The sequence below is a fragment of the Peromyscus californicus genome, unplaced genomic scaffold, assembly GCF_007827085.1.
Source record: "Peromyscus californicus insignis strain IS unplaced genomic scaffold, ASM782708v3 Scaffold_5__1_contigs__length_169319896, whole genome shotgun sequence".
In the NCBI taxonomy this organism is placed as follows: Eukaryota; Metazoa; Chordata; class Mammalia; order Rodentia; family Cricetidae; genus Peromyscus; species Peromyscus californicus.
Genome location: NW_026294573.1, coordinates 55,388,331 through 55,503,532, shown reverse-complemented (window position 1 = coordinate 55,503,532; position 115,202 = coordinate 55,388,331). Strand labels below are relative to the sequence as shown.

Sequence of the window (115,202 nt, the reverse complement as noted above, 5' to 3'; positions counted from 1 at the left end):
AAAACCAAAAAAGTAAAAATAAATAATAGACTAGCAAGCAGCTGAGATAAAGATAAAAAACACAGCTACAAAAAGCCTACACAAGTCTACGGACTGTACTAAGTTTAAAAAACACAGACTGATCTTTGGGTCGTAAAGTTCTTGTGAGTGAGGGGATATGTCTAGTACTGATTAATAATTGTATGCTTGCTGTTTTTTTTAAAGATGATATAATTGAATTATTGCCAAGCTCTTGTTGTTCATTGTATGACTTGATAGTTTTCTTTTCTGTATATAAACTACTGATTTGCAAAAGTAAAATTACAGCAGATTCAAACCACTTCTGAGTGTGTTGTCTGTCTGTCATTCGCCGAATCCTTGCCTTCCTGACTACCCAAGCTCTGGTCCCCCTATGGTTGTGGTACCCCTGATGGGCCAGTCCGTGGCACACATCTGTGCCTGGTGACTTCAAGGTAAGAAGAGATTACTGGATACTCTGGAACTAGAGTTATGAACAGTTGTAAGTTGTCATGTGAGTACTGGATTTGAACCTGGGTCATCACCAAGAACAAGTGCTCTTGCCTACTGAGTGAAGGCTCCAGATTGAGACAAATCTCCAGGCTCTCTCCTATCTTTTTGAATAACAGAAATATGAATATCCTTCATCAGATAAAATGGTTCCATATACTGTGTAGACTCTTTAGAATACCAAGCTTCATTGGAAAATAAATTTAAATTTACAAGTGTGGTAGTGGTGGCTTGTTGCAAGATATTTGATTACACTGCAAAACATTGAGACTTAATAAAGTTAACCTTGAATTGTGGTGGAGTCAAAGACTACTTAACTAGAATTAGCCATAGAGATTTTGGATGACCCAGGATACAATAGAATTGCACAAGAAAGTGTAGGGAAGAGTTTCAAGAGATTCATGGGTCCTTTTGATCAGAGAGGTGCAGAGAGAGAGGGTCAGCTGGTCATTCTTTCGCTGCTTTCTTGATCTATCAGGTTTTTACCTCAGTATTTGACTCTTGAGATTTTACTGATAATAGAACAATTTAGATAAACACTTTGGCTGGTGCCCAATGTGGGACATAAGGTCATGAGGAGGCTTCTGAAGCACCTGGCTCTGCAGCCACTTGAGTTGCAGCTGATGACCTTGGGCTGATTCTGTCATTCAGGTGGCCCTTGAGCCCTTGCCTACCACTATGCGGATTTCTCCTGCTTGACTCCCTGTATCTGTCTCTCAGGCAGCTCCCCCTAATTCCCCACGGGTTGTGGGATTTCCCTAGGTCCATACCCTGGGATGCTGTCATGCCAGCTTAGTTGCCTTAACTTGTGCTTGTGCCCACTCAGGCTTTTGCTGCTGCTGCCACCACTGCAAACCCATAGCCTGTGCTCAGCCAATGGCTGCCTGTGAACAGGTACAGGTTTCCCCAGCCTGTCCTATGCAGCACAGTAGCAGCCTAAGTCACCATGATAGCCCAGTTGACTGGGTACCTTACTGCCCCTACTCCCACAGCTGAGAGCTGCTTCTGCAGCTTGCTACCCCAACACAGCTCAGCTGTTGCCATTGTTACTGTTGTGGACAAACTGAAAAGTCAGCAGATAGGGTGAGACACCTGGAAATTCTTAAGGAAAGAGTCAGGTTTTACTTAAAACCTATCTTTTTCATGTTAAGAATTGGGGAATATTATTACAAGGCAGAGAGTTGGGACTCTATATAGTTCTACAATGGATGGCTTGAAAATAGAAAAAAATAAATGAAGGGATAACTGACTTAGCTGGAATTGACAAAAATCTTTGTTACTATTATTATTATTTTGGCAATTCATATTTTATGCTTAAAAAGTGGTTTGATAATGGCCAAACATGAAAAATTAACTGATAAGATACAAGTCTTAGAATGACTTACTGTTGTTAAGATACAAGGCTTAGAAAGACCTATTAAAGTAATAAGGAAAAATATTCACACACAGACAGAAGAATTTAGAGCAGAACCTACCACACTATTGCATGATGAAACTGAAGAAGAATGGCAAAGGTTATTAGAAACCAACCTCAGTTTATCCAATTACCATACACGAATGACCACCAGATGACAGGCACACACAAGGCTATGCAGAAGTTAACTAGAATACTGTAGGAATGTTAGATTTGAGGAGATTCAAGCAACCAGTCATTTCATATGGTAAGCATTCACTCCAAGTGAAGAAGATATTACATTCATGGGCAACTCATATAGAATTATTCCCCAAGACTGGAAAGATTAAGCTACAGCAATAATGGAAGCTTTTCCTCAGTTACAATGGTGAATGTGAGGAAAGAGGAAGCTAAGGATATAGAACAACAAAATAGGGCTAGAGGAACTGATGTTTTCTTAGGTTAGTTTCATGGTGAAGGCCAGGATGCTGATTTGCAAAGACAGTTTGGATTTGATGATCATATCTTGGACCTATGTTGTCAAGCAGCTTTGAATGTTTGGGACAAGAATGAAGAATCAGGAAAAAGGAGTGAATCATTTCATAAAATTGTACAAAGCCCAAAAGAAATCTTCACTGATTTTTTGCAAAGATTGACTTCAGTTGTAAATAGAATATCAGATCCAGAAATTATACAAATATTAATTGAATTTTGGCTTCTGAAAATGTTAATTCAGGATGCAAAATGTGATAGGCCTTTGAAGGCAATATCAGCACCAGTAGATGAATAGATCCAAAATGCAGCTGATATTACACCTCACAGTTATGATGCTACTTGGATAGAAGTGATTTCTAAAAATTCTTAAGAAAAAGCAAAATGTCAGATGTTTTAATTGTGGGACACAAGGTCGTGTACAAAAGGATTGTAGGCAAGGTGCTCCTAAGAAGAATACTTTTTCTAGAGATAATCCAAACAGAAGGCCCCAGCTTTCAAAGGTATGCAGAAGGTGTGGCACAGGCCAGCATTGAACTAATGAATGCAGATCAACAAGGAAAAGGCAAGGTAACCTTTCTGCCATCAGAAAATGCTTAGGGGGCCACCCAGAAGCTGCAATATCAGATTTAGTTCAACCACTCTTTGTCAGCATTGGGTAAACTTATCCACAGAGCAATTAAAAGACTTAATACTTGTTTTTAAAAACCAGACTGCTCTGGATGAGAGAAGAACTTTAGGAGATAAAACAAAAATTTCAGAAGAGATCATAAAACAAGTGCTTTGGCAAACTTTTATAAATGATCATAGACCAAAGCTAAAATATGAATAAATGGAATTGCAATTGAAGGTTTAGTTGACATAGGCATTGAGGTAACATTAATTTCACCAAAATCTTGGCATTCAGATTGGATTCTTCAGGAGGAAATATTCACTTTCTAGGTACTTTATGTCAGGTAAAACAAAATGCAAGGTTGGTTGAGTGTATACGGCCAGGAGGACAGATGGGAAAATTAAAGCCATATGTGGCTAACATAGCAATGATTTATGGGGACATGATTTGTAACAGCAATGGAAAACACCAATTAACATTCTTCCAGTCTCAGAAATAAATCATAAAACAAAGAATGCTTCTGAGAGAAATATCAAAAGGTATTATCAATAATAGTCACTGACCATTCAGATTGTACATAAGCAGGTTACAAATAGCTGTTGATCTTTCAAAGATACCAACAGCCCAACCTTTAAAATGGTTAAAAGATACACTTAATAATCAGAAAGGAGTAATAAGGAACCCCCAGAGATAGATTACACAATGACATATTAACTATAAATTTTTTAATGCTAATGAGAAAGAAAGAACAGTTGCAGAGAGACATTGGATAATAGAAAAAAAATTGTTGAATTACATCAGCCTGTATACTTCTAAGGTATGTTTATCTCAGAATGGAGAGCAGGCGGGCTCCTCAGCTATTGGTCCACATTTCATGCGTTTCCACTAGTTTGGCTAGTTGTCTCTGTACTTTTTCCAGACATGGTCTGGATATCCCTTGCTCACAGAATCCCTCCTCTCCCTCAAGGACTGGACTCCTGGAGATCTGCCTGGGTCCTGGCTGTGGATCTTTGCATCTGTCTCCATCAGTCACTGGATGAGGGTTCCATGATGATAGTCAGGGCATTCAGCCATCTGATCACCAGAGTATACCAGCTCAGGTTCCCTCTCAACCATTGCCAGTAGTCTATGGTGGAGTCATCCCTGTGGTTTCCTGGGAACCTCCCTAGCACTCTGCTTCTCCCTATTCCCATGGTATCTTCATTTATCATGGTATCTCTTTCTTTGTTCTCCTACTCTGTTCCCATTCCAGCTCAAACCTACTGCTCTCCTAAGCTCTCATCCCCCATTCCTTGCCCTCCATTACCCTCCCCTCACCCCCACTTTGCTCATGTAGATCTCATACATTCCTCCATCACTGGGCAATCCATGCATCTTTCATAGGGTCCTCCTTACTAGCTAGACTCCCTGGAGCTGTGGGTTGCAGTCTGATTATCCTTTGCTTTATATCTAGTATCCACTTATGAGTGAGTACATACCATGTTTATCTTTCTGAGTCTGGGTTACCTCACTCTGGATGATATTTTTTAGTTCCATCCGTTTGCCTGAAAACCTCATGATGTCATTGTTTTTCTCTGGTGAGTCATACTCTATTGTGTATATGTACCATATTTTCTTTATCCATTCTTCATTGAGGGGCATATAGGTTGTTTCCAGGTTCTGGCTATCACAAATAATGCTGTTATGAACATAGTTGAGCATGTTTCCCTGTGTTGGGATTTTGATGGGGATTGCACTGAATATGTAGATTGCTTTTGGTAAGATTGTCATATTTACTATGCTAATCCTACCTATCCACGAGCATGGGAGATCTTTCCATTTTCTGATATCTTCTTCAATTTCTTTCTTCAGAGACTTAAAGTTCTTGTCATACAGGTCCTTCACTTAGTTAGAGTTACCCCAAGATATTTTATATTATTTGTGGCTATTGTAAAGGGTGATGTTTCTCTGATTTCTTTCTCAATTCTTTTATCATTTGTATATAGGAAGGCTACTGATTTTTTGAGTTAATCTTGTATCCTGCCACATTACTGAAGGAGTTTATCAGCTGTAGGAGCTCCCTGGTGGAATTTTTGGGATCACTTATGTACACTATCATATCATCTGCAAACAGGGAAAGTTTGACTTCCTCCTTTCCAATTTCTATCCCTTTGATCTCCTTTTGATGTCTTATTGCTCTAGCTAGAACTTCAAGTACTATATTGAATAAATATGGGGATAGTGGACAGACTTGTTTTGTTCCTGATTTAAGTGGAATAGCTTTGAGTTTCTCTCCATTTAATTTGATGTTGGCTGTCAGCTTGCTGTAAATTGCCTTTATCATGTTTAGGTATGTTCCTTGTATTCCTGATTTCTCTAGTACCGTTATCATGAATGGGTGTTGGATTTTGTCAAAGGCTTTTTCAGCATCTAATGAGATGATCATGTGTTTTTTTTTAATTTCAGTTTGTTTATGTGATGTAATAAATTGACAGATTTTCATATGTTGAACCATCCTTGTATCCCTGGGATGAAGCCTACTTGATCATGGTAGATAATTTTTTTTTTGATGTGTTTTTGGATTCGGTTTGCCAATATTTTATTGAGTATTTTTACCTCAATGTTCATGAGAGAGATTGGTCTGTAATTCTCTTTCTTTGTTGCATCTTTGTGTGGTTTGGGTATCAGGGTAACTGTAGCCTCATAAAAAGAGTTTGGTAACGTTCCTTCTATTTCTACTGTGTGGAACAATTTGAAGAGTATTGGAATTAGCTCTTCTATGAAATTCTGGTAGAATTCTGCACTGAAACTATCTGGTCCTGGACTTTTTTGATTTGGAGACTTTTAATGACTGTTTCTATTTCCTTAGGGGTTATTGACCTATTTAAATAGTTTATCTGGTCTTGTTTTAACTTTGGTATGTGGTACCTATCCAAAGAACTGTCAATTTCTTTCAGATTTTCCAATTTTGTGGAATTCAGGTTTTTGAAATATGATCTGATGATTCTTTAGATTTCTTCATTGTCTGTTGTTATGTCTCCCTTTTTAAATTTTTTTATTTTATAATTTAATTTAATTTTACATATCAGCCACAGATTCCCCTGTCCTTCCTTCTCTCACCTTCCCACTCTCCCTCCAGCCCACCCCCCATTCCCATCTCCTTCAGGGAAAGGGCTCCCCTGAGGTTTCAGCTCAGCTTGGTAGATTCAGTGGAGGCAGGTCCAGTCCCCTCCTCCCTTCACCCAGGCTGAGCAAAGTGTCCCTGCATAGGCCCCAGGTTCCAAACACCCAGCTCATGCACTAAGGACAGGTCCTGGTCTCACTGCCTGGGGGCCTCCCAAACTGTTCAAGCTAAGCAACTGTCTCACTTATCCAGAGGGCCTGATCCAGTTGGGGGCTCCTCAGCTATTGGTTCATAGTTCATGTGTTTCCATTAGTTTGGCTATTTGTCCCTGTGCTTTTTTAATCATGGACTCAACAATTCTCGCTCATACAATCCCTCCTCTTTCTCGCCGATTGGACTCCCGGAGCTCCACCTGGGGCCTGGCCGTGGATCTCTGGATCCACTTCCATCAGTCATTGGATGAGAGTTCTAGCACGACAGTTAGGGTGTTTGGCCATCCGTTCACCAGAGTAGGTCAGTTTGGGCTTTTTCTTGACCATTGTCAGTAGTCTATTGTGGAGGTATCTTTGTGGATTTTGGGGGACCTCTCTAGTACTTTGCTTCTTCCTGTTCCCATGGGGTCTTCATTTATCATGGTCTCTTTTCCCTTGTTCTCCCTCTCTGTTCTTGATCCAGCTGGGATCTCCTGCCCCCTAAGCTCTCTTTCCCTCGATCCTTGCCCTTCATTACCCCACCTCATGCCCAGGTTGTTCATGTAGATCTCATCCATTTCTCTGCCGAGGGAGAAATGGATGAGATCTACATATCTTGTTTTTCATTTCTGATTTTATTGATTTGGATGCTTTCTCTCTGCTTTTTGGTTAATTTGGATAAGGGCTTATCTATCTTGTTGATTTTTTCAAAGAACCAACTCTTTCTTTTATTGATTCTTTGTATTGTTCTCTTTGCTTCTATTTCATTGATTTCAGTCCTCAATTTTATTATTTCTTGGTGTTGATTCCTCCTGGGTGACTTTGTTTCTTCTTGTTCTAGAGCTTTCAGGTGTGCTGTTAAGTCACTAGTGTGAGATTTCTCCAACTTCTTTATGTGCGCATTTAGTGCTATGAATTTTCCTCTTAGCACTGGTTTCATAGTGTCCCATAAGTTTGGGTATGTTGTACTTTCATTTTCATTGAATTCTAGAAAATCTTTAATTTCTTTCTTTATTTCTTCCTTGACCCATTGGTGTAGATGTAACCAACCATCTTATTAAATAAGAAACACAGAACCAATGCAAAGAAGAAAGCCAAGAGGTCAGAGCTAAGAGCTAAAACCTTACCCTTCCTCCTGCGGTGGTCCTACCTCTCCAAAAAAGAGCTACTTCCTGTGTTAAAGTCTTTATATAGACTTTCAGTTCTGCCTTCTCACTGGTTGTAAACCCAACCACATGACCGCCCCGTCACTGCCCGTCTGTATAGACCTCCAGGTCTTCTGTGGTTGGTATTGAGATTAAAGGCATGTGTCTCCAATGCTGGCTGTATCCCTGAACACACAGAGATCTACCTAGCTCTGCCTACCAAGTGCTGGGATTACAAGCATAGGCCACCATTGCCTGGCTTTCCTATGGCTTGCTAATAGCTCTGACCCCCGGGCAACTATATTTATTAACATACAAATAACATTTTAGTACAAAATAAAATATCACCATACATTGGTGATTCATTTGGGCATTGTTCAGTTTCCATGAAATTGTAGGCTTTCTGTGAATTTTCTTGTTGAAATCTAACTTTAAGCCATGGTGGTCCGATAAAATACAGGAGGCTATTTCAATTTTTTTTGTATCTATTGAGATTTGCTTTGTGACCAAGCATGTGGTCAATTTTAGAGAAGGTTCCATGGGGTGCTGAGAAGAAGGTATATTCTTTTCTGTTAGGGTGGAATGTTCTGTAGATATCTGTTAAATCCATTTCAGTCATAACTTCTGTTAGGTCCCTTATTTCTCTGTTAAGTTTCAGTCTGGCAGATCTATCCAGTAGTGAGAGTGGGGTGTTGAAATCTCCTGTTACTAGTGTGTGGGAATTGATGCATGATTTAAGGTTTAGTAATGTTTCTTTTACAAATGTGGGTGCCCTTGTATTTTGGGCATAAATGTTGAGAATTGAGACTTCATCTTTGTGGATTTTTCCTGTGATAAGTATGTAATGTCCTTCCCAATCCCTTTCGATTGACTTTAGTTTGAAGTCTATTTTATTAGATATTAGGATAGCTACACCAGCTTGCTTTTAAGTCCATTTGATTGATAAGTCTTTTCTGAACCTTTTACTCTGAGGTCGTATCTGTCTTTAAAGTTGAGGTGCATTTCTTGTATGCAGCAGAAAGGATCCTATTTTCCGATCCATTCTGTCAGCCTGTGTCTTTTTATAGGAGAATTGAGATCATTGATATTGATGGATATTAATGACCAGTGATTGTTAATTCCTGTTTTTTTTTTTTTTTGTTGTTGTTGTTGGTAGTGTTGTGTGTTTCTCTTCTTTGGTATTTGTTGGTGTGGGATTATCTATTGCCTGTGTTTTCATGGGTGTAGCTAACTTCCTTCCTTAGGTTGGAATTTTCCTTCTAGTGCTTTCTGTATGGCTGGATTTTTGGATAGGTATTGTTTAAATCTGGTTTTATCATGGAATATTTTGTTTACTCCATCTATGGCCATTGACAGTTTTGCTGGATATAATAGTCTGGATTGGCATCCATGCTCTCTTAGTGTCTGCAATAACGTCTGTCTAGGACCTTCTGGCTTTCAGAGTCTCCATTGAGAAGTTAAGTGTTATTCTGATGGGTCTGCCTTTATATGTTACTTAACCTTTTTCCTTGCAGCTCTTAATATTTTTTCTTTATTCTGTATGTTTAGTGATTTGATTATTATGTGGCAAGGGGTCTTTCTTTATGGATCTAGTCTATTTGGTGTTCTGTAAGCTTCTTGTACCTTCATAGACATTTCCTTCTTTAAGTTGAGAAAGCTTTCTTCTATGATTTTGTTGAATATATTTTCTGTGTTTTTGAGTTGGTATTCTTCTCCTTCTTCTATTCCTATTATTTTTAGGTTTGGTCTTTTCATGGTGTCCCAAATTTCTTGGACATTTTGTGTTATGACTTTTTTGGCTTTAGTGTTTTCTTTGATGGATGAATCTATTTCCTCTATTGTATCTTCAACACCAGAGATTCTCTCTTCCATCTCTTGCATTCTGTTGGTTATGCTTGCATCTGTAGTTCCTGTTCCTTTATTCAGATTTTCCATTTCCAGCCTTCCCTCACTTTGTGTCTTCTTTATTGCCTCTATTTCAGTTTTCAAATCTTAGACTTTTTCATTCACCTTTTTAATTGCTTTTTCTTGGCTTTCTTTAAGAGATTTATTGATTTCTTTCAATATTTGGTTTGTCTTTTCTTTGAATTCTTTAAGGGTAGTTTTCATTTCCTCTTTAAAGGCTTCTATCATCTTCTTCAAGTCATTTTTAAGGTCTATTTCTTCTGCTTCTTCTGCGCTGGGATGTTCAGGTCTTGGTGGTATGGTACCACTAGGTTCTGATGGTGCCATATTGGTTTTCATGTTGTTGACTGTATTTTTGCACTGGCATCTATTCACCTCTTCCTCCACTCTGTGCATGTGCTGCCTGCGTCTGAGGGAGCCTCTTTTGGTTTGATTGATACTCTCGGTCTAATGGGAGCTCTTGTTTTAATCCGGGCTCTTGGTGCAATCAGTGCTGATGGGTTCTGTGTCTCTGGGAGCAGATCTTAGCCCAATCAGCACCAGTGGGCTCTGCCTCAGAGAGCAGCTATTCCCAATGGGTTCAGGGTAGGACCTGTTTTCTGTTCCCAATCAGTGCAGGGTGGGCATAAGTTTCCAGTTTTCACTGGTGTCACAGAGGGCTGTTTTCTTGGCCAGGCAGCAGGGGTAGGGGAACTTAGCTGGTTCCTGGAGCTCCAATGGCTTGGGGGAGGGACATGGGATATGCTCCTGTGGCCTAGGGCCTAGGGACCTGGTCTGCCCAGTCCGGAGATGGCGCCTTACCTGTTCCCAGTCTTGATAGGAGAACATTTTAAACTGGATGATACATGAAGCCCCCATGGGGAAAAGATTTTGCAATATAAAGAGAATGCATATATGCAGGCTTCACTTGGCCTAGAGGATCAACTTCCTATGGAAGCCATGGGGATCTACCAACATTCCTTTCACTGCAGTCCTAGGAAACAACACATAAAACACTTATAAAATAGTCATATTTCCAGACTTTCAGGATCTGAATCAGTAACTAAAATTAAATAGAGTATATGAAACATGTAGCTGAGACTTTGAGCCTTAATTCAGATCATTTTAATTTTTGTGAACAGTAAGATAGGACAGATGTCCTTTATTTTGTCAGCTTTCCTATTAAAGTGAATTATGAAAGGTCAACAAAGGTGACTCAGGAACACAGGGAATGGTAAAGAGAACAGAACCAGTTCAGAAAAACACCATCTGTGAAGCCCCAAATTGCACAGTGTGGCTTCTGGGCATCCTTTAGTCACCTTCTGCAGACAGTGTTGGGAACCACAAGCTTCATTGTGAGAAAATCTGGTGGACATTGAGCTCTATCTGCTGTGGCCTTGTTGAAGTAGGTGTGGCCTTATTGGGGGGGAAGTATGCCACTGTAGGAGTAGACATTGTTGTCTCATATGCTCAAACTGTGTCCCATGTTACATTTCATTGCCTGTTGCCTGGGGATCAAGACATAGAACTCTCAGCTCTTTTTCAAGCACCATGTCTGCCTGCATGCAGCCATGTCCTGCCTTGATGATAATGACAAACTCTCAGAAACTGTAAGATAGCGCAATTAAATATTTTCTTTTATGATAATTGCTGTGGTTATGTGTAGATGAAATTCTGAACAGTCTTAGTAAATAAGAAACACAGAGCCAAATACAGAGGTAAATAGCCAAAGAGATCAGAGAGAGAGTCATGACTACCTTACCTTACCACTTTGCCACTGTTACTTCAAGTCAGAAAGGAAGAAACTCTCTCTCTGGGTAAGGGATGGTGGCAAAGTGGTAAGGTAAGGTAGTCATGACTCTCTGATCTCTTTGGCTATTTACCTCTGTATTTGGCTCTGTGTTTCTTATTTACTAAAACTGTTTAGAATTTCATCTACAGTTATGGTGTCTCTTCACAGCAATAGAAACCTAACTAAGGTAAATACACACACACACACACACACACACACACACACACACACACACACACATTTAATTTCTGTTTGTAGACTAGCTGGATTATAGACAGTAAGCCTCTCATACGTGTGTGTGTGTGTGTGTGTGTGTGTGTGTGTGTGTGTGTATGTGTGTGTGTGTATTCTATCAGTTCTGTTTCTCTAGGGAACCCTAAGTAGTACAAAAGACATCTGAATCATGATAAAATATGTGAAATTAAATAGGAATATAGCAAATACTAAACAAATGTTATTGTTCACCACAGAAAGAATCAAGTGAAATTTCCATGTTTAGTGGTTGTGCTATTCGCTTATTAACCATTCATTATGAAAACCTCTAGGTCCTATTTGCAGATTCTTAGAACGTAATAGTACATTTACCAACGTTCCCTAGAAGCATTAATTAGTTAATATTTGTCTTAATGTTGATGATCTCACACCTGAATTCTATATGGTAAATAATTTGCCTCCTCCTATAGGGATAAAAATTTTCTTTTATTGATATTATGACAGGCAGATGAATAAGAGAGCATAGAAAGGCATGTGTATTTTATTCTAGGTCAGAGGAGGAAATTGGAATACAATGAGTCAAAGATTCTATGACAGGTGCAATGATGTGAATTACCTACTGAGATTATAGCAGTACAATTAGTGTTGTGACATGAATGTAAATCATCCCCTACAGGATCATATTTTGAATGTTTGTTTCCTAGTTACTATGACTAATTTAGAGGTTCAGGAGGATTAAGAGGTAGGGTCCATCATGGGGTGATGGAGTCAACATTATACCAAGATCCTGGACTCTGCCTATGGTTCTTTCATGTGCGTTGTAGCATTTCTGGAATGGCAAGATTTAAGGGTGCATAGAGAATTAAAACTGCATGTTGGAAGAAGTCTGAGAAAGTCTGGGAGTAGTGACTGCAGTACTACTTCCAAAAGATACTACCCTGTTTATGATTGTGTGATAAAGATGTGAGATTTTTTGAGCATGCCATAATAAGATTCTTCATCTTTCTCTTTTGGTACTCAGCTCATAAGTGTTCCCTCCAGTCTTGAATGAACTCAAGGGGACAAAGCCTGGCTACTAGGAAAAGACCTCTGGAGTACCTTGCCCCAACTACCCAACTTCTTTCAGGAGGCCTTCTTTGTTTCAGAGCTACCTGGCCAGCTTTGCCTCAAGCTTGTGGTTTCCTAGATCTCTGTCTTATACAATAAATCCATCCAGACACATTACCTTCTTTATGCTAAGTCATTCAAGGTCTTGCCTTGTTTTAAATATTCACTAGAAATGGTTGGTCTACCGCACTTTCTAGGAGGGTGGTGGTGAGAAGATTCACTTCTTGAGACAGCTTTTTACACTAGGGATGAGGAAGAAGAGCAGAGAAGTACTACAGTGTCTAAAAAGAAGTGAGGAATGATGGTTATATATTGCATTGTCACAATGTTTGTATAATTCTTGAATGGGAAAGAGATTTATTCTTGATAATGTATCCAATGAACTTAGAAAAAAGGAGATATGTTTTATGGTGGAAATTTTCATTAGGAGTCACAGTGAATGTCTTCCCAAAGGTTCTGGTTCATTCCAGTTACATGATACTTGACCCTAAGTCCCACTGCTTTTGGTGTCAGGCTGAGGGTCCCAACATTTTTATATTTATTATATTTAGTGTGTTGTGAATAGGTTGTGTTCTGATCTTATACTTCATACCTTGTAAAATAAGTTTTGTTGTTGTTTCCTAGAAAGACTTCATTTCACAAGCAAAATTTGACTCTATTTTGAAGAGGGAAGATGACTGTGGACTTGGGTGGACACATGAATAGCACCATCTGTTTGTCTACCTAGACAGCACAGACTGATGAGTGATTTACTGTTTGAAGAAAGAATGTCATCCTGTTAATTTATTTTTTGGCGGTGGGGAAATTGGTACTGTAGGGGCACATGGATATACTGAAATCTTATCAGGAAAACCAGGCCCAAAACTTACTAGACAAATGAGACCAAGAAAGAAGTATAATGTCATCACATGGACACCATATCAAGATAGACACCATCAATGTTATGGTGGTAGCCCCTTGACCTGTTATTTAACTTCCTAGTATTTGCACTGTGAATAAAAACTCCTGAAAATAAGCTGTATCTGCAAAGACTGATTGACTGGTTGGAAGTTAAATATTTTTGAGAGAGGTTGGAATGTTACAGGTCCAAGGCTAATTACCTGATCTTGGACCTGCTTTAATCCAGGAACATCTATCCAGTCACTCCTTGCTAAATTCTGTGTGGGACTTCACATCCTGGGATGAATAGATAAAAATGTTTGGACTTTACAGACTTTTCAGACCCACTGTCTTCCACCAATTTAAAGTGAAGAATGTCATCAGGACACATCAAAGGCCTATAGAGAATCCTCCCTCATCTTGTTGAAATCACTTCTCTGATACACCTCTAGAGTACTTTAGACTTGCCTTGATACATGGCATTTTTGATTTGTAAAACCATAAAGCCTGATGCAACTGCTTCTTAGATGGGACATGGAATTTATGGTAATCTAAACATGTGTTCCTGGGCCATGGTCCCTCAAAATGGATCCAGAATAAACTATTTCTTATTCCCTTTAAGAAGAAAGCCATGGATTTTACACTCAGACAAACAGCATCAAAAACCAACAGACAGAAAACTCCCAGCAATCCCAAGGGCCTCAGATTAGCTCCTGTATCTGAACAAAAAATCTTTACCGTTCTCTCCCCAAACATGCTTCTATGGTTTGCTTATTGGTAACTACATGTTCCCTGACCCCGAGTCAGAGGGTAAGATCCTGTTATAATATATAAATCATGGAAACTGTTTCAATGCTGTTTTCTTTGTGTGAGACAAGTGAATTATCCCCTTCTATCTGACTTCCAAAAGGACTACTCAGAGGCAGGGCAAGAAAAGGCAGCTACAGCCCTTCCAAACAAGACAGCCTTCAAGTCCTATTTCTGTGGCTGCCCCAGAAGCCCAGTTCTAACTCTTATGCTCTCTTGGTACCATTTCCAAATGAGCCCTTTCAATGGTCCAGAAGTAAATCCATGTCTACAACAGGAGGCAGGAAGAGACTTGAAGGTCCATCCTTGTGATTTGAGATATGACTTAAATATCATTTTAATACATCATGTCATTTTTATATATAATTTAAAAAATGGAAATAGACATCATTGTTTTAGCAACTTTTAAGAGCTCCTAAATCCTATAACCAGTATCAACTTGGGGGTCCAGCAGTCTAGGAATCTGATTCAATTTCCTCTCTCCAATTCCTTCCATCTTTCTTCAGTTGCTTCATCCTGTCTCCTCCTGTGTGTGTACACATCAGTGGGTTTGAAGTGCAAGCCATTCTCTTTTCTTTTCTTTTCTCTTTCCTTTTCCAGCATCACAGTCTGGGGACAGCACAGATGCGGTGACTGACTGGGGAAAGGATCAGGCACATTCTGAACTTCAGACTCAGCTTCTCATTGACTGGGGGTTTGAAGGTAAGTTTTTGCATAAGAGCAGTGAAAAAAATGAGCAGCTCAGATCTGGCCAATTGTTCTCCCAGGTAAGCTCTCTTTCCTGTAGGACAAAAGCCAAAGATGAGTCACTTTCTCAGCTGACTTTGGTTCATCAAGGAACTGGTGTCCCCAACTTCATGCTGTAAATGCTGAGCTGATCCTGGACTTTGTGTCCAGCTAATTATGTCTAACATGTTCCTGATTTGGCCATTAGAATCCCATTCAAGGTGGTAGATCCTGAACTTTGGCATAATAATATACCTCAGACATGTGTTTCCACTTTGCCAGTTCAGGAAATTGTTATTTTCCCAGATATCTTGGTTACTTGCATTGAGTAATAGGTAGACGGTAAGACCTGAGCAGGAAGCATTCTCACAACTCTGAGAGCCATTTTTCTATGTCACCTCATGCCTTACACACATGGACATGGTGTTTATATCTAAGTGTGTATTGACATATGTATTTGTGTCTATATCAACTTATTCACAATCTACATGTCAGTCTCTCTTTGAATATCTGGGTTCACAAGGCTGAGCTCTGATGATCCAGGACAACCCTAGCACTCCACTGTTCTCTTCCTCAGTGAACACCCTCCTCATATATCCCAACAGCACTAAAAGACTCCACACAATTTCTAACCCATTTTTAAGCCCATGTTTGTGTGGATGTGTTTGTTCATATGTGTGCTCATTGTATGTATACAGGTGTGCACATGTGTGTGGATGCCAGAGGATGGCCAGGGGTGTTGATCTTCAAGTGCCATACCCACCACTGTATTTAGATAGGGTCCTATGTGCCATGTAGGTCTAGCCACTGAGTACTAAGAGACACTTTATCTCAAGTGCTAGGGTTATAAGCACATGCCACCATGCTCCAAGTTTTTCTGTGAATTCTGGAGATCAAATTATGTTCATTGCTCTAAGGCAAGCAAGTTGCCAAGAGAGCTGTCTCCTCTGCCACTAAGTGCTTTCTTTTTTCCAAAAAAAAATACATTTTAGAATAAAAAAAAGTTTAAGAAAAAGTCAGGAAAAATAAATCTATAAAGAGTATAACAAAGATGCTTAGACAAAACTATTAATAATATTTGGATATATTTTCCACTGTCCTCATGGGGTTTCCAACAAGGACATTGTAGCAGGAATGATAGTGTGCACCATTCTCTGCAGGATAATATATAAGAAACTGCATTGGTTTTCAATGACATTAAAAATTGAGAAATTTCTGATGGATGCATGTTTCCACTTTGTTACCTGCCTAATACATGTTGTTGAGGAAATAAAATAAAAGCAGACCCAAAAAGGTGCACAGTAAACATAGATGTGTTATGTTTGATGATGTCAGTATCTTATGTAACATCTGTGATTTTTTTTGTCATTGTGGTTCATTCATCTGTGTTCTCCACATGCTCCTCCTGTTGCCTGCCATGAATAGCATAAGTAATAACTCATTGAACTCCCAAGGTTCTCCTGTAAGAATCCACATACCATGATATGCAAAGTTAGGACTCAGGGTTAATAACCTGACCTGTCTGCAATCCCCTTTGTAACTGTGACTAAACCACTCCTTGTCATGAAGCTAATCTTTCCTCCTTTAGCAGTTACATGGAACAGTCTCTCCCCTCTCACTGAGCATGGCTGAGCAGGTGTCAGTTAGTTGCTCAGCATGGAGCATGTGATTTAAAGCTTGGCCTGTGTGATAGGTAATCTTGATTAGTGTGTCCCCTATAACCTGGATTAAGAATGTCCCCTATAACCTCATATATTTGAATGCCTAGTCGCCATGGAGTGAAATGCTTTTGAGAATTATTAGGAGGTATGGACTTCTTGGAGGAGGTAGGTCACTGAAAGTGGGCCTTGAGATTTCAAAAACCACACCTGCCCAGTCACTCTTTCTGTCTCTGTCTCTCTGTCGTTTTGTCTTTGTGTTTCTCTGCCTGTGTATCAGTATGTAAAGCTCTCAGATATTGCCCCAGTGTCATACCTGTCTGCTTTTTGAAACTGAAACTGTAAGCAAGCTGCCAATTCTGTGCTTTCTTTTATGAGATTTGCCCTTCTCATGAGGTGTCTTCACAACAAAGAACAGTAACCAAGTCAGTGACCATATTTTCTGATGCCCAGAAATTCCATGTTTGTCTGTGAGGTCATTTCAGAGATGATTGGCATGTGGGTCATTGAAGTGAGAAGAAAGACCTGTCCTGAGCATGGCTGATAGCATCCAGTTGGGAGGCACTTGTCACGTGGCAAGCCTGACTCTTCCTGAACCCCTGTAACTGTGTTGCATGTGACTCTTTGAAAAGGAATCTGGTTGTCTTTCTGTCCTTGTCCTAAGAACTTTCCTGAGACTAAATTGAAAACAATGGTCTACTTTGCAGAGAAAATTTAAAGAAAGCATAACATTGACTCTGTGGCATTGCTATTACAGGTTATTCTTAATTCTGTGACTAAAAACAGTAAGTTGTTTGGAATGAAATTAAAAAATATATACTGTGGAAAGAAAAAGAGCACTAAGAAGCTTAATGTTTTCCCCAAAGCCCATAGTAGACAAGATCCTGTCATTGTTAAAGAATTTACTTTATTAAGGAGAGGCCTACTGCTCTTCACTGAAAAATAGAAAGGATTCCCTGACATTAAGACCCCACCTATTTAAGCTTCCAACTTGTGGAAAGAGAAGGTCTAAGGAAGCAAGTCTCCTGCCTCTGCAAAACAAAAGCTACTGCAGATGTGATCCAAAGGACCAAGGGGCCATCACAAACTGGCAGCTGAACTTGTCAGTGCCATCTTCATGATTTGGAGGTATGGGAGATGCAAGAGTGAAGGAGGGCATAGAGATTCTTTCTTTGGAGTTTCAGAGAGAGCTACTGAGGAAAGGTAACATCTAACAGTAGAGTCATCATTTGAAGGCCATTAAGGGTTATTGCATGGAGATTTGAAAGTGAAGGCTGGGTTGCAATAGAACCCCAAGACATTGGAGATAGTAGACCCACAAGATACCGACTCAGGAGGCTGCATACAGGGAGTATAACTAGCCTTAGAGAAAGATTTATCATGTAGTCAGCAAAGTTAAAAGAGTAGAGCCCCTTTAGTCTCATGAAACTAAATTTTCAGACGTCAGCCTTGGACTTACAGGATTTGGTATTTGACCTGTTGGGTTTTAGTCTTTCTTCGTTTCATTATTTCCCCACTGTATCTACACTTCTTCACTGCTGGAAGGGGAATATGTATTCTCTATCATTTTATGCTAGACATATATAAATACATTTTGGGGTTTTACAATGAGTCACAGTTAAGATATTGCCTTGAATCTAAGAACAGAATTTGGATTTTTGAACAGTATTGAGGCTGTTAAAGACTATGGGGACTTTCATAGTTAGACTAAATGCATTTTTTATCCTAACAGCCATGAACCTATAGGGACTAAAGGCCCAAATGAAGATTAAATGTACTGTAGAGGTTCTAGTTTTATAATACTTAGTCCTAGGTGGTGGTGCTATTGGGGAAGCCATGGAACCTTTATGAGGCAGAGGCTTGCTGGAGGAAGTGTGTCACTGGGATGGTTCTGAGGGTTTCTCTACTTGTTCTACTTCAGGTTTTCTCTTTGCTTCATATTCCCAGTTGAGATATGATGTCTCAGTTCTTGCTCAGGCTTCCCACTTCTATCCTTTCTGCATAGTTGTAGACTCTGTCAGTCAAAATAAACTCCCACATATATAAGGTAGTTTTGACTATTGTATTTTATCACAACAATGGAAATGTAGGTAAGATACATCTAAACGCACATAGAAGCAATAATACATACATTTTGCATCAAGAAAGAGAAAGATTGGTTATGAAGAAAGCTCAGTCAGTAAATTGATAGCTAGCAAACATGAGGGTCTGAGTTTGATCCCCAGAATTCATGTATAAAGTCCAGGCATGGTGGCAGGCACTGCTAATCCCAGTTTACTCCAGAAGCATAGACAGACAAATTCCTGTGACTCACTGGTCAGACTGTCTTGAATACTTGGTGAGTTCCAGGCCAGACTAAGTTCCTGTATCAAAAAGTGTATGGAGCCCAAGAAATGACTGATTTACCTTTACTACTTGGAAAACAATGTGATCAATTCTCTTCATCTTTGGCCAAAAATAGTTGTCTTGAATGTGTTACAGTGACTTTATGCCTCACTCACAAACTCTCAACAGAATTTGGAAAAATGTTTTATGATGTGAAAATATTCTTGCATCCCACCTGAATAATCTAAATTTTCTATAATCTGGAGGAATAAAAATAATGGATGTGCCACTATATCTGAAGGGATGAGTGTCCCCGGGGAGGCATTAACAATGTGTAAATCCCCATAATGGGGCACACTGGGTCATATTTCAGGGGAGAGCATGTCAGTAATTTGCCAAGCAGTCAGTGCTTAGCAGAATGTATACCAATTTAGGAGGCAGTATCTGAGGAGATTCTTTTGAAAGCTAAAAAAAAAAAAAAAATGGGATAGTACATTCTTGTTAGGGAGAAAGCCTAATAGCAGGCTTATAGACAAGGATGAGGACAATGCCAATGGAGAAAATGTAATGTATGCAGGTAACATGTAGAGTGTGTGTGGTTGAGTCTGGACAGACACAGGAAACATCACAGAAGGCCAAGTATCTGACTGAGGCATCTGGATTGTATTCAGAGCAAAATAGGAAGACAATGCTGAAAAGGAAGGAGGGACTGAATGAATATTCATTAGACTGTGCCACTTTTTGCTGAAACCTACTTCATTGACAGCTGATTTATTGGAAGCTGCTGGTAACAAGAGTCCATGGGAGTATACAGCAGGTGACAACTAGTGTTCAGCAGGCCAACCCACCAGACTCTCTGATGGGGAGCCTTCCTTGACAAGACAAAGGAGTTACTGACTGTGATTTCTCTCATATTTCATTTCATTTCATTCCTAAGAATAGCTATGGGTGTTTTCCATTGCTTGTGTGTTTATCTAATGTTTATATTCCATCTACTGAGCACACATATTCATAGATGTTCAGAAAGATGACTTCTCATTTAGCTGTATAAAATTGATATATAGAAAATATACTAGGATATGCTTCTTAAGTAGACCTATTTTTCCCATGAGGACTGTAGACCCATAAATGCCTGCTTTGTTCCTTTTGCTCAGATTAATTGTACACGATTATCTCATCTTTTCCTCAGAGTAACTTCAAACTAGCCTAAAGGCTTTTTGTAAATAGATCAAAGGTTTAAAAATTACAGCTATGAACAAGGTCAGAGTTGTAGGTATCCAACCAAGGTTATCCATATAAAACACCCTAAGATAAGCATGCCGATTCTTCAATTGCCAAGTCTGCTGACAATAGACCTGTGTTTTTAAGTTTGTTATTGGGCACTGTGCAACCCCCATCTAGTCACAGTCTTACTCCTGTTACCTTGGATCCTTGTGATGCCATGATAAATGGCTTTGTCCTTATCGCTTACCCTAGGCATGTGCTTTTGACCAATGATAAGTAACTCTTGTAATTTTTTCTATTGCTACAAGCCTCCTGTGAAAGAAGAATTTTTAGGCTAGAGAAGAAGCTAGGAAGGAGAAGAAGCTAGGAAGGATTTAAAATTAGGACAAGAAAATTAGATGAATAGGCAGAAAAATAAAGAGACATGCTAAGAAAAGGAGTGTGTAAGTTGATTTGTTCACCCTCAGTTTCTTAGGTTTCCCTCGCTTGCTGTAGCATCTTTTCTTCACCCTGAAGAGGTGTGAGTGGCTGCTACCTGATGGACCTCATTATTGATTTCTTTATTTTCCCCTAGAATCAAAGATTCTTCAAACCATAGAGTATAAAGTCTGTACCTGTGAATTATCTCAATCCTGAAAGGATGTATAAAGACCCTTTCTAAGAACACTTCTCCTCATAGCTGCTCTGTGTGTTCTGTTGAAGCTTCTATTCTATTCTAGTTTTGGCCTCATCTAAGCAACGACTTCCAGAAGTACCACTGTGCTTTGTCCAAGCATATTCTGCATATGCTCACCTTGAACTTCTGAGTCTAGAGATATGTAGAGCAGAGATCAGCGCAGTGTCGTGGATGTTGTCTCTGTTCCAGTGAAGAAGAGATCCAGAGTGCTGCAGATAAGGTTTCTTCATTAAAACTTGTAGTTTTGTCTGGGTACTAGAAAAGACAGTGGGTATTTATTTTATTTTATTATTTTAGTTAGAGGATTTATGATTATCTCAAGAACAGAATCTTGAAACTGGGAAGCAAATATAGAAGGAATCTTTCAGAATGTCATTCCCTTTGATCTCATTGGGTAGTATTGTTCTCCTTCAAGTGAGAGGTTGATCAAAAGCACATGAGTGGGTAAAAGCAAAGACAATTGTTTTCTTATGATTATACTTTTAAGTTTTTAGTAAAATGGTAAATAATTGGATACAAAGGAACAGTTGGTTTCGTGTATCATTTACATTACTAAGTCATGACATGGCCTAGAATGTTCACTTTACATTTCTCCACCTCAGTTTTATAACAAGAGAATAACACTTATGATGGTTGTGCTTGGTGTCACCTTGACTATATCTGGAATTAACTGAAACCCGAGTGGTTAGGTACACCTGTGATGGATTTTTGTTGATTAAATCATTTAAAGGGGGAAGACCTCCATTTAGTTAGATAATTCAAGGTGGGTGGGAAGTCCACCTTAAATCAGCCACACCTTCTGGTGGCAGCCTATATAGGGATGTGGAAGAAGATAGTGTTTACTCTTCATCTACTTGTCTTTACACTCACTTTCAAGTCAATGTCTTCATTGTCCTTAGAGCCTACTTCTTTAGGATTCTGGCATATACTGAAGATTAGCTGTGGCATCCAGTCGTGTGGACTGAACAAGTACTGGATTCTTACACTTTCTGTTGGTAGATGGCCATTATTGGACTAGCTGGACCACAGACTTTAAGTTCCTCTAATAAATCCAATATATATATATATATATATATATATATATATATGTGTGTGTGTGTGTGTGTGTGTGTGTGTGTATGTATGTATGTAAGTATATAATCACACATACACACATATGTATTGGAATGTCTTATTGGCTGTGATACAGCCAATTCAACAATGCCTGTCAACAAGAGAAAGAATATATATACACACATATATATTACATATAATCTATCAGTTTTGTTCTTCTAAAAAATTCTGAATAATACAGCACACATCTTATCAGTAATAATAATATTAATAATTTTAATATTATTAATAATACTAAAGTATGTCAATATCTATTGCTAGTAGCAATATTATTAATAATATTAAAGTGTGAAATATGTAATATCATTAACATTAAATTATATCAATATTTAATATTATTAATATTATTAAGTAATGTTAAAATTATACTCTTTACCAGTGGAGTGTCACTTGGTCTGTGTGTATGACACACAGAACATTTCACAGAGGTCTGGTGGATTACTGTCTATACTTGCTTGCATACTTTTGTACCAGGTTTCACACATCATGTTGCAATATTTATATGTACAGGGCCATTGTGAAAATTAATGGACATGTACTTTTGCAGTGTCTATCAAAGGACCTCCTACAATTTGTGATGTCAAGAATATTTATTATCACTCTCTACTACCTCTTTGTTCCTTCTAACATTCCCCCGGTACATAACCTAGAAGTTGGCTGGGCACTCGCTGAAATTTACTGACTTCCTTGGCTCTGCTGACTAGAAGGAAAGCAAAGGCACTGATGGATTTGGAACTACAACTATTAAAACAAGGAACATAAATATTGTAGAAAATAAGAGCAACAGATCAAATTCTTTAAGTTCCTTTTCTTACTTATAAGGCATACTAGCCAGTTCATCAGTTTTTAGTGAGGGCATCCCTGAACTTGACAAGAACTTGCTGGTGAGGATAGGATAAGGTAGAATAAATCCACTTTTGGGTGCATCATAGAGAAGTGGATGCATACAAACAGAAGGTCTTGGAGGGAAAGGGAACTTGTGGAGGACCAGTAACTGTACTTCAGATTCATTTTCTCTGGAACTCTTGTATACCCAAGCACACTATGCCAGCAAGGGGAAGGTGGTGAAAGCAGTATTTTACACAGAACAGGAACAAAAGCAATGTCAGTCATGAACAGAAAAGAATAAATTACATAAAATGGCTGAACTAATGAGAGCTATGAAGAAATTTATTTTAATTATCACAACTAATAAGCCAATCTGTAATAGCAATAGAGTAGAAAACAAAGAATGAACACTGATTCAGTGATCCAGAAAAACAATAGTCAAAATGATGGGAGTTATTAGGGATTTCACAACAACAACCTTTAATATCAATGGCTTTAATGTCTAACACACACACACACACACACACACACACACACACACACACACATACACACACACAGAAAGAGAGAACATAGAATAGATGAAGACACATGCACTAACATATTGTTTCTAAGAAACATACCTTACATGCAAGTGTACCCACAGCCCGAGAGTTATTAGAGAAAAAATAAGCTATAATCAAGCAAAAGAAAATTAAAAACATATAGTTCTTATTATCCTGGTATCTGAGAAAGTAGATTTTAATTCCAAACTATTTGAAAGTGACTTTTAAAAAGGCACTATAAATTAATAAAGAGAACAGTCAGGACAATTGTAACTAAACATGACTCAAATCAAATTCAGGGCTACCAAATTCACAGAATCAACAATAATGAAGATAAAATGCCAGAAGAACCTTGCGTTAATACAGGGTGATTTCAGCAAGCTGCTCTCATCTCTAGATAGCTTCTTCATAATGAAAATCAAAAGAAGAAAGGATTAAATGACACTATAGATAAAACTCCTTAAGAGATAGCTAGAGGATATTCCTTCCAACAGAAACATATACATAGAACCTTATCTAAAATGGAATATATTTTATACCACAGATGAGCTCTTACCAGATACAAAAGAAATAAAAATTATTTTTAGCTGAACAAGGACCATAGCAACAGGCATACCTATGAGACCCAAACCCCATACAAAGAACTACAGCCAACTAAGGAATGCTGAGAATGATAAAGTTTTCCTCAGGAAGAGTCCATCAATTGGTTATCCAACATCAACTCATCATCCTTGAAAACATACATAAATGTAACATTATAAGACTAAGCAGGTTGTATTATGTATTTAGGTATATATATATAAACATGTACATAAGAATCAATAATTAAAAAAAATTGAAGCCGTGGATTTGAAAGAGAGCAAGGAGGGGTACTTGAAAGTGTTTGGAGGAAGAAAAGAAAAGGAGGAGATGGTAAAATTGTATTATAATATTAAAAATATAATAAATAATTTTTAAAAATTCTCACTACAAGAAGACCCAGATGAGTGGATGTGTTCCCTTGAACACTGGCACCAGAAAATTCATGGATATATTATTCTTAATACCCTAAAACTAGGGACAACTCAGATACCTAACAGAGAAAATGACAATACATTCAGAAACTGTACTGCATATAAAGAGGAATGTTAAAACAAGTTGATGAGCTGGAAAGTATACTCAGAAAGTGATACTGAGGTAGAAAGAGAGAGACATAGAAGGAGACAATCGTAGTCCATGATAACATTATTTGTTTCAAAAAGGGAAATTCCAGTGTACATGCATATGTTCCAGTGTAAATATTCAAATAGGTCATACAATTGTTAGAAATGTTTTGTATATGTTAAGTTCTTATATTACCAATAGGTTTGTATCAAATTCAACTTTTTTTTTTTTTGGTGTTTTTTTTTTTTTTTTTATTGATAATAATTTTTTTTTAAAATTTATTTTAATTTATTTTGCAATACAATTCAGTTCTACATATCGGTCACGGATTCCCTTGTTCTCCCCCCTCCCGTCCCCCTCACCTTCCCCCCAACGCCCCCCCCCCCCCATTCCCATCTCCTCCAGGGCAAAGCCTTCCCCACAGACTGAGGTCAACCTGGTAGACTCAGTCCAGGTAGGTCTAGTCCCCTCCTCCCAGGCCAAGCCAAACAATCCTGCATAGGCCCCAGGTTTCAAACAGCCAACTCAACTTTTAAGACATTATATATTAGCTTCAAAAAGTCTCGCAAATGAAAAGAACGTATCTGCTTATTAATCAGTCCCAATCCAATATTCTTTCCAAAATATGCAAAGGCAAAGAGCTTACCAGGCACATCCTTGATGCTTCCAGACATGTGGCCTCATGTAATAACCCCAGCAGCTCCTGAAACTGACTGTCCTCATACCCAAAATGTTCCCTAAAGGTGATGGAGCAAATGGTATTGGAAACAAGCATTGTTGATCCTGAAGTGAGGGTCAAAAGGCTGTCCTGGAGGTAGGGAGAGGTCATATATCTTTCAAAGATACTGGTTTCTTTCCTTCCTTCTAACCTTTCTTTTTTTTCCTTCCTTCCTTCCTTTCTTCCTTCCTTCCTTCCTTCCTTCCTTCCTTCCTTCCTTCCTTCCTTTCTTCCTTTCTTTCTTTCTTTCTTCCTTCCTTTCTTTTCCTTCCTCCCTTCCTTTCTCTCTCTCTCTTTCTTTTTCTTCTTTCTTTCTTTTTTTATAAAGATTCTACACTGCGTGACATAAAATATGCACAATAGAGCATCATCTGAAAAGCTCTGACTACAGCCCTCTACAGGGGGCCTGGCATGATTCAAGGACTTTATCAATATCTGTGAAGTTACACAGAGAACCAAGCTTTAAGTTCAACAATTTTTTAATAACCCATTTGTTTGCTTAGCTGTAGAACTCCTGGGGCAAGGGCAAGGCTAGATGTTCACTATTCAGTCCTCAGTACCTGTTACAGTTGCAGACCAAAGACTAGGATTTAGACAATAAGAATCTGTTCAGTGAATGAAAAGGCCACAACCTCCTGCACTGCCCTGTAAAGGGCTCACCTTCAACCTCTCCTATGGCATCTGCAAGGTGGAGGACCTCCTCCTGTATGTGCTGCTCTAAGCTCTTCTTCCGCAATCCATAGTTCTTGAGTGTCATTAGTGTGAACCTTCTTTGCTCCTTCCATGTCTGGCCACTGGAGAAGACCAAGCCTGGAAAGAAGAGATTCAGCATTATAGCATTGTGATGCTAGTTTAAAAGTATCAGAAAAGTACTAAGACAGGTGCACACTAGAGAAGAATGGCCAATAAGTAAATTGACAACTGTTCACAGACAATTGCAATGCAAGTGGCTAACATATTCTGGTGACTTGCAACAGTACATAGTTTAGGAAGTACTTCTTATATATTATATAATTTTGTACTGATAGAAACTCTATAGGTTTCTCACCAATTAACACAATTACATTTCAATTGGTAAAACACAGAGGTATGATAACAAATTTAAAGTAATCTTTGAAAGACAACAAGTAGGTGGTAATCCAGGTGTTCAAGTTTCATCGGTTCTAAAGCCCCAAACTGATTAGTAGAAATATGTCAATTTATGTCACAATGAGTACCAGGAATGCACTCATGGATAGGACAAGGCACACATTACTAACAAAGCAACAAAAGCATTATAGAAGAGGTTCTAGCAAAGACAAACTTAAAAAGATGACAAGATAACTCAAGAAGTTAAAAGGATGAATATTCCTCACACACATATGCGCACAAATGCAGTGGTGTAGCAGAGGAGGGATATGCTGCTGTGATTAGCATCCAGCATGTCTCTGTGCACATATAATGCCAAACTCCTGTTCAGATGTTACCTTTCAGAACAATGTTCAAGTCTTTAAAGAAAGGTCCTGGTTTCCAGCTCATGGGTTCTTTCATCAACTCAGTCATTTATTTCCTGAAACTCTCCTTTCTATTCTGGATCTTTCAGTTATACTGCAGGTTTTCTAACATATTCTTTGCCAGAAATTTCCTATAACTTTTATTGTTGTATTTTAACTATCAAATCTTGAAACTTTGGAGTTTTTTGACACCAGGTCTAAAATCTCCCTTCTATACCAAACTTGGCTTCAGGAAATTTAATGAACTCCTGTAATTTAAATAACCTCTTCAGATAGTCAAACTGTAGTTTGTCCCATAAGGTACACATTCCTAAATAAAGCATGTGATTGTAAACATTACAGTTGCAGGAACTTACATTCACCACATGTATGACAGAAGTCATTATTAGATTCCTGAAACTCCCAAATGGAAGTCAACACCACTAATCACCTTGTCTTCTGTCATTGTCATCTTTGTATCACTCACAGCTCCTGCAGTGTCCTGAGAACCCCATTTTCCTGGCATCTAAGTCATATGTCATGATGGCTTCTCTCTTGAATGACTTGAGTCCAAGAGCCTGAATGGCACCATCCCAGTCTAACCCACTGTCATTTTTGTCATCTTGAGTGTTCAGACTCCTTCTTATATGACGTACAGTGACAATATCTTTGCTATCGTTCTTTTGTTCTCTACCTGGCCTCCTAAGGGTGCCTCAAAATGTGTAATATTTGATTTTTTTCTCCCAGCCAAACAACTTAAGGGTTTCTCTTGATGTTAGGATAGAAAAACCCAGAGCTGGATACTTTCTTGCCAGACTCAAAAGTTTTATGTCCACTTAATATGTCCTTCAGATACTATACTTGCCACACTGAATACCTTTAAATTCTTCATGATCCCTGCTTTCTTGTCTCTTCAAGGATATTCTAATCCTATTGTATATTTTTTCAAACTACTCAATGAGTACCATTATTTCAAAAACTTTTCCTGAATCCTAGGCCAACTTGGATGTCTTTGATAAATGGTTTACTATTGTAGCATGACAGGTTTTTCACAATATAGTTAATTGATTCAGACTTTCTTGTTAGATGAATTATGTGTCACATAATAAGAATGATTTTTTATCAATTCTGGTCAGTATTAATCAATTATGACAATGATTCTGCTTTTCCTAGCAGATAATGTAGTCAAAGTTGTACAATTAATGGCTGATTGTTTCAAGGAGCAATTAGAAATGGCTAAAAATGAAGTTTTTATAGGTTAATAGAGTTGGAATCTGTTTTCAGCTTTGAGACAGATATGTTGATTTAATGATCACTTTGCATATTCATGCTAGTCTATTCCCACACTGTCAGGAATGCTAAAGATCCCTGTGTGGCATGACTTTAATGATGTAGTTAAAGGAGCCATAATCAAGAAGAGCAGCCCCAGGAGGAAGCTGTTCATATCCATATTTTTAGGACAGAGGCTTGGAGTGGGAAAAGGGAATCGAAGGCACAGTATGTCTGGCTGTGGTAGGAGCTGCTGTTACTTCCTATCCATGCATCTAGAGTTCTTCTGCAGGACATGTCTCTTCTCCAAGTCTCTCTTACAGGGATACACCATAAATCCTTTGATAGTTGCTTTCTTCTAGGAAATGTTGCATCTAGCTGACTTTGAAGACAGCATTTCATGAAGGATTTTATTTACAAGAACGTTGTAAAATTACAGACATAGAGGTGCTTTTAACAAATCATATGCACACCTTATTCTGTACTAGAAACAATATATGCATTTTTTTCTTTTTTAAAATTTTTTTACACATGCAGTACATTTTGATCATACCCTTTTTCACTCCCTCCCTACACCTCTCCCTGGAGCCTCTCCTGCTGTGGGATGGTCTCTATGTCAAATGTGTTGCTGATTGGTCAATGAATAAATCACTGATTGGTCAGTGGCCAGGCAGGAAGTATAGGCGGGACTAACAGAGAGGAGAATTGAGAGAACAGGAAGCTGGGTGAGGGATACACTGCCAGCCGCCATCAGGACAAGGAAGATGTAAAATACCGGTAAGCCACAAGCCATGTGTGGCAAGGTATAGATTGATAGAAATGGATTAATTTAAGCTGTAAGAACAGTTAGCAAGAAGCCTGCCACGGCCATACAGTTTGTAACCAATATAAGTCTCTGTGTTTACTTGGTCAGGTCTGAGTGGCTGTGGGACTGGCAGGTGAGAGAGTTTGTCCTGACTGTGGGCCAGGCAGGAAAACATTAGCAACACTCTCCTAATATGGGTTCCATTTTCCATCAAAATTCAGGTTTTTTAAAAAAATAACCCACTAAATTCAACAGTGCTGCCAGTCAAACTTACCATTGTTTTTAAAGACACATTCTCTGAGTGGCATAATGGGGTGTTTCAAAAAGTTTTGTTCCATGTGAGTTAAAACTTCTTTGATTAAGGGCATTCCAGTTAGGATCACTGAGGGGATGTTACCAAAAACCAGGCTAATTAGGTTTCCATGCATCTTCACAAATGGAAAAACATTTCAATAGCCATAGTTAAGTATGTCTGTGTCAGTGTGTCAAGGGATGGCATACATGTGTGGATCTAATGGGACTTGTGTTGAGAGGTCTCTGTGTTAAGGTGAATAGAGGGATGCACCTTGGTCTACTGAAGTGTTTCTGATAAGGTCTTCTCATCCTCTGAACAAAGTTCAAATTCAAATTAAAATGGAATATATTTTATAAAAATTATTGATACAGTATGAATTAGGTGGGCATCTATCATGTACTCTTAAAAGATGGTATGAGGATTTAAGTGTCAACAAATAAACAAGACTACCACTCAACCATTCTAAAGTCCAATAAAGGCAGAGAAAAAGACTCATGTGACCTTACAAATGCTGAAGAAGTTTTGCGAATGTTTGGTACAGCTTGCAAGGACTTCTTAGAAAATCAAATGTCTGCTTATCTATAAGATGATGCTGTCTACACATGATGAGATGTATATGTGTAAACAATAAGACTAAACCTAAGAGGAGTCCATGCCCATCTGGGTGGAAAAAGTACCTTGATGTAACAGGAATGCTTCAGTACATCATCTCCATTTCACCAAATTCCAATTTGTTGTTGGAGAATTTCTCTCCAGCTCCCGCCACCAAGTCCCACCAGTCCCAGAGCCCACTTATAAAATAAACACACAGACTCTTACATTATTTAAACTGCTTGGCCATTATCTCAGGCCTATCATTGTTTAGCTCTTACTCTTACATTTTGCCCATTTCTACCTTTACTTTGCCACGTGGCTGGTGGCTTACCGGTACTTTATATCTTCCTTGTCCTGGCGGCAGCTCCAGGCGGTCTCTCTTTTCTTCCTCCTTCCTTAATTCTCCTCTCTCCTTGTCCCGCCTATACTTCCTGCCTGGTAACTGGCCAATCAGTGCTTTATTTATATAGAGCGATATCCACAGCACCAATTCACTTTAGAATTTTAAATTTCTTCTTATACTTTCAATCATGCATTCACGAATAAGAAATGAGTGAGCATCAAGTTTCTCTAGAAGTGTCTTAAAGAAAGCAAGGTCTCTAACCTGGAATCTAGTGAAGGTAGAAAATGAAAGGTATAGTCCTCAGAGTTTGAACTGTCTACATACAAGCCTGTTGTAGAAATCATGGAAGCCTGAATCAAAATTCAGTATCAGTGTAGGGAAGAGAATATTCTCTGTTTAATCATTAATAGATATGGAAAATGTATTAAAAGCTGGATTTCTAAAAGTGGAGACATCTCTGAAAATCTGGAGTGATGAAAGCATGTAGGCTCTATGGTTAACTGACTGTGGATTCCTGGGGGAGCCTCTCTCTTCCAAGTCTTAGACTCCCTGTTATGAAAGAGTAAAAATAAAAAAAAAAATCCTCCCTCAAATTGTTCTGTGCAGTATAATGAGAATGGCACTGTGAGAAGCACTCTGTTTAGTTCCAGGCATTCAGACACCCACTGCATCTTTGACAAATGAATGAGCTCTGTGTTCAAAGGCTTGGAGAAACAAATGCATGGTGAGAGCCAGGATAAGAGCCTACCAATCCCAGACAGCCATACAAACTGTGTGGCTAATCAACATACTTTGTGATTTACCTAATTATTTATAATCATTCTACTGTATTTAGATTCACCATTCTGAAAAGGCAAATAAATTGTAGGTGGAGTAATCTAGCTAAACCTAGATTTTGCATGGAGTAGAGAATTTGTCAGGCGTTATATCAAATTGAAAACAAATACATTAATGTTGAGATGTCCATCGAACCTTAGAGTTCAGTCGGACATAGATTGGGGAACAGTCATGAGAACAAGGAGGTAGTTTGAGAGAGAAGGAGAGTGCCCATGAAATGCATAATGTATAAAATATTGTTTGGTTTGGATGATGTTATGTGATCAGTATCAATGTTCTTTCCACCTGTGTGATCAAGAGTCAGAACTATGTAGACTCAAGCTCTGCTTTTTGTCTACCTGTGTCTTATTTAACTGCAACAGTAGTGTCAAAGAGAAGGATTCAATTCCTTCAAGTATCTTGGTCTTCTACCCATCTCCATGCATTGTTGCCCTACCACTTTGAAACCTGAACCTGTGGGAAGAGTGTCAAATCATATGTCATGATTTGGTCTCATCTGAGAATCTTGCAGACACAATGAAGACAGTCTAGACTCAGTTTTCTCTTTGTTACTGATCCATAGACCTTAATAATTTCATTTAACCTCAGTGAGTCTGCCCTGTCTTGGTCATAAGTGCAGAACCAATAAGTTAATGTATTTTAGTTTAAGAGCTATCAGTAATAGATGTATGAATATCCAATAACTTTTTAATTTCATTTTGGTAAATGCCCAATGAAGAAGTGCTGGAAACTTCTTCAAATTTGGTTTAATCTAAATGACTCCTCACTGACAACATGTACCACTTAGATTTTGTACTTGAACTTGAGAAGGATCCTGAGGCTAAGTTTTGAGGTGAGTGACTTCAACTCTTTGTCTATGTATATTTCCTAGTTCAGCAGAATTATATCAATAAATTTTATATTGTTACCAACTAAGTAAAACTCAGGAAGTCAATTGACTCTGCATCTCTAGCCTTATGATTCTCAAATGTGTCAATTCAGTCTCCAATTGTTTCATGTGAATTAAATGACCCAGATGATGTCTCAGGATATGTCAGAATACAGGACATGTTTTTTTTAACTGTGTAACATTAAGTCAAAGATTTTAAAAGAGGATAAAAGAAAAGTAGGCCATGACTGAAGTGATGGTTTAATTGGAAGGTTGCTCTTCAAGATAATCTGGGTTCTATTCCCAGAACCCACATGACTGCTCACAACTGTCTGTAACTCCCATTCCAGGGGATCTAAAACCCTCTGCTGACCTCTGTGGGTTCCAGGAAGGCATGCAATGCACAGACATATATACAGGCAAAGTATTCATATACATAAAAAATAATTTTTAGAATATAACATAGTCCAGAAGGCTAAAATAGGATTAAAAGTAGAACTAGTAATAGATAAAATGAAGAACAATGGATTAAAATGTGAAATAAAATATTTAAGGACAGCAATAGGACAGAACATTAAGAGGAGTGATGAAATCTCCAAATGTAGTGTAAGGCAACAAGGATCAGCAGAGGGAATGTTTTAAAACAAGAGAAATTTCATTCCAAGGATTAGTGAGACAAGACATTGAGTAATGAAGGAGTAATTTGAGAAAGATTTCACTAATTCAAAGTTCCTAAACTTAAGAAGAAACAGAACGGAGTCACTCAGAAAGAAAATGGAAAAAAAATTGTAGCCATTAATTTTCCCTTAAGGAGTAGGTAAGAAGGTTTTTTAGTTAGCCTTCATTTTTAAAGCATTGGGCATTGAGGGGGTGTGTGTGTGTGTGTGTGTGTGTGTGTGTGTGTGTGTGTGTGTGTGTGTTCCTAATAGGGACAGGAAACTCATAATCTCTCTTTCCTCAAAGTTTAACATGTTTCTTTGCATCTTTGTGTTTGTTCATTTGTGTTCATATGTATGTGCATGAGTATGGAGACCAGAGTTCAATCCTAAGCATCTCTCTGAGGGGCCATACACCTTGTTTTTTGTTTTGTTTTGGTTTGGTTTTAGTGTTTTGAGTCAAGGTCTCTCATTGGTCCAAGAAAGCTATGCTGGCTAGTCCATGAGCTGGGGAGATTTAATTGTCTGATCCTCCCTAGTCTTGAGATTACAAATACACCTACTACACTGGGCTTTTTTTATGTAGGTTCTGGGGACTGAACTCAGATCTTTCTACCTGCATGGTAAACAGATCCCCTCCAAAGGTCAATGCCAATTTTTATCACGATCCAATGTAAATCAACATTCACTTCTTACCATGATGGTGTATATAATTACCGAACAAGGGAATGTTGGTAAGCACATGAGAGAACAGGAGCAGAACAGGCTCCTGGAAGAAGTAGCTGATCATTAAAAATAAGGTGGGAGGCAAGATGGAGGAGTGTGGTGGTTATATTTGTGCCTTATGAACCATAGGTCATCAAAGTTTCTTGCTTGTTAATTCCTCTTCCACATGAACCAGAACACATACAAATGAAACTATTGGAGGATCAAAGTAGTAATCCAAAAGCAACTGGATAACTCAGGTGAGCCTCTGGTACAAAGCAGTCTTTGTTTCTTGTATATCTAGCCTCCAGATTTAACCCCATCTTGAGAGGTTAAAAGTGTTAATCATGTTTACACCATTGTATTTGGGGTGCTTTGTCACAGCTAACTAGAAATGAATGCAAATATATAATTTACATAATACTTCAGGCTAAGGAAACTTTCTCTTATGTAAAGGTTGTTCCAGGGCTGAAGAAATGGCTCAGTAGTTAAGAGAGCTTCCTGCCCTGACAGGGGACCACAGTTTGGTTCCTAGCACCCATGTTGCTTGGCTCACAACTGCTTGTAACTCCATTTCTAAGGGATCCAACAGTGCTCTCTTCTGGTCTCTACAGGTATGTGCTCATACAGAGTGTGCACGTGTGTGTGCGCGCCCGCACTCACACACGTAAAAATAAAATAAATGTTCAAGGAAAAAATGTTCTTACACTAATTCAGTAGGTTGCACCAGAGAAACCTGAGAAATTGTGAGGTGGAAGGGGAATACAGTTCCCACATGATGAAATAGAAGATCAGCTTCTTCGTTGTCATCATGTTTTAACTCACGCCAGCTCCTCCATTTAAAATAACTTCTCCTTTTACTCTACTAGATACTGACTAAATATTCCTTTTATCGGTACCCCAACTTAGGTCTTCATTCTCCCTAAGGCTATCCCAGAACTTCTCACCCATTGTGAACTGATGATGCCAAAACTACATGTGATCATCTTGCATTTGTACCTGCCATGGTAAGCACTTAATAAATGTCTATTCATTAAATAATTCCATGGATAAACAGACTCTAATTGTATAAAGAGGCAGGAAATCCAGGGAATAAGAGTTGAGTCAAATGATGATGGGTTTAAGCCCTTCATTGCCATTACCTCAGGGACCAACATGGGAAAGTTAGATTCCTGTTCTTCTCAGCCAGTTTGCTCAGTGGAGTGTGAAAATGCTACCAGAAGGCAGCTCACAAGTGTGTCTGTCATGGAGCCTAAAGGAAAAGGAACATGCGAACCAGAGGGAAGGCCTCCAGACTGTGAAGATTGTTTCCCAATGGCAAGAATCCAAGTAATTATAAGTAACTTGTACCAGTTTACTCCACTTGTTCATACATTGAAATATCAAAGTGTAAACTCACATAAAGTACAAACTAAATGGACGAAAAATGACTCAGCTGGGAAGAAGAGCCCTAGTGGTTCATCATGAACCAGTGTGTGACACTAGACATTTCACCTCAGTCCTGTAGTCACATCTAATTTAGTGGCAAAAGGAAGGTATAACTCAATATTTTTAATTAACTCACAATCAAGAAAATAACTCCTTGATCATGCTAATTAAACAGCAGTTGACAGAAGTAAACTTTAATTGAAATTCAGTATTTTTTCCCAAAGCCATAAAAATGCAGACCAGCATGACAAGATTTCTGCCTTCCAGTCTCTGTGTGTTGTGAGTTTAACACCATAAAACCACATGAACATCTCTAAACTACTGTGGACTGCAGTAGTGGATTTCATAGGTGGAGCCTTGCTACTTACTCTGCCTTTGCATCACATCTGGGCTGAATCTCTGAGCAGAACCATGAGATCCACAGCTGTACTGTTACAAAGAGTCTACAGCAGAGCCTGTAGTGAAATCAGCTCTTCCCCTTCTCTTATGGTAACAGGGATGTCTCTTCCTGATAGAAAAGATGAAGGAAGATATCTCTGACTTTTATGCCCCTGTGGTGGGTGTGGGCACCTTACTCTGATGGATCCCTGAGGTCTGCGACTGTCCTCATTCTCACTGAACTATGCTGATGAGGCTATGGGGTGAATTTCTGTGAGAGTGGGGACCACAGACTGAGGTCACCAAGATTCATGCAAGAGACTCTTTATAACCAAAATTTACTTTTCAATCACCATTCAAAAAGGGAGTATTCAGATCCCCAACAGGCTAGCCCTGCAAGTAAAATTACCTTAAAACAGGAACATCTCAAGTCTACTGAGATGACACAGTTTGGAATTCAGAATTATGAAAGAATTTAAAAACAACTGTCTTAATTTTTTTCCAAATATCGACATGTCTCAACAAAGAAATGAAATATACAAGGACAGAAAGCTGCAATGGTGTAAGTAGAGATCTATACAGAAGATCTTGGCAAAGAAACAATGTACTAACTAGCTTGGGCAGTGCAGAGAAAGCAGATGGTAAACAGCAAGATCCAGCACCAGATAAGCACCAGACATGCTATAGCTGTGCTCAATGTCCATCTCTCCTTGAAAATCAGGAAAGAGAAAGTGTAGATGGGAAAATCTTGAAGAATGGTTGAAACTACCTAGTCTGACAAAATACAAGCCTGCCATGAAGAAACCAAGCTTAATTAAGCAAAATCACCACAATCAATATAGAAATTACAAACTGAAAATCACTTGAAAGCAGAGAGAAAATAACATCACTTATGGGGGATCCACAAAGGAAAGAATGAAGTGGAAGAACATCTAAAAATATTAAGTGCAGTAGATCTTCAAACTAGTGTCCTACCATCCAGAAAGACAGTATGGGAATGGAGGGGAAAGGTATTCTGAGGAGGGGCACAGTGAAGACTTTTCCTTCTGTTACAGCCTCCTCTGAGGGAATGGAGAAAGAAAGTGCTTGAGGTCAGAAAGGTAACTGTGAACTTGAAAGGTCAGGAAAAAAGATAGGAATGGAGGATGAGTAAGGGACAAAGACAACAGACTTCTCTGTCTTTGAGTTCCAGCTGCACTGGACACTGAAGAGCAGGTCAGTGTGTGATGTGGGTCTCAGTGTGTGGGGACAACACCTGAGCAGTGTGTCCTAGAGGGGAGAAGGCTCTTCCCTGTTTGTAGCCTTGTAGCTGCTTCATTTCACACGGAAATGGTGTTAGCAAAGTCCATGAGCAGCATGTGAGTGTTGAATAACACAGAGCAGTGGCTGAGAGGTTGGTAAAAAAGGTGTAATGAGAGAGAAGTTAAACACAAAGGAGTCTTCTGGGAAAGTGTCCAAGAAACACACAGGGAAGGGAAAATGGAAGAGTAAAGTAACAGAAATCCAAACAGAAAGCAATAAAAATAAGGAGTAAACATCCTTATATAACAATAAATACACAAAATGATCTAGTCTCCCCAGCTAATGTTAAGAGGTAGAAATAATAAATAAGGAACCAAAACATAGGAATAATAAGTTTAAAAAACTGACTCAAGCATACTCTGTCTATGCAAGGAAATTGCTACAGATAAAAAGGGACATTGTAAAGGAGGGTGGTCAGTGAAGCAAAAACAACTGCTGATCTTAAATGTGTAGGACCCACACATACACACACATACACACACACACACACACACACACACACACACACACACACACACACACACACACATGTGTGCGCGCACAGAGACACACATGCAGGATAGGGGCAGAAGGAGATGAGGGAGAGAAAGCAGGAGAACAAAGACTCCCAGTGGAGCTGGAGATTTGACTGCATCTTTCTCTGCACTTGTGTAGTTGACAAAGTCATTAGGTGAACAGTCAGCAAGGATGCACAAAGACTAAACAAATGTCAATAAGAGAGAAAAGATATTACAGAAAATTCTGATCAAGAGAGCAGTTTTTGGTTTTGTTTATTTTATTCCCTGGATGAGTGTTTAACAAATTAAATGAAGGGGCACTTACATACACATTTCTTAAGGAAGCAGTATTTATTTAACAAGGTGAACTATTCTGTCATCCATCTACTTAACATACTTAGAAGAAATGAAATTATATGTAGTATGTTGTCAAATCACAATGGGTTAACAATGGAGATCTTTCATACACAGATAAGAAAATCAACTTTTTGGCATCAAACCATTTTGTGTCATAAATGAAGGCACAGATTAGAAACCAGCTCTACTGGTAGAGTTAGCCTAGGGCCAGCATCAGCCTACAGCTGTGTCCTCCCGCCCCCAGTGCCAGGATCCCTGCTCCTGCAGCTCAGGATTGGGTCATGGCACAGCCAGGCACCCTTGCCCTTTTTTACCTGCTGAATCACCAGATGCTTCTGCTCCAGATCCAACTGGAACAAGTTGTCCACAAAGGGCAGGCACCAGAGCCCTGGAGGTTGGTTCTTGGGGTACCTGTTTTTTAGGTAGTTGGTCAGGAACAGGAAGGTGACAGCAGCCAGCAGCAGAGTCCTAGGATGGAGCACTGCCCAGATGGAAGCCACCAGGGAGCCATCTGTGACAAGCATGGTAAAGGTTTTAGCTGGGGTCATTTCTCTGGGTCCCTTCCTAGTGCTGTCTTCCTCTGCTAAGTTCCACCCTGTTCCTTGCATACCACGTCCCTGCTCTCAGTCCTACCAGAGTCCCTGCCCTGTGTGTTGTTCATACCATCTCCACTGGCCCGGCCCCACCTCTCTCTTCTGCCTGGGAGCCTATATCTTGCTCATCAGCACTGGGTAATGCTGGAGGCTTCCACAGAGCCCTCTGCTTCTCTGCACTTTTACCCAATCTCTTCCAGGCTCCTCCCTCCTAACCCTTATGCTGGTGCTCTCTGCTTTGCCCTTTCTCCCAAGTCCTTCCTACCTGCAGGTACTTCTCCTCCACCCCTAGGTGCCAGACATTGTGTTCCCAGCACTCCCCCAAGTGTGGTTTAAAAGGGCTGGCTAAGAATGGTTGTTTTTTTCAGAAATTTGTTTCTCTGAAGCCTTTGTGTGGCTCTGGGAATTGTGATTTACATCCCAGTGGACTCCTGGTTTGTAAACAAGCCTTCCCCAGTGCTGGCAACCTTTTCAGAGGAGAGAGATTGTGTGTGGGGAGGGGTGTGGGTGACCAGATTTGTGATGCTGCAGCACCTGTGACATTACAGAGAAAAGTCACCACTGGGAACTTTTTGAAATGATCCCTCCCCATGAACAGTGCTCTGCAGTTATGAAGGTGAGGAAAAGTGTTTAAAGCTGTATGTGTTTTTAAAATCTTGTTTGGGCATTCGTTCTCAAGTTCATAGCAATAATGCCAATTTATTTGAGTGTTTATAATCCCTTTGCCCAATTCCATCACGATTCAAATATATACTCTGAAATTGGAAGGCTCTGTAACTTCTCATATTCACAACTGATATCTGATATATAATATCTTATTGACAAATAATAATAAAATTGAGTATAATATCATGATTCTTGGTTTCAAAATGCAGATGCATCCACCCTTACCAAGAAGAGGAAATGGTTCCTATTATTTGGCTTTCACATGAGTACACATGGGTGTTAGAAAACCAATATAACTTTACCAAATAAGAAACTACCAGTTGCAGCCTACAGAAAGGGAAGAGACTTTTTACCAACTCCCGTCTGAAAGAGGACTAATATCCAAAGTACTTAAATAACTCAAGAAGCTTGATTAAAAAAGCCAAATAACCCAATTTAAAAAAATGGAGTAAATATCTAAACAGAGAAGTCTCAAAAGCAGAAATTCAAATGACTGAGAAAGTCCTAAAGAAATTTTCAGCATTGTTAGCCATCAGGGAAATTCAAATCAGAACTGTTTTGAGATTTCCTCTTATATCTGTCAGAATAGCTAAGTTCAATAATACAAATGACAGCTCACTGGCAAGGATGTGGAACAAGAGAAATACTTCACCACTGCTGGTGGGAGTGCAAATGTGTACATTCACTATGGACATTAGCACAGTGGTTCCTCAGAAAAACAGGGATTGATCTACCTCCAGAGCCAGCTACACCACTTTTGCTTATCTACCCAAAGGATATTTCATCCTGTCACAAGGACACTGGCTCAATTATGTACATTGCTGCTCTATTTACAACAGCCAGATATTATGTAGGAAACAACCTAGATAACCCTCAACTGAAGATTGGATAAAGGAAATGAAGTACATATACACAATGAATTATTACTCACCTCATTAAAAATGTAGACTGATGAAATTTGCAGGCAAGTGGATGAACTAAAAAAAAAAATCATGCTGAGTGATGTAATCCAAACCTAGAACGATAAAGACAGTATGTATCCACTTATATCTGGATATTAGCCATTAAAAATGATAATCAAGGTACAATTCATAGACCCAGAGAGGTTAGGTATAGAGGAAGGGACTGGGGGGAGTACATGAATCTCCATGGGAGGAGAAAATAGAACAGATTTAATGGATGGATTGCAGCAAAGGTAGGTGGAAGAACAAGAATGAGAGGATCAGTTGACAAGAGGGAGGGAAGATGACATTGATGGAGGAAATGGGCAGAGACAGCTACAACTGAAGGCCATTGGAAGGGAGGTGTAGAAACCTAGTGCAGTGAAAACTTCCTGTAATATAGGAAGGTGATCGTACTGAATTTTTCAAATAAAAGGAGACAGAACCTCTACTGGCCATCTCTTATTGGCAAAGGAAGGTTTCAGTGCCAGGACTGAGTTTCATACAATTGAGCTGTTGGCTCAAGTGTCCCATGGAAATCCCCAAGCAACTCAGGCTATTGTCAAGAGAACAGGTTTCTCTCCACAAACTGACATAAAGGCCATATCACTGAAGACAACACTCACACAACTCATTGAATAGGGAGAGGTAGAGCTGGTGCCTATATAGAACACTTACTCCCATGTTCTAGTGCCAGTTACAGGGAAAAGTACTCTGCAAGCTACCAAAAGAGAAAAGGAAACACCAACCAAACCCAACCACAAAACCTTTGATCTACAAAGCTATCTTGACTTCAGAATATGCTAGAGCAATGATGGCATAAACCTTGGGGGAATAACCAACTGATGTTTGATTTGACTTAAGGCCACTCCGTGAGATGGAACTCATACCTCACCCTGCCTGTCTAACCAAGAACCAGAGTCTAGAGAGCCCAGACACTTAGGATAAAATCAAGCAATACTGGACTTAAAAAAGGTAACAATAAAATGACTCTTAATGATATTCTACTATACTCATACATCTCAGAGATTCATGCCTTATTCAGTCATCATCAGAAAAGCTTCCTTATGTAGCAGATGGGAACAGATATAGAGACCCACAGCCAGATGTTGTTGGTTGTTTTTGCTCTTTAGAGGAGCCCACCACCCAGCTCCCAAATAAATCACACATGGAGGTTTATTTTCAACTATAAATGCCAGGCCTTACCTTGGCTTCTTTCTTGCCAGATTTTCTTAACTTCAATTATCCCATCTACTATTGGTGAAATTATTAAGGCCACTCCACGTAGTTAAAAGGAGATTTATTTAATGGCGTAACTTACAAAGTAAGGGATAGGTAGGTCGCGGAGTCTGGGGAAGGTGTATCGCAGTCCAGCGGTGTTCTCTGGAGCTCTGCTTGGCCCACCTCCACTGTCCAGGGTCCCGGAACAGAGAGCAAGCGCTGGCCCATCCAGATCTTGGGTCTCCAAGTGCCTCCCTAGGCCCCACTTTGTAGGTGTGAGAGTTGCCAAAGTCTCAATGGGGGTTGGAACTTCCAGATCAAAGCTGGAATGGCTACCCACTAAAATCTACCTTTTGTCTCTGGACTGTTTCCTTTTCTTACTTTTACTTTGACTCCCTGGCTGGCTATGTGGCAGTCTGCCTGGCCCCTTGAGTCATTCTCTGGCTCCTTCTTCCTTTCTAGATTTCTACTTCTATTTATTCTTCTCTGCCTGCCAGCCCCACCTATCCTTTCTCCTGCCTCACTATTGACCATTCAGGTCTCTATTAGACCAACAGGTGTTTAGGCAAAGTAACACAGATTCACAGAATTATACAAATGCTCATAGAAGAAGGCAACACATCTTTGCATCATTAAACAAATGTTCCACATCTTAAACAAATGTAACATATCTTCAAATAATATTCTACAACAGATAGACATTACACACAGAGAGAAACACTGGAAGACACTGATCTAAATGAGATGTCTCCATTTCAAACACCTCCCCTCAGAGCTCAGAGAACCCCATAGATGAGGAGGCAGAGTAAGTGGGGAGAGAGAGGGGATGGAAGACACCAGAAGAAGGCACTCTAAATCAACGGAGCCAAGCTTGTAAGAACTCACAGAAACTGAAGCAGCAATCACAGGGTCTGCTTGGGTCTTCATCAGGTTCTCTGCATATACATTTTTTAATTTAGTATTTTAATGGGACCCCTGAGACTGTGAAGGAATAGGTCTCTGATTCTTGTTCCTACTCTTGGGACTTTTTTTCTTATGTTGGTTTGCTTTACCCGTCCTCAATGTGGAGGTTTTGGTTTTATAATATATTTTATTTTGTTATGTTTGATTGGTATCTCTTAGAAGCAGGAGAGACAGAAAAGGAGTGAATACAGGTGGCACAGGATATCGGGAGAAACTGAGAGTAGATGCTGGTGGAAACTGATATCAAAATATATTGAATGAGAAAAGAATCTATTTTCAATAAAAAAAAGGGCAGGGAGAAACCATTAGCAGACTTACCATATTTTTGGATACTGCCACATACCCAAACTTAATGAGATGAAAGAAAGGAGCATCTTCTTGTATGTGGAAATTACTGAGATTGAGAGATCCTCTTTGATACAAGATCTCATTCCTGAACCTTATACTTCTCTGATCATCTTGCCTTCAACAACACTCTTAAGGGTGGTTTAATCAGGGCTCCCATTTCCTTTTTGTGATTTCCTACCTATTGATCCCTTTATCCAATGACGGCTACAACCTCCTAGGATGAGTTAATATAGGATGCACTTGAGTACAAACATGTGTTCTCTAATTGCTCATAAATGAGACCCATGTACCGCTTTAGCTACATTTTTTGCTTTGGATTTTTTGACGGTGGGGACCATCTCACATCCTTTACATCTCTCTGTCTCTCTCTGTCTCTGTCTCTCTCTAAAAATATTTTTAGATATATTTACTTTATATATATGAGTGTTTTGTTGGCATGTATGTCTGTGTACCACATGCATGCATGGTGCACTCTGAGTTCAGAAGAGGGTAATGGGTCTGCTGAAATTAGAGATATGAATAGTTGTGAGCTTCCCTTCCGTGTGGGTCTTGGGAATTGAACCCGGGTTTGATTGCACCCTGAAGGCCTCTCTGCCAATGGAGCAATCCAAATTAACCCAAATTAGTGAAAGACCCATTTCATTGGTAAATTGTTCCTGGGTGTTCTCCTGACCCCTCAGACGGGAGACAGGGAGGAGAGACCAGAAGAACCACATGTCTGTTTTCTGAGATGCAGCTTATATACCCTGTGGGAGTGGTCTTAGCCTCTCTGGGGGAGGAGTTGTGTTTGGTGGGCTTTGAAGGAGCAGTTTTGGGGAGGAGCTGTGTGTTGTGGATATCGTTCTGCATAGATAAAACACTGATTGGCCAGTGGCCAGGCAGGAAGTATAGGCAGGACAAGGACAGAGGAGAATTCTGGGAAGTGGAAGGCTGAGTCAGAGAGACACTGCCAGCCGCAGCCATGACAAGCAGCATGTGAAGTTGCCGGTAAGCCACGAGCCACGTGGCAAGGTATAGATTTATAGAAATGGATTAATTTAAGCTGTAAGAACAGTTAGCAAGAAGCCTGCCATGGCCATACAGTTTGTAAGCAATATAAGTCTCTGTGTTTACTTGGTTGGGTCTGAGCAGCGGTGGGACTGGCAGGTGAGAGAGATTTGTCCTGACTGTGGGCCAGGCAGGAAAACTCTAGCTACAGCTGTGTTTGGCAGGATTTCAAGGGGCAGGTTTGAGGAAAGAGATGGGGGAGGAGGGTTGAGGTAGATCTTCCACCAGAACAAGCTGTGTTTGGCAGGTTTTGGAGGGGTGGATTTAGGGGAAGAGATAGGGGAGGGGAGTTGAGGTGGATCTTCCACCAGAACATTCTAGATCTTTGGGTAGAGGGATGCTAGGGTGTCAGAGGTTGAGGTGAATACCCACCTAAACAGGGTTGTCACCAAGAACAGATGCTCTAACCTGCTGAGCATCTTTCCAGGTTGAGCTATCTCTCCAGGCTCCCCTCTCATCTTTTTTGATCAACGGGGACATGAATCTCCTTCATTAGGTAAAATGGTTCCACGTATTGTGTAGACTCTTCAGAATGGCAAGCTTTATTGTAAAATATGTTTAAATCTGCAAGTGTGGTAGTGGTGGCTGATGTGTCTCTCTCCAGAATGCACTATACTGCCCTCCACTCTGTTTGAAGGATGAGAGCCCAGGCAAGCAAGGCCATCTACAGTAAAAGGCCATCTCAACAGGGCAACTCATAAACGATTAATACGGCCTGAAGGGGGCAGAACCCCAGGTGCCCTGTAGTAGGAGCAGGGCTGGCAGCAAAATAAAAGGTTTTTATGTGGGTTTTACCTGATAAAAAGCCAATTTGACAACTGGACTGAGCAGAACTACCATAGTGAATCACGCAATTGTGCACTAATTAAATGGCAAGTTACTGTTATCATTTGAGTGGTAAGAAGGTATATCAAGAACGAATGTATGAAATGATTACAAATTGTATTGTGTTGTAAAAAAATGATTACAAATCTGAGGAGCTCTCCCTAGGATCACAAAAAAAAAAAAAAAGAATTAACCCCAGGTGTTTGGAGTGAGGTTGTGAAGTTGTTTAGCATTTCCCTCCAAGATGATAAGGTCACTGCATTGCCAAAACAGAGCAGCTGTGGTCACCTGTTTGATATCTTTGATGAATGCAAACTATTGACATTGCCTCATAGAGAGATAGGAAAGGTTCATGAAGTTGGTAAAGCCCCTTGCAGAGGTTACATAGTTGGTAGACAGTTGCTATGTGGTGGGATGGCGAGGAGACTGTTCATTTGTTCAGCTGCCTGAGAATCAGCAGGGAACTTTTTGGTGAATGCTGCCCTTGATTCATACATGCTCTCGTAAGTGACTCCAAGAGATTTATTGGTTCATCAACCTGAGTACGTTGTCTGTGGCCTATTGGTACCCTCTGAGTCTGAGCTGAGTAGACTTAGTTTCTTACGGCTTCCCATAAACTTCATGAGACTGGCATATTAGGAATAACATGGTTGGGTTTAGAATCAATGAGAAGGCAGAACAGAAAGGCAATAAAAAGACAGGACACAGGAAGGAGGTCTCTCTCTAAAGAGGAAGGACATAAGTTAGAGGTAAAATAAGGTGGTCTTAGCTCTTGGCTACTGGTCGATCTCTGGGATTTTAACTCTTTATTTGGTTCTGTGTTTCTTATTTAATAAGACCATTTAGTATTACATCTACAGTGTTCAGGTCAAGTTGAGCCTCTCTAAGTTATTCCATATCGTGTAAAACAGTGGTTTTTCAGAATGCACTTTACCTTGAGAGATTGCTTTTCACAAGCAGATTTTGACTCAGTTTTGAGGATGATTGTGTACCTTGGTGGACACATTTATGGTACCATTTTTCCAGTATGATGGAAGAAGCACAGACTGATGAATAACATTGCTGGTTGTAGAAAAAATGCCAGGCTACACATTTCTGAGAGTGATCTGGGACTGTAAGGGCATATGGACATATTACAATCTTATCAAGGTAACAAGATCCCCAAACTTATTGGACACACCAGATGAAGGAAAGGATATAACTCCAGTACCTAGACACCATAAAGAGGTAGGCACCAGCACTACAGGGTGATAGCCTCGTTGACCCATTGTGGTAATGGGAGTCTTGAGATGGCCCTAAAACTGAAAGAAGACAAAACAAGAAATAGCCATGTGGGCTGGTCAATGTCCAGCCCAGATGCTGGTGCAAGCTGACATGTACTGTCATGAATGAAGACTGACCATGTGTCTCTCTTGAAGCTCCCTGCCTTCTTTTTCCTCTCTCATTATAGCTGTCAGTGTCTTGTACTTTAAAATATTCAATCACAGTGTATATAGCAATATACAGGAGAAGAAAACCAAAGCTGTATAAAACATTCAATCTTGTGTATTATTTTAAACTAAGTCTCTATTTTTCTATCATTAAAACTCAGGAGCCAGACACTGGGATGAAAACCTGTTGGCTCAGAGAGGCAGAGAAAGCATCCAGCTGCTTCCTTCTCAGCTGATATTCCAGAAGGAGCACATTCTCCTATGCTATCTCAAACCAAAAAACTGCCAAACTGAATGTCCCTCTCTGCTACTTCCTGTGCTATCTCTATCCATCTTCCTGACTCCCTCTTACTTTCTCTGGTTATTTTCTGTCTCCTAGTTGCTTGCTCCACTTCTTGACCTGTGGAAATTTGCTTTTATTTAATCCTGTTTATAATAAGTGGAAAGCTCTTGGATTAAAGGTGTGTGCTAGGGCTGAGCCACACCACAACTACAAACAGGTTTTTTTTTTTTCCTGTAAATAACACAATCTCAGGGTTCACAGTGTGATCAAATATCCTATAACATTTCACCCTTTTTGAATCAAAAAAAGGAAAGGTTTTAACTCTAACACCATAAAACTATTTACAGCAATGAAGGTATTTCTGTAGAAAGCTTTCTTCCAAGCTTTCTACAATGTCCAGCTTGGTTGTACTTGGCAATCTTATGATTAAGTATTTTTAGTTCAAATTTTTGTAAAATGTTCATTTAGATCTCATATGATAAGATTTCTGAGATGTCTGTTGGAGGTGGGAGGTACCACTTGGCCTATTTACTTTTTTCTTGGGACATTTTCTCTTGATAATTTGTCCCCCCCCCCCTTTTTTTTTTCTTCTCGGATGTTTCACTTGTCAGGTCTCTGGATCCCTTAGTTGAATGCTTTTATTATCCTAGAGAGATTAAACCAAATGTCCCATCTTAGTTCTAGGGGTGTGGGGGTTCCTTTCTTGGCAGGTTATAACTTTTCCGGGGCAACATGATTTTGTCAAGAATTATCTTTCAGTTAAAATTATTCTGAAATTTTGAAACTAAATATATCTTAGTATGTGTGGATAAATGTACCTATATTCCCCTTTCTCTTTATATATAAATTCAAGGTCTAAGTATATTTATTTTAGAACATGAAGGACATTCACTTTGAATTTCAGCCTGCCTTTTGCAGGTGGCTTATAAATTTAAATCATTGTAGTTCTTATGTGCCTGCCTCTGCCTCCTAAGTATTGTCATTAAAGGTGTGTGCCTCACAAGTACTGAGATTAAAGTTGAGAACCACAAACTGGCTATGGATTCCTTATAATAGTTATTCACATAGGGCTGTCCTGGTTTAATTTGGTTTTCCATTTCCCCTTATTTTTTAGTGTTGGGGGAAACTTTTAAGTTTTTCAAAGGTGTAATCTAAGGTTCTTGCTGATTTATTCTGCATTTGTTCCCTGAAAAGTTTTAATATTCTAGTCTTAATTAAAAATGATGCTAATTTGTCCACCATTTCATTATTTTCACATGTTTTGTATGTCTTGCCTATATGAGCTAAATAAAATTTGTTGTTTTTGCTAAGTTTTGCTTTGTTTTGCCATTTCCATTCATGCCTCCCATGACCACATATCTTTGTCATTATCTGCTAGTTGGTGATTTTACATTTTGGTGGACAGATAGCTATACTATTGAAAATGCACCATGAATTAGAGAAGATAGAGATTTTTTGTTTGCTATACTATTTGTTTTATAGCCACTCGTGTTGCACTGGTTTTGTGGTTCCTTCCTCAGTATTGGCCAGTCCATCCCCTGGTCTGTAAGCTGCCACTTTCCATTAATTTTCTTTCCATCAGTGATTGATGAACCATCAGTAAACCTTGCATTAGTAAAATGTTTTGAGCATTCTGTTGGTCCTCACAGTTCAATAGGTAACTCTTTTGAGGGAGGTATGAACGGTTTAGGGATGGGGATTATAGGAAAGTGAGCTATCTCTTCAGTGTGGGAAGGTACAGACCCCTTTGCTACCACATCCTAGTCACAAAGATTTCAAATAAGTACCTATTCCACTATACTATCTTTCCTTCCATAGCTAAGCCTGTGAAGGACTCTGCCTTTTAATAGATTCAATACTTTATACTAAGGGTTCCCTTTTTTACCACAGTGTGGTTTGAAATGACTGAGTAGAAAGTTCTTCATGCCTTGGAAAGTATCCAGATTTGTTTCTCAAAGGGAAGATATTCATTCTCTGTATATGGAAAGCATTTGCTATAGAAGCCAACAGGCAAATGTCGATGGACTCCTTTTTGCTTTATAAGGAGTCCCCAGTGGCCAATTTACCAACAAATATGATATCCATAATATGGGTATTGTCTGGTTCAATATTGATCAGGATTGCATGCACAGAAAAGAGCTTGCTGGCAGTCCAAAAAGCTGCTCTTTGTTCCTGTCCTCATTGGAAATTAGCTGCCTTTTTAGTAACCCTGTAGAGGATTTTTATTAAAAAAAAGTCTGTAGATATGATATGTGATTTCTGTAGTGTGCAAACATAACAATTAGGAGCTGTATCTGAGTTTTGTCCCTGGGAGTTGGGAATTAAGGCCTGTGACACCATCAATTTATTCACTGTACCTCTAGAATTTAGAAAACAACTAATTTACAGAGATCTGTCTGACTCTCCTGGGATTAAACATATGGGCTAACACCACCGTGCTCAAATATTTTATATTAGCTGCAAATCACTCCAACTCTACAAATTTAGAAAACAAGTTTGAACTGTAGTAAACCTTTGACTTTACTTAAAACATTTTACATACTTAACTATGTTTTTTATACCAAACAACAAAATGACTCTTTTATTTAAGAAAACTAAAAAGCTGATGTTGATGATGGTATGTGGCAATCTATACTCTAACATTCTAACATAGAATTAGACATGTGGTTTAAGAAAACCTACTTTTCATTTCATGCCAGAAAGGCAAGTGTGCCTTTGGTAAATTATCATTCAAAAATATTATTATTTTATTTTTAATTTTTCATGTCTAATTAAATGAAAGGCATTTGCTAATCTTTATAAGTTAGTTTGAACTGAATGACCAAGCAATTTGATGAACTATCACCTCTCTTTTTTTAGGATGTCTGTCCTGTTTCAATCTAATCTAATAAAGCACTGTGTAATCTATCTATAGGAGTCTTTATTACCCTTTTTGTTTATTAAGCACATCTTTGAAAGAGGAGATCTTTCTATAACTGCTTGTCCTGTAGGATTTTGTGGTTTACCTGTAATATGCCATAACTTGTAATATGCAAAAAAGTCTGTATCATTTTACTAGTGACATATGCTGTAGCATTGTCAGTCTTAATTTGTACATGTATCTCCATAGTAGCCATGACTTCTAATATATGTGTTATTACACAATCAGCCTTTTCAAAACTTAAAGTAGTTGCACATTGAAATCCTGAATATGTATCTATGGTATGGTGCATATACTTTAATTTTCCAAACTCTGCAAAATGAAACACACCCATTTGCCAAATTTCATTTATTTATGTACCTTTTGGGTTACTTCCTGCAGACAATGGAGTTTGGTTATACAAAAGACAAGTAGGACATTTCCTTATAATTTCCTTGGCTTTTTGCCAAGGGATAGAAAAAAATCTTTCTTCAAACCTTTACAATGAAAATAGTATTGCTTACAGAATTCTGAGGCATTTATCATATGTACTACTAATAGACGATCAATTTCATCATTGCCTTGTACTAAAGGGGCTGGTAGACCATTATGGGATCTGGTATGTATTATATACAAAGGATGATATCTATTTCTGGTTACTTGTTGTAGTTGAATAAATAACAAAGCTAATTCTGAAATATCTGGAATAAGTTCAGTGGTTTCAATATATAAAACAACACTTTCTGCATATTGAGAGTCAGTAATCATATTATGAGATTCATGAAAATCTAATTATACCATAAAAATGGCATACAGCTCTGATTTTTGAATGGAGTCACAGGGCTTTGAGCCAATTTATTATTTTTCTTGACTTATATCCTACCTTTCCTGATTTTTAAGCGTCGGTATAGGATGTAGAGGCTCCAGAAATTGGTGTCCCTTTTAGTATATGAGGAGGAATCCAATTAGTCTTTCCATAAACTGAAGTCTCTTGCTTTTGGAATATTTATTAATTGCTCCCCCAAAACTACTGGAAGCTCCTTACCAGCATGTTCATTTTCTGTCCATAAAGAGGCATTTTCAGCATTGGTAAAAGATATCAAAATTTCTTCTAGGTCTATTCCTGTGAATTGACAAAGTCTCATTATTCCTTTAAGAGTCAATTCAGAAAACTTCTACACTGGACTTTAATTTTTTAAATCTGTTTGTATGGTAAAAATATCCATTATAAGGTGTTATTTTCTCTCTGCATAAGAATTCCTGTAGGAAGAGTAGTAGAAGGTAAAGTAAGTAAAATTAATCAAGCTCTGGATCCATGCAATCCACATCTGCATCCTTTAATTTCTTTTCTACCAGATCCAAATCTCTCTCAGCCTTAGCTGATAATTTTCTTGAACTATTCAAGTCCTTTCTACCTTGTAGGTTTGAAATAAATTACTTAGCTCTTGAGTGTTAAACCAGTTGTGAGATATAGCCAGTTAATATCTCCCAGCAAAATTTGAAAATCACTAAGAGTTTGTAAATGATCTCTCCTGATTTGGACTTTCTGTGGTTGGTTTTCTGTAAAGATATCTTGTAGCCTAGATAATTTATAGAATCTCATCTTAATTTTTTTCAGGAGCAATATGTAATCCATAGCAAGGCAAAATTCTCTTTACTTCACCAAAAACTTTTTCTATCATATTTGCATTTGAATTAGCCAGTAAGATATCCATATAATGATAGATTTTATATTGAGGAAGTGTTTACAAATTATTTCTAATGACTATAGTGAAAAAATATTGATATAAGAAAGATAAGGCTGTTTAGAATTTGGAATAAATTTCCAGTGATACCTTTTAACAAGTTGAACATTATTATGAGTAGATATTGTGAAGACAAATTTTTCATTATCCTGTTCTTATAAAGGTATAGTAAAAGAGCAGACTTTTAGATCAACCACTATAATAGACCATCACTTAGGTTATAAAGAAAGCAAGGGAATTACAGGCTGTAAATAGCCTATGGCTGAATCACCTCATTTATGGCTCTTAAATCTGTTAACATTCTCGCTTTTCCAGATTTCTTTTTAATGACAAAAATAGGAGAATTCCAAGGACAGGTCAATTCTTCAATATGTTGAGCATTAAGCTAGTCCTGTATCAGCTGTTCTAGTGACTGTAATTTTTCTGATGTCAAAGCCATCTTCTACCCACACAGTTGTGTTAGTTAACCATTTTAAAAGTAGGGTAGTTGGTACCTTTGAAAGACCAACAGCTGTTGTCTTGTACAGCTGTTGTACAGCCTAAATAGTCTGTGAAGGTTATTAATAATACATTTTAGTAGTTTTTTATAGAGCATTCTGTATTTTATGGTTTGTTTCTGAGATTAGAGAAATTTTAATCTGTGTTTTCCTTTGCTGAAACAAATTGTGTCCCCATAAATTCATGGCTATGTTAGGAAGGAAGAAAGAAAGAAAGAAAGATGGGCTATCTATATTTTCTATCTGTTTTTCTGCCCAATACACTTGACCCATCTTGTACTTTCTTTTACCTGATGAAGTTCTAATCATTAAAAGGTGAATATTTACCTCCTGAAGAGGTTAATTCTGGATGCCAAGATTTTGGTGAATTTACTATTACATATGCCCCTGTGTGTAATAAATCTGCAATTTCAATGCCATTTATTTGTATATTTAGCTTTGGTGTTTGATCATTTATAGCTGATTGACAAAATACTTGTTTTCTGGTCTCTTCTGAATTTTTTTTTGTTTTATCTACTGAAGCTGTTCTATCATCCATAGAAGTATGGTTTTTAAAAGCAGGTATTAAGTCTTTTAATTGCTCTGTGAATGGGTTTCTCTAATGTTGACAGGGAATAATTTAATCAAATTTGATATCAGGGCCTTTAGGAGGCCCCTAGGGTTTTTCCTGATGGCAAAGGGTTACTTTGCCTGTTCATTGTTGATCTGAATTTATTAGGCCAATGACAGCCTTTGCCACACCTTCTGCATACTGCAGAAGGCTGAAGCATTCTGCTGAGAATATCTCTAGAAAAACCATTGTTTATAGGAATGCCTTGATAAAAATCCCTTTTCAAATGACCTTGCTTCCCTCAATTAAAATATCTGACATTTTGATTTTTTTTATAAGTTTTAGAAATCAGTTATCCTTTCAGAGTAGCATCACAAATGAAACACGCAATATCAATCATATTTCTGATCCTTTCATCTATTGGTGTTGATGTTGACTTTAATTGCCTATTAATTTGCATTCTCAATTAGCATTTTAAAAAGCCAAAGATTCAATTAATATTTGTCTGACTTCTGGATCTGATATTATTCTATTAATAGCTGAAGTAAATCTTTGTATAAAAATCAGTGAAGCCTTCTTTTGGGCCTTATATAATTTTATTAAGTGACTCAGACCTCTTTCCTGTTATCAGCCTCATCCCAAGCATTTAACAATGCTAAATGACATAACATCATGGTATGATCATCAACTTCAAGCTCCCTTTATAATTCAGCATATTGACCTTCACCTAGGAACTGCTCTTGGGAAATATAAATACCTCTAGCCCAATTTTGTTTTTCTATGGCTCTAGCTTCATCTTTCTTTCTTTCCTACTTCCTTTTTTTTTTTTTTTTTTGGTTTTTTCGAGACAGGGTTTCTCTGTGTAGTTTTGGTGCCTATCCTGGATCTTGCTCTGTAGACCAGGCTGGTCTCGAACTCACAGAGATCCACCTGGCTCTGCCTCCTGAATGCTGTGTTTAAAGGTGTGCACCACTGCCACCTGGCCTAGCTTAGTCTTTCAACCATCTCTGCCATTGTAATGAGGACCAGTTTCCAATATTACTGTTGACAAATCTTTCCAGTCTTGGGGGTAATTCTGTTGTGAGTCATAAATGAATTAAATACCTGCTTCACATAGAGTGAATGCATACCATATGAAAGAACCAATTCCTTAAACTCTTCAAATGTAATATTTCTATAGGATTCCATTTCACTTCTGCATAACTCTGGGTGTGCTTATCCTTGCTGGTAGTTCTTGTATAGTAAATGGGTATATGGTGATTGGTTTTCTAACAACCTTGGACCTTCAGTTCTATCATGAGGTGGTATGGTAGGTTCTTGTCTAAATTTCTGTTTCTGATTTTCTTCTTATTTTCATTTATAAGTCTTTCTAAGGAGTGTGTCTGACCAATCCACTTTTCATATCCATACAAAAAAATCCACTATGGCTATTAAGGAGAAAATATGAATTAACAGACTGATAGTAATTGTAAGCAATATTACAATTACTCAGTAAAGTCATTTATCTTTTCATTTTCTGCTTCTATTTTCAAGCCATCTAAATTAGCATTATATAGGGTCCTAATGTTCTGTATTATAATATTTCCCATCCTTAATGAGGGAAAGAGTTTTTTAAAAAATATTACTTAAATCTCTCTTTGAGGACTTCCCAAGTGTCTTCACAGATTTGATGATTTCATGATTTCTCTGTCTGTGTGGTCATGCCACCTGTTAGAGTGCCATATGTTTTTTTTTTTTTTTTAACTAAGTCTCTATGGTTCTATTTTAACAATAAAAAATTGGGAGTCAGATGCTAGAGTGAAAACTTGTTAGCTCAGAGAGGCAGAGAAAGCATGCAGGTGCTTCCTCCTCTGCCATTTTCCCAGACCAAGTACTTTCTCCTAAACCATCTCAAACCAAAAAGACCACCAAACTAATGTCCCTCCCTACTACTTCCTGTGCATCTCTCTAATCATCTTCCTGACTCACTCTTATTCTCTCTAATTACTTCCTATCAACAGGTTGCTTGCTCTGCCTCTTGACCTATGGAATTTTGTTTTTATTTAATCTAGTTACAATATTAAAAAAGCTCTTAGATTAAAGGTATGTGCTAAGGCTGAGCCACACTACAACTTGACACAGGTTATTCCAGTAAATAACACAGTCTCAGGTTTCACAGTGTGATCAAATATCCTGCAATACTTGTGATGTTGGGGTGGGGTCAGTATTTATGGACTAACTTCCTCTGGGCCTTCTTGTATGTATATAATAAAACTGCTTCAAAGTCAGGTTGTGTTGATGGCTCATTCATTTAATCCCAGAACTTGGAAGGCAGAGGAAGGACTATCTCTGAGGTTATGGCCAGTCTGGTCTATACAGTGAGTTCCAAGATAGCCAGGGCTACACAGAGAAATCCTGTTGGGGGGAGGAACAACCACCCAACTGCTTCCTGATACATAGCTTGGATGTCTCTTAAGAGGGTTTCCTCCAGGACTGTCATTTGATCCTCTGGTTTTTGTGTCATAAACCAACAGACACATGACTTCTAATTGTTACAGGGGATTTAGCCTGGCTCAGGTACTTGGAGACAGAAAATCATTTCTGAAAGTTCTTGGAAATCAACACAAGGCACTCCAAGACCAACTTCTCAGAACAAAGGAGATTCATTTGCTACTAAGGAACAAAGGGCATGTGTGGTGATATTTTATTTGTGCTGAAATGTGGTGATATTTTATTTGTATGTTAATAAATAAAGCATGCTTGGAGATCAAGGGGAAAAAGACCAGCCATTTTTATGTAAACACAGAAGTCAGGCAGTGGTAGCACACACCCTTAATCTGATCACATGGCAGGCAGGGTCTCTGTGTGTTTAAGGACACACTAGGGAACAGCCAAGCATGGTAACATGAGCCTTTAATCCCAGTATCAACCATAGAGACCTGGAGGTCTGTACAGACAGGCAGGGACAAGGAAGTGAGGTAGTTGGGCTAAGAGCCAATGAGAGGGCACAACAGCAAGGCAATAAAAACATGGGTAGACAGGAAGTAACTCTCTTGGGAAGCTATGGTGGTGTGGTGAGTTAAGGTTAGCTGGTGGCTCTCACTATTTCCCTGATCTCTAAGGCTTTCATTCCTATATTATTTCTGTGTTTTTTATTTAATAAGACTGTTTAGAAATTCATCTACAGGCATGGAATAAGAGACAAAGACAAGAGAAAGGGGAACATGGATAAGAGGAAAGCAACAAGTGGAAGGGAGGAGGGATATTTGCCTCAGAATGACACAAGACTGCCTCAGGATAGAAAGGAGACAGACATGGCCCATAGTCAAATGGGAATTCATAAACAAAAAGTGGGAAACCAAGTTTTAGGATGAGTTGTTTTGTTTTGTTTGGGCATGATAATTAGGGAGGTCAAAAGGGGGCTTTTGGTTGTTGGACTTCAATACTTTTAGAGTTGGACCTTGTTGGACAGCCTCAGGGGGAGAAAGTAGCCATATAACATAACAGATCTTGGTGGCTAGCTTTAAGAGTTTAATCTAACAGTTTAGCAAGGCAGAGGGAATGAAGGAAGAGTAAGTCCTGCCTGAGTCATGTTTGCCATAATAGGGTCTACTAGAGCTCTTCAATAATCATATGCCTTCCAAGCCTGATTCCAGGTTTGCTTATGTGTGACCAGGAATTACCTAGCCTGAGATTCAAGGTCATGGTCAAACTACCACTTACAAAAGGAAACTGATTTGACACCACTTTCTTTGCCTGCCTGTGCCTAGGGAAATATCGCTGTTCTGCTGGTTTCCAGGACTACTTGGAGATAGAACTACAGGTTAGGGACACATCTGTCATTTAGAAGAGTCTTCATGGCCTCTTCCTATGGATGTAGCCAGAAACTCAGCTCTGATCCTTATTCTTTCTTTGCACCACTTTAAACCAACATTTCAATGGGCCAGAAACAAATGCATATCTAGGAAAGGAGGAAGGAGGCAAACTGAAGGCACACATCTTGAGATGTGAATTATGATGCACTTAGCATTTTTAATTCATTAATTCATTTTCAATGAATTGTCTTTAAGGGAGGAGTCATCATTCTCCTTGCAACTTTTATATAAAAAGACATGCCATTGAGCTCATAAATGATTTGCCCACCACCAAATTAGGGATCAACAGTCCAGTAATTTGATTCACGTTTTTAGTCCAATTCCTTGAATATTTCTTGAATTACCTTCATTCTCTGACATTGTTCTCCTCTCATGTGAGCAAGGTCCAGCAGCGTCAGGGCATACACCATTTCTACCTGTACTCTTCTTTTTCCTTCTCCAGCATCACAGCCTAGGGACCGCACAGATGCGGTAGCTGACAGGGGAAAGGGTGAGGCTCATTCTGAACTTCAGGCTCAGCTTCTCATTGACTGGAGGCTTGAAGGTAAACTTTTGCATGAGAGCAGTGAAGAAAATGAATAGCTCATACCTAGCCAATTGTTCTCCCAGGCAAGCTCTCTTTCCTGCAGGACAAAAGCAGAAGGTGAGTCACTTCCTCAGCTGACTTTGGAGCATCAAGGTACAGGTGTCCCCAACTTCCTACTGTAAATGCCAAGCTGATCCTGAACTATGTGTCCATTGGATTATGTCTAATATCCTCCTGATTTGGCCATTAGAACCCAATACCAGCTGTTATTTCCTTATCTTTGGCATAGCTATATATCTCAGATTTGTGTTTTCATTTTGCCAACCCAAGAAATTGCCATCATCCCAGGTATCCTGGTTCTATTTATTGAATAATGATATGTAGAAAATATGACCTTGGCAAGAGACATTCTCACAACTCTGGAAGCCATTGCTCTGGATCATCTCACACCATAAACACATGCACAAGGTGTATTTATCTAAGTGTGTGTATAGACACATGTATTTGTGTCTACATCCATTTCTGTACCTGTCAACTCCTCAGTCACTCTGTTGGATATCTGTGTTGACATGGGTGATTGTTGATGATCTAGAACATCCCTAGCATGCCAGTGTTCATCATATGAACATCGTCACCATGCATTTGAACAGTACTTCAGATTTCTAGTCCCTAAACCATGTTTCTGTGGATGTGTTCATTCATATGTCTGCTCATCATGTGTACACATGTTTGCATATGTGTATGGATGCCAGAGGACAACCATGGGTGTTCATCCTCAAATGCTATAACCCTCATCTATTTAAATAGGTTCTTAATTGTCTTGCAACTTGGCAAGTAGGTCTGGCTACTGAGTCTCAAGAGACACTGCATTCAACTGCTAGGATTATAAGCACATGACACCATGCTCCAAAATTTTATGTGACTTCTGGTGATCACATTATTTTATATACTTCCAAGGCAAGTGCTTTACAAAGTGAGATGTCTTCTCTGCCATGTCTCCAGTGCTTTTTTGAAAATAATACATTTTTTTTTTTGGTTTTTCGAGACAGGGTTTCTCTGTGTAGCTTTGTGCCTCTCCTGGAACTCACTTGGTAGCCCAGGCTGGCCTCAAACTCACAGAGATCCGCCTGGCTCTGCCTCCCAAGTGCTGGGATTAAAGGCGTGCGCCACCACCGCCCGGCTGAAAATAATACATTTTTGACTGAACAAAGTTTTAAAAACATCAGGAAAAAGAAATGTATAAAGACTATAACAAAATGGCTAGAATAGCATTCAGGCAAAACTAAGATTAAAATTTGGACATATTTTCCAATGTCTTCTTGGTGTTTCTAACAAGGACATGGTAGCAGGAATGATAGTATGCCTCATTCTCTGCAGGCTAATGTTTAAAAAGCTGTATTGGACTTCAAAGACATTAAACACTGTAGAATTATCTGATGTATGCGTATTTCCACTTTGTTACCTGCCTAACACAGTTTGTTGAGGAAATAAAATGAAAGCAGACCTGAAAAGGTATATAGTAAACATAAATGTGTTATGATGATGATGTCATTATGCTATAATAATAACACAGTAACATCTGTGTTATTTCCTTTATTTCTGTTCTCCTCATGCACCTCCTGTTGTCTGTCATGAATAACATGGCTAACAACTCATTAAATTCCGGACCAGAGCCCCCAGCTCCCATCGGCCCAGCCTGGAGCTCCCATACGGACCAGAGATATCCCCTGCCTCCACACCCATCTGCCTGAGACCCCCCTCCCCTTCCTGAGAATTGGAGACCAGCCCCCAGCTCCCATCTGGCCCAGAGCTCCCATCTGCACCAGAGGTGAGTGTCTGGGGTCATACCCAGGGAGGCCTGCCCTTAGGTCCCATCCCTGGGCACCAGCCATTCCCAGGGAAGACCTGCCCAACTTGGCCCTAGTTTCTGGCCATCGGGTGGGGGCCCCGCGGGAAGGTTCTCCTTCTCCACGACCCCGATGTAGTGGGTAGCCATTCCAGCTGTGACCTGGAAGTTCCAACCCCCATTGAGGCTTCGGTAGTGGTAATGGTCACGCCTACAAGGCGGGGCTGAGAGAGGATGATGAATAAGGCAGGACTGAGAGAGGATGCTGAAGACCCAAGATCCGGATGGGCAGGCTCTCTTAGCCCCGCCTTGTAGGCATGACAATTACTGAAGCCTCAATGGAGGTTTGAACTTCCAGGTCAAAGCTGGAATGGCTACCCACTACACACCCCCCCAGCAGACCCTGAAATCTACATGCCCTGTCCCCACACCCATCTGCCCGGAGAACCCCGCCACTTCCTGAGACTTGATGACCAGCCCCCAACTCCCATCTGGCCCAGAGCTCCCATCTGGCCCAGAGAGCTCTCATCAGGCCCAGAGAGCTCCCATCTAGCCCAGAGAGCTCCCACCTGGCCCAGAGAAAGAGAGAGCTCTCATTGGACAAAGAGCCATCATTGGACCAAGAGTAAACTCAGGAGAAAGGGAACCTGCCAGCCCTGATTAGACCAAGAGAGGCTTCCTGAAATGCCGAATCTGTCAGCTTGGTCTAGACCAAGAGTGCTGATAAGACCAAGAACGTATCCACGAGGAGATGGGCAGACGTCAAGGCAGAAGTACATACAACAACATAAAGAACAATTCAGCATCACCAGAGCCTAGCCCTCCTCCAACAATAAGACCTGAACATCACAAAATGGAAGAAGCAGAAGAAAGCAACCGTAAGCACAACATCATGAAGATGCTAGAAGCTTTTAAAGAAGAAATAAAAAATGAAATGGAGGAAAAGAAAAACAAAAAAGTGGAGGAAATCAATAAAGAAGATGAAAAGTCAAACAAAAAAAATGGGAAGAACGCTATAAAAAACTAGAGGAAAAGACAAATAAAGCAGAAGAAAACAATAAATCCCTGAAAGAAAATCATGAAAAAGCAATGAATCAGATGAGGGAAACAGTCCAAGACCTGAAAAGGGATTAGAAAAAATGAAGAAGACACAAACAAAGGGAATGCTGGAAATAGAAAATCTGAGTAAATGAACAGGAAACACAGATGCAAGCATAACCAACAGAATACAAGAAGAGATAGAAGAGAGGATCTCTGGTGTAGAGGATACAGAAGAGGAAATGGATTCATCAGTCAAAGAAAATACCAATGCCAAAAATATTGTAACACAAAATGTCCAAGAAATCTGGAACACCATGAAAAGACCAAAAGGATAGAGGAAGGAGAAGAATACCAACTCAAAGGCACAGAAATTATTTTCAACAAGATCTTAGAAGAAAACTTTCCCAACTTAAAGAAGGAAATGCCTATGAAGATACAAGAAGTCTATAGAACACAAAACAGACTAGACCCCCCCAAAAGTCCCCTCACCACATAATAATTAAACAACTAAACGTACAGAATAAAGAAAGAATATTAAGAGCAGCAAAGAAAAAAGGCCAAGAGACTTATAAAGGCAAACCCATCAGAATAACACCCGATTTCTCAAGGGAGACTTTGAAAGCCAGAAGGACCTGGACAGATGCAATGCAGACATTAAGAGACCATGGATGCCAGCCTACACTAATATACCCAGCAAGACTTTCAATCATCATAGATGGAGTGAACAAGACATTCCAAGACAAAGCCAGATTTAAACAATACTTATCCTCAAACCCAGCCCTACAGAAAGCACTAGATGGAAAATTCAAACCCAAGGCAGTCAGATACACCCCTGAAAACACAGGCAACAGATAACACCACAGCAGTAAACCCCAAAGAAGAGAAGTACACACACACTACCACCAAAAAATAATAGGAATGAACAATCACTGGTCATTAATATCCCTTAATATCAATGGACTTAATTCACCTATAAAAAGACACAGGCTAACAGAATGGATACAAAAGCAGGACCCATCATTCTGCTTCATACAAGAAACACACCTCAAATTCAAAGATAGACACTACCTAAGAATAAAAGGTTGGGAAAAGACTTTCCAATCAAATGGTCTTAAGAAGCAAGCACCCCATGGAACCTTCTCTAAAATCGACCACATACTTGGCCACAAAGCAAATCTCAACAACTTCCTGCATTTTATCAGACCACCATAATTTAAAGCTAGATTTAAACAACAAAAACCACAAAAAGCCTACAATTTCATGGAAACTGAATAATGTTCAACTGAATTACCAATGGGTTAAGGAAGAAATAAAGAAAGAAATTAAAGACTTCCTAGAGATGAATGAAAATGAATATACCACATACCCAAACTTATGGGACACTATGAAAGCAGTGCTAAGAGGGAAATTCATAGCACTAAATGCCCACATGAAGAAGTTGGAGAAATCTCACACTAGTGACTTAATACACACCTGAAATCTCTAGAACAAGAAGAAGCAAAGTCACCCAGGAGGAATAGACAGCAGGAAATAATCAAATTGAGAGCTGAAATCAATAAAATAGAAACAAAGAGAACAATACAAAAAATTAATGAAACAAAGAGTTGGTTCTTTGAGAAAATCCACAAGATAGACAAGCCCTTATCCAAACTAACCAAAAGACAGAGAGAGAGAGCATCCAAATTAACAAAATCAGAAATGAAAAGGGAGACATAACAACTAACACCAAGGAAATCCAGAAAATCATCAGGTCATACTCAAAAAAACTCTACTCCACAAAACTGGAAAATCTAAAGAAATGGATATTTTTCTTGATAGGTACCACATACCTAAGTTAAATCAAGACCAGATTAAACTATTTAAGTAGTCCAATAACCCCTAAGGAAATAGAATCAGTCTTTAAAGATCTCCCAACCAAAAAAAGCCCAGGACCAGATGGTTTCAACACAGAATTCCACCAGATCTTCAAAGAAGAGTTAATACCAATTTTTCCACACAATAGAAACAGAAGGAACATTACCAAACTCCTTCTATGAGGCTCTAATTAACCTGATTCCCAAGCCAAATAAAGATACAACAAAGAAAGAGAACTACAGACCGATCTCCCTCATGAACATTGATGCAAAAATACTCAATAAAATACTGGCAAACAGATTCCAAGAACACATCAAAACAATTATCCACCATGATCAAGTAGGCTTCACCCCAGGGATGCAAGGGTGGTTCAACATATGAAAGCCTGTCAATGTAATACACCATATAAACAAACTGAAAAAAAAAACACATGATCATCTCACTAGATGCTGAAAAGGCATCTGACAAAATCCAACACCCCTTCATGATAAAGGTCCTGGAGAGATCAGGAATACAGGGAACATACCTAAACATAATAAAGGCAATTTACAGCAAGCCAACAGCCAACATCAAGTTAAATGGAGAGAAACTCAAAGCAATTCCACTAAAATCAGGAACGAGGCAAGGCTGTCCGCTCTCCCCATACTTATTCAATATAGTACTTGAAGTTCTAGCTAGAGCAATAAGACTACATAAGGAGATTAAGGGGATACAAATTGGAAAGGAAGAAGTCAAGCTTTCCCTATTTGCAGATGACATGATAGTATACATGAGTGCCCCCAAAATTCTACCAAGGATTTCTTACAGCTTATAAACACCTTCAGCAACATAGCAGGATACAAGATCAACTCAAAAAAATCAGTAGCCCTTCTATATACAATTGACAAACAGGCTGAGAAGGAAATCAGAGATACATCACCCTTTACAATAGCCACAAATGATATAAAATACCTTGGGGTAACTCTAACTACTCAAGTGAAGGACCTATATCACAAGAACTTTAAGTCCCTGAAAAAACAAATTGAAGAAGATGTCAGAAAATGGAAAGATCTCCCATGCTCATGGATAGGTAGGATTAACATAGTAAAAAATGGCAATCTTACCAAAAGCAATCTACAGATTCAATGCAATCCCCATCAGAATACCAACACAATTCTTCACAGACCTGAAAAGAACAATACTCAACTTCATATGGAAAAACAAAAAACCTAGGATAGCCAAAAGAATCCTGTACAATAAAACAACCTCTGGAGGCATCACGATCCCTGACCTCAAGCTCTATTATAGAGCTATAGTAATAAAAACAGCTTGGTACTGGCATAAAAACTGACATGTAGACCAATGGAATCGAATTGAAAACCCTGATATTAATCTGCATACCTATGAACATATAATTTTTGACAAAGAAGCCAAAAGTGTACAATGGAAAGAAGAAAGCATCTTCAACAAATGGTGCTGGCATAACTGGATGTCAACATGTAGAAGGCTGCAAATAGATCCATATCTGTCACTGTGCACAAAACTTAAGTCCAAGTGAATCAAAGACCTCAACATAAATCTGGTTACACTGAACCTGATAGAAGAGAAAGTAGGAAGTAGTCTTGAATGCATTGGCACAGGAGATCACTTTCTAAATATAACACCAGTAGCTTAGACACTGAGTGAAATAATCCATCAATGGGACCTCTTGAAACTGAAAAGCTTTTGTAGAGCAAAGGACATGGTGAACAAGACAAAGCGACAGCCTACAGAATGGGAAAAGATCTTCACCAACCTCACATCTGACAGAGGGCTGATATTCACAATATATAAAGATCTCAAGAAATTAGACATCAAAATGCCCAACATTCCAATTAAGAAATGGGCTATAGAGCTAAACAGAGAATTCTCAACAGAGGAAACTCAAATGGCTGAAAGACACTTAAGGAATGCTCAACATCCCTAATCATCAGGGAAATGCAAATCAAAATGACTCTGAGATACCACTTTATACCCATCAGAATGGCGAAGATCAAAAACACTGAAGACAGCTTATGCTGGAGAGGATGTGGAGCAAGGGGAACTCTCCTCCACTGTTGGTGTGAATGCAAGCTTGTACAGCCACTTTGGAAATCAATATGGCGCTTTCTTAGAAAATTGGGAATCAATCTCCCCCAAGACCCAGCTATAGCACTCTTGGGTATATACTCAAGGAATGCTCAATCATACCACAAGGGCACATGCTCAGCTGGATAGGACTGGGACCTATCCTTAGTGCATGAGCTGGCTGTTTGGAACCTGGGGCCTATGCTGGAACACTTTTCTCAGCTTGGGTGAAGGGAGGAGAGGACTAGACCTGCCTTGATTGAATCTACCAGGCTGAGCTAAATCCCCAGGGGAGTCCTTGCCCTGGAGGAAATGGGAATAGGGGGTGGGCTGGGGGGAGGGTGGGGGAGGGGCTGGAGGAAGGAGGACAGGGGAATCTGTGGCTGATATGTAAAATTAAATTAAATTATAAAATAAATTTTAAAAATGTTCCCAAGATTCTCCTGTAAGAATCTATAAATCATTATATGCAAAGTTAGGATACAGGGTTAATGACCTAACCTGTCTACTACCCCTTCTGTTACTGTGACTAAGCCACTCCTTGTTATGAACCATAGCCTTCCTAATTTGTCACCTGTGGTAGATTGAATGTAATTGGCCTCCATTAGCTCGTAGAGAATTGCACTACTGAGCAGTGTGGTTTTGTTGTAGTGGGTAGTACAGACTTGTTGGAGGAAGTATGCCACTGTGGAGGTGGACTTAGAGGTTTCATATATTTTCAAGCTACCCCCAGTATCTCAGGCCTGCTGCAGGATGTCTTTCTGTATGCTGTGGATATGTGTATCTCCCATTGGATAATAAATGAAGCTGTTTTGGCCAATGGCCAGAAAGCTTACAGCCAGGCAGGAAATCCAAGCAGAGATGCAGGGAGAAGTGCAGAGTTGAAAGAGACCTGTGCCCAACACAAAAGTAGCAATAGGATGCCAGCAGACTGGTAATGTCATGGCCATGTGGCAACATATAGATGAATAGGAATGGGTTAATTTAAGATGAATGAGTTACTTAGCATAAAACATGCCATAGGCCATACAGTTTGTAATTAATTTAAGCCTGTGAGTGATTATTTTGTAAACAGCTGGGGGACCTTAGGACCGGGCAGGATATAGGAAAACGTCCTTCTACACAGACCTCTTCCTGTTGCCTATGGGTCATGATGTAAGAACCCTCAGCTCCTTCTGTATCACCATGTCTGTTTGCATGATACCTTGCTTCCCACCATAGCAACAATGGACTAAACCTCTGAAATGCAGGTGATCCACCCCAATTAAATGTTTTACTTTATGATAGTAGGTTTGATCGTGGTGTCTCTTCACAGCAATAGAAACCCTAACTAAGACAGTAATTATATGAAACAGTCTCTTCCCTCCCTCTATGCAAGGCTTGGGGTGTGTGAATTAGTTGTTCAACATGGAGCATATTATTAAAATCTTGGCCTATATGATGAGTAATCTTGATTACTGTGATGGTAGGACTGGAATGTCCCCCATAAGGTCATAAATTTGAATAGTTATTCACAAGACAGTGAAACTCTTTTGAGAAGAGTTAGGTGGTATGGCCTTATTGGAGGTGTGCCACTGGAAGGGGGTTTGAAATTTCAAAAACCACACCAGGCTTAATCTCTCTCTCTCTCTCTCTCTCTCTCTCTCTCTCTCTCTCTCTCTCTCTCTCCATCTCTGTCTCTCTCTCTCTCTGTGCATATCTCTCTCTCTCAGTCCCTGTCTGTCTGTCTGTCTCTGTCCCTCTGTCTTTCTGCCTATGGATCAGGATGTAAAACTCTCAGGTATTGCTCCAGTGCCATGCCTGTCTGCTTCTTGCCATAAAGATCATGGACTAATTCTCTGAAACTGTAAGCAAGCTCTCAATTAAATGCTTTATTTTATAAGAGTCACCTTGCTCATGAAGTGTCTTCACAACAAAGAACAGTAACCAAGTCAGTGACAATCTTGACTGAGAGATGACTAGAAAATCAAGGTCTGTCTGTGAGGTCATTTCAGAGATGATTGGCATGTGGGTCATTGAAGTGAGAAGAAAGATCTCTCCTGAGCTGAGCTGATAGCATCCAGTTGGCTGGCATTTGCCACTTGGCAAGCCTGACTCTTCCTGATGTGACTGTGTTGCTGTGTTGCTGTGACTGTGTTGCTCATGACAATCACATTCCAGCTCTCTCCAACTCTGCAGAGACTTTTGGTTACTCAGGCACAGACTGCAGCACAGGTCCTTCTTATCTCCAGGCTTTCATGTTTTTTGGAATGGGAAGCCACTAGTTACCCACTTCTCTTCCTCTCCAACTTGCCAGAGGCCATTTTGTCATCATGTACCTGTGACTGTGTAAATAAAACTAGTAATGTTAATATATACTGTTGGAAGAGTCTGTCCAAAGATAATCCTGACCAATGTGGGTATTAGAACTCACACTTGAGAAGAAAGAAATTGTTTTTCTGTTTTTCCTTTTCCTACCCTCTCTCTTTAGTTATTTCTTTCTACTAAGGGTCCGGTTTACTGTGGGAAGTTCCACCCTCAAGCACATGGTCATGGGTGAGATTACAAAGCAGGCTGATTCAGTCATAGAAACAAGCATATAAGCCTATCCCCTTCACATCTTGTTCTTCACTTTCTATTTTCAGGTTCCTCTCTTGGTATTCTTCAGACTATGATCTGAAAGTATAAGCTTCATAAATTATTTCCTCCTTAAGTTACATTTGGTCATGGTTTTTATCACAGAAACAGACAGCAAACTAAGACAGAGAATTTCAATGACTGAAGAAGACTGGAATTTTGGACAAATTCTTAAGATAACACTTTCCTATCGTCCCCCATAATCCACCCTGGGGAGTACAGATTTCTCATAATATCAGTAAAGAATGCATTTCAAGGATGCACTGTCAGAGCTCATATCTGGTCTCTCTTTAGAGACTATAGACACTCATCTGGGAGACTTGAATGATATGACAACATTCACACAGGCTTTGAAACTTGAATATATGTAGTTTAGTTATTTTCATTGTTGACCAGGACTTCATCTACAGGCTTGGTTGCCAACTGTGGCACTATTAGGAAGTGTTGGAAAATTAAGTAGGTATGTGCCTAGCAGAGGTCATTTGCGCCATGCCCTGATGGGATATCTGCAATCTCATAGTATCTTTCCCTTGCATCTTCCCCACCATGAGATGGCTGTGTTCTTCAGCCACGTATTGCTAACAAATGTATCTTCATCCTAAGAAGTTGTTCATTCAGATATTGTTTCAGTGAGGGAAAGCTAACAAACATAGCCTGGTCTAAAGGTCACTTTGACTCTTTCCCTTAAAAAAAAAAGCAAAAAATTACCTATTGTGTGAAATAAGAGGGTCAACCTAGGCTATAATCAAAGATCTTCAGTACCCGGGCACCAGCTGCAAATTTTAAAAAACTCTCTTATTTAACATTATATAATATTTGTTTCAATATATTAGTAGTAATTAATACTAATTATATTAATATATATCAAGCTGTCAATTTGTTGACCTAAAAGGGGTGGACATAAATTAGGAGAACATGTGAAATTATAAATTAGTTTTGCATATTCTATGATAACATATAAATAACAATTGTATATCTTGGTTATCTTTTCCAAGAGAAGAGAAACTGCATAATATAACAGCTCCAGAGATGTTGTCTTTAGGAAGTTCTAGAAATGCTGTAGTTAAGCAGCTACATGCCAAAGATAGGACTGTGGTAGAAAATCCAGACTGGTGCTTTGTCAACCCAGGGGGCTTTTCAGGTTTACCTCTTCTGGTCCTCATTGGGCATCTCCAGGTAACTGAATTTCATGCACCGCCACCAGAAAGAAATGCTGAAAGCAGAACATCCAACTGCTCTCTTGCCTTGATTTCTTGTTATATTCACTGGGACTTCACAACTACTCCAAAGTCTGTAGGACTTTCCTCCCCTTGAACTGGAATGGTTTAATGATTTTTATAGGTCACCAGAAATTATGGGGTGACAGTCCCAGCATGCATCTTACCAGGCCTGTGTTCTACTGCTCTGTTTCTCGGGATCTTAAGCAATACCATATGAAAACCCAGGATACCAGATATGGCAGGTTAACCAAGATTAGCTAAGCCAATGATCTGACCTGGAAACCTCTGAGGATAATATACTCTTTGGTAATAATTCAGTTTGGGATAGTTGTTATTCAGCAAGATTCTAACTAATAAATAGACCTTGAATTCAGGGAATCCTAAAGCAGAAGGGTCTATAACTGGGGAGGTCAGCTGCCATGCATATGTAATAGAGAACGAACTGAAATAGGACTGAAAACTTAAGCCTGATCTGCTCTGCCAGTTCCTTGGGCAAATGGTCTTGAATAAGAAAAAGCTCTCCTCTTAATTGGAGTTTGCTTATCACATTAAATAGACATTAATACCCTGTTCCTATTTGATTACTAGCAGATATATCACCTTTGTGATGTCAGGTAATTTGTCTGCTAATGAACCCTCTAATTAAGAGAGAGCAATACAATCCTCAGTAGCAAAACACCAGTGTGTTTCTGTGTGTTCCTGTTTTTATTAGATAGCTGGTGTGGATATGAGGATATTTTAAATGTGATGATACATGAAGCATTTGTGGCACCACAATTTCCATCACAGGCAAGGAGAGCTTGAGAGGTAGGGGTGGTCTGAAGAGTGCCAGGTCCAGAGAACACTGGGCTCCAAAACAATCAACTTGGAGATGCACTGATTGAGGCCATATGGGGATATTCAAATTAGAGTGGAAATCTATAGCGAGAAGAGGAGAGAAGGGATGAGGTAGGATTCTGACCTGTTTCTTCCCCATTACCACTCACCTATTGAGAACGGCAGAAAAGATTCTCTCTTCTTAAACTGTCCATTCTCCAAAAAGTGCTCTGGATTGAAGGTGTCTGGAGTGGCCCACTCTTTGGGGTCCCTGTGCAGAGCAGTCAAATTGGTCAGGATCATGGTCCCCTAAAGAAGATAACAAAGAGTCAAGACTTGATGTGTGGAACAGACCCAGACAAGCGATGGGGGTTCCCAAGCTCCCATTACTCTTTACACCCTCAGCTCCTCTAAAAATCCTATCTTTAGTCTAGATCAATTATGGATTGTGTGTCCTTAGGATATTACAGTGTTATTAGTCTGCTCTTTATTACAAAACACAAGTCTGTGGAAAGAGGTCAGCATTTGCCTAGGGAGACAACATGTCACCATCCTCGGGAACATAACTGGACATGGGGTGAACAACCATCAACCCAGCTCTTTCCTACAGTGAGGACCATGGAAAGTCTGCAAAAGAAATGATGACTCTTCCATTGTTGCTTTTCTAATCGTAACCCTCAATATGGAGACCTGTGAACTCAGTCCCTCAGCGTGGTTAGGAACACATCAAAGAAGCAGAGTAAGCAAGCCAGGTCCAACAGGCTCCCTGGCAGGGTCCCTGAACTCCCCAGAGTCTGGCTAAAGGCTCACTGACTCATCCTCCCCATCAGTGATCTGATCCATTCTATCAATCTCTTTTGTTTTGTCATGTCAATTACTACTTCTCACTGCTACCTTAGTGTCTCTTTGATCCATGTCTCCTCCTCCACAGTTGACAATGCCAACTATGCCATGAATACAACTTAACACACCACACTCCCACCTCTCATAATTTTCATTACTACTCTGCAGTATGCTTCCATCAGTCTTAGTATTAAGAGGTATTATTTAATTCTCTAGGATGAGTTTCCCTCATTGCCTGTTCTGCCATGGGCTGGTATTTATTTTCTCAAATATGACAGTTTTACATTCCTTCCAGTTCCCTGTAATCATTGTTTCTTTTGTTATGAGCAATCCTCCTCCTCAAATATTGTCTAAGTGAAGTCAAGCACTTTTCATTCTCAGGGCTAGCATCTTTTTCTTTAGAACCTCTGTTGTTGCTTCCCATACTCTGCTCCTCACTCCAGTCTATCTGCCTGTAGGAAGAACCCAGGGGTTTCCCCTGTGCATTCTCATTACTTATAATCTAGCACATGCATGCTTATTTTGTTCAGGATGTTTTAAGGACCAAAAATCTTCAACTGTGTAAGGAATGAAATGTATAACTGCTGTATGGAATGGGAAATTGCAAGTTTGACCTCTTTTTCTATATGAACTGTTCTGGGCTTCCACTGCATTGTACAGCTATAGAAATTAATGCTATGAAAGATTAACAGTTTTCTTAGAGTCACACAGTAGGCAGAGATGCAGCTACTTCTGGAACTAGGTCCCTGTGAGGTCAAAGCCACTGCCTCCCTTGGGTATTATCCGGTTAGATCATCAGTATCTAGAGCTGCTGTTACAGTTGACATTGTCAATCATTTTTTAGAGACTTGTGATGCGAAGGCCTGTGTCTGGGGCCTGGGGTTAAATGAATGGGTTGTATCTGTGTTTCCAGAGTAGACTGTTCTTGTCCCATCTCCAAAGACTTTCCTGGAGAACAATATGTTCTGAGAATCTAATACAAAATACTACAGATTCACAGAGGCTACCTCTGGTATTTATTCTTGATCTTGGCCTCCTGTATTTGATAATTGTCTAGGTAATTACAAAAGAACACCACTGATAAAAGCTGTGAGGACATTTCTAGAGATCATTAACTAATGGCAGTAGACTTTCTCTGACTATATGGTACCATAGTCCATGTTGAAGAACTGGATGGAATAAATCTTATGGGTAGTTAGCCTGCTACATGGTTTCTATTTTTTCCTGGCCACCATCATGAGGACTGATTTGCTGAGCCTCCCACTTGCTGCCATGCTGAATTGAAGCCTCAGAAATTTATTTTCTCACTACCAAGAAATGTCCAGCCTTTGTTCAGTGTCCAGTAAACAGAAAGAAGGGAAAGGATTGTGCCTTGAACAGAGGGAGTATGATGTGACCAGGAAAGCTCTCTACAAAAATCCTGAGTAGATCCTAAGGTGGGTTGTGTATTTTGTCTGTGATCAGAGAGAATGTTAGAGGGATCCATGAAGAAAAGTGTAAGAGAGAACTTTTGATGTCTAATGTAGCAAGTCCTTGGCAGTACAAATAACCAGAATAGTTCTGGATCCCAACTCTTCTCAGGCTGTATATTGTAGTAGAGAGATCTTAAGTGAATTTAATTCCCAAAGTCTCAACATTCTAATGTATAAAGTGAGAATCTATTATTATGAAAAGGGAATTGAGACATTTTCACATCATAAGTGTCCTCAGCACATGATTGCTTAGGAACAATCTACTTTTATCTCTTTTTTTCTTATAACTAATATTTCACTTTGGACTGGTTTTCTTTGTGAGATAGAAAGATCTCAACTATGGATAGTAAACAAGAGCTGGAAATTGCCTAAGAGCACAGATATGGCAAAGAACTACTGACTCCTCTGAGGCCACATTAACATCAGAAGATGCTAGGATGTCCTTCAGCTAATAAAGCCAACTTTTACTTTCTTTGCTGAAATCAAAACAGATTTCACCAAGGAATCTTCCTTTCTCTACTCCCCTCTGTACACATAATTATCACTGAGAAACATTGCAGGAAAGCTATTTTTTTCTTTTGTTCTGGGAACAATATCTCTCTCTCTCAGTTTAAATGTTTTCTTGGGGCAGAAATACATGTTACTTTTTATGTTTAGATTCCTCAGAAGATGCCAAGGATGGACTGGAACCCTGGAATCTGAGAGTGCAAAGTTACCTTGGGCAGGTGGAATCCAGCAAGTGTGCTATCAGCTGTTACTTCCCTGGGAGCATTCAGGGGGATGATGTTGCCCATCCTCTGCACCTCATGGATGACAGCATTGGTGTAGGGCATGGACTCTCGGTCAGCTGTGCCTGGCTGCCTCCCATGGCCAATCACTCTGTCAATCTCAGCGTGTACTTTTTCTGTCAGAAAACAGGGGCTCTGTTAGTTTAAAAGTTTAGTGTCTTTTATGAAGACAGAAAAGTTGTCTCTAAGATGTTATCCTCTTAATTTCATCCAGTTTTCTTCTTATAAAGGAACACCATGTTCCTCAGTTCCTCAAATGACTGCTTTGAAAAACTGTCTACTGTGTAATTTCCTTATTCTTACAAAATAGCATAGGTTTCCTCCTACCCTGAACTGATTAGCTATGATCAGCATGGTTAATGGCACATTACTAGCAAATCGGGCTTCTCAAATAAGTTCCCTTCACCTAGTGGTTTATAAAATACAAAATTTTAGTTTTCTGAGTTTGGAAGTCTGGGAAATCTACAATCAAGGAATCAAGAGATTTCTTGTCTGATAAGATTAATCTTGTCTCATAGTTGACAAAGCTTTACTGTGTCCTAGTGTCATAAGGGGAAGGGATCTTTTTTGGTTCCTGGTTTTAAAAGTAAAAATTTAAAAACTTATATTTTTCTATTAGTCCAAGAGTGAAGTCCATAGGACAGCTTGTAGGAGTCAATTCTTGTGCCTTCTGGATGCTGGCACTGAACTCAGGTGTTCAGGTTTGCAGGAATTCCATTTACCAGCTGAACCATCCCACTGGCTTCTCCTGTATCTCTTTTTTATATGCACTACCATTCAAGGCTTATCACCTCCTAATACCACAAAATTGGTAATTACATTTCAAGAAATGAGTTTATAAGAATGACACACACTTTCAAACTACTGAATGTCTGTTGGCTGTGATTTCTTAAGGAGATGTCTCAGAGTAGAAGGCACAGAGCAAGCTGTTCGTGGACATTATTTGCTGCTGAAGACACTTTCATTCTTCCAGGCTCAATTTCCTCATCAACTACTAAGAATAAGCAGGCTTCATTTTAATGATGTTTTGATAATTACATAGACTGATACAAACCAAACAAATAATTGAAACTGCTCACTCTTCCCCATGTAGTTTACCCACTTTCTATATTAATAGAGATTCCACTGATGCCCAGCTAAACATTTAAAAACTTGATTTCCTAGATTCATTTGTCGTAAATGTGAGCATGTGACTATGTTCTGGCAAAGAAAATGCAAATAGGCATGACGTTTTATCCTGGGACAAGGTCTGAAAAGATGGCTCCCTGCTTCCTTCCTCTCTTCCTTTCCTGTGGATACAAAGACTGTTCTCATGGGAACCACCCTAGAGAGTGTTGATCTTCACTCCCAGTTTAACACAGCAACAAGTTGAAAGGATTTGGAATAATAAGCCCATTACAAGGTATAGTTTAAATGTTTCTTCTGTGTGAGAAATAAATGTATATCCATGTATTACAGTCCATAAATACTTAAATGGGCATATGTATATAATCAAAATTATCATGAAAGCCATGCTTTGTTTTTGTGGTCAGGTCTTCGACTGTAGCCAGATAACCTCAAACTTGTATTATTTTTGCTTTATATTCACAAGTATTATGATTAATTGTGTGTTCTACCAATCTTGGGATCTTCATAGCAATTTTTAAGTGTATAAACCAATAACTATTCAGTCCATACCAAAGACTCAATTGAAATTTTGTGCCAAAGAAATTACTCCATTACTTTTAATCATAGCCTCAGGCAAGTTTTTAGGGGATGAGCAGAAGACCACCAGATTATTGGTCAAAGTATCACATGAGTAGCTGGCAATTGGTTGCAAATCAAGACCTAACTCTTTCTGAAGCCTTGTGATCTAGTTCTGTGGTATAATATTAACATTATTTTGAATGTAATTGTCAAGAAATTTTCATCTGAAAGTGACACTTAATGCTTATAAATACACTCAAGTTCCCATCCCTCATTCAACTTTTTGTGTCTAAGAAATTTGTTATTCTAGATAAATCACTTGCTTTGGGTAGGAGAGTTTCTATAATTTTGCAGTTGGTCATTTAACTTAGTATTTTGTCCTGAAAGCTTATCTGTGCTAGAGTAGTTATTAAAACTTCTTTTCTTGATGACAGAATATACTCTTTGGCTCATGTATGCCATACTTTATCTATTCATGGTCCATCAATTCTCTGATTGGTCCTACATCTTGACTTCTGTGAATATTGTAAAATAAACGTGAGTGCAATATCTGTCATGTATGTCTAGTCATATTCTGGAGCCTCTGCTACAGAAATCAAATCTGATCCTCAATAACACTCAAAGTTTTTAAAACTTAAATAGTCAGGTGGACACACATTTTAATTTGCAACCCAAGAACCATGTTGTGGAATTTTGAATAAAAAAATGTTTCCCAGAGGGTCAGGTATCTGAACACTTGGTGCAGGTCCTTGGCACTGTCTGTGGAGGTTATGGAACCTTTAGGAAATGTAGCCTTCATGGAAGAAGTATGTTACTTGTGTCAGCTTTGAAAGTTCATAGCCTTGCCCCATTTCTGGGTTTCTCTCTGCTTCCTGTGTCTAGTTGAGATGTGAATTTTTAGTTTTCTCCTCTGGCCATCTGCACCATGGCTTCCCCACATTAATGGAGTCTCTTCTTGGAACTATAAACCAAAACAAGCTCTTCCTTCAATAAGCTTTTGGTCATGGAATTTTATCTAGTTATAGAAGAATAACTAATACAGAAATTGATATAAAGAAATGATATAAAGAATTGATCAAAGAAATTGATATAAGTATCTGCTATGAAGATACTTAATATGTTAGGCTTTATATTATTTATATTTAGAGAAATGTGGAACACTTCATACGTTGGAATAGAGAAGTGATTTACTGCTATAAGCAGAGATTAATGGGTCATTCTAATAGGAGCCTGAAAGACAGTAGTGTAGGCCTAGATAATGAGGTTTCAGGAGGAAATAAGAACCTGATTTGCAACTGAGTTGCTAATCACTCATGTGATACTGTGATGGAGAATTTGGTTGCCTCTTCTGCTCTTGCCCTAAGAACTTGCCTGAGGCTATGATAAAAAGTAATGGAGTAATTTCTTTGGCACAAATATTTTAATTGAATCTGTGGTATGGTTATCATTAGTTATTCTTAGGTCTATTATTAAAAAGAGAAAGTTGCCGGGCGGTGGTGGCGCATGCCTTTAATCCCAGCACTCGGGAGGCAGAGGCAGGCGGATCTCTGTGAGTTCGAGGCCAGCCTGGGCTACCAAGTGAGTTCCAGGAGAGGCGCAAAGCTACACAGAGAAACCCTGTCTCGAAAAACCAAAAAAAAAAAAAAAAAAAAAAAAAAAGAGAAAGTTGTGCAGAATGAAATTAAAGATATAGAGCTTGGAAAGAAAAGGAGTACTAAAAGCTTAATGTTGTCCCCCAAACCTCTGATGGACAATAGGCTGTCATTGTTAAAGAAATTACTGCCATTAAGGAGAGGCCTACTGTGCTCACTGAAACAATGGGAAGCTTTCCCTGAAAGTAAGACTTTAGATAAGCTTTCAACTTGCAAAAAGAAAAGTTCCAAGGAGGTAACTCTCCTGCTTCTGGAAAACAAAAGCTAATGCAAATGTGATCCAAAAGGCCAAGGGCCATCACAACCTGGCAGCTGAACTTGTCAGTTCATCATCATGCTTTGGAGTTATGGGGGATGCAAGAATGAAGGATTTGATTCTTTTTATGGCATTTCAGACAGCTATGGAGGAAAGGTTAAACTAACAGTGGAGTCCTCTTTAGAAGAACATGAAAGTCCATTGCATGACATTTTGAAATTCAGTAGAACCCACAAGGTATTTGAGATGCCAGACCCATGAGACACCAGCAAAGGGTTTCACTCTTGCTGTGTTTCAGTATTTTCTCAGTATATCTCCATTCATGAATGGAAATGTATATTCTCTGCTACTGCATGCTGGAACTATATATATATATATATATATATATATATATATATATATATGTTTTGGTTTTACAGTAGGTCCCAGTTAGGGATTGCCTTGAGTCTTAGAAGAGGCTTTGGACTTTAGAACAGTATTGATATTGTTAAAGACAATGGAGACTTTTAAAGTTGGACTAAATGAATTTTGCATCATAACATCACCATGGGTATATAGGGACCAAAGGCCAAATGTAGAGGAGAAAATGAGAAATGTACTTTATAGGCTGTAGAATTTAAACACTTAGTCCTAGGTGGTGGGGCTGTTTGAGAAGCCAGGGTACCCTAAGGAAACAGAGCCTTACTGTAGGAAGTGTGTCACTGGGCATGGATGGGCTTTTAGGGTCCCTACCCTTGCCCTACTTCCAGTTTTGTCTTAGCTTTGTGTTTGCAGTTTAGATGTGATGTCTCAGCTTCCTGCTCCTGCTTCCCACTGGTTTCCTTCATGTGTAGTTATAGACTCTGTCAGTCAAAATAAACTCTCCTATATATAAGTTAGCTTTAGTTATAGTATTTTATCACAGCAATGGAATGTGGGTAGCACATATATGAATAAATATAGAAACAATAACATACATTTTGCATCAAGAAAGAAAAGAGGTTGGTTATGAAGAAATCTATGCAAACACAAGTACCTGAATTTGATCCCTAGAATTCATGTAAAAAATCCTGTTATGGTTGTATGCACTTCCAATTCTAATATACTGGGAGGCAGAGACAGGCAGATTCCTAGAGCTCATAGGCCAGATAGTCTGGTCTTCTTGGTGAGTTCCAGGCCAGTGAATGACCCTATCTCAAAAATTGGATGGAGCCCAAGAAATGACCAACTTATTTATACTATGTGGGACACATAGTAATCACTATTCTTAGTTTCATCTTATGGCAAAATAGTTGACTTAAATGTGCTACAGTGACTTTATTTTTCGTTCATGTATTCTTGCCACAATTAAAAAATGTCCCATAACATAAAAAATATTGTTCTTTTTTTTGTTTTTTGATACAGGGTTTCTCTGTGTAGCTTTGGAACCTTTTCTGCAACTTACTCTGTAACCCAGGCTGTCCTCAAACTCACAGAGATCTGCCTGACTCTACCTCCCGAGTGATGGGATAAAGGTGTGGGTCACCACCGCCTGGCTATGAAAAATATTGTTAACTCCCACCTGATAAATCAATTATTCTGTAATCTGGAGCAATAAAAATGATGGGATGTTCCAATGTTTCTGAAGGGCTGAAAGTCCCTGTGTGGTATTAAACAACGTGTAAAGCTAGGTGATCAGGCATCTTGTGGCATTTCTCAAGGGAGCTCATAGCTGCAAAAGCCAGGCAGTCAGTTCTTACTACAATATAAAACATCTTAATGTGTAATATCTGAGAAATTCTTCTGAAAGCTCAAGATATTGGGATAGTACATGCTTGGTAATGGGAAAGCTCAATACCATACTTAGAGGTAAAAATAAGGACAATGCCAATGGAGAAAATGAAATGTAGGGAGGCACAATGCAGAGTGTGAGTGATTGAGTCTGGACAGACAGAAGTGACATCAACAGGATGCCAGGTATCTGACTAAGGCATCTGGATGGTGTCCAGGGTAAATAGGAAGGCACTGCTGGAAAGGAAGGAGGGACTGAGTAGATTTAGATGCAACAGTGTCACTCTCTGCTGGAATGTATCACAGTGACAGCTAAATTCTCTGTATTTCCCTAGAACTGAAGATGCTGCAAAGCACAGAATATAAAATCTGCACCAATGACTTATCTCAATTCTGACAGCACAGGTGAAGGCCATGTTCTTTCCCCAATACACCAAAAAACTTTGCCTCATAACTGTTCCATGTCTTCCAATCTATCCTTCAAGCTTCTAGCCCCATCTAAACAAAAACTTTCAGGAGCACCCTTCTTCTTTGTCCAGGTTCATTCAGCATATGTTTACCTTGCACTTCTTGGTGTACAGTCATATAGAGGAGAGCCCAGCGCAGTGTCGCTGATGTTGTCTCTGTTCCAGCAAAGAAGAGGTCCAGAGTGCTGCAGATGAGGTTTTCTTCATTGAAACTTGTAGTCGTCTTGTCTGGGTACTAGAAGAGAAAGTGTGTATTGTTTTAGTTAGAGAATTTGCTTCTTGTTTATCTATCTATCTATCTATCTATCTATCTATCTATCTATCTATCTATCTATTTTATTCTCCTCTCACACATCACATCCTGACTGCAGTTTCCCTCCCTCCACTTCTCCCAGGTACCTCCCACTCTTCTCTCTCCCAGATCCACTTCTTGTTTTCCATTCAGAAAAGAGCTGGCCTCCCAGGTCTATGAACCAAACATGGCCTAATAATTTATAAAAACATTAGGCCCAAGCCCTCATATCAAGGTTGAACAAGGCAGCCAAGTAGGAAGAAAAGGGTATGAAGAGCAGTCAAAAGGGTCAAAGACACCTCAACTCTCCCTGTTAAATATAGCCTTTATATATATTCTAATATATTAGAATACATTAGATATATATTAGATATACAATACTATATATGTGTATATATATAAGAATGACTTGCAGGCTGTTATCTAGCTAGTCCAACAATGGCTATCTACCAACATGTGTGTGTGTGTGTGTGTGTGTGTATTCTATCAGCTCTGTTTCTCTATAGAACCCTAAGTAAAACAACACACATCTTAATCATAGAAAATGATATGGGAATATAGCAAATACCTAACATATGTTTTTGTTTGCTACAGAAAGAATAAAGCGAAATCTCCATGTTCAGTAGTTGTGCTATTCCCTCATTAGTCTTTCATTGTGAAAACCTCTCAAGTCTTAACAATAGTTCTTTGGAATGTAGAATTATCTTTGCCAACCTTCTCTGGAGGCATCAATTTGTTCATACTTCTCCTAGTTTTGATGGTCTCACACCTGAATTCACCATATGGTGAATATTTTGCCTCATCTTCTAGGGATAAAACATTGCTTCTATTGCTATTATGCCAGGAAAATGAAACAAAAGAGAAGGTAGAAAGGTATATAACACTGTACACTTGGTCAGAGAAGGAACCTGAAATTCACTGAGTCAAAGATTCTATGACAGATGTGATAATACAGATTCCTGGAGTCCTATTGAGACTATAACAGTTGCCATGGTCCATGGCATATTACAGCAGATGACAACTGATATTCATAAGGTCACTTCACCAGATGAATAACTCTCTGATGGAATAACCACATCAAGCAAGGATTGTGGGGCCATTGCCTATGGATGCTGCTTTGCTTCTGTCTGAAATTTTTCTCATGTGCCACTACATTTCTTCCCTAAAAACAGCTATGGGTATTTCTTCCACTGCTGGTGTGTTTATGTCCTGAACAGATTTCATCTACTGGGCTAACATACATCTGTGGATGGTCAGGAAGATGATTTCTTCTCAAGCTGTTTAATTTTGATGAAGAGAAATAATACCAGGATATTTTTCATAGCTCAGGCTGACAGAGAAAAATAACAGTATTCTCAGCTACAAAGACAGCTTTTTACACATTTAGCTAATTTTAGACCTCAGAGCTAGTTGCCCCTGAAAATGAATCACAGAAGGACAAATTCCCAGGTGTCTGGTTGTTGAACCAAGATCAGGTATAAAGCAAATTTAATGCCAGTTCTTCACTTGCTAAAGTCTGGATGATAACATTATACATATAACTCTCTGGGCAAATTATTTGAGCAAATGACGTTCTATATGAATCTCAGTTTTAACACGAGTCAAGGTTCAACAAACTAATTGTTTATGTTTAGGTCCTGGCATACTTTTAAGGTCACTGTACCTCAAGAAAGTGCTGAGCACTCTAACACTGTGTGTCTCCTGCCTGCTCACAAGGAAACTTGCCTGACAGCCAAGCATTGCCATGATTATGGTCAGCATAACATTTCAAGTCTGAGAGAAACTGTGTGATTTCACATGTGTAATCAGAATGGCTCTGCTTTTTTTTTTTTTTTTTACTCAAGAAATGCAATGTGACCCTCAATATGTAACTCATATATTGTCTAGAGTTTTCTGTTGGAGAGAGATGTACCTGTGTGGAAACAGAGAGATTTTCAAAAAAAGAGATTTTTCAAGATGAAGTAAAAAAGAAAGTTACCATCAGGACGTGTGTGTTTCTTTCTTAATACCCCTCAGATAGAAAAGTTTAATTCTCACTGACATCATGGATTTTTTTTGCATACCCTGGGTGCAGTCTTAGAATTAGATCTATAAAGACTGTAATAAGCATTATAATTAGCATTACGATCTGAATCTGAAACATCCCCTACAGGCTCATGTTTTTAATGCTTGGTTCCTACTTCCTACTAATTTGGAGGTTCAAAAGAATTAGGAGTTAGAGCCCTTTGGAGAGTTCATCCTCAGGAAAGTACTCAAAGTTATAACAAGGCCCTGGACTCTGTCTTTGGTCCTGCTTCCTGGTACATAATGATGTGCAGGCTCCAGCACACTCCTCTGCCACCATGAGCTAAGCTGCTCTGCCATTTCTTCTCTGTCATAATGGATTAAAAACTCCTGAAATTGTGAACCAAAATAAATATTCAGTATCTTAAATTGTTTCTGCAGAGTATTGTTACAAAGATGTAGTGGTAACACCTACATGCAACAGGCTACTTTCTGGCCTTTTGTGTGGTTGAAGAGTCTTGATACAGATTTAGTAGAAGGCATCAGTTCTACCCAGGCATTGAAGTTAAAGTCTAGCATTCAGTTAAACTGCCTCTGCCCTGCAGTGGGAACTGATATGGGGAGGGTGACTGGCCTCAGACTAACCCATCAAATACTACAACTCTGAAGTTTAATTGCTGCTTTTTTGTATATGTATAGTTACTTCACCTAAAGGTAAGTGGTACTGTCATATCTGAATTGAATGGCAGAAATCATAAAGCCAGCACAGTTGCTTGACAAAGATCCAGCAAAGCTGAGCTGTATGATGGCTGCCATGCCACCTTTGGTTTTCATCTTCACCTGTTGCATCCTTGGGACACTTTTTATATTTGTACATTTCGGTGATATTGGATTGATGGAAAATTTCTTATGAATCATTTATTCCTTCTCCCAGGAATGCTGCTTTTAAGCTTTCCCAGAACAGTCCTGAACATACCTATTCTCCTCACTTTTAGTGAGATATCCTTATCTGCTTGAAGGTCTTACTTATGCCTTGGAGATTATGACACATAAAGAAGTCAGAGGTCTCTTCATGAGGCTATGAGACATTCTTGAAACATCTGTCTCTGTACTTACTCATGAAAAAGCTAAACAAAACAAAGGATGGGCTAGAAGAGTTGGCCATCATTCAGATTATAAGCCTCTTCCCACTGTACACTCAGACAATTATATGACATACAACTCTGCCCTAATTAGAGACATATTGATGAGCAAAGTATAGAGTGAAAAGATAATAAAAGTGTGAGACATCAGGACCTCCCTTTCTTAGAAAAGTTAGCACATGCAGAGCCACTGTGGTTATGTATTACCAAGGAACAAGAGAAAGCCAGGATTAGACATATAGACAAATTCTATAAAGCTATAAATATGAACATTGTATTATGCCAAAATTTGAATAATGACTACAGCAGCTTTGGCCTGAGGATTTTTTTCCTGGGTACTCTGACCACTAAGAGTTAATAATACACTGCTTGGGACATGGCAAAAAGCCCAGGGTGGCTTGAAGATTTTATTTTAGTCTAGTGTCCTTGAAGCAACCAAAGCTACCAGCCTGAGAACAGGCTGTCATATGCCTCTAGATTCTTAAAAATTGGGTTATGGAGTTAATGAGTAAGAATGATAAGTGTATATTAATAATGGCAAAACCTGAGGGAAAATGACTGGAAATGATAACTGTTCTGTCAAGTTTAGTAATGATGACTAAAAGATGAACAAAAGGAAGTGAAACACATGTGCAAAACCCAAAATGGTATGATCTATGTTTCCGAACATCATGGATGTATTTTGCTTACTAAATTCTGCATAAATAAAAAAGCACCCTGGCTGCTAGTCAGTCAGGCTTCAAGATTCTCCCAACCAACATGGCCTGGCTCATTTCCTTCCCCTGCTGACTACTTCCATCCTCTGCTGTGACCTGCACCACTGGGGATGACTCCTCTCTGTCTATCTCTCCTAAAATGAAACTAATAAGTATCCCATTTCTGATGCTTCCACCACCGCTGCTCTTGTATACACCCATCTTCAGACCCTGCTTTCATCTGGAGCTGGACTCTGGTAGGTAAGGTCAAGGAGGGGCATTCAGTGCCACTATCTGTCATTTTCAGGAACTCATGCAAAACAGCAGTGGACCTTTTGCTTCTAATGATATTCCTGGCGTAATGGTACTATATATTTCTAAAATATATTTATAATTTATAGTTGTACTGTGTATTAATCATTGACCTACAAAGATGCCCACATCTTCTTTTTATAACCTGTGTATGTTATTTGGTAAGCTAAAATTGACTTTGAAGATGTGATTAGAGAGAAGAATATTAGCCTCAATTATCCTTATTAGAGGGGGCTTGAGCATAAGAGCCAGAGAGAAGAATTATAAGATGGAAAAAGACAATGAGAAATGAAATATGATACATGCTTGATCCTGAAGATGGAGGTAGGAGCCATAAAAAAGGATTATCAGTGCCAGCTGAGAATTTGGAGCATTGTGGTAATGGGATCTCTATAATCCTCAAAAGAAGCTCAACTGACCAAGAGGAATAGGAATTCATCTAGTACTGAATCAGTGCAATGTTATACCCTTAAATGTATGGCAGTGTGATGCAGGATCAATTGGGAACTACTAAATCATTATATTTTTTCTAAGAAGACCCAGGCAGCATCTTCCTCACCTTTGCCATTTCTGTAAAGAAAGCGTCAATGAAGTCTCTTGGCTCTTCAGGATTCCAATCTTTCCGGTGACTGTCCATTATTTGGGAAACAAACAATTTCAGCTTTTCCCACTTTCTGAAAACTGTTTGATGTGATCCAGGAAGATATTTCATTATGGATGGGAAGACATTGTAGAGCTTATAAAAAAAATAAGAAAATCTTGGAGACACAATGGAGTAACATTTCTACATTTCTAAACAGTCTTGTCCTTCCCTCTGCTTCTCTTAGTGGAACTTTGAGGTCGTCTTAGTTTCTGATTTCCTTCTCATCACTGCACATGCAGGAGTTTCAATTGTGCCATGCAAAATGTATGAGGCAACAGGCTGATGATAACTAGCCCAATTCCTTGCTCCCTAGTCTACATCATCATCTCTCCTATCTGAATGGTAGCAAACTTTTTGATTCCATTGCTCATGCCTTCTCACATCGTTTTGCAAATAGTTTTGGAAGAGATTATTTGCCAAAGTGTTCATATGGCTCCACTCCTTGACTTAAATCCTCAAAAGTCATCCACTGCATTCTAAGCTAGACACACCACTTTGAACCAGTAAGCGTTACAGAGCTGGAACCCTCAAAATCTTCACCACTATCCATGTTTCAACACTGTCTAGCCATGGTCAATGCTATGATCACATCGAGGTCATTATCATTCAGGCCTATGCAGTTGGGATCGATTGTGATTAGAAAATATTTCTGAAACTAGCATGATCCCTGCCCCTCACTTCATGAAAATAATGTTCAAATGCCATGACTTGGAGCTTTGCTACTTGATTATAGTGAAAGTTATAGGCATCTTGCCACCCTATTCTTTTTTTTTAAATTGTTTTTTTGAGACAGGATTTCTCTGTGTAGCTTTGGAGCCTTTACTGGAACTTACTCTGCAGCCCAGGCTGGCCTGGAACTCACAAAGTGTACACTACCACCACCCGGCTTGTCACCCCATTCTAATACTTTGTCAGGATTTATTTTCCCTCAGAGAAATTACACTAATATGTATTGTGCAGGGAGCTGTGTATGCTGGTGTCCACAACATGATTTAATTTCCATATGGTAAGATGGCAATCTTTACTGAAGTAAATTGGATAGTGAGTAAAGTTTCAATAATATTTTGCAGTAAACAGTATAGCACAGTGTAAAATCAATAATACTTAAAATAAGGCAGTTGTGTGGTTATAGCTTCTATTACCTTCAGGTTTGATAACAGTTATAACAATATTCATAAAATTAATACTACTTACATTAAAGTAGATCAACACTTATTATAATTAATATTGTTAAGAACATTAAAGTTTGTCAATATTTAAAATCATTAGTAACATTAAAATATGTCAATATTTAATGTTACTAATAATATTTAAGTAATGTTAATATTAGACTGTTTACTAGTGGAGTATCTTTCTGTACACTGAATGTTTTGAAATGTAAAGCATTACACAGAGGTCTGGTGGATTATTGTCTATATTTGCATGTTTACTTTTGTACCAGGTTTCAGACATCATGCTGCATCATTCTATATGTAGAGGGACATGGTGAAAATTAATGGACATGTACTTTTGCAGTGATTATCAAAGTGCCTAATGTAATTGGCCATGTCAAGAGTGTTTTGACTATTACTCTTTGCCACCTCTTTGTTTCCCTTCTAAGATTTTCCCCCGGTACATAGACCTAGAAGTTGACTGGATACTCACTGAACTCATCTGACTTCCTAGGCTCTGCTTACCAGAAGGAAAGCAATGGAGCTGATGGGCTTGGAATTACTGTGACTAAGAGTTAAAACAAGGAATATAAAATAGTGTAGACAATATGTACAACCTGTCTCATTCTTTATGCCCCTTTTATTACCTAAAAGTCATGCTAATCCATGCATCAGTTTTAGTGAGAGCATTCCTGGACTTGAGGAGAAAGTGCTTGTGGGAAGAAGGTAAGTGAGAATAACTCCACTTTGGGGTATATCATACATAAGTGGATGCGTGAAAACAGAAGGTTGTAAAGAGAAAATGAACTTTGGCAGGACCACGAAGTATTCTTCAGATTCATTCTCTCTGGAGCCTTTGTGTAGCCCCTGTATGCTAACTCTAAAACATCCACAACTGTTACCTCTACACATTCCAAAAGAGATGTCCAAGTAAACCTAACCCTTAGCACAGAAACACAATAAATGTGAAAACACAAGCTGGGAGAATGCCACTAAAAATCATTACCCCCTGAACAAATGAACTCAATGGTATTAAAAACAAGGTAAGTGATACATGAAGAATTAGAAGGTTTTCTTATAGAAATGATCAGTGGCCTAAAAGAGCATGCAAATAGGCAAATGAATTCTATACAGGACCTGGACCGGAAAGTCAGGAAAGTAAAGAAAAAAGACAACAGAAACAATGAGAAAATCAGTAACATGGTTGAAAAGGTCAGTAACATGGAAGACAAATGCATCAAAGAAACAAATTTTGAAGAAGAAAATGAAAATGTTAAGATATGAACAGCTTGAGGAGTCAAATAAAAACACACAATGAAAAACATTATCAACAGACTAAATTAAACAGAAGACTATGGGGAATGGAGGACAACGTTGAGAAATATTGAGTTCAAATATCAATAGATAATAATAATGAGCATGAATACATTGTCTAAGAACTCTGGAATACAATCAAGAAACTAATCCTATACACATAGAGTGCTAGAGCCAGAAAAAAATATTATTTAATACTGATAATGAGGGGTAAAGAGAGGATTCAGCAGTTAACAGCTATGGTTACTGTTTCAAAGGACATAGGTTTGATTCCCGCACTAAAATTGTGGCTTGAAACATCCTGTAACTCGTTTCAGGGGATCCAAGTCTCTTTTCTGGCCTCCAAGGCACTGCACATGTGGGGTACGAACATACACACAGGCAAACCTCCCACATGCATAAAATAAATAACTTCCGATATACATAAAATAAAAATAAATCTTAAAATTTTAAATGAGAGAAAAATAAGTATATTTCAAGGAAAGTAAAAACTAGGGCAATTCAGCTCTACTAAGCCAGCAATGGAGAAGGTGATTAAAGAACCATTACACACAGAAGAGGAACAAAATAATGTCAATCATGAGGACACAGGAAAGACTAAAAAAATGGCTGTACTATGAAGGAATCTATTTTAATTAACACAATTAACAAGCCAACCAGCAACAGTGATAGAAAAGAAAACAAAAAATAAACACTAACTCAACCAACCAGAGAAATAACTGTCAAAATTATAGGAATTAGTGAAGTAGTGGGGATTATTCAACAATAATCTGAAATGTCAATGCCTCCAACACAGAAAAAAAATAGACTGAACAAAAAAACCTAGACTAACATTGTACTGTTTCTAAGAAATAAACCTTATTGGTAAGTGCACCCAGAAACTGAGAGTTACTATAAAGAAAATAAACTACCATCAAGCAAATGAAAATTAAAAAGATACAGTTCTAACTATCCTGTTATCTGTGAAAGTAGATTTCAAATCCAAACTAGTTGAATGTGACTTTTAAAAAGGCACTATGAATTGATAAAGAACAGTTACTCAATCAGGACAACTGTAACTAAATATTACTCAAAACAAATTCAGGGCTACCAAATTCACAAAATCAAAAATAATTAAGATAAAAATACCAGAGGAGTCCTGAAGTAATAATAATAAAGGATGATTTGGGTAAGCTGCTCAATCATAGTGCATAAAATTACTATTTGTTTTTAAAAATGGAAATTCATACATACACGTATATGTACCAATGTCAATAATGAAATAGTTCATATAAATGTTAGAAATGTATTGTATATTCTAAGTTCTTATATTATAAATTGGTTTGTATCAAATTCAACTGTTAAGACATTATATAATATTTCAAAAACCCCCAAATAAAAAGTCCCTGCTTTTGAATGATTCCTAATCCAAAAATCTTCCCAAATATGCAGAGACCTTACCACACACATCATTGATGCTTCCAAGTATATGACCTCATTTGATAACCTCAGCAGCTCCTGAAACTGACCATCATTATACTCAAAGCGTTTCCCAAAGGTGATGGAGCAAATGACATTGGAAACTCCATTGGTGATCTTGAGGTGAGGGTCAAAAGGATGTCCTGGAGGTATGGAGAGGTAATGTGTCTTTCAAAGATATTGATTTCCTTCCTTCCTTCTTTCCTTCCTTCCTTCTGTCTTACTTCTTCTTCTTTCTGTTTTTACAAAGATTCTACACCGTGTGACATAAAATATGGACAATAGAGCATCATATGAAAATCTCTGGCTACATCCCTCTACAGGGGGCCTGGCACAATTCAAGGACTTTGTCAATATCTGTGAAGTCACATAGAAAACCAAACTTTAAGTTCAACAATTTGTTTAATGACCCATTTGTTTGCTTAGCTGTAGAACTCCTGGGGCAAGGGCTTGACTAGATGTTCACTGTTCAGTCCTCAGTGCCTACCTAGCACAGTGCAGACCCAAGACTAGAATTTAGACAATTAATAAGAATCTGTTCAATGAATGAAAGGGCCACAGCCTCCTGCACTGCCCTGTAAAGGACTCACCTTCCTCCTCTCCTATGGCATCTGCAAGGTGGAGGGCCTCCTCCTGTATGCGCTGTTCTAAACTCTTCTTCCCCAATCCAAAGTTCTTGAATGTCATTAGTGCGAACCTTCTTTGCTCCTTCCATGTCTGGCCACTGGACATGAGCAATCCTGGAAAGAAGAGATTCAGCATTATGGCATTGTGATTGTGGTTAAAAGTACCAGAATAACTGTTACATTAAGACATGTGTACAGAGGAAAAGAAAGGCCAATAAGTGAATTGATAGCTGTCTATAGATATCTCAATGCAAGTAACTAACATGTTCTGGTGACTTGAAACAGGACATAGTTTAGTAAGTACTTCTTATGTATTATACAACTTTGTACTGATAGAAACTAAACAAGTTTATCACCAATTAGCAAAATGTCCATTTCAACACTGAGGTATGATAATAAATTTAAAGTAATCTTTGAAAGACAAGTAGGTGGACATCCAGGTGTTGTTCAAGTTTCCCTGGTTCTAAAGCCACAAATACATTATTCGAAATATATCTATTTATGTCACAGTGAGTACCAGGAATGCACTTATGGATAGGACAAAGCACACATTACTAACAAAGCAACAAAGGCATTATAGAAGAAGTTCTAGCAAACACAGATTTAAACAGATGACAGTGTGACTCATGAAGTTAAGAAGGATGAGTAGTCCTCACACCACATATACATATGCACAGAGAGGTGGAGGAAAAGAGGAACATTCTGGTGTTCTCAACATCAATTTTGTATCATGGTACATACAGTGCTATTCTCCTATCCATGTCTTACATTTCAGAACAATGTTCAACTCTTTAAAAACAGGTGGTGGCCTCTAGCTAATGTATTCTTTCATCAATTCAGTCATTTATTTCCTGAAACTCTCCTTTCCATTCTAGATCCTTGAGTTGTAGATTTTCTTCCTAAAACTTTGTAAGAAATTTTCTATAACTTTTGTTGTTTTACTTTTTTATATTAAATCTTGAAACATTGGAGTTAAGACTAGGTCTAAAACCTCCCTTCCACACCAAACTATGTTTCAGGAAATCTAATGAACTCCTATAATTTAAATAACCCCTTCTGAAAGTCAAACTGTAGTTTGTCCCAGAAGGCACACATTCATGAATCATGCTCCTGATTATAAACACTGCAGTTACAGGAACTTACACTCACCACATGTATGACAGAAGTCATTATTAGATTCCTGAAACTCCCAAATGGAAGTCAACATCACTAATCACCTTGTCTTCTGTCACTGTCATCTTTGATCACTCACAGCTCCTGCAGTGTCCTGAGAACCCCATTTTCCTGGCATCTAAGTCATATGTCATGATGGCTTCTCTCTTGAATGACTTCAGTCCATGAGCCTGAACGGCACCATCCCAGTCTAACCTACTGTCATTTTTGTCATCTTGAGTGTTCAGACTCCTTCCTGTATAACTTACAGTGATAATATCCTTGCTATCATTCTTCTGTTCTCTACCTGGCATCTTAAGTGTGTCTCAAAATGTGTAGTATTTGGTCTTTTTCTCACAACTAAAACCACTGAAGAGTTTCTCTTACTGTTATGATGAAAACCGTGACCTGGGCTGTTTCTTGCCAACCTCAAGAGACTTATGTCCACTTAATATTTCCCTCAGATACTATACTTTCCACACTGGATACCTTGCAGTTCTTTAAATAACTGTATTCTTGTCCTTTCAATGAAATTCTATCCCTACTGAGTATTTTTTTCATACTATTAAATAAATATCGTTATTTCAAAAACATTTCCTGAATCCTAAGCCAACTTGATGTCTTTGATAAAGGCTTTACTATTGCAGCATGACAGGATTTAAATCAATATAGCTCATTGATTCAGACTTTCTTGTTAGATAAAGTATGTGTCAAACAATGAAAATGATTTTTATCTATTCTGCTCACTATTAATCACATATGCCCCTGACTATGCTTCTTATAGCAGATAATACAGTCAGTGATGTACTATTAGTGGTTGATTGTTTCAAGGTATAATTAGGAAATGGCAAAAATTTGTATAGATTAATACAATTAAAGTCTGTTTTCAACTTTCAGACATATAAGTTGATTTAATAATCACTTTGTATACTCATGCTAGTCTATTCTCACAGTGTCTGGAATGCTAGAGATCCCTGTGTGGCATAGCTTTAATGATATAGTTAAGGAGCCATAAGAAAGAAGAGAAACCCCAGGAGGAAACTGACTCATATCCATTTTCTTAGGGCAGAAGGTTGGAGTAGGAAAAGGGAAGTGAAGGCTCAGTGTGTCTTGCTGTGGAAGGAGCTGCTCTTACTTCTTATCCATGCATCTAGATTTAGTAAGCAGGATATGTGGTTTTTCTGTCTCTCTTACAGGGAGAGACTGTAATTTGCTTTGATCTAGGAAACTGGGCAGGCAGGTGGATTTAAAGATAACATTTTATGAAGTGTTTTATTCACAAGAATGTTAAAAATTACAGACATAGAGGTACCTTTAACATCACATACACACATCTTATAATTTATTATAAGCAATATTACCTGTTCTTCTTTCTTTTTAAAAATTTCATACAGGTACAATACATCTTATTTATATATTTTTTTTCACTCCCTTCATGCAGCTCTACCTGGAACCTCTCCTAACCAATACGTGTCCCATTTTCAATCAAAATTAATGTTTTTTAATTTTGAATAACCTACTAAAGTCAACAGTGCTGCCAATCAAACTTACCAGTGTTATTAAAGACTCGTTCTCTGAGAGGCATCATGGGGCGTTTCAAAAAGTTTTGTTCCATGTGAGTTAAAACTTCTTTGATTAAGGGCATTCCAGTTATGACTACTGAGGGGATGTTACCAAAATCCAGGCTAATTAGGTTTCCATACTTCTTCACAAACTGAAAAACATTTCAATAGCCATAGTTAAGTGTGACTGTGTCAGTGTGTCAAGGGATTGCAGACATGTGTGTGCCTAATGACACTGTGTTTAGAGGTCTCCATGTTAATGTGAATAGAGGGATGCACCTTGGTCTGTGGAAGTGTTTCTGAAAAGGTTTTCTCCATCTCTGAACTAAATTCAAATTCAATAAAGAAGTTTACTCTTTAAAATATCATTTATATATGTAAGTATAAATTGTGTGGGTATCTATCATATACTCTTAAAGGAATATATAAGCACGTAAGTGACAAAAAATATGAAATGTCTCCTCTGATGTTTCCCAAGTCCACCAATGGCAGAGAATAAGACACATGTGACCTGACAAGGGCTGAGGAAGGTTGGTGCGTGTTTTTTACAGCATGCATGGACTTCTTAGAAAATCAAATATTCGTTAATGCTGTTTACTCAGCATCTGCTAGATATGAGATGTGCATGTGTAAAAATGAGAATAACACCGAAGGGAGGTCATGCACCTGTGTGTGGAAAAGTTATCTTGGTGTAAGAAGAATGTTATAGTACTTTCCTCCTAATATTATTCACTCTATCAAATTCTAACTCATTTTAGAATTTGAAGTTTCCTTTTAAACTTTTATTCTTGCATTCACCAATAAGAATTGAGTGAGAATCAATGTTTCCCTAAACTAAATCATGATGATATAAGTGTTTTTTTTAAAAAAGCAAGGTCTCTAATTGTTTTAGGGTTTCTATATCTCAGAAGAGACACCATGGACACAGCAACTCTTATAAAGGAAAAACATTTAAATGAGGTGGCTTACATTTTCAGAGGTTTTGTCCATTATCATCATGGCGCAACATGGTGATGTTCAAGGAAACATTGAGCAGTAGTCAAGAGTACTTACATTTTGACTCACAGGCAACAGGAAATGGTCTGTCTCATTGGTTATGGCTTCAACATGTGTGAGACTTCTTAGCCTGCCTCCACAGTGACATACTTCTTCCAACCAGACCACACATACTCTAACAAAGCCACACCTTCTCATAGTGCTATTCCCTTTGGAGGTCATTTTCTTTCAAACCATCACATTCCACTTCCTGAACCCAAAATGCTAAAAGTCATACCATAATACAAAAATACTTTCAGTCCAACTTCAAAAGTCCTCATAGTCTATAATAGACTGAAACTCATTTACAAGTCTAAAATTTAAAGTCTCTTCTGAGATTCATGTAATCTCTTAACTGTAATACCCTGTAAGATCAATATGAAAAAGCAGATCACATACTTCCAACATGTAACAGCACAGGACATACACTACCATTCCAAAATGTAGGGAAGGCATCATAGTAAAGAAATATTGGATGAAAGCAAGATGAAAAACCTGCTGGGCAAATTCCAAACTCTGCATCTCCATGTCCGATGTCAAAGTATTCTTCAGATCTCTGACTCCTTTCAGCTTTTTTGACTGCAACGCTCTTCTTTGTCTTGGGCTGATTCCACTCCCTGTCAGCAATTCTCCTTGACAGGTATCCATATCTCTGGTGTTCCAACATCTTGGGGTCTCCAAGGCTATCGAGTTTTCAAATGGACAGCTTTATGAAATGGCCTCTCTAGGCCTCCATTGAGTGACACCCCGACACATGCCTGGCCTCAGTGGCTTTCTTTAAATGTGGAATCAATATCCATAGTCCATTTCTCCTATCCTTGACTCTAAAGCCAGAACCATATGGCCAAAGCTGCCCAATTCTGCTGCTTACTGGGACAGTAACCTACCCTCCTCATTCAATTATATCTTTCCAGCTTTCTATTTTCAATGATTCCTTCACTGCCTAAGCTTGGTTGTTCTGGAACTTGATCTATAGACCAGGATGGCCTCAAACTCAGAGATCTGCCAGTCTCTACCTCTGGAGTGCTGTAATTAAAGGCATGTAGCACAACACCCAGTTCTAAGCTTTTCTTTAATTCCCTTTCACAAGTTGGAAACTTAGTTGGGTGGGATCTTGGCCTGAGGTCACCACATTGTTTATTTCATTTCTCAATCTGTTTATCTCCTTTAACACAGAATTTAACTCCATTCTTCTTCCTGGTGCTCTTTTTCTCCTTAAATTGCAGATTTCATAATTTACCCTGCTCAGCTTGTTCCTTTTCATTATAAATCTTCATTAGAGTTACCACTAATAACCAGGTGTCAGTTTATACTAGGCTATTTTGAGACTTCCTCTGCCAAAATAATTAATCCAAAAGTCTTCACTTTAGCCTTGGGCAGCCTCTTCAAACAAGAGCAAAAGGCAGCCACTTTCTTCACCAAAATATCTCAGGAAAGATTTCTAGGCCACATACTAAATTTGTTCTCCTCTAAAACCTCTTGATCCAGCCCCTCACAGTTCAAATAACTTAGCACCACTGTCTTCCATGCTCCTACTAGTATGGCCCATTAAGCAGCACTTAAAGCATTCAACTGATTTTCTAACCAATAGTCTAAAAGTCCATATTCCTTCAAACAAAAACATGGTCTGCCTATCATAGCAATACTTCAGTTCCTTGTACCAATTTCTATCTTAATTAGGGTTTCTATTGCAGCAAAGAGACACCATGATCATGTCAACTATTGTAAAGGAAAAATATTTAACTGGGGTGGCTCACATTTTCAGAGGTTTAGCCCATTATTGTAATGGTGTAACATGGTAATGTGCAGTCCGACATGGTTCTGGAGTGGCTGAGAGTCCTTACATCTTGATTTACAGGCAGTAGAAAGTGATCTTATTGGTCATGGCTTGAGCATATATGAAATCCCAAAGCCTGCCTCCATAATGACCTACTTTCCAACAAGACCATACCTCCTCCAGCAAGGCCACACCTCCCAATAGTGCTGCTCCCTTTTGGAGCCATTTTCTTTCAAACCACCACACCAACCTAGTGTCTGGTAAAGGCAGAGAAGTAAGGGCATCAGTCTTCAGAGAGTTATAGCTGTCTATGTATAAGTGTGTTGTAGAAATCATCAAAAGCCTTAATGAAATTTACATTATCAGTATAGGGAAAAGAATGCTCTCTGTCTAACTATTAGTACAGTGGTTCTCAACCTTCCTAATGATGCAGTCTTTTAACCTCAAGTTGTTGTGACCCATCCAAACATAAAATTATTTCATTGCTACTACAAAACTATATTTTTGCTACTGTTGTGGATTGAGTGTAAATACATGATATGCAGGATATGTGACTTCAAACAGGTTGCAACCGACAGGTTGAGAACAACTGTATCAGTGCATACAGAAAATACATTCAAGGATGGAGGCTCGGTGTGGTTGTATCTCTGAAGATCTTTAGAGATGTAAACATGCAGGTTGTATAGTTAACTAACTGTGGGCTCTTGGGGCATGTGCTCTCTTTCAAGTCTCAGATCGCCAGTTATAAGAATAAAAAAGCATTTCCCCTTCAAAGGGTACTGTGAAGAAGAAGGAGACAAGCACTTTGTAAAATATTTGTTTAGTTCTAGGACCTGGTCACCCACCGTAACTCTGAAAAATGAATGAGCTTGTGTTCAAAGGCTCAGAGATAAATATGCATCGTGAGCCAGTATAAGCACCTACTGTTCCCAGACAGTCATACTCATTGAATGAATGCTAAGTATGTATCTTAATTAGGGTTTTATTGCTGTGAAGAGACACCATGACCACAACAACCCTTATAAAGCAAAACTTTTAATTGAGGCTGGCTTACTGTTCAGAGGTTTAGTCCATTATCATCATAGTAGTAAATATGATGTCATGCAGGCAGACATGGTGCTGGAGAGGTAGCTGGAAGTTCTACATCTGGATCCACAGGCATCAGGAAGTGATTGTTAGGCACTAAACATGGTTTGAGCTTCTGAGACTACAAAGACCATCCCCTAGTGACACACGTCCTCCAACAAAGACACACCTACTCCAGCAAGGCCACAACTTCTAATAGTGCCACTCCCTATGTATCTATGTGAGATATTTTACTCAACCCACAAATTATGCTTTGTGATTTACTCCATTCTTTATAACTGTTCTACTGTGGTTAGGATTTTCTTTATCATTCTGAAATGGCAAACAAGTTGTAGGTGAAGTAATCTAGCCAAACTCAGCTTTGGCATGGAGAAAGTGCCAGGCATTATGTAACATTTGAAGACAAATACATCAATGTTGATATGTCCCTAGGGCCTAAGAGTTAGTCGAAGTTAGAGTATGGGGAGCAGTCATGAAGACAAAGAGGTAGTTTCAGAGAGAATGTGAGTGTCCATGAAATGCACAATGTACAAATCATGGTTTGGTTTGAATGACAGTGCGTGATCAATATCAAAGGACCTTCTACTTGTGTGCTCAAGAGTCAGAACTATATAGACACCAGCTTTGTCTTTTCTTTGGCTGAGTCTTTTCTAACTGCAACAGTGTTATCAGACAGAAGAGTTCAATTTCTTCATGTATCTTTGGTCTACCACATCCACAATTTCATGTACTGTCACCCTACACTTTGAGACTTGAACCAATGGGAACAGCACTAAATCAGATGTCATAATTTGGTCTCTCTGAGAATCTCTTACCTAACATTAAAGATTGAGCCTAGACTCAGTCTTCCCTTTATTCTTTATCCATAGTCCTTAATAACTTCATTTCACCTCAGTCAATCTGCCATGTCTTGGTTATAAACACAGAGCCAATAAGTAAAGATATATTTTTAAGAGATATCAGCAATGAATGCATAAAAATCAATTACATTTCTAATTTCAATGTCCAATGAAGAAGTTCTAGAAACAACTGAAAATCTGGTTTAAGCTAAAGGACTCCTCACTGGCAATGTGTACTACCCAGATTTTGTCCTTGAACTTGAGAAGGAACCAGAGATTAAGGACTAAGATAAACAACTTTTTGTTTTTTCATCATCTCATAGCCTATGTATATTTCTAGTTCAACAGAATTATATCACTATGTTTTATATTGTTACCAACCATATAAAGATGAGAGGTCAATTGACGTTTGGATCTCTAGCCTTATGATTCTCAAATGTGTCAGTTCTGTCTGTAAATAAATGACTCAGATTATGTCTCAGAATATGTCATAAATTAGGGCATATTTTTCACTGTGTAACATTAAGTCAATAAAAAAATAATTTAAAAGGAGGATAAAATGAAGATAGGCCATGGATGGAGGGATGGCTGAGTGGTATAAAATAAAGATAGGCCATGACTGGAGGGATGGCTGAGTGGTAAAGTAGCTTTTACAGATGATCTGATTTCTATTCCCAGGACCCACATGACTGCTCCAAACTGTCTGTAACTCCAGTATCAGGGGATGCAACACCCTCTCTGGCCTCTATTGTCACCAGGCATGCATGCAATACACAGGCATAGATTCAGGCAAAACATTTATATAAATTAAATAACAAAATACTTATTTTAAAATAAGGTAGTTCAGAAGGCTAAAAAGGGCTTAAAATGGAACTAATGATATAAAAATGAAGAATGCTGGATAAAATAAGAGATATAATGATTAAGAAAAGCAGTAGAGACAAAACATTAATAGTAGGAGTGAAATATCCATATGTAGTGTAAAAGAACAAGGTTTAGCAGAGGGAATGTTTAGAAGAAAAGAGAAATTTCATTCCAAGGATTAGTGACACAAGACACTGAGCAATGAATAGCAACTTGAGAAAGAGTTCACTATATCAAGGTTCTTAAACTTAAGATGCAAGGCAACAGAATCAGTTAGAAAGAAAATGAAAAAAATTGTAGCAATTAACTTTTCCATAAGGAATAGGTAAGAAGGTTTATTAGCCTGCATTCTTAAAGCATTGGTCATTGAGGTGTGTGTGTGTGTGTGTGTGTGTGTGTGTGTGTGTGTGTGTGTGTGTCTGTGTGTCTGTGTTCCTAATGGGCACAAGAGTTCCATTGTTTCTGTTGCCTCAAAGTTTAACATATTTCTTTTTATTTTTGTGTATGTTCACTTGAGTGAGAGAGTATGGAGGCCAGAGTTCAATCCCAGGCATCTTTGTCAGGGGCCATGCACTTTGATTTGTTTGCTTCTTTTTGTTTGGTTTTGGTTTTTTGAGTCAAGGTCTCTCATTGGCCCAAGAAAGCTATGCTGGCTAGTCCGTGAGCTTGGGAGATTTACTTGTCTGATCATTCCTAGTCTTGAGATTACAAATCCAGGCTACTACATAGGACTTTTTTATATAGGTTCTGGGGACTGAACTGAGATCTTTCCACCTGCATGGTTAACATCACCCAGCCAAAGACCAATGCCAAGTGCTAGGAAGTTTGGTAAGTTTAGCTTTAAGAAAATAACAATCCAATGTAGATCAACATTCAGTTCTTATCATCCCAGGTATCTATCAATTACCTGACAAGGGAAAGTCAGCAAGCACCTGACAGAACCAGGTGCAGGTCAGGATCCTGGAAGAAGTAGCTGCTCATGAAAAGTGAGGTGGGAAGCAAGACTGCTGAGCACCCTCTAGGGTGAAGTGTCTCACTGCCTGCTGCAGTAGTGAACTTGCTTAGTTTCCAGCCAGAAGCCTGAAGGAGTTTGAGTAGGAAAGTTAATCCAATGGGCCTTCAACAATTTGAATGGAGAGACCTCTAGCCTGCTTGAATCCAGATTCTTGTTCTTACTATGATTTTACTTTGGGGAAAAACTAGTGAGGTTTTAAGTATCTTGATTTTTAAACATATGAATTATAGAATGTTACTACTTTGCACACTTAACTTTATTGTCATAAAAAAGCAGTGATACCAAAATAAAAACTAAAAATATCATTGCTGTTTCGATATTAAGGAATGTATTTTATAGGATGGTAATGGGAACAAAGGAATGGAGGAGCAGAGCTCAGATAGTAGGCATATAAGCTTATCTAGCAATTAGATCACATAAACAGTACCTGATATGCAAAACCTAGAGATGATTATCTGTTAAATACTCCAACTGCTTTGCTCTTTGAGGGGTCCTGAGTCCAATTTTCAGCAAGCACATGGTGGCTTACAGCGATGTACAATGGGATCTGATGCCCTCTTCCCGTTGAAAGCATACATACATGCAAAGCACTCATACATAATATACATGAACAAATAAATTTTGGGGCAAAAGAAAAAACAAAACACAAAAGCCAATTGGTTTTCCTGGAGTTTGTTGCTATCATTTATTAAGAAAGAGGCATAATATAAAAAGAAAAATAAATAAATGAGTATGTATTGCCTTGAAATTTATTGACTAATTTTATATGTATCCTATAAAATGCTCCAGTATCTTTGAAAAGCATGCTCAGAGATTTAGTGCTCATTCAGAGTGCAATAGCGGCATGGCAGTCAGGAGGGTAATCAAGAACTTTCTAATTGGATCTGGATCATGTATCACAAGGGAAAGGTCATGCTGGTATTGTAAACATGGTCAAAAACACATGACTTGGAGTAATAGGCCATAGGCTTGAAGCTACAGTTGTTATTTCAAAAGGTCATGCTGTCAAAATGACTTTGAAATATTTGTGTTTATTACCCATAAATTTGTATTGTTCTCAACTTTGGTCAGGCAAGCTTCTTACTGCTGTGGATAGCAGTTAGTTCAGAGATATATACACAGTCAAAATGTCACATAAGTAACTGAGATTTCAGATTCAGATGGATCATCTATATTAATATCTCCTCATTTAAGCTTGAGGAAAATTTGTAGAAGACTGGGTGAAACAAATGTAAGAGGTAATTAATGAGAAGGAGAACTGTAAACTACTTACTTCTGGTCATGACATAGCTACTGCAGACATAAATATTGAGCAAGTATCAATAAGAGAGAACTGATACTATAGAAAATTATGGTCAAGAGAATTCCTTTTTTTTTCTTTTTTTCTTTTTTTTACAGGATAAGTGTTTAACAAGTTAAGCTAAGGGGCACTTGAGTACACATTTCTTAAAGCAGCAGTGCTTATTTATCAAGATGAACTCTTGCCTCATCCAGCAAACTTGACATACTCAAATGAATTGAAATCATACAAAGTGTGTTGTCAGACCATAATGATATAAAAATGGATATTTTTCATACAGGTATAAGAAAATGAACTTTTTGGCATTAAAACATCGTGCCTCTTAAAGGAGACCACAGATTAGAAACTAGCTTTACTGGCTAGGTTAGGTGATAGGGAGCATCAGTCTACATACATGTCCTCCTGTCCCTAGGGTCAGGATTTCTTTCCTGCAGCTCAGGATTGGGTCATGGCACAGCTAGACACCCTAGCCCCTTCTTACCTGTTGAATCCCCAGATGCAGATGTGCGACATCTAAGTCAAACTGGAACAAGTTGCCCACAAAGGGCAGGCGCCAGGGCCCTGGAGGGTAGTTCTTGGGGCGTCGACTTTTGAGATAGTCAGCCAGGATCAGGAAGGTGACAGAAGCCAGCAGCAGAGTCATGGGATGAAGCACTGCCCAGATGTTGGCCATGAGGGAGACAATGGTGGTAAGCATGGCAAGGGTCTGAGTTGGGGCCTGTCCCCTGGGTCACAGCCTGGTGCTGAAAGTACTGACAGTCTGTCTGCTAATTTCCACCCTGTTCCTTGCACTCCAGTCCTCTCTGTGTCCTAACAGAGCCCTTGTCCTTTGTTTTGTTCAGACCAGTCCTACTGGTCCCTCCCCATCTCTCTGCCCTGCCTCTCCCCAGCTCCTCAGCTCTGCATAACACTGGAGATGTTCACAGAGCCTCCTGTTCCTCCACACTCTTACCCAATCTCCTCCAGTCTCCACCTTCCTAAACCCTTCCCCAGTGTGCTCTGCTCTGCCCTTTCCCCCAAGTCATGCCCACCTGCAGGCACTGTGTTTTCTACTCCCTGTTTCCAGGCAACATGTTCTCAGAATTTAGAAGAAATGTGGTTTTAAAAAGCTGGCTAAATGTTTGGGCCCCTAGTTGTGCAGCCACAGATTTCCATGTCGTTGTGGGTAGCCTGTGCTGCCACCTGGGCCATGTTAATGTACGTAGCCCATTGCCACTGAAGTGCATGCAGATGTCTATAGCTTGTGATCCTGCAGAAGACCCGGTTGATGTCCCTAGTGTGTGTTTTCATTGAAGGCCATATGAATGTCCCTCATCTGTGCTGCTGCCTGAAGCCACGTTGATGTCCTTGGGATGGGCTGCCCCCAGGGACTGTATTAGTACCAGTGGCCATGTTGCCCCAGAGGCCATGCTGATGCCCATGGCCTATGCTGCTACCAAGGGCTATGATGGTGTTTATGGCCTGTGCTGCAGCAGAAGGCTGTGTTGGACCAAACTGCTACTATAGACTTTGCTGAGGTCCCTGACATATGCTGATACTGCAGGCCATGTGGATATCTGTGGTCTGTGCTATTATCAGACACCATGTGGATATTCATGATCTGTGCTCCTGCTGACTGTAAAGTGCAAGGAATCCCCTTTGGCAGTGGTATCAATGACTGATGAGGGCAGACTCACATTTGAGAGAGACATAGAAGACTTCTGTGACAACGCCTACCTTAACCTCCCTCCCCAAAGTATCAGCCTAGACTGGAAGCCATTGAAGAGAATTCTTAAAAATTGTGATAAGGATGCTGAAGTGTACCTCTCCAACATTGATGGCATCTCGAGAATGGGTGGGGTGTGGGTGAGGAAGGACTAACTTTTTTTAAGGGGCTGGCCCCTAGAGGTTTGAACATGCTTCAGTGACTATATGGGCATTACAGATGAGACTTGGTTTTTTTTTTGTTGTTGTTGTTCTTATTTGGGTTTTGAGGGTGTTAATATGATGAGAGGCAGAACTGGAAGGACTGAAAAGTGAGTGTGATTCAGAACATTACATGAACTTCTCAAATAATCAATAAAAGTATTAGGTTGAGGGATAAAAGGGGGACTGGCTAAGAGTGGTTAGTTTTTCAGAATTAGTTTCTCTGAAGCCTTTGTGTGTCTCTGGAAACTGAGATTTACAGCCCAGAGTGCTCCTGGTTTGGAAACAAGCTTTTCCTGGTGCTGGCAACCTTTCTGAGAATTAACACTACTATAGACAGCAATACCTTGCATTTCTGGGTTCTGAGCACATGCTTGAGGCCTCTGTCACTGAGCTCCCAAGCTCCCTCTTTTCTTCCTTCTGCCATTTCTATAAATTGTTTAAAGCATGTAAAATGTTTTTGCTTATTCTTTGAGAATTTGAAGCAATGTATTTTGCTCATATACTTTCCCCTGCCCCAACTCCACCCTGATCCTACTACCCACCTTCCTACCTACAAATCTTCATGTGCTTTCTCTCTTAAAAAAAAAAAAAAGGAAACAAAGAAAAAGAAATTTAAAGGAAAAGTGTGTGTGTGTGTGTGTGTGTGTGTGTGTGTGTGTGTGTGTGTGTATCATTCAGGTGGCCTTTGCGACCTGCCTCCCACTGTGCGGATTTCTCCTGCCTGTCCCCCTGCATCTGCCTCTCAGGCAGCTCCCCCACCCCACCCTGCTATGGGTTGTAGGCTTTCCCTAGGTCCATACCCTGGGATGCTGTCATGCCAGCTTAGTTGTCTCAACTTGTGCTTTTGCCCTCTCAGGCTTTTGCTGCTGCTGCCACCACTGCAAACCCATAGCCTGTGCTCAGCCAATGGCTGCATGTGAACAGGTACAGGTTCCCCCAGCCTGTCCTATGCAGCACAGTAGCAGCCTAAGTCACCATGATAGCCCAGTTGACTGGGTCCCCTGCTGCCCCCACCCTGCCAGGTGAGCACTGCTACTGCTACTCCCCCACACAGCTCAGCTGTTGCCATTGTCACTGCTGTGGACAGACTGAAAAGTCAGAAGATCTGGGGAGACACCTGGAAATTCTTAAGCAGGGAATCAGGTTTTATTTAAAAATCAATCTTTTTCATGGTAAGAGTGGGGAATATTATTACAATGCAGAGAGTTAGGGCTCTGTATAGTTCTACAATGGATGGCATGAAAATGGACAGAATAAATGAAGGGAAAACCAACTTAGCTGGAATTGACATAATGTTGGTTATTATTATTATTAGTTTGGCAATTCATACTTTATACTTAAAACAGTAGTTTGATAACTGTGACAAACATGAAAAATCAGACTGATAAGATAAAAGCCTTAGAAAGACCTATTAAGGAAACTAAAAAATATATTCATATACTGACAGAGGAATTTAGAGCAGAACCTACCACACCATTGTATGATGGAACTGAAGAGGGATGGCCAAGGTTATTAGAAACCAACCTCAGTTTATCCAATTACCATACACGAATGACCACCAGATGATAGGCACACACAAGGCTATGCAGAAGTTAACTAGAATACTGTAGAAATGTTAGATTTGAGGAGGTTCAAGCAAGCAGACATTTCATATGGTATGCATTCACCCCAAGTGAAGAAGATATTACATTCATGGTAACTCATATAGAATTATTCCCCAAGACTGGAAAGATTAAGCTATAGCAATACTGGAAGTTGGTCCTCAGTTACAAGGGAGAACATGGTGGAGAGGAAGCTAGGGGCCTAGAACAACAAAATAGGGCATAGGAATTGGTATTTCCTTAGGTCAGTTTCATGGTGAAGGCCAGGATGCTGATTTGCAAAGACAGTTTGCATTTGATGATCACATCTTGGCTCTATGTCATCTAGTAGCTTTGAATGTTTGGGACAAGTTTGAAGAATCAGGAAGGAGAACTGAGTCATTTAATAAAATTGTACAAAGCCCAAAAAAAACCTTCACTGATTTTTGGAAAGATTGACTTCAGTTGTAAATAGAATATCAGATCCAGAAGTTAGACAAATATTAATTAAATATAGGCTTCTGAAAATGTTAATTCAGTATGAAAAATGGTGATTAGGCCTTTGAAGGCAATATCAACACCCATAGATGAATAGATCCAAAATGCAGCTGATATTGCACCTCACACTTATGATGCTACTTGGATAGAAGTGATTTTTAAAAAAATCTTAAGAGGAAGTAAAATGTCAGATATTTTAATTGTGGGAAGCAAGGTCATCTAAAAAGGGATTGAAGGCAAGGTGTTCCTAGGAACAATGTTTTTTCTAGAGATAGTTCAAACCAAAGGCCCCAGTTTTCAAGGGTATGCAGAAGGTGTGACAAAGGCCAGCATTGAACTAATGAATGCAGATCAACAAGGGACAGGCAAGGTAACCTTTTTGCCATCATGAAATGTCTTGGGGGCTTCTCAGAGACCACAATATCAAATTTGGTTCAATCACTCCCTGTCAGGGAAACTCATCCACAGAGCAATTAAAAGACTTAATACCTGTTTTTAAAAACCATACTGCTCTGGATGACAGAAGAACTTCAGTAGATAAAGCAAAAATTTCAGGAGAGATCACAAAACTTTTTTTTGGCAAATTTTTATAAATGATCATAGAGCAAAGCTAAAAATATGAATAAATGGCATTGTAATTGAAGGTTTAGTTGACATAGGCTCCAAGGCAACAATAATTTCACCAAAATATTGGCATCCATATTGGCCTCTTCAGGAGGAAATATTTAATTTCTAGGGATTGGAACTTTATCTCACATAAAACAAAATACAAGGTTAGTTGAGTGTATAGGACCAGAAGGACAGATGGAAAAATTAAAGCCATATGTGGCTAGCATTGCAGTGAATTTATGGGGACATGATTTGTAATGGCAATAGAAAACACAGATTAACATTCCTTCAATCTCAGAAATAAATCATAAAACAAAGAATGCTTCTGAGAGAATATTAAACGGTATTATCAATAAGTCACTAAACATTCAGATTGTACATAAGCAAGGCACAAACTGCTGTTGATCTTTCAAAGATACCAACAGCCCAACCCTTAAAATGGTTAACTAACAAACCTGTATGTGTGTAACAATGGCCTTTGACATCATAAAATTTATAGGCCCTGGACCAGCTTGTAGAGAAGCAGCTAAATGATGAACATATTGAAGAATGGAGCAGTCCTTGGAATTCTCCGGTATTTGTCATTGAACATTAATTGAAAATGGAAAATGTTAACATATTTAAGGTAATTCAGCCAATGGGATTTTACAGCCTGTAATTCCCTTGCCTTCTTTATTACCTAAAGGATGGTCTATTATAACGATTGATTTAAAAGGCAGCTTTTTTACTATACCTTTACAAAAACAGGACAAAGAAAAATTTATCTTCACAGTGCCTTCTTATGACAATTCCAAGCCTGTTAAAAGGTATTAGTGGAAAGTTCATCCAAAATGAATGTTAATCAAGCCCCACCTTGTGTCAGTATTTTGTACAACAGCCATTTGCAATAATTCATAAACAGTTTCTTCAATCTATAATTTACCATTATATGAACGATATCTTTCTAGCAGATTCAGATGCATTATCTGCAGATATATTATCAAAAGTGTTTGATGAAGGAAAGAGAATTTTGCCTTGTTGGAGATTACAAATTGCTTCTGAAAAAATACAAAGAGAAGATTCCATTAATTACCTAGCTTATAATATAGATTTACAGAAAATTCAGCCACACAAAGTACAAATCAGGAGAGATCAATCATTAACTCTTAATGATTTTCAAAAATTGCTGGGAGCTATTAACTGGCTATGGCCCATTATCAGATTAACAACTCAAAAACTAAATAATTTATTTCAAACCTTACAAGGAGATAAAGATTTAGACAGTCCAAGAAAATGATCAGCTGAGGCTGAGAGAGAAATTTGGTAGAATTTGGCTTTGGTAGAATAGAAATAAGAGGATATACATGTGGATTGCTTGGATCCATAGCTTGATTGTATTCTGGTTATTTTGCCTTCTACTCATTCTCTTAGAGAAATTCTTATGCAGAGAAAATGTAATATTTTAGAATGGATATGTTACCACAGAAGCAGAGTAAAAAATTAAAGACTTATGTAGACAAGGTTTCTGAAATGATTCTGAAAGGAAAATTGAGACTTTGTCAATCAGCAGAAATATACCCAGCAGAAATTTTGAATGCTGAAATTTCCTCTCTATGGGCAGAAAATGGACATTGGAAAAGAGTTTTCAGTAATTTTTGGGAGAGATTAGCTGCCATAGACCATGGAGGCCAGCTTCCAGATCTGCTCCAGTGCAAATAAAAAGAATGCCTCAGAGTAGCAAGGGCTTAAGAAACTTTTTTTATGTGAGTGTATTTAGAAATAAGTTTCTATCTATCTGACTGACAAAATAAGGAAACACACATGCTTTCTGGTGGTAGCGTTCTCTTTTACTTCACCTTAAAAATGGTCTGTCTCTTTCTGTCTCCACACAGCTACATATCTTCACACTGTTACATTCTATACATATAGCTGCATATCTTTCTTTACATGCATATGGCCATACGTCTCCATATACAGTTACATCCATTTTCACTCACTCTCTCATTCATTCATTCTCTCACCCTCTCTTATTGCTTCTTCTTCATCTCTCACTAGGCACGCATACAATTCACTCACATTCTGCATAGCTTGCTCTTCTCCATTGCTGTTGCCCCTCTCACAGTCAAAGTGTGCACAATTATAAGGTACATTTTCAGGGTCCAACCCATGATCATAACACATAATAAGTCACACAGTTTTTCTCAGGCTAGTTAGGTCACAAAGACCATCCAGTGAGTAAATGCTTGGCCTTGCACGTAACTATTTCCCAGGAAGAGATTGACAGTGAAATGTAGGACTTAACCATAACAGTAGCAGGATGAACCTTGAGTGATAGGAGTACGTGCAGAAAGAGAATTATTGCAGGGAGTTATGTCTGCCAAAGTTGATTCGGTTCTGACATTGAATTATCTACACACAACACCTGGAATCTTGTCTTTGTGTATTTTTTACAGGGGCAGCTTAATCTGTCTTGAATTTTTTCTGAAGTCTAAAATTAGCTGTCTTTGTGACTGAGAATACCATTATTTCCTGTGTCACTAAAGAAAAATATCCTGGTATTATTTCTATACATTAGAATTATACAGCTTAAGCAGAAATCATTTTCCTGGCCATCTACAGTTAAATGTGTGCCCAAAGATGTAAAACACATTACCAATGGGCTATGGAAGGAACCCTACAGCTGTTCTTTTTAGGGAGGTTTAGTGGTAACATATGAGAAAGTTACAGACAAAAAACAACTGGTTTCCACAGCCAGTGACCCCACGGCTTTGCCAGGTAGGGCTCCCCATCAGGGAGTTATACATCTGGTGGATCAATTGTTAAATATTAGTTGTTTCCTGCTGTAAACTAGCAGGTCCCTCAGCAATTATCAACAAATATCTCAAAATCAAGAGATTTAAGTTTATAAAATGAACTAATTGGATCCTCCCTGGCATGGTATGAAGAACATCAATTTCTGGAGCCCCTACATATTATACTGATGCACATAACTCAGGAAAGGCAGGCTATAAGTCAGGAAAAATAAGTAAAGTGGCTCAAACCCCTGATGATTCAGTACAAAAGTAATAATTATATGCTATTCTCATGGTATTATTAGATTTCCCAGGACCTATTAATATAGTTACTGACTCTCAATATGCAGAATAGTTGTTGTACATATTGAAACTTCTGAATTTATTCTAGATGTTTCAGAATTAACTATGTTATTTATTCAACTACAACAAGAGAAGTTACCTAAGATAACAGCTCTGGGAATGTTGTTGTCTTTAGAAATTCCTAGAAATGCTGAAGGAAATCAGCTACATGCCAAAGACATGTCTGTGGTAGAAAATCCAGACTACTGCTTTGTCAACCCAGGGGTTTTTACAGGTTTACCTCTTCTGGTCTTCCTTGGGCATCTCCAGGTAACTGAATTTCATGCACCTCTACCAGAAAGAAATGCTGAAATCAGAATACCTGACTGCCCTATTGCCTTGGTTTCTTTTTATTTTTACTGGATTTCACAGCTATTATAAAGACTGTAGGCTTTTCCTCTCATGGAGCTGAAACTGGTCTAGTGGTTTTCATAGGTCACCAGCAGTCATGGGGTGACAGTTCCCAATCTGGATCTAACCAGGTCCAGGTACTTCTGCTCTGTTTCTTGGGATATTAAGCAACACCATATGAAAGCCCAGGATAACATCTATGGCAGGTTAACCAAGATTATCTAAGCCACTTATGTGACCTGGAAACCTCTGAGGATAATATACTCTTTGGAAATAATACAGTTTTGGATAGTTGTTACACAGAAAGATTCTAACGAATACATAGGCCGTGGACTCAGGGAATCCTAAAGCAGAAGGGTCTATAACTGGGGAGGTCAGCTGCCATGCATATGTAATAGAGAACGAACTGAAATAGGACTGAAAACTTAAGCCTGATCTGCTCTGCCAGTTCCTTGCGCTCATGGTTTTGAATAAGAAAAAGATCTCCTCTTTTTACTTTTTTTTATAATTTAATTTAATTTTACATATCAGCCACGGATTCCCCTGTCCTCCCCCCTCCCACCCCCCCCCCCCACTTCCCCCCCAGCCCACCCCCCATTCCCATCTCCTCCAGGGCAAAGACTCCCCTGGGGGATTCAGCTCAACCTGGTAGATTTAGTCCAGGCAGGTCCAGTCCCCTCCTCCCAGGCTGAGCCAAGTGTCCCTGCATAAGCCCCAGGTTCCAAACAGCCAGCTCATGCATTAAGGACAGGTCCCAGTCCCATTGCCTGGGGACCTCCTAAACAGTTCAAGCTAATCAACTGCCTCACTTATCCAGAGGGTCTGATCCAGTTGGGGGCTCCTCAGCTATTGGTTCATAGTTCATGTGTTTCCATTTGTTTGGCTATTTGTCCCTGTGCTTTTTCCAGTCATGGTCTCAATGATTCTCGCTCATACAATCCCTCCTCTTTCTCGCCAACTGGACTCCTGGAGCTTCATCTGGGGTCTGGCCATGGATCTTTGCATACAGTTCCCTCAGCCATTGGATGAGATTTCTAGCACGACAGTTAGGGTGTTTGGCCATCCTATCACCAGAGTAGGTCAGTTTGGGCTTTCCCTTGACCATTGCCAGTAGTCTATTGTGGAGGTATCTTTGTGGATTTCTGGGGACCTCTCTAGCACTTTGCTTCTTCCTATTCTCATGTGTTCTTCATTTATCATGATCTCTTATTCCTTGTTCTCCCTCTCTGTTCTTGATCCAGCTGGGATCTCCAACTCCCCTAAGCTCTCTATCCCTTGAACTTAGCCCTTCATTACCCTCACTCACGTCCAGGTTGTTCATGTAGATCTCAACCATTTCTTTGTCATTGGGCGATCCCTGTGTCTTTCTTAGGGTCCTGTTTTCTAGGTAGCCTCCCTGGAGTTGTGAGTTGCAGTCTGGTTATCCTTTGCTTTACATCTAGTATCCTTCTATGAGTGAGAACATACCTTGTTTGTCTTTCTGAGTCTGGGTTACCTCACTCAGGATGATTTTTTCTAGATCCATCCATTTGCCTGCGAACCTCATGATGTCATTGTTTTTCTCTGATGAGTAGTACTCCATTGTGTATATGTACCACATTTTATTTATCCATTCTTCAGTTGAAGGGCATCTAGGTTGTTTCCAGGTCCTGGCTAGTACAAACAATGCTGATATGAACATAGCTGAGCAAGTTCCCTTGTGGTATGACTGAGCATTCCTTGGGTATATGCCCAAGATTGGTATTGCTGGGTCTTGGGGAGATTGATTCTGAATTTTCTAACAAAGCACCATATTGATTTCCAAAGTGGCTGTACAAGCTTGCATTCCCACCAGCAGTGGAGGAGAGTTCCTCTTGCTCTACATCCTCTCCAGCAAAAGATGTCTTCAGTGTTTTTGATCTTAGCCAAAAGATCTCCTCTTAATTGGAGTTTGTTTATCTGACTAAATAGACACTAAGGTCCCTTTCCTATAGGATTACTGACATCTTCATTGCCTTGGTGATTGTTTGAGATAATTTGTCTCCTAACGAACCTTTAATTAAGAAGGAATAAAATAATTCTCAGTAGCAAATTATCAGTGAGACTCTGTGTGTTGCTGTTTTTGTTTTACAGCTGGTATGGATAGGAGAACCTTTTAGACTGGATGGTACATGAAGCCTCCATGGGAAAAAGATTTTGCAATATGAAGAGATACATGTATGCATCCTTCACTTGGCCTAGAGGATCAACTTCCTATGGAAGCCATGGGGATCTACCAACATTCCTTTCACTGTAGTCCTAGGAAACAACACATAAAAAACACTTATAAAATAGTCATATTTCCAGACTTTCAGAATCTGATTCAGTAACTAGGAATAAATAGAATATATGAAACACATAGCTGAGATTTTGAGCTATAATTCAGATCATTTTAATTTTTTTGTGAACAGGAAGACAGGACAGATGTCCTCTATTTTGTCAGTTTCCCTATTAAAGTGAATTGTGAAAGGTCAACACAGGTGACCCAGAAGCACAGGGAAAAGTAAAGTGAACAGAACCAGTTCCAGCCAGATACCATCAGTGAAGCCCAGAATTCCACAGTGTGGCTTCTGGGCATCATTTAGTCATTTTCTCCAGACGATGTTAGGAAACACAAGCTTCATTGTGAGAAAATCTGATGGACATTGAGCTCTATCTGCTGTGGCTTTGTTGGAGGAAGTATGCCACTGTGGGGGTAGACATTTGGTCTCCTATGCTCAAACTATGCCCCATGTCATAGTTCATTGCCTGTTGGCTGTGGATCAAGATGTAGAACTCTCAGCTCTTTCTCCAGCACCATGTCTGTCTGCATGTGGCCATGTCCTGCCTTGATGATAATGACTAAATGTCTGAAACTGTAAGATAGCCCAATTAAATATTTTTCTTTATGAGAATTGCTGTGATTATGGTGTGTCTTCACAGCAATAGAAACCCAACTAAGACATATATATATATATATATGTATATTTAATTTCTGTTGGTAGACTAATGGGATCATAGGCAGTAAGCCTTTTATATATGTGTGTGTGTGTGTGTGTGTGTGTGTGTACATGTGTGTATTCTATCATTTCCATTTCTCTAGAGAACACTAAATAATACAGAACACATCTGATTCATGATAAAATATGTGAAATTAAATAGGAATATAGCAAATAGTAAACAAATGATTTTGTTCACCACAGAAAGGATAAAGTGAAATTTCCATGTTTAGTGGTTGTGCTATTCCCCCATTAATCTTTCATTGTGAAAACCTCTCAAGTCCTAGCAGCAGTTCTTTAGAATGTAATAGTGCATTTACCAACCCTCTATAGAAGCATTAATTTGTTAATATTTGTCTTATTGTTGATGGTCTCACACTTGAACTTTATATGAAAAATAGTTGGTCTCCTCCTATAGATACAAAAAGTTTCTTCTATTGATATTATGCCAGGAAGATGAATAAGAGAGAAGATAGAAAGGCATGTACCATTTTACACTTGGTCAGAGGAGGAACTTGGAATACAATGAGTCAAATATTCTATGACACATGCAGTGATGTGGATTACCCAGAGGCCTACTGAGATTATAGGAGTACAATTAGCGTTGTGACATGAATGTAAATCATCCCCTACAGGGTCATATTTTGAATGTTTGGTTCTGAGTTACTGTGACTAATTTAGAGGTTCAGGAGGATTAGGAGGTAGGGTCCATCATGGGGTGATGGACTCAGTGTTATACCAAGGTGCTGCTCCCTGCTTATGGTTCTTTCATGTGCTTTGTAGCATTTCTGGAATGCCAAGATTTAGGAGTGCATAGAGAATTAAAGCTGAATGTTGGAAGAAGTCTGTTAAAGTCTGGGAGTAGTGACTGCAGTACTATTTCCAAAAGATACTACACTGTTTTTGATTGTGTGACCAAGATGTGAGATTCTTTGTGCATGCCATAATAAGATTCTTCATCTTTCTCTTTTTGTCCTCAGTTCATAAGTTTTCCTTTCAGCATTAAATGAACTCAAGGAGACAAAGCCTGGCTATCAGGAGAAGACCTCTGGAGCACCTTTCCTAACTACCCAGCTTTTCCTCTCAGAAAGCCTTCTTTGTTTCAGAGCTACCAGGCTAGCTTTGCCTCAAGCCTGTCATTTCCTAGACCTCTGTCTTATACAAGCAACCTATCCATATCCAGCCAGACACAGTGTCTTCTATATGCTAAATCATTCAAGGTCTTGCCTAATTTTAAATATTTCCTGTACCATGGTTGGTCTAAATCACTTTCTAGGAGGGTGGTGGTGAGAAGATTCACTTTCAGACTCTTTATACACTAGGGGTGAGGTAGAAGAGCAGAGAAGTTCTCTAGTGTCCAAAAAGAAGTGAGGAATGATGGTTATATATTGCATTCACAAAATGTTTGTTTAATTCTTGAATGGGAAAGAGACTTATTCCTTATAGTATATCCAATGAACTTAGAAAAGAAGGAGACATGTTTTATGGGTGGAAATTTTCATTAGGAGTCACAGTGAATGTCTTCCCAAAGGTTCGGGTTCATTCCAGTTACATGATACTTGGTCCTGGGACCTACTGCTTTCTGGCATCAGACTGAGGGCCCCAAACTTTTTATATTTATTGCATTTAGTATGTTGTGATTATATTGTGTTCTGATCATGCTCTATACCTTGTAAAATAACGGTTTTGTTGTTGTTGTTATTGTTATTGTTGTTGCCTAGAAGGACTTCATTTCACAAGCAAATTTTGACTCTATTTTGAAGATGGACGAGGACTGTGGACTTGAGAGGACACATGAATAGCACCATTTGCCTGTCACTACCTAAACAGCGCAGACTGATGAGTGATTTACTGTTTGCAGAAAGAATGCCACCCTGTTAATTTATTGGGGGTGAATTGGTACAGTAGTAGTACATGGATATACTGAAATCTTATCAGGAAAATCAGGCCCCCAAATTATTAGACAAATGAGACCAAGGGAGAGGTATAATGTCATCACATGGACACCATTTCAAGATAGACACCATCAATGTGATGGTGGTACCCCCTTGACCTGTCTTTTAACTTCCTAGTATTTTCACTGTGAATAAAAACTCCTGAAAATAAGCTGTGTCAGCAAAGACTGATTGACTGATTAGAAGTTTAGTATTTTTGAGAGAGGTTGGAATGTTGCAGGTCCAAGGCTAATTACCTTATCTGGGACCAGCTTTAACCTCCATGAACAACCAGTCATTCCTTGCTAACTTCTGTGTGGAGCTCCACAGTCTGGGATGAATAGATAAAAAGGGTTGGTATTTATGAACTTTTTAGACCCACTGTCTTCCAACAAATTGAAAGCAAAGAATGTCATCAGGACACATCTAAAGCCTATAGAGAACCCCCCCCCCCCATCTTGTTGTAATCATTTCTCTGATGTACCACTAAAGTACTTTAGACTTGCCTTGATACATGGTATTTTTGTTTTGTAAAACCATAAAACCTGATGCAACTGCTTCTTTGATGGAACATGGAATTTGTGGTAATCTAAACCTGTGTTCCTGGGCCATGGTCCCTCAAAATGGATCCAGAATAAACTACTTCTTATTCCCTTTAAGATGAGAGCCATGATTTTTTGCATGCAGATCAACAACATCAAGGACCAACAGACAGGAACTCCTAACATTCCCAAAGGTCTTGGATTAGCTCATGTATCTGAACAGAAAAATCTTTACCATTCTCTCCCCAAACTTACTTCTAAGGTTTGCTTATTGGTAACAAAGTGTTCCCCAGCCCTGGGCCAGAGGGTAAGTTCCATCTATAATATATAAATCACAGAAATTGTTTCAATGATATTTTCTTTGTCTGTGTGAGACAAGTGAATCATCCCTTTCCACCTGACTTCCAGGATGACCACTCAGAGGCAGAGTAAGTTCAGGCAACTACAGGCCTTCTAAACAAGACAGCCTTCAAGTCCTGTTTCTGTGGCTGCCCCAGAAGCCCAGTTCTAACTCTTATGCTCTCTTGGTACCATTTCCAAATGAACCCTTTCAAAAGTCCAGATGTAAATCCATGTCTACAACAGGAGGCAGGGAGAGACTCGAAGGTACATCCTTGTGATTTGAGTTATGACTTAAATTGTATTTTAATACATCATGTCATTTTACATATACTTTAAAAAAATGGAAATAGACATTATTCTTTCAGCAACCTTTATAAGCTCATAAGTCCTATAACCAGTATCAACTTGGATAGCCATGGGTGTTGATCCTCAAGTGCCATACCCACCAATGTATTTATATGGGGCCCCATGTGCCTCAGAACTTGCCATGTAGGTCTGAGTCCCAAAAGATGCTTCATCTCAAGTGCTAGGATTATAAGCACATGCCACCATGCTCCAAGTTTTTATGTGAGTTCTGGGGATCAAATTATATTCTTTGCATCTAAGGCAAGCACTTTGCCAAGTGAGCTGTCCCCTCTGCCACTACTGCTTTCTTTCTTCTAAAATAATACATTTTAGAGTGAAAAGAAGTTTTAAAAAAAGACAGGAAAAAGAAATTTATAAAGGCCTTAACAAAGATGCTTGGATCAGCATTCAGACAAAACTATTGTTAATATTTGGACATATTTTCCACTGTCCTAATGAGGTTTCCAATGGGAATGTAGTAACAATAATGATAGCATGCATCATTCTTTGCAGGATAATGTATAAGAAACTGCATTGGTTTTCAAAGACATTAAAAATTGAGAAATTTGAGCAGGGAGATGGTTGCACATGCCTTTAATCCCAGCACTTGAGAGGCAGAGGCAGGTGGATCTTTGTGAGTTTGAGGCCAGCCTAGTTTACAGAGCAAGATCCAGGAAAGGTACAAAGCTATACAGAGAAACCCTGTCTCAAAAAAAAAATTAAGAAATTTATGATACATGCATGTTTCCACTTTGTTACCTGCCTAATACAGATTGTTGAGATAAAATAAAAACAGAACTGAAAAAGTGCATAGTAAATATAAATGTGTTATGATGATAGTGTCAGTATCTTATGTAACATCTGTGTTTTTTTGTCATTGTGGCTCATTCATCTATGTTCTCCACATGCTCTTCCTGTTGCCTGCCATGAATAGCATGGCTAATAACCCATTGAATTCCCAAGATTCTCCTGTAAGAATCCACATACCAAGACATGCAGCGTTTGCATTCCCACTAACAGTGGAGGAGTGTTCACCTTGCTCCACATCCTCTTCAATATAAGCTGTCTTCAGTGTTTTTGATCTTAGCCATTCTGACAAGATCATGATGGGAAGACATGCAGAGATGACCAGCCACACTGGTGGAAGCCCATAAACTGTAGACTTGTGGCTGTGGAGTCCCCATGGGACTGGACTAGACCCTCTAGATACAGAACACGGTTATTTGGCTCAAACTGTTTGGGGGTCACCCAGACAGGGGGATCAGTATCCATCCCTGGTGCATGAGCAGGCTTTTGGGAGCCCAGTGCCTGTGGTGTGACACCTTGCACAGTCTTGGTGCAATAGGGAGTGACTTGGATCTGCCTAGTGTAGCTGGAGTTTTCTCCAATCCTGGCCCACAGTCAGGACAAATCTCTCTCACCTGCCAGTCCCACAGCCGCTCAGTCCCAACCAAGTAAACAAAGAGACTTACATTGCTTACAAACTGTATGGCCGTGGCAGGCTTCTTGCTAACTGTTCTTATATCTTAAATTAATCCATTTCTATAAATCTACACCTTGTAGCTTACCGGCATCTTTACATGCTGCTTGTCATGGCAGTGGCTAGCAGTGTCTCTCTGACTCAGCCTTCCACTTCCCAGAATTCTCCTTTCTCCTTGTCCCACCTATACTTCCTGCCTGGCCACTGGTCAATCAGTGTTTTATTTATACAGAACGACATCCACAGCAGCCTAGGCTCAGTGTGCTGGGCTCTGCTGACTCCCCATGGGAGACCTTGATTTAGGGGATGTGGGGATTTGGGGTGGCTTGGGAGGGAGGGCTGGAAGGTGGGAGGAGGAAGGAGATGGGATCTGTGGGTGGTATGTAGAGTGAGTAGAAAACTTATTAATAAAAAAAAATGCAACATTAGGACTCAGGGTTAATAACCTGACCTGTCTGCAATCCCACTTGTAACTGTAACTAACCACTCCTTGTCATGAAGCTAAGCTTTCCTCCTTCGGCAGTTATGTGAAACAGTTTCTTCCCTCTCTCTGAGCATGGCTGAGCAGGTGGTGGTGTTTGTTTTCAGCTAAGCAGGCTGAATTAATTGTTCAGCATGGAGCATGCGATTTAAAGCTTGGCCTGTGTGATGGGTAATCTTGATTACTGTGGTGGTTGGAGTGAGAATGTCATCCATAAGTGCATTTGTTTGAATGCTTAGTCACCAGGGAGTGAAACTCTTTTGAGAAGAATTAGGAGGTATGGACTTGATGGAGGAAATGTGTTACTAGAAGTAGCTCTTGAGGTTTCAAAAATTATGCCATCCCAATCACTCTCACTGTCTCTGTCTATCTGTCTTGGTCTCTCTCTGCCTGCTCTCAGATACTGCCCTAATGACATGCCCATCTGCTTCTTGCCTTAATGATCATGGACTAATCCTCTGAAACTGTAAGCAGGATCCCAATTTAATGCTTTCTTTTATAAGAGTTGCCCTGCTCATGAGGTATTTTCACAACAATGGAACAGTAACCAAGTCAGTGACCATCTTGACTGAGAAACCTAGAAAATCAGGGTCTATCTGTGAGGTCATTTCAGAGATGATTGGCATGTGGATCATTGAGAAGAAAGACCTGTCCTGAGCAAGGCTGAGAGTGTCCAGAAGGCTGGCACTTGCCACTTGGCAGGCCTGACTCTTCCTGAACCCCTGTTACTGTGTTGCTGTGTCTGCTCATGACCATCACATTCAAGCTCTCTTCAATTCTGTAGGAGACTTTTTGGTACTCAGGCAGAGACTGCATCATAGGTCCTTCTTATCTTGAGGCTTTCAGGTTTTTTGAACTGGGAAGCCACTAGTTACCCACTTCTCTTCTTTTCTAACTTGCCAAAGGCCAGTTTGTTATCATGTACCTTTGACTATGTAAATAAAACTAGTAATATTAATACATACTGTTGTCAGAGTCTTTCCATGTTGGTGTCAGAGCTCATGACAGAAGAAAAAATTCTTCTTCCATTTTTCCTTTTTCCACCCTCTCTCATTCCTTACTTATCTCTACTAGGGACCCAGTTAATTGTTGGAAGTTCCATCCTTCAGCACATGGTCCTGGGTGGCATAAGAGAGCAGACTGAGCAAGCCATGGGAAGAACCTAATAAGCCTAACCCTTCCATGGCCTTTGCTTCAGTTTCTGTCTCCAGGTTTTTTGAGTTCATATTGTGGTTTCCTTCAGTAATGGACTGTGATCAGGAAGTGCAAGCTACATAAACCCTTTCCTTTCCTCCATAAGTTACTTTTGGTCATGGTATTTATCACAGCAATAGACAGCAAACTAAGACAGGGAATATAAATGACTGAGGAATATTGGCATTTTGGAATAATTGGGAAGGGAAAACCTATTCCTTTGTGGTTACCACCCTCCACCCAGGGGAGTGCATCAGGTGTAGCTCTCACTAACATGTCTCTCATAGTATCAGCGAAGGTACATATCTTCAAAGATGCACTGTCAGCGCTCATATCTAGTCCTTTCCTGGAGATGGCAGTCACTCAACTGGGAAATGTGAATGATGTAACGTCTTCAACTTGGCCATGTAACTTGAATTAATGTAGTTTAGTTTTTGTTCAGTGTTGTCAAGGACTTCACCCACAGACTTGGTTGCCAACTGTGGCACTATTGGGAAGTGGTGGACTATTAAGTAGGTGTGCTAACTAAGGTAGGTCTTTTGACCTGTGCCCCTGATGGGATATCTACATTCCGGAGGTATCCTTTTCTTGCTTCCTGATCCCTATGAGGTAGCCACGTTCTTCATCCACACACTTCCAACAAATGCCCTGTCTCACTTCAGGCACAGATCACTTAATCACAGATTGAGACCTCTGAAAACATGTGCCAAACCAAGCTTCCTCCTGAGAAGTTGTTCAGCTTAGATATTGTTTCAGTGAGGGAAAGCTGACAGACACAGTCTGGGCTAAAGGCTGCTTGGACCCTTTCCCTTTCACCAAAAACAAAAAACAAAAAACCAGAAAAATGACCTATTGAGTGAAATAACAGGATTGACTTAGGCTATTGCCAATGGTCTTCACTAACCCTGCTCTTATGTTCTATGATATCACTTGTAAATTAAAAAGAAAACAGAACTTTAATATAATATTACTTATATCAGTATAATTATATTAATTTGGATTAATTGTACTAATGAATAGAAAAGTATCTATTAATTCGCTGATTCTAATACAGGAAAGCTTAAATCAGAACATGGAAATGTATTATTTAGATTTCTGTCTTCTGTGATAATATACAAATAATGGTTCAACTGGTTATCTTTTCCAAAAGAAGAAAAATTGCCTAAGATAACAGCTCTGGGAATGTTGTTGTCTTTAGAGATGTCTAGAAATGCTGAAGGAAATCAGCTACATGCCAAAGACATGTCTGTGGTAGAAAATCCAGACTACTGCTTTGTCAACTCAGGGGGTTTCAGGTTTACCTTTTTTGGTCCTCTTTGGGCATCTCCAGGTAACTGAATTTCATGCACCTACACCAGAAAGAAATGCTGAAAGCAGAACATCTGACTGCCCTCTTGCCTTGGTTTCTTTTTATTTTTACTGGGATTTCACATATATTCCAAAGACTGTAGGATTTTCCTCTCATGGAGCTACAACTGGTCTAGTGGTTTTCCTATGTCACCAGAAGTCATGGGGTGACAGTTCCCAATCTGGATCTAACCAGGTCCAGGTGCTTCTGCTCTGTTTCTTGGGATCTTAAGCAACACCACATGAAAACCCAGGATAACATCTATGGCAGGTTAACCAAGATTAGCTAAGCCACTAATCTGACCTGGAAACCTCTAAGGATAATATACCCCTTGGAAATAATACAGTTTTGGATAGTTGTTATACAGCAAGATTCTAACTAATGCATAGGCCATGGGCTCATGGAATTCTAAAGCAGAAGGGCCTATAACTGGTAAGGTCAGCTGCCATGCATATGTAATAGAGAAAGAACTGAAATAGGACTGAAAACTTAAGCCTGATCTGCTCTGCCAGTTCTTTGTAACAGTTTTGTATTAGGAAAATCTCTC

At 39.1% G+C, this 115,202-nt stretch overlaps 2 protein-coding genes across 3 annotated transcripts; both read right to left on the bottom strand.

Moving 5' to 3' along the window:
• Window positions 1-23,906: 23,906 nt before the first annotated feature.
• LOC128096990 (cytochrome P450 2J3-like) lies at window positions 23,907-37,420 on the bottom strand. The gene is given in 6 exon segments (XM_052717203.1): window positions 23,907-23,951; window positions 25,011-25,133; window positions 25,135-25,172; window positions 25,743-25,892; window positions 28,903-29,068; window positions 37,206-37,420. Coding segments are annotated over 6 exon segments (729 nt in total). The 5' UTR covers window positions 37,413-37,420.
• Window positions 37,421-54,861: 17,441 nt separating this feature from the next.
• On the bottom strand, window positions 54,862-96,725 carry LOC128097604 (cytochrome P450 2J4-like). 2 transcript variants are annotated; one of them, XM_052718207.1, is made up of 9 exons: window positions 96,416-96,725; window positions 88,008-88,170; window positions 85,269-85,418; window positions 84,661-84,821; window positions 80,672-80,848; window positions 75,761-75,902; window positions 69,786-69,973; window positions 66,925-67,063; window positions 54,862-55,373 (listed from the first exon to the last, which is right to left on the bottom strand). In XM_052718207.1, the coding sequence occupies exons 1-9, from the start codon at window positions 96,629-96,631 to the stop codon at window positions 55,195-55,197; spliced, it is 1,515 nt and encodes a 504-aa protein (XP_052574167.1). In that variant the 5' UTR covers window positions 96,632-96,725; the 3' UTR covers window positions 54,862-55,194. The 2 variants fall into 2 exon arrangements, with proteins under 2 accessions (XP_052574167.1, XP_052574168.1); XM_052718208.1 differs by lacking the exon at window positions 66,925-67,063.
• Window positions 96,726-115,202: the final 18,477 nt, after the last annotated feature.

Excerpts from the sequence above, each read along its gene's own strand:
- LOC128097604 (XM_052718207.1), bottom strand. The coding sequence starts at position 96,631 with ATGCTTACCACCATTGTCTCCCTCATGGCCAACATCTGGGCAGTGCTT. Across the intron at positions 85,419-88,007 it reads ACGAGTCTTTAATAACACTG|GATTGCTCATGTCCAGTGGC; the intron begins GTAAGTTTGATT and ends TCTTCTTTCCAG. Across the intron at positions 75,903-80,671 it reads TCTTTACAGAAATGGCAAAG|TACCCAGACAAGACGACTAC; the intron begins GTGAGGAAGATG and ends TTTCTCTTCTAG.